General features: G+C 39.3%; 13 protein-coding genes, 2 long non-coding RNA genes and 1 other non-coding gene across 30 annotated transcripts; 9 read left to right on the forward strand and 7 right to left on the reverse strand.

Annotated features, from left to right (window-relative positions):
* The first annotated feature begins 3,573 nt into the window (after positions 1-3,573).
* Positions 3,574-3,679, forward strand: LOC125578773. Its single transcript, XR_007316856.1, has one exon. It is a non-coding gene; the product is annotated as a small nucleolar RNA R71 (small nucleolar RNA).
* A 20,660-nt stretch (positions 3,680-24,339) lies between these two features.
* LOC106430523 (heavy metal-associated isoprenylated plant protein 24) lies at positions 24,340-27,140 on the reverse strand. Its single transcript, XM_013871314.3, has 2 exons — positions 26,685-27,140; positions 24,340-25,891 (listed from the first exon to the last, which is right to left on the reverse strand). The coding sequence occupies exons 1-2, from the start codon at positions 26,839-26,841 to the stop codon at positions 25,596-25,598; spliced, it is 453 nt and encodes a 150-aa protein (XP_013726768.2). The 5' UTR covers positions 26,842-27,140; the 3' UTR covers positions 24,340-25,595.
* Positions 27,141-28,287: 1,147 nt separating this feature from the next.
* On the forward strand, positions 28,288-29,877 carry LOC125578130. Its single transcript, XM_048740427.1, has one exon. The coding sequence runs from the start codon at positions 28,288-28,290 to the stop codon at positions 29,875-29,877; it is 1,590 nt and encodes a 529-aa protein (XP_048596384.1).
* A 132-nt stretch (positions 29,878-30,009) lies between these two features.
* On the forward strand, positions 30,010-30,756 carry LOC106430515. Its single transcript, XM_013871309.2, has 2 exons — positions 30,010-30,562; positions 30,659-30,756. Exons 1-2 carry the CDS (start codon positions 30,010-30,012, stop codon positions 30,754-30,756), a joined length of 651 nt encoding a protein of 216 aa, XP_013726763.2.
* Positions 30,757-32,915: 2,159 nt separating this feature from the next.
* Positions 32,916-35,537, reverse strand: LOC125578260. The gene is made up of 3 exons (XM_048740624.1): positions 34,671-35,537; positions 33,356-34,590; positions 32,916-33,101 (listed from the first exon to the last, which is right to left on the reverse strand). The coding sequence occupies exons 1-2, from the start codon at positions 35,520-35,522 to the stop codon at positions 33,859-33,861; spliced, it is 1,584 nt and encodes a 527-aa protein (XP_048596581.1). The 5' UTR covers positions 35,523-35,537; the 3' UTR covers positions 32,916-33,101; positions 33,356-33,858.
* A 5,932-nt stretch (positions 35,538-41,469) lies between these two features.
* LOC106430516 (uncharacterized protein At4g04775-like) lies at positions 41,470-42,045 on the reverse strand. The gene is made up of 2 exons (XM_013871310.1): positions 41,890-42,045; positions 41,470-41,820 (listed from the first exon to the last, which is right to left on the reverse strand). Exons 1-2 carry the CDS (start codon positions 42,043-42,045, stop codon positions 41,470-41,472), a joined length of 507 nt encoding a protein of 168 aa, XP_013726764.1.
* A 308-nt stretch (positions 42,046-42,353) lies between these two features.
* Positions 42,354-46,649, reverse strand: LOC106373082. 2 transcript variants are annotated; one of them, XM_048740627.1, is made up of 2 exons: positions 46,417-46,649; positions 42,354-46,297 (listed from the first exon to the last, which is right to left on the reverse strand). In XM_048740627.1, the coding sequence occupies exons 1-2, from the start codon at positions 46,484-46,486 to the stop codon at positions 45,222-45,224; spliced, it is 1,146 nt and encodes a 381-aa protein (XP_048596584.1). In that variant the 5' UTR covers positions 46,487-46,649; the 3' UTR covers positions 42,354-45,221. The 2 variants fall into 2 exon arrangements, with proteins under 2 accessions (XP_048596584.1, XP_048596585.1); XM_048740628.1 differs by having other exon boundaries at positions 42,354-46,291; positions 46,417-46,617.
* A 16,303-nt stretch (positions 46,650-62,952) lies between these two features.
* On the reverse strand, positions 62,953-68,020 carry LOC106430505. Of its 10 annotated transcripts, XM_048740272.1 has the most exons (9): positions 66,890-68,018; positions 66,072-66,790; positions 65,745-65,915; positions 65,593-65,645; positions 65,464-65,519; positions 65,132-65,365; positions 64,755-65,046; positions 64,479-64,675; positions 62,953-63,333 (listed from the first exon to the last, which is right to left on the reverse strand). In XM_048740272.1, exons 2-9 carry the CDS (start codon positions 66,772-66,774, stop codon positions 63,180-63,182), a joined length of 1,860 nt encoding a protein of 619 aa, XP_048596229.1. In that variant the 5' UTR covers positions 66,775-66,790; positions 66,890-68,018; the 3' UTR covers positions 62,953-63,179. The 10 variants fall into 10 exon arrangements, with proteins under 10 accessions (XP_048596229.1, XP_048596227.1, XP_048596226.1 ...); XM_048740270.1 differs by having other exon boundaries at positions 65,751-66,790; positions 66,890-68,020; XM_048740269.1 differs by having other exon boundaries at positions 65,745-66,790; positions 66,890-68,019.
* Positions 68,021-71,855: 3,835 nt separating this feature from the next.
* LOC106446929 lies at positions 71,856-75,320 on the forward strand. The gene is made up of 12 exons (XM_013888756.3): positions 71,856-72,104; positions 72,191-72,278; positions 72,349-72,448; positions 72,525-72,598; positions 72,703-72,774; positions 72,855-72,932; positions 73,001-73,125; positions 73,215-73,287; positions 74,061-74,122; positions 74,195-74,578; positions 74,656-74,746; positions 74,980-75,320. Exons 1-12 carry the CDS (start codon positions 72,025-72,027, stop codon positions 75,175-75,177), a joined length of 1,425 nt encoding a protein of 474 aa, XP_013744210.1. The 5' UTR covers positions 71,856-72,024; the 3' UTR covers positions 75,178-75,320.
* A 4,766-nt stretch (positions 75,321-80,086) lies between these two features.
* Positions 80,087-82,445, reverse strand: LOC106446928 (coatomer subunit zeta-3). 2 transcript variants are annotated; one of them, XM_013888753.3, is made up of 7 exons: positions 82,323-82,445; positions 81,880-81,915; positions 81,278-81,437; positions 81,049-81,196; positions 80,899-80,976; positions 80,460-80,544; positions 80,087-80,368 (listed from the first exon to the last, which is right to left on the reverse strand). In XM_013888753.3, exons 2-7 carry the CDS (start codon positions 81,892-81,894, stop codon positions 80,309-80,311), a joined length of 546 nt encoding a protein of 181 aa, XP_013744207.1. In that variant the 5' UTR covers positions 81,895-81,915; positions 82,323-82,445; the 3' UTR covers positions 80,087-80,308. The 2 variants fall into 2 exon arrangements, with proteins under 2 accessions (XP_013744207.1, XP_013744208.1); XM_013888754.3 differs by having other exon boundaries at positions 81,049-81,193; positions 82,323-82,438.
* Positions 82,446-99,915: 17,470 nt separating this feature from the next.
* Positions 99,916-104,758, forward strand: LOC106450041. Its single transcript, XR_007316754.1, has 2 exons — positions 99,916-103,818; positions 103,908-104,758. It is a non-coding gene; the product is annotated as an uncharacterized LOC106450041 (long non-coding RNA).
* Positions 104,759-107,068: 2,310 nt separating this feature from the next.
* Positions 107,069-110,559, forward strand: LOC106446927 (mitogen-activated protein kinase kinase kinase 1). Of its 2 annotated transcripts, none has more exons than XM_048740188.1 (9): positions 107,069-108,242; positions 108,325-108,409; positions 108,487-108,549; positions 108,620-108,777; positions 108,886-108,958; positions 109,052-109,111; positions 109,425-109,541; positions 109,784-110,003; positions 110,100-110,559. In XM_048740188.1, exons 1-8 carry the CDS (start codon positions 107,290-107,292, stop codon positions 110,000-110,002), a joined length of 1,728 nt encoding a protein of 575 aa, XP_048596145.1. In that variant the 5' UTR covers positions 107,069-107,289; the 3' UTR covers position 110,003; positions 110,100-110,559. The 2 variants fall into 2 exon arrangements, with proteins under 2 accessions (XP_048596145.1, XP_048596144.1); XM_048740187.1 differs by having other exon boundaries at positions 107,090-108,242; positions 110,095-110,559.
* Positions 110,560-117,295: 6,736 nt separating this feature from the next.
* LOC106446926 (L-ascorbate peroxidase S, chloroplastic/mitochondrial-like) lies at positions 117,296-120,053 on the reverse strand. 3 transcript variants are annotated; one of them, XM_013888749.3, is made up of 11 exons: positions 119,758-120,053; positions 119,422-119,689; positions 119,255-119,355; positions 119,102-119,189; positions 118,943-119,010; positions 118,774-118,860; positions 118,186-118,260; positions 118,015-118,092; positions 117,833-117,937; positions 117,661-117,699; positions 117,296-117,573 (listed from the first exon to the last, which is right to left on the reverse strand). In XM_013888749.3, exons 1-10 carry the CDS (start codon positions 119,935-119,937, stop codon positions 117,685-117,687), a joined length of 1,065 nt encoding a protein of 354 aa, XP_013744203.1. In that variant the 5' UTR covers positions 119,938-120,053; the 3' UTR covers positions 117,296-117,573; positions 117,661-117,684. The 3 variants fall into 3 exon arrangements, with proteins under 3 accessions (XP_013744203.1, XP_013744204.1, XP_048596152.1); XM_013888750.3 differs by having other exon boundaries at positions 119,422-119,686; positions 119,758-120,052; XM_048740195.1 differs by lacking the exons at positions 117,296-117,573; positions 117,661-117,699; positions 117,833-117,937; positions 118,015-118,092 and having other exon boundaries at positions 118,185-118,654.
* A 1,180-nt stretch (positions 120,054-121,233) lies between these two features.
* LOC125578131 lies at positions 121,234-125,009 on the forward strand. The gene is made up of 2 exons (XM_048740428.1): positions 121,234-121,297; positions 121,377-125,009. Exon 2 carries the CDS (start codon positions 122,574-122,576, stop codon positions 125,007-125,009), a length of 2,436 nt encoding a protein of 811 aa, XP_048596385.1. The 5' UTR covers positions 121,234-121,297; positions 121,377-122,573.
* Positions 125,010-125,168: 159 nt separating this feature from the next.
* Positions 125,169-127,451, forward strand: LOC106448743. The gene is made up of 3 exons (XM_013890589.1): positions 125,169-125,371; positions 125,585-126,470; positions 126,516-127,451. Exons 1-3 carry the CDS (start codon positions 125,169-125,171, stop codon positions 127,449-127,451), a joined length of 2,025 nt encoding a protein of 674 aa, XP_013746043.1.
* Positions 127,452-132,754: 5,303 nt separating this feature from the next.
* On the forward strand, positions 132,755-134,551 carry LOC125578255. Its single transcript, XR_007316353.1, has 4 exons — positions 132,755-133,726; positions 133,805-133,902; positions 133,990-134,325; positions 134,407-134,551. It is a non-coding gene; the product is annotated as an uncharacterized LOC125578255 (long non-coding RNA).
* Positions 134,552-141,147: the final 6,596 nt, after the last annotated feature.

Consider the following 141,147-nt stretch of genomic DNA (forward strand, 5'->3'; position numbering starts at 1 on the left):
TGATCGATGGTGCATGTGGTGCGTCGATCAATGCTGAGGTCGTGGCTTCCTTCTCAAGTTGCTGACGTAAACTCTCAATTTATGTCCTCATTTCTACCATACTTCTGAAAAAGCTCATTGTAGCCTCTATCTAAAGGTTGATGTGTATCTTCTACCAATGATTTGAGCTCCTCTCCCAATTTTTCCTGAGCTCCACAAATACCAGTCACCATCTCGTTGATTTCATCTTTGGTGTAGAGTTCTGGTGCCAGTCTTGTGAGTGTGAAGGAAGTAGCATGTTCTGGAAGACAGATGTGGCTCTCTTCAAAAAGAGATGCTCTTTCCAGTAATTTCCTGATGTCATCCTTTGTGACAGGTATCATCTCACCAGCTACGCCTCGTGCGTGTCCACACTCATCTCTGTAGACTCCATACTCGTCCCTTCGTTCCCAAGTGAAATTTCTGGCTCCGTACATGTCAAAAGCGCGGTTTCCAAATTCATAACGTCTGTCGATTAACGTCGGGTCATCCTTATCGATCGACGTTGGTGTTACCCTGTCGATCGATGTCTGAGTTGTCCCGTCGATCGATGCTTGGCCTTTTGGTTGGCGTGATAGATCTGGATTGATTTCTGTTTTGGCGACTCCTACGTGGTTATTTTAATCGGTTTGAATGACGTCTGGAGTGCCACGTTGCTGTGAGAATAGGTTTTCAGGTCCATTGGCCACTTGAAGGATATCTGCTATGTCCTCTCTGGACACTTGTAAGATCCTTCCATCTATTGCACGGGCGTTGCCATCTGGGTCCCTGAAAATACCAAATTCATCAGGTGTTAGAAAACCGTAATCAATGTTTGCATTATCATTCAATTTAGAAATAGAATGATTAGGGTTAAGAGTAGTATCGATCGATGTTGATGCAGATGCATCGATCGATGGCAGAGTAATTTTTGCAGAACTTGTGTTCTTGAGATGATTGCTCTTCATGGATTTTCCTGTTGATGTAGATGGAAGAGTGTCCATCTTTTCTGCTTGTGTGTCTGCTCTGGTGTGTGGAGGTGGTTGTAGGGGTGCAAAACGTTTTATATAGGTATCTGTAAACCTAGTTGGAGAGGGAATATTCTCTTGCTCCTGAATTTTCGCTGCGGCACGAATATCGATCGATGTTCTTGTATGGGTGTCGATTGATGTGAGCGGTTGTTTTGCTGGACGACGGTGGGTATCGACCGATGTGGAGTGCACTTCGTCGAACGATGTTGGAAACGTGTTGGTGAACTTATGTGTTTCAAATCTTTCATCCTGCAATGACATTTCTATTACACGTTCCTTCCAATATTCCTCATCGTATTCCTCTGTATGTTCCTCGTTAGGTGAAGTAATTACAGTGTCAACTGCAAAACTTTCATGGAAACCACTGTCTGCCCAACTGCCTATGGAATAATCATCACGTCCTCTCTTGCTTGGAGGTTGGAAGGCAAAGTGTGGGTAACAATGATTAGGTGAAGCGAAATGGTCAACCGGCTGATCAACGTCGAGCGACGTGTTGTTGCGGTCATCGGTCACCGTTGACTCATTGGAATCGATCGATGGAAATGTGGGGGTGTCGATCTATTCTGAGTACTCTGTTTCGTACTCCGATTCGTACTCTGCTCCACAATGGCATGCGCCAATAAAGGCAAGTTCTTTCCCGTAATCCACAGAATTAATAACCTTTCTCGTAAGTCAGATGGGGTCGTAGTGGATGTTGGGGTCTATCAGCGTCAGACACAATTTGTTTTTGTTCATGTCGCATACAGCTCCTACTGTAGCTAGGAAAGATCTTCCAACCAGAAGTGAAGAGTTCAAGTTAAGCTCTATGTCTAGGACATGAAAATCTACCGGGACAAAGGCATTACCAATCTGTACCTCCAGATCTCTTCTGATACCTCCTGATCATTTTTCTGAAAGATCCACGAAGGTGAAGAATTCTGTTGAAGGTTCGATGGTCAAACAAAGCTGGTCTGTCATGATCCTAGGGAAGATACTAACTGATGCTCCTGTGTAACACATTGAATGGGGTAATTCAACACCCTTGACTACGCATGGTATCGCAAACTTCCCAGGATCACTCTTCTTCGTCAATGTGATCATGTGTTTCATCTTCTCTCTGACTTGATGAAACATTCTCCTAATGTCCTCCCCAGTTACCTTTGTTTCTCTGAAGAACATCCACAACCGGTGTGTGAAGTAAGCTTCATCAAAAGCTTTTTCGATTGGGATTCTGAAGATTCTTTTAGTGAAACCATCCATCTCCTTTTCGCTAGCTTCCCTCTAAAGGTTCTTAGGAATTTTCTCCTTTCTTTTCTTTAACCTTCTCCCTTCAGTTTCCTGATCTTCTTGAACTGGTTCTGGTGAACTATTTAAAGGGTTGGGTATTGGTTTGGGTGGGCTAGCTAATGGTTTAGGTGGTGGTCTGAGTGCAATGATATAGTCATTATCGATTGAGGGTAACCGCACTCGGTATGTCAGAGGTGCCTGTCGATCAATGGGAGGTGTGTTGTGACGATCGACGTCGGACTCACTCTGTCGATCGATGGCTGGCTTAACCGATGGATCGATTTTATCATAGAAAGGGGAGGGTAGGTGAGGATGCTTAGCTGCGAATTCTTCATGAGTCAGAATTCGAACTGCATTGCATTCAGTCGATTTAGCGGACGACGTCGCTCGATGACTGGAGTAATCCATCCATCAATCTTCGTCATGGTCTGTCAATCGATGCGAGTTCATCGACATCGGTCGACACCATTGGGATCCGCCGAGACTCATGGAGCTTTCGATTTCGAAGTCTCCTTCCTCAAGCTTTTCATTTTTCACCACTTGCCAGAAATCATCATCTATGATGGCATTTACGTGGTGTTTTCCTTTATCAGCTCCTGCCTCTCTAGCGAAAGCTGCTTGCCTCTTTATAGTCTCGCCAGTCTGAATTACTTGCGTTTCAAGTTTTCTCACCTGAGTCCCTAAGGTCTCGATTTTGGTGTTCAGATTGTTGTAGGCGGAATCTATTATACCATTGAAATCCACGGTGATTTGTTGTTGTCCCAACAGTACTCGATCAAGCATCTCTTCGATCTTGCTTTCCTGAGTCTGGGGTGGTGCATTCTGGTAGTAGGAGTTCGAGTAGCTTTTGCTGTTGTTGAAGGGTTTTTGAAATTGTGAACTCTGGTTACTTTTTTGACCATTTCCAAAGAAGTTTATGTTTCCGCCCTGGTTTCCAAATTTCTGGAATCTGGTACCTCCGATGTAGTTCACATTTTCTTCTCCTTCTGTATATGCTACTTCTCCTTCAGCTGAACAGACTTGCTTCCTAAGAAGCTCGTGCACCACATCTAACTTAGCTCTTACTTCGTCCATCTGTTCCTTCCCGATAGAGGCTACAGACTTCTTCCGTTCAGAGTCAGTGTTTTTGGTGCTGCTGCTGTTAGCAAGGTTTTCGATTAGTCTCACAGCTTCCAACGGATTCCGAGTAGTGAAGTTTCCTTCACTCGCCGTATCAAGAGCCATTTGATACTGTAAGGTGAGACCTCGGATGAAAGTGCTTACCAGCTGCACTTCGTTAAATCCGTGGTGTGGACAGTCTCGCTGGAAGAACATAAATCTAATCCACGCATCTTTGAAGGACTCTCCAGCCTCCTGCGAGAATGTGGAAATTTTGCTCCGAAGTTCTTCAGCGCGCGCCTCATCAAAGAAGTTTCGTAAGAAAGCATTCTTGATGTCGGCCCAGGATGTTAAGGATCATGTGGGTTGCTGCCTAAGCCAGTGCATCCCTTCTCCATTCAGCGTGTATCTGAAGAGCTTGCACAGCAGGTAATCTTCGGGGACTCCTTCCATCCGAATAGCAGCGATTAAATCCTCGAACCGTTCTAGATGGTCCATAGGATGCTAGTGCGGTAACCCATAGTAGGGTATCTGCGACACGAGAGTGTAGTATTGAGGCTTCAGCTCGAAATTCTGCTTCTGGATCTCCGAAAGTCGAATAGCTGATCTGTTGGAATAGTATTCATCTGGGCGATTGTAGTCAGCCAGTGGTTTCGATCGAGCGTCCTCGTCTACAGGTTGAGCAGCTCATGTAGCATCAGCATCAGGGATTACAGTCGCCTGAGCGTCTATTTTCTGACCTGTTGCATTACGCAGATGACCGTCCTGGTCATACAGGTTTCCGTTCTCGTCATGTGTTAGAATAACAACGTTTACCATTTTTGACGACACGGTATCGATCGACGTATGCGGTGTAATATCGATCGTTGTCGAACGATTAGGATCGATCGACGATGAAGGTCTGGTGTCGGTCGACGGTTGGTTGTGCGTATCGATCGACGATGAAGTTGTTGCGTCGAGCGATGTGGAACGGTGACCTCTACGGATGGTGCGTTCCAAATGAGCAGGATCGTCTGAGAACAGCAAGTTTTTCTCCTTGTTGCTTCTGGTACCGCTGGGCATGCACCTGAAAAGACAAGAAAAAGATTATGTTAGAAAGGGGGTAGAGAAGAGAATAAGAATCAATAAAACTAAATCTAATGGCGATCAAAGCTCCCCGGCAACGGCGCCAAATTTTATACCACTCAAATTAACCTAAGGGGTGTTACTCTCATCAAAAGAGGTTCAGATGTAGTACTTAGGGATCGAATCCACAAGGAGCTAGGGAACAATTAAATCTAGTGTTTATTAATTCTAAGAGTTGTAAATGTTTAAATAAAATAGCAATAGTAACAAGCGAAGTAAATAGTAAATGTAACTTGGTTGGAAATGATATTAGATGCAGGGCCACTATTCAGGTGTAGGAGATTATAATATCTATAAATGCCTATTTGTTGTATGCATGATATGTTAGAGCTCAACCGCTTAACTCAGTGATCAGCTGTCACATGTTTCACTGGTTAACAAGCTAGATCTCGTGTCTCAACGGTTAGTATGTCGACAACGAAAGAGTGTCGATCGATGGTCCTATTGGGACGTCGACCGATAGTCAGTTGAGGACATCGATCGACGGGTTCTAGCCAGGCCTATGCGCGAGTATGATATGCCCTATTAAGATACTAAATTGGCGGTTAGCCCTCTCTAGTAGTCCTAATATGATAGATAGATGTCAGGATGGGATAACAAGGGTGCTTGAGTATGCAATCCTATGATCATGTTCTAGTTAGCAAGGTTAAAACAAGCAATGAATACAAATCTATCATGAATATCACAACAAGGCAGATCTATAGTTTGGGGCTAATCCCACAAACCTATCTGAACCCTGGATCTAATAAATGAACTACTCAGACATAGCAAAGCAATTCATGACAATGAAGAAATGGAAATTCATAGTATAGATGAAAAGAAATGAAAACAAGGAGTTTCAATCACAAGTGATCTTCTCTCCTAAACTCTCTCTCTCTCTCTCTCTCTCTCCCTCTCAAAGTAAAACTGTAACCAAAAAGCTCTCTCTGCCGTCAAAACACTTAGGCAGTATATAATCTACTAAGTTAAAAATTCGTCAGGGCATTTTCGTAATATGGCTTGGACTTGGGCTTCAAGTCCGCTGGATCCAAAATGTCGCTTGTCCAATGTCTCGACATCGATCGATGGTACTTTTGTACATCAATCGATATTAATCTTCATTTGTCGAGGCATCTCATGGTGTTGATCGAGAGCACTGGATGTGCATCGATCGATTGGTCTGCCTCTCGTCGACCTCTACATGGTCAGCTCGGATGAAATGTCCTTTAAGCTCCAAAATGCTCCAAAGTCGTAGCTTTACTCCGAAATGCACCTGAACCTGAAAACATACCTAGAAGATTAGAAAACATAGATATATATATAGTAAACACCTATATACCATGGATGAAAACGGGTCAAATCCAAGGTATATCAGTATTCCTTCATTCAATCCCAAACCCTAAAACTATACCATATACCCTAAACACAGTAAAATCAGCATGGAGGTAATTATTATACACTAAAATACATTTACTACTAATTCACTCACGTACATAACACTAATTAACAGATGCGTTCACTCACGTATAAATACTAATACTCACTAGCACATCATGTATATGTAGTTTAACAATTGTGTTACTGTTTTTGATTCAATATTTTACAAATAAAAAGAGTTTATTTGTCGAGGCATCTCATGGTGTCGATCGAGAGCACTGGATGTGCATCGATCGATTGGTCTGCCTCTCGTCGACCTCTACATGGTCAGCTCGGATGAAATGTCCTTTAAGCTCCAAAATGCGCCAAAGTCATAGCTTTACTCCGAAATACACCTGAACCTGAAAACATACCTAGAAGATTAGAAAACATAGATATATATATAGTAAAACACCTATATACCATGGATGAAAACGGGTCAAATCCAAGGTATATCAGTATTCTTTCATTTAATCCCAAACCCTAAAACTATACCATATACCCTAAACACAGTAAAATCAGCATGGAGGTAACTATTATACACTAAAATACATTTACTACTAATTCACTCACGTACATAACACTAATTAACAGATGCGTTCACTCACGTATAAATACTAATACTCACTAGCACATCATGTATATGTAGTTTAACAATTGTGTTACTGTTTTTGATTCAATATTTTACAAATAAAAAGAGTTTACTTTTGGAGGGGTTTTCTTTGAATCTTCCATGTATTTCAAAAATAACTAAAAATTATTTTTGAAGGTATTCCTAAAAGTTAATGAACTTCACCCTCGAATTTTGGAGAGAAGATCACTTGTGATTGGAACTCCTTGTTTTCATTATTTTCATCTATACTATGAATTTCCATTTCTTCATTGTCATGAATTGCTTTGCTATGTCTGAGTTGTTCATTTATTAGATCCAGGGTTCAGATATGTTTGTGGGATTAGCCCCAAACTATAGATCTGCCTTGTTGTGATATTCATGATAGATTTGTATTCATTGCTTGTTTTAGCCTTGCTAACTAGAACATGATCATAGGATTACATACTCAAGCACCCTTGTTATCCCATCATGACATCTATCTATCATATTAGGACTGCTAGAGAGGGCTAACCACCAATTTAGTATCTTAATAGGGCATATCATACTCGCGCATAGGCCTGGCTAGAACCTGTCGATCGATGTCCTCAACTGACTATTGGTCGACCAAGGAAAAGGTGTATCGGTCGACGTCCCAATAGGACCATCGATCGACACTCTTTCGTTGTCGACATACTAACCGTTGAGACACGAGATCTAGCTTGTTAACCAGTGAAACATGCGACAGCTGATCACTAAGTTAAGCGGTTGAGCTCTAACATATCATGCATGCAACAAATAGGCATCTATAGATATTATAATCTCCAACACCTGAATAGTGGCCATGCATCTAATATCATTTCCAACCAAGTTACATTTACTATTTACTTCGCTTGTTACTATTGCTATTTTATTTAAACATTTACAAATCTTAGAATTAATAAACACTTGAAACAAGTATCCATTGTCTTATAAGATGTTGATACTTTTATATGAAAATGTGAAAACGAAGGTAGTTGTAACTAATCTAGTAAAGAAAAAGCCACATAAAAGTGAGAAAGCACGGCAAGGCCACAGCCAGTATAAGGCAGTGGAAAACAACTATCAATAATATCCATTTTCGAGAACACTATTTAATGGTCAAAGGGAAAGTTCATGCTTTTTTCAAACAAATTTGAAAGTTGGGGATTTCAGTGATAATTTTCCCAATAATCTTCATCTATATTTAAACATGTTTTGGCTCTTCATATATCTTCATCAATATCTATCTCTTAAATATTAATTATCTTTGACCCGACAGAATTTTCTATGTTACTAAACTTTCTTCATGGTCGATTGGAGGTTGCTTTCCCTACCAGATGAACTGCAAGAGAAAGTTCTCCAACTAGTGGCTGCAGGATCCATCTCAGATCTTGCCGCTGTCAAATTAACCTGGAAGCAACTTAAGGAGGTTTCGGAACGAACGTCAGTCTATGCCGCCTTTAACCTAGTAAACTTCCCTTTCCCATTGTTGGCTCGGATGCCTGCAATGTTTTATGTAGAGTGTTATTTTTTATGTAGAGTGTTATCGTCACGGTAACCCGGATGCAATCTACTTAAAGTTTATGTTTCTTGCATATCTTATTATGTAATTCCGACCTTTTTAATAAAGAGAATCTTGTGTTTTCGCAAATCATATTATGTAATGCTTTTTTTTTAAATGTTTTCCTTCAAAAATGAGTTAATAGATAGTGTTTTTTCATCCATATGAAGAAATCATACAAACTATTCCTTAACTTTAATTGGTTTCAATTTCTTTGATATTTAGCTATAAAATATGAGATCAAAGTTTTCATAGAATAAGTATTATAAGAATTTAAATGTTTGATTTTAGTTTAAGAATTTTAGGAATATTTTAGGAATAAAAATTATAAAACCCTATAATTGAGGTGATAGTTTTATTTAGACAGCCAATGCTACGATTTACACCGCTTTGAAAGTTGATTTGACAAGAAGTAGAAGTAGGAGTAAAAAATGTATTTGATATAGTTTAGTTCACTTGGTTGGAGTTATATATTGTTGGTGCTTTTATATGAAAATGTGAAAACGAAGGGAATTGTAACATATATTGTCAGAAAAAACCACATAATACCGAGAAGGCATGGCAAGGCCACAACCAGTTTACTACAGTGGAGAACATATACCGAGAATGTTTGTTTTCGAGAACACTAATATTATAAGAATTTAAATTTTTAATAATTTACAATATATGACATGCAGTACAACTTTTTAAAACGAATAAATTTCAAATTTGGTTGGGAAAATCATAAATTTTCCCATGGACCTATTATAGCACCAATTACCTTAAAGTATCAAATTAATTTGACTGAACCAATTTTAAGACGTCGTCACTTCGGTTAACAGATAAATTAGACAGGGTTAATTTCTGTTTATAATCGCTGGAATCCAAATGACCTCGTTTTGTCAACCATAATTCCCCCAATTCTCCAACATTTATTCCTATTTCTCTCAACATCGAAAAACAGAAAATCACTTCAAAGTTTTGTCTTGATTTAATGATGAGTTCATCTTCGGAAGTACAATATAGAGGAGGAGTTCGTGGGTTCCCAACGAAATGTGTCTGTTGATTACGTGTTGTACCTTTACTATCGAAGACACAAGAGAATCCAGAAAGACCTTTCTACCATTGTATAAGCAAAAAGGAGGTAAGCTTCCTCCTAACTTGTTTTTGTTATTTAGACAGAAAGATATCTAATTGGGTCATGAATTAGGGGCATTTTTTAAGTGGATTGACGATGTTGTATGTAATGCTATTCCAAAAATCAAAATCCTTGACAGGGAGATTACTAAGACCAAAACCGAGGTTGATGAGTTAAAGACTTTGATTGAAGATTTGAAGAAAGATGTAGCAAGCAGCAAGATAGAAATCAGGAATTGGAAAGCTTTGATGGCAGTGTGCCTTTTGTTTGTTTTATGGATTTGTTGTTAGTAGAACATGGTAGATCCAAAATTATTTAAACATGGTAGATCCAATATTATTTAAACATGGTAGATCCAAAATTAAACATCACCAAACCATAACAGAACGAGGTCGTTTAGGTTTAACATCGACAACCATAACACCAAATATTATAGAAGTAGCAATCTAGAAACAAGATCATATCACCTCTTCTTTCTCAATCTTGTTGAGAATAACATGGCAGAAACCAAGTCAATATCAACAACAGACGGTGATAGACTAATCTCTTCAATGAACCATTCTTGGCAGAAAACCAAGTCAGTATCAGCAACAGACGGTGGTAGACTAATCTCTTCAATGAACTATTCTTCTCTTGGAGATTCTATTTCGTCAGGCAAAGAAATGTCATCAGATTCTTCGTCATGCTCAATGAGAGCATAAATACGTTTGACACCAACATCGTTTCCCTGTGGATCAAACACAGTAATATCTTCACCGACTCGTGTCAAGAGATTTCTAGATTTTGGGCCACTAGGTCTCCTGCAATAGCAATGCCATTATGTTTCTCTTGGATAGCCTGGAATAGAAGACAAAGTTAGATCAAGAAACAAAACCACAACATGCATGATTCAATATTATCTGACCTGGCAAATCACGAGGAGATATTGAGATGATGTGGTCACACTCTTCAGGTATGATGAGCGCTTTCATTGGTTGTCCTAGAACTTTGTTTTTCAGATAATTGTTTGCCATCATATCATCTGATGGACGAAGCCTGCAGCCGACATGGTAAAACCTAAGACAATGGTTCGACCAAGACATCATCAGTGGCCAAGACTTCTCAAGAAACATATAGATAGGCATTTAGATAGAAAATCACTTCTTTAAGGTGTTGAAGAATTTGATGAATGGTTCGACTAGTTTAAGATCTGTTTTGACTTTATCATCAATCTTGGCACTGGTACGAGGTTTGTGTGCAATGTTGCAATCGTCAGTTTGGAGCTCTTCGAGATTTTGTTTCTTGAACTCGGGCTCATAGAAGAGTAATAGAATCAAGAACAGTGGTTGAGAGAATTAGAAAAGCATAGGAATCTGAAACTTTGAAAATGATAAACCCTAATTATAAAAACATCACAAGTACACGTACCGAGAGGAGAATTTGAGTTTAAATATTTCTTTTCTGCCATGAGAGGAGGTTGTTTAGCTTGTTGTTTCATGTAATAAAAGGTGTCTATGTTTGAGGAGTTGTTGAGCTAGTTGTTCTACACTCCTCTCTAGTAAAATACGATTTTCTAAGGAAATATTCGCTATTATGTGTAGTTTATGAAGGAATTAATAGTCATTTTATCAAAAAGAAATAATAGCCATGAATAATTATAATGTATTTTTATTGATCCCTTTTTATTTGCTATTAATCACAATGGGTCCCACGTCATACGGAAACCGCAAAATTACTTGTTGTTTTGTGTGTTCTTAATTAGAATGACATTGAATTCTTTAATAATAGATAACTTTATTGTGAACTTAGGTCGGTTTATTAAAAATTAAATTGTTTCAAAATTAAATTTTTTGAATTTATTTCTTAATCAATACAATAATCGTTAAATTCTTTATATTTGTTATATAACTTTATTTATATAGTTATACATTATAATGGCAGATGATTTAAAAACATAAATTGTTTGTTTTGAAAAGGAACCTAAATAGTTTGTTTATTTATTTATGGTATGTGTAATAATATTATCATATAACAACTTTTCATTTCTACATTTTTGTTAAATTATTTATGATATGTGTAATAATATTAACATATAATAGCCTTTAATTTCTACATTGGATTTGGAGGTGTTGAAAAGATTCAACACTGGATTAAATCTTTATTTTTTCATCATTGTAACGTTCACCAATTGAAGGAGGTGTCATACATATTAATCATTGTAACGTCCACCAATTAAAGGAGGTGTCATATCGAAAGCCCTAATTCCTCCTCTGCGTGTTTGGGTATAATAGTCTACAAAACATAATAGTCAAATTTGAAGAAATACTGTTCAATTCTACAAAATTTGAAGAAATGAAGAAAAAAATGAAGTACCAATGAAGTAAAAAATGAAGTAAAAAGTGGAAAATGAAGCACTAAGGCTATGATTTATAGATCCTAATGTTGGGGTTAGTATGTATTGTTATTCCTAAATTTACCCAGTTATACATAGCAAGGCAAAAGCCAGGTTACGACAACGGATTTAAAATGTCCAGTTCTTCATTTTTTTAACATTAACTTTTTAATTTACAAACTAATTCTTAATTTTATACAGCTAAGGCTATGATTTATGGATCCTAATGTTGGGGTTAGTACCTAATGTTATACCTAAATTTACCCAGTTATTCATAGCAAGGCAAAAGCCGGGTCACGGCAGCAGATTAAAAATGTTTAGTTCTTCATTTTTTGAAGATTAAGAGCATCTATAATGGTTAACTTCATTTTTTCTAAAAATAAGCAACATGCTCTCTAAAAAATGGTTTGCTTCATATATTTCTTCAAAATAGAGTATTCTACGTATATTCTACCACCACTTTATAATTAATTATTAATACTACCTTATACTTTTTCAAATTTGCCAATTTTACCCATGTGTTTTGTTTTAACATTAATTCCACCCAATTACTATTTATTAAAAATTAATAATTATTATATAATACAATTATTACACATAACATAAATAAATAAACAAAAGATTTTATAAAAAGCACTAAATACATATATATCTCTTAAGTGATTAAAAATATTTTAAAACAAAAAAAATGATCTTATTTTATTCAAAATTCTTCTAAATCGAACATAAAATTCTTAGAAATCAATAATTTAATATTCTTCGTTATTAACATTCAATTAGATTAAAGTAATAATGTAAAATTTGAAATTAATTGGATGACATTAATATTTTTAATTTGTTTAAGTAAAAAATAACAATAAATAAAAGTTAAGGAATAGTTTGTAAATAAAAGAGTTCATCTTCAAAAAATGAACAACTGAACAGTATTTCTCCAAATTTGAAGAAATATTGTTCAATTCTTTAAAATTTGAAGAAATGAAGAAAAAAATGAAGATAAAAATGAAGTACCAATGGAGTAAAAAATGAAGCAAAAAGTGAAAAATGAAACACCATTGGAGATGCTCTAACTTTTTAATTTACAAATTAATCCTTAACTTTTTATTTAATTGTTATTTGTACACAAAATTGGTAATAAGTGTTAATGTCACCCAATTTGCTTCAAGGTTTATATATTACTTTATTGTCATGTGTAATAATTGTAGCATATTAATACTCTTTAAGTTCTACATTGAAATTGTAGCTTTATTTTTTCACAATCAAAATACTTCCAGTGTTAAAGATCTGAAGTATTTCCTAGTATTTTTAGTGTTACGCATTTCCTAGTATTTTCAGTGTTACAATGCTAGTATATCCAGTATTATAATGATAGTATTTCCTAGTATTTTCAGTCTTACAATGCTAGTATGTCATAGTAATACCAGTGTTACATTGCAAAGTATTTCCAGTATCGTTACACTGAAAATACGTAACATTATAGGCACACAGACCTCTCGATATCAGCAAATGAGATTAGTTCGTGAATTTTTCTTTTTTTTTTTTGCTTCTCGGGTCTCAGACGGTCTGTGGCTCTATGATAGTGTTTCAAAGTATTACCAGTGTCGCAGAACGTTTTTCATAGGTTTTTTAAGCGGATTCTCATGACACATTCATTTCTGGAACGAATTGGTCAACAAGAGATGGATCTAGCTAACCATCAGGAGGAAAATATTCCTTTTAATGTGCATGATGCTACATCTATTCTCGAGTTTTCTTCGTTGCAAATGTTTTCGATGCTTTTCCGTGACTCACTTGGTACAACGGAAACTGAAAGAAATGCTTTGGTGATTGAAGATTTCTCGTAGAAAATTTTAAACGAAAATGGCTCTCTAAAGCCAGAAAAGGATTCAATACTTTGGCTAATCGTCGAGTTTCTGTTTGATATTGGTATAGGTTTTCTGTACGCATGATTGCGACAAGAAATGATGTATAGTTTTTGAGATTATGTTCGTAATCGTCTGGATAAGCTGCCAGCGGTTAGACGAATTTTAGATTGTCGTTTGCCTATTAGGGACGATTTGCTTTGATAAAATCGTTTTCTTGACAATTTGCAAAAGTTTTTTGAAGATTGGGAGTATACGAGTTTAGTATACGTACCTACTCCCCCTTTTTTTTTTTTACCGAAAGAAAACGGTTGAACCGATACTTTGAAGGGTTGTGTACGTTTCTTCTTCTGAGGTTTGGAATGATCAATAATTCGTGACGATTTAAAGACGACGTTTGACTGTGATTTGGTTGTTTCAACGTTGACGACTTGGAATATGTCGGTTCCGAGAAAATTACCAGAAACGAATCGGTCTTAAGACGACGTTGATGTCTCTAGTTTTTTCTCTCCTTAGGAAGCGAGCTTGATATGCGTGGCGATCGTTTCTCGATTTTCGGAGAGTTTAGATCGGTTTGCAAGATCTGGATGAACAGTTATGGAATGATATATCGAGAAAGGAAAAACCGCCTAAGACTTAGTTCGCTAGACTATCCACCTAGGTTTTACGTTCCCTAAAGTTCTATGGCAGTCTCAAAGGCGTTTTTAGTTCTTAGTAATTTCCTACGAAAATTCCAAGTCTAATTTCAAAAATTTCAAGTCGTAAATACCTTAGTTCTCTCGAAGATGCAGTTTTGTATCTTCTCAGTTTTGCTTGCTTATTTCCCCTTGCTCTTCTCGTGTATGTTCGCCATTTTCGATATTGGTGTTTATCCTTTGAAACTTGATATTTATCTTCCAAACTTGACTGTTATCTTCTCCTTAGATACGACGTCAATTTTTATAAAAAGGTTCAACGTAATCGTATAGTTGAGGTGGCTAAGGTTTTAAGTTAACCGTTGCCGTTTTATACGATTAATTTGAATTCATGCGAGAAAACTAGTCTTTGCGGGGGTTTTTTTTATCGTAAAGTTTCAATGGTAACTCCAATCAAGACGAAACAAGAGACGTTTCGATCGAGATTTGAAGGAGAACACAAAAATGGAGGTATGGCCGAGTAGGAGCAAGCATAGGAGTTTAGACGAGTCTTACTTGTTTTCGTCGTAAAATCTCAACGGAAATTCCGATTGAGACAAAACGAAAAGCATTTCGATCGGGATTCAAAATAGAACGCAAAGGAGGACCCATTTGAGGCCTGACAGGTCGCTACATAGCGAGTGGAGGTCTGACAGGTCGCTACGTAGCGAGTAAAAGTAAGCCAAGACGAGTCCAACTTATTTTAGTCGTAAAGTCTCAACGGGAACTCCGATTGAGACGAAACGAAAAGCATTTCGATCGGGATTCAAAAGAGAACGCACAGGAGGAGCTTTTTGAGGCCTGACAGGTCGCTATGTAGCGAGCTTTGGTCTGACAGGTCGCTACGTAGCGAGTAGAAGCAAACCAAGAAGAGTCCTACTTGTTTTCGTCGTAAAATCTCAACGGAAACTCCGACTGAGACAACGAAAAGAATTTCGATGAGAATTCAAAAGAGAACGCAAAGGAGGACCCTTTTGAGACCTGACAGGTCGCTACGTAGCGAGTGGAGGTCTGACAGGTCGCTACGTAGCGAGTAGAAGTAAGCCGAGACGAGTCCTACTTGTTTTCGTCGTAAAATCTGAACGGAAACTCCGATTGAGACGAAACGAAAAGCGTTTCAATGAGGATTCAAAATAGAATGCAAAGTAGGACCCTTTTAGGCCTGAGAGGTTGCTACGTAGCGAGTGGAGAGTTGGTTTGAGCTCGGTTGCTATGTAGCGACCGAGCTGTGTGCGTGCTCGGTCGCTACGTAGCGACCAAGCTGTGTGCGTGCTCGGTCGCTACGTAGCGACCGAGCTGTGTACGCGTTTGGTCGCTACGTAGTGATCGAGCTTAGCTGGAGCTCGGTCGCTATGTAGTAACCAAGCCGTGTGCGTGCTCGGTCGCTACGTAGCGACCGAGTTGTGTGCATGCTCGATCGCTGCGTAGAGACCGATCTTTGTGTGTGCTCGGTCGCTACGTAGCGATCGATCTGTGTGCGTGCTCGGTCGCTACGTAGCGATCGAATTGTATATGTGCTCGGTCGCTACGTAGCGACCGAGCTGTGTAATCGATTTGTTGCGCTTCCTTTTTCCTCGATTAACCTAGGGGTTTTCTGCATTTTTTGGGAGAACAAGTTTTACCCTTCCGAAATGTTTTCGGAAAACGTGTTTTGGTAAAACCCTTACGCATTGAGATTTTTTTTGTTCGGTAATGAGCCAAACTTATGATAAGATTTATCATTTCCTTTTATGTTTAGAAAGAGAAATCGCGAGCTCGTTTCATTGCACTTCCTATGGCGAAAAGTCGCAGCAAGGTTTTTAATTTTTTCAAGAACTGTGGCTTTTGCGTAGGCGTTTGCCATAGGTGCAGTGGCGGCTGGGGCTTTCTTACCATCGTTATTGCAAACTGCGATTTTGTCGTTCGTATTTCCTGACATTGTTTTGATCAAGCGTTTTATGGCTGAGAGTTAGATTGATCCGTACCCCCCCTCCTTCTAGCGCCAATCTGTGGGAACCGAAATTCGCACTGTCGATTTTTGTTTAAATTAGGAAAGTAGGAGAACCCTAGTTTCCCAGAGGTCCCGGATATCTGCTAATACCACACGCTAAGCAATCAGAACACGAGATAACGACGATAAAGTTTAAGAAATCGTAAAAAGAGAGCAAAGAGAAGTCTTATTTCGAATTTGCGTATGAGCGTTTCCAACAAGGTATAAGCCTGGGCTCGAAAGCTGTCGGCGAGATTCCTAGTTCTAACAACCCTAAGACGGCTAAACCTAATTGAGTCACAGCTCGAAATAACAAAAACGGAAAGTTGCCTAATTGCTCTTAAGTGATGAGAAAATCCCTCCTCCGTGTCTCTCACCTAGGACTCCTTATATACTCGCTCCTAGCTCGGTTTACGCTTTTTTCCTTCTGCCCTTAAGCCGTCATAGCTTAAAATGGAGATATTCCATTTTTCCCGATCTTCGTAATTATCTTCGAAAACTTCGTATTTATTCGCGGAAACTTGACATTTATCTTTCCTAACGAACCAAGCATAAACCGTCCTACGGTTTATGGGTTTTGGTTAAGAAATCGTAATTGGGCTTTGAGTCACGTCTTAGGTCTCTTTGGGTCGTTTTTTGTCTCAAAACGTTTATTACGGCTTCTTTCGATAAAAACGAACTTTCCGCGGTTTTTATCGTAAAGTTTGATTGATGACTTCAAATGACTAGAAACATGAAATGGGTTTGCTACGGTGTTCGGGAAATAGCATTAAAGAATAGACAAGAATGCATGGATTCGTGTCGTATCGACGTTTTGGAAAAGCTCGATCGCTTCATAACGATCGAAACGTGCACGTGCTCGGTCACTACGTACCGACCAAGCTTGGCTCGAGCTCGTTCGCTACGTAGCTACCGAGCTTGGCTCGAGCTCGGTCGCTACGTAGCGACCGAGCGGTACGCGTGCTCGGTCGCTACGTAGCGACCAAGCTTGGCTAGAGCGCGATCGCTACGTAGTGACAGAGCAGTGTGCATGCTTGGTCACTGCGTAGCGATCTTGCTTGGCTTGTCCATGGTCCGATCGCCATATTCAAGCTCGTCCGTGGCTGGTTTAGATACGTGTCCATTGCCTTCGGACAATCGGTATTTAGTGGTTCGATTGAGATTTGAACAAGATTTTACCGCAAGGCTCTTCGTAAAGATTTCTTTATGAAGATTATTTTTCTTAAAAATGTTCTGCCAATTTTTACGGACTTTCAGACATTGATTCCGTCGTGACCGATTTTGACCCCAACAGTTCTAGCGAGTGGCTTGGCAAGTTAGACAAGTTAGGTAAGTTAGCGGAATTAATGGTTTAAAAGGTCAGTCGTAAGTGGTCTTCTCGCTTTTCTAAGAGTGGAATGCGATAAGATTGGGGCTGCGCCTTATGACGACTGCCTATGTACCCTTGTTGAAGGGATCAAGTCTTTCGTAGTTCGTTTTGAGTTAAGGTTCTAATGACATGTTTTTCAGCGAGACCTTTACGGTCTAGTTTATATGTAGAGGTTATCAGGCATGTTGCTGCCGATGGCATTTTATATCAGTGTAGAGGGAAGACTACGAGTTGGCATCCCGTAATCTAACTCTGTGTGAACTGCTATATCCGTGATCTGTTTCGAGAGTTTTCTGCAGTGCGTAAACTTGCTAGATTTTTTAAGACGTTCAAATATTAGCCAAGAGACAAATTTCGGGATCTCGTATCAGGGTGTTTGATACTATGCCTAGAGACGTTAGAGACCAGTGTGATGGGTTTAGGGCAAGACCTAGGTATAATCACAGCTTTAGGAGGTGTGATGACTACTTCGACTTACGTTTCCCATATCGTTTTCGACCTGATTCCGTCCCGCTTTAAAGTCCGTGATATGTTCTCGGCTTACGTGACTTGTATGGTAGGAATCAAGCATCTCTTCGAGGACAATTTTTAAGTCTCCCGAAAGTGCTGACTAAAATTTTGGATTTTTTATATAGCACTATTACCCTTGCGTCAGTGTTCGAGAGCTATCTCTACGAGATGGCTTAGTCTGTTTAGAACGTTGAGAGTTTGTTGTGATCAGCAACAAACTTAACGTTAGATATTACCATTTTTGACTTTTTGCGAAGAATACGTGTTTGAGAAGATGTTAGTGCGTATGACTGTTTGGTCTTCCAAGAAGGTGTTTTTATCGAGGAAGGTATTTTTCTCGAAAAAAACTTATTCTTCAAGCGTCTATGACGTCTTGCGATACTGAAGGTTTGTTTTTCTTTTGCATGCCGCGTTTTCGTGGTTGAAAAGTGCGGGCTTGAAGATATTTCGCGGTGTTGCAAGAGTTTAGTCTTAACCTACGTCGGAGAAACATTTTTGGTTTGTCTGCGGATGTTTGCAGTCAAAACTGTTATTGCTGTTAGGATGCTAATAGTTTGATTTGAAATCGATGAATTAGGACCGAGGCGTCGCGTAAATTTGTCCATTAGAAAAAGTGTTTTCCTTCATAGTGTTTTGTGAAGTGTTGGCCTTCCAAGATCTATTTCGTGCATTTTTTAGGATGTTTCATATAGCCCTAGGAGCTTTGTTACGAATTTTTCCTTACATGCCGCATATTATGGGAAAAACATAGCAGGCTTAGAGTGAATTATGAAATGTATCGAACTGGTCGATTGTCGACAAATTTAGGTTTTCCGTTAACCGTTTGGTTGTTAGGACTGAGTTTCGTTACGAAGATTTTATCATATAAGTTTTTACTGTGGGTTATACGATAATTATACTCTTAATAGTCACGAGACGTTTTTAGACAAATCGTAGATTGTTGTTTAGCCGTTAAGTGATGGAGCGATGGTTTCTCAAATAGTTTGGCTTGGTGTGAAGGATCTGTTCACTCAGATAGCCAAGGACGCTGTAGGTCAAGGATTAGACCACGGTACTTTCGTGTTAACATTAAGGTCATGTTAGTTTATAATCGTCCTTAAAGGGGATGCCAAATTCTGGTTTGGAATTTTACTAAAAGGCGTAATTGACCGAGGGCCAAAGAGCGTTTGTCGAGATAGATAGGCCAAGTTTGCTAGAGTTATCCATCTTAAGATGGCCGATAGTCGTAGAATACGATTCTCTGCTCTAGGTTTCAGTTACGACAAATGTTTCGTATAATGTTACCTATAGTCTTATGAAAATTGATTTGTTTTTGTCTGAGGAAGACGAAGCTTAAGAGGTTTAATACAGAACCAGTGCAAAGTCAGCTGCGGGATGATTGCCTTCTCGGATGTGACCGAGGAAAAAGAAAGGCAGAAGCCAGCGAGCCGCATGGCTATTAGATCGTAATGCGAAGAGAAAAGTTTAGACTGATCATCCAAAGTCAGATCTTACAGCTTTGTGTTTGCTATACAAAATATAATTCTTTGTAAAACCAGTTATGTTTACTTTCTAAAGTTTCTTCGTAAGACTTGATCTGATTGTACGAAGGATTTTTCGCGTAAGTAATGAAGACTGGTTTTACGAAGGTTGTAAATCGGTGACATGTATACACATGTCAAAGTAGTGTTGTTTCTGCGGGTTTTATGAGAAACGTTTCTACTGTGATTTCGATCTTAGGTGAAAGTTGCTTGGAGTTACTCATGAAGTGTTACCGAAGTTTATTTCACTACGATCTAGTCGCAGAACGTTTTTCATAGGTTTTTTAAGAGGATTCTCATGACACATTATTTTCTGGAACGAATTGGTCAACCATAGGTAGATCTAGCCAACGATCGGGAAGAAAGTGTTCCCTTTAATGTGCTCGATGTTATATTTATTCTCGAGTTTTCTTCGTCACAAACGTTTTCGATGCTTTTTCGTGACTCACTTGGTTCAACGGAAACTGAAAGAAATGCTTTTATGCTTGAAGATTTCTCAAAGAAATTTTTATACGAAACTGACTTTATAAAGCCGAAAAGGACTTCAATACTTTGGCTAATCGACGAGTTTTAGTTTGATATTGGTACAGGTTTTCTATACGCATGATTGCGACAAGAAATGCTGTATAGTCTTTGAGATTATGTTCAAGATCGTCTAGATATGTTGCTAGCGTTTAGACGAATTTTAGATTGTCGTTTGCCTATATGCGACGATTTGCTTTGACGAAAGCGATTTCTTGACGATTTGCAAAAGTTTTTGAAGTTTGGGGGTATACGAGTATAGTATACGTACCTACTCCCCCCCCCCCCCTTTTTTCTTTTTTTCTTTACGAAAGAAAATGGTTGAACCGATACTTTGAAGGGTTGTCTACGTTTCTTCTTCTAAGGTTTGGAATGATCGACAATCCGGGTCGATTTAGAGACGACTCTATGACTGTGATTTGGTTGTTTCCAGCTTGACGACTTGGAATATGTTGGTTTTGAGAAAATCGCTAGAAACGAATCGATTTTAAGAAGAAATTCATGTCTCTAGTTTTTTTTTCTCTTTAGGAAGTGAGCTGGATATGTGTGGCGATCGTTTCTCGATTTTTAGAGAGTTTAGATTGGTTTGCAAGATCTGGCTGAACAGTTATGGAACGATATATCAAGACAGGAAAAATCGGCTAAAACTTAGTTCGCTAGACTATCCACCTACATTTTAAGTTCCCTAACAAGGGTACGGTGGCGGAGGATGGTCGACAACTGGGGGTCGTCGGGTCACCCGGGATATCTGCAAAGCTTTGCTATGTTTCTCTCTAATGAGAAATAAAAGGAGGAACCCCTTTTAATACGAAAAGAAGGAGAGCCCTAGGGTCTTAACCATAACGGGCCGTATATATAACGAGATTTTTGGACCTTTGTCGGCCTCGAGACTCGCCTCGTGGTTTTTTTTTTTGGGTTATCTCCTTTCAAAAACGTATAGAGTAGCAATACGCGGAGATGAGAGAAAGAGTGTGAGATGTCATCTCTTTTGTGATTCTTCGGATCGTGATACTAGTCGTTGCATAAGAAAGAATATCCGAAGACTTGTGTTCTAGAAAACTCATAAACGCGCAACTATCGATGAAGAGACACGTTTTGGAATCTCGTATCGGGTTCGTTGATAATATGCCTTGAGATGTTTGAGACCAGTGTGCTGGGTTTAGGGCAAGACCTAGGTTTACTATCGGTTTAAGGTTTGCGATGACTACTCGGCTTTATATTACCTGTTGTGACTTCAACCTGATTTCGTTCGGATATTGAAGTTTGTGCTAGGTTCTCGGCTTATATGACTTGCATTGGTCGGGAACCGAGCATCTCGCCAAAGAGAATTTTTAAGTCGTCTAGAAGTGCTGGCCAAAATTTTTGATTTCTTTTATAGCGCTATTATCCTTGTGTCGGATGTCTGAGAGCTATCTCTATGAAATGGCTAAGTCTATTTACAATGTTAAGGGGTTTGTTGTGATCAGTAACAAACACAATGGTAGACATTACCGTTTTTTAGTCTTCGCGAAGGATATGTGTTTGAGAGGGTGTTAGTGCATATGACTGTTTGGTCTTCGAAGACGGTGATTTCGCCGAGGAAGTTATTTCTTCGAAAAACAGTTTTTCAGGAGATTGCGACTTCTCGCGATGCTGAAGGTTGGTTTTTCTTTTGTATGCCTCTTTTCGTATTTGAAATGTTTGCAGGCTTAGAGATGTTTTGCAGTGGCGCAAAACTTTAGTTGTAACCCTGTGTCGGAGAAACATTTTGGTTTGTTTACGGATGTTCACAACAAAAACTGTTGTTTCTGTTTTGGATGCCAAATCGTTTGATTTGTGATCGAAGAGTTAGTACAAAGGGTTCGCGTAGATTTGTCCCGGGAAGAAGCATTTTCCTTCACTGTGATTTGTGAAGAGTTGGCCTCCAGAGATTTATTTTGTGTACTTTAAAGGATATTTTGTAATTTTTTAGGAGTTTTGTTACAATTTTTTTCTTACATGCCACGTTCTATGTGTAAAAACATTGTGGGATTAAAATGATTAGTATAGTATATAGAACTTGATCAATTTTCGACAAGTTCAAGCTTTTCGTTAACCGTTTGGTTGGTAGGAGTGAGTCTTGTTGGAAGACTTTATCGTATGATTCAGTTTCTGGTTTATACGATAATTAGTTGTGTAATCATCGCTCAGTGTTTTTAGACAAATTGTGGATTATCGTTTGGCCATTATTTGCCTGGGTGGAGTGGTGATTGCTCAAATGTTTTTGCTTGGTATGAAGGCTGTGTTCAGCCTCATTGCCAAGGAGGTAGGTTGTCAAGGATTATACCATAGTATTATCGTGTTACCATGTTAGTTTGACGATTGTCTCTAGTCGGAATGTCAAATTCTGGTTCGGTCTTTACGGGAAGCATAGTTGGCTGAGGGCCAAAGGGCGTTCGTCAAGACTGATAGGCCAAGTAAGACTTTTATGTGTTAAGATGGCCGATGTTGTTAGAAAATGATTTTTCACCTTAGGTATCAGTTATACGACGAATGTTTCGTATAATGTTTTCTTTAGTCGTACAAAATTTTTTTCGTTTTTATCCAAGGAGGATGAAGCATAAGAGGTTTGATGTGGGATGATTGCATGTTCGGATGTGGCCGAGGGGAATGAAAGGCAGAAGCCAGCGAGCCACATGGCTAAAAAATGAGATCTGTAAGATTGTAGTGCGAAGAGATAAAGTTTAGATTGGTCGTCCAATGTCGGATCATACATCTTTTTTTTTTTGCTATACGAAAATACTTTTCGTAAAACATGTTATGTTTACTTTAGAAAGTTGCTTTGTATGACTTGATCTGATCGTATGAAGGATTTTTTTTTGAGTAAGTAACAGGTGACCCGGTTTTATGAAGGTAGTAAATCGGTGCTATGTACGGACATGTCAAAGTAGCGATGTTTCCGAAGCTTTTACGAGAAATTTTATGCTTTGATTTCGATCTTTGGTGAAAGTTGCTTGGAGTTACTCATGGAGTTTTACTGAAGTTTCTTTCGTTGATCTAGTGGCGGAACATTTTTTGTAGGCTTTTGAGAGGATTCTCATGACATATTCGTTTCTCGAGCGGACAAATTGGTCAACCAGTGGTAGATCTAGTCAACAAGCGGGAAGAAAGTGTTCCTTTTGTTGTGCTCGCTACTACTTCTGTTCTCAATTTTACTTTTTTTGCATATGTTTCTTGATGCTTTTCCGCGACTCGCTTTGTTCAACGGAAACTGAGAGCAATGCTTTGATGCGTGAAGCTTTCTCGTATAATTTTTGGCTTTTATATGAAGCTCTCCTTATTAAGTCGAAAAGGTTTTCAAACCCTTGGTTAATCGTCGAGTTTCAGTTTGTTAATGGTACAGGTTTTCTAAACACATGATTGCGACAAGAAATGTTGTATAGTCCTCGAGATAATGTTCATGATAGTTTGGATACGTTGCTATCGTTAAGACGAATCTTAGATTGTTGTTTTCCATTTTGGGACGATTTTAATGAGGCATCGCATTGCCTAAGTATTTTTCTGCATGTTGCTGTGAGATTTTGCTTTGTCAAAAGTGTTTTCTTGACACTGAGGCAAAAATAATTTTGAAGTATGGGAGTATACGAGTATAGTATACGTACCCATTCTCTTTTTTCTATGAAAGAAAATTGTTGAACCAATATTTTGAAGGGTTGTGTACGTTTTTTCTTTCGAGGATTGCGATGATCGACAATCTGGGTCGGTTTAAAGACGACGCTGGAATTGTGACTTAGTGGTTTTCAGGCTGACGAATAAGAATATGTCGGTTTTTAAGAAAATTCCTAGGAAGCGATCTGAGTATGTGTGGCGATCGTTTCTCGGTTCTGCGAGAGTTTAGATCGGTTCGCAAGATCCGCCTGAACAGTTAAGGAATAATAGATCGAAAAAATCGTATAAGACTTAGTTTGCTAGACTATCCACCTAGATTCTAAGTTCCCTAAAGTTTGTGGCAATCTCCAAAGCGTTTTTATTTCTTATTACCTTCCTACAAAAGTTCCAAGTCAGATTTCAAAAAATTTCAAGCTGGACATACTTTAGCATTCTCAAAGATTCGGATTTGCCTCTCCTCTGTTTGGCTTACTCATTTCCCCTTCCTCTTCTCGTGTATGTCAACCCCTTACAGAGAGTATCGATTCTTCCCCATTTTCTTTACCTTCCTGACCGCGTTTAGGCTGAAGCCTGTCTTGCGGTTTTGGTTCGACGATCCATATTTTTCAGATCTGAGTCTCCGTATCATTGGTTTTCCGAAAACGAATAAGTATCTCGTCGAAAACCTTTTGGTGTTTTTGAATTAGCCAAGGGCGATCAGGAGCTTCCGCGGGCGATCAGAAGATGTCATGGGCGATCAGGAAGAGTTGTTTGCCGATCGGGAAAACTCGTTGGAGTTTTAGGCTTTGGTGAGAGTACACAACCAGCATATTCATAAGTTAATTGATTCTGCCATGCATCAAACAATCTAGATCTCTAGGATCTAGGGGTCTCTGACAAACGTCCCTCCTCGTGTCAGCCAGTCCCACGTGTGCCTTCGTTTTGCAGGCTATGGCCCGTGGCCTCCTATGTGACTACTGGCTTGCATCCCTCTGTCCCCTTTCGGCATTGACCCGCGGTCATAATAATCACTTATTCTCTGACTCGGCATGATTCAATCTTACGACGTCCTTACCATTCACTCATCTTCTTTTTCTAGACGTCACTTGTTCTCGGTGTCATTAACTCATCATTAACTCATTTTTTCCTTATCATTAGCTATAAACATCATTAAGTCATAATTATCTGATCATGAGTTCATCTCAACACACAACCGGTTTCCTTTAAACAACTTGATCACATCTAGGCGTCTTTTCATCACATTATAAAAATCAGCATAGATCTAGCACACATCACATCATTCACATCTATACCTACACGATATTAACAGAGGATTAGCGCTTTGATGGCTTACATGACATGAGACAAATTCACAACTGACACCTTTGCCTTTCTTGTGAATACTGATCCAGATATAGAGGAAGATAAAGAAGAACACATTCACACAAGAACAAATATGCAGTCTTACACTCAACATAAGATAGGAAAGGGATTAGAGATCAGATTTGATTCCAGTGATAAATCGTTGAGAGGATGAAGGTGGAGATGTAGATCGGAAGATGACGAAGGAGTAAGCAAACCAAAGACGGTGGCAGAAGATATTTGTTCCCGGTGGTGGTCGTTGGAGGTGGCGGCCGACAGCAAGGGTTCGATTCTCCCGGAATTTCTGCAGGGTTTCGCTCTATTTCTCTCTGATTAAAAAAAGAAGAATGAGTCACCTTTTTATAAGAAATTAAGGAGAACTCTAGCGTCTTTACTCTTTACCTTAATGGGCCATATCCTAATATGTTTCTCTTAATAAAAATGGGAAATTTTATGTGTTATAGTACTTTGTTAAACTTCACATTCAAATTCCTTTTCACGTTATATTTAACTGAAACTCAGACTTCACACAATGCTTTTTATTTAGGTCAATATCTCTACACTGAATAATATTGTATACAAATATATATTATTATATAAATATAATTAATTAACTCATTAAAAGCACACCATCTACATGATAGAGCAAGAGTTAGGATTTTCGTCGCTAAACATAATGGCGTAAGAGTCATCGACGGTGGTCTCGTTAACGGAGGCTGTGTCCGGGACTTTCCGAACCATGTTCGGTGGTGCCTTCTTGTCATATGCTTGAGATATGTATGGATTCGCCACCATTGTATACGGAACATATGGCCATAGCTCCACTTTCTTCCTTGTCGACTTGGCCGCCTCCAAAACCTTCTTCGGCTCAATGTATCCCATCACCGTCACTTTTTGCTGTTTGGCATCCACGACCACCGATTTCACCCCTATAAATAATGTCGAAGCCAAAATAACGGGTTATATCATTAATTCATTATCAAAAACAACAAAGATGTAGTAGATGAGTTCTACAAGAAATGCATAGCGAGTTTCGTCCTAACCGAAGCTGCTGAAGCCGATAATTTTTCTGTCAACAATAATAATATTTGTAGCAACTGGTAACACAAAAAAAAATCAGAGAGATGCATAAATACTCTATAATATATACTTTTAGGATTTATAAATTTCACATATTATGATTGAACAAATCAATTTTCATTTTTTTATTGATCTAAACTTTGAGCCAGTATTAGCTATAAGATAAAGCTCATGACGTGTTTTATATGCCAAAATATATACATTAGTTGAAAAGGATCAAAATTCTAGTATAATAACCTATCTGTTCCAAGGGCACAAAACAAGACACCAACTTTCGAACCAAGACCGCACGAGCTTTATATATAAATTTAGTTTTTATTGATTGTTCTATTCCGGTATGTATTTTCATGCAACTTCTAGTCCGAATGATAACCGTTTGTTGTTAAAAGAAAAAATCAATCAGTTTTTTCTTCATACTATAGGCAGATAATTATATTTTAAGATTAGGCCGCGCTTGCTCAGAGTAATACCGAAATCTATAGAAAACTAAGATGATTTTAATTTAACATCAAACGTTAGTAGATGGAACCCGATATATGACTTCCGACATGACAAATTACAAGCCACTGAATAATAATGATTTAATAAATTAACAGGGGAGGTGCTAGAGTGGCTACGCTTGGATGTAAGTACTTGCTATACCTTTGACGCCAGATAGGATTTGTTTGATTTTACGTTCACAGCCTTCGCAGTCGATACGAGCAACTCGGAGAGCTACTGTCTGCATTGGTTTCTTTTTCTTTTTCCTCCTCATCTTCAAAAATTCTGATATGTATTCCATCGTTCTTTCCACTCCCATTTCCTCTTAAAACAGTTTTTTTGAAGAAATAATAGGAATTCAAATAATAGAGGTGGCTAGAATTATAGTTGAGGAGTAGTGAACTGAAGAATATAAGCTCTCTCTCTCTCTCTCTCTCTCTCTCTCTCTCTCTCTCTCTCTCTCTCTCTCTCTCTCTCTCTCTCTCTCTCTCTCTCTCTCTCTCTCTCTCTCTCTCTCTCTCTCTCTCTCTCTCTCTCTCTCTCTCTCTCTCTCTCTCTCTCTCTCTCTCTCTCTCTCTCTCTCTCTCTCTCTCTCTCTCTCTCTACAATATAAAGTGGTGCACGGGTATTCACCTTACAGTGAGTGTGTTTCTTATAATATGGATACGAAAACGGGACATTACTTAATTATTTATGTGACGAGTTACGAAAAATATGGACTACATTATTACCTCTGAAGGGAGAAAACAAGTCTAATAATTGATTTTGGGGTCTCTTAGAAAGTGCAAGAAACTTCCATCGATGTGAAATGAAACTTTTGGCATTTAATCCATTAAAGCCATGGATTGGGTGGTACGCGTTCTTTTTCTCTTTGTTTGTTCATTTCTGTATGAGTTAAATCGACATTAAATTCCAAATTACAGAAATAATCTGAGATAACAATTTCAAAATAAAATATTAACTAATTGGTGGCTATATGAATTTTGAAAAAATAATTTTAATTTTTTTTTGGGAAAATTGCCAAAAGAGAACAAGAAATCAGCATCGTTGTCCCTATGATATAAATCCATTTTTTCTATTTTTTCTCCCTTTTACCCTTTCTATATGTTAAAACTAATGAAATAAATAGTTATAAGAATCAAAATAATTATTAAAAATATAAACAATTAATAAAACACCCATTTACACAAACACATATTTTTTTTGGGTTGAAAAACATAATAAATAATATTTTTAAATTACGTTCTACTAAAAGTAGAATTTTGTTTCTACACAAAACGGGTGAGTAGAAAATAAATTCTAGAATGAACACATCCATCTACTTGTTTTAGAACGTACAAACTAGTTTTTACTATAATTCTAAATATGAGGAATACGAATTCTACTATTTGTAATGATTGCTACTTTTATTCAGAAAGATGTTTCTACTTTTATTGAGTATTCTAAGTTATCAGGAATGCAAAATCTAAAACATACACGAACGTCCACATAGTGTAGAAATTACATTCTGGAATTTTGTTATGTTCTACGCAGTGTAGAAGGTGCCTTCTACGGATAAAAAAAACTGAATTTTCGAAAATTAAGGAAGTTGCAGTTTTAAAAATATTCTAAAAATATTCTAACTTCCTCAAAACGTGTTTTCATTGATTTGCTTCGTGAAAAATTAAAAAAAAAACGATTTTGAATGTTCTTCTTCACCAATCTATGATTTCCCCATGATTTCTCTATAGTTTGTCTTGTGATTTTCACAAACTCTTGTTCTATGATGCATATCTATACAACATGTGGTGTTTGGGAGTTTGGAGCAACCACGGGATGGGTTTTTTCGGCTGATGAGAAAGGGGCTAGGCTACTGTTATTGGAATCAAGTTCTACCTTAGAGGTTTTTAAGAGAATGGTTTTGGAAGATTTTGATATGGAAGAAGATAGCTTACCCGATTTGGAGTTGAGTTATCTACCTAATGAGTTGATCAATACATCAACTTGTCCACCTGTGATCATTGCAAATGATCGACAGCTTCAGAATTTTGTTGGTTTTGTTCAAAAGTGTGTTTCTACTCGATTGTGTGTAACATCTAAAGCCAAAGTTGAGAATATGAATGAACCAGACTTTGATCTTAACAAGTCGCCAGCTGATTCAAGTACTGCTCAAGAGGAGGGAAACTCGGTTGATAGGGGGAACAAACCAGCTCCTGTGTTTGTTGAGAGGCAGTGCGAGAAAAAGAAAGAAAAGATTAGAAGAGTCGAAGTTGATGAGGATGCCTATCATGCCGATACCATGATCTCGGCCAAAGAGGACATACATAAGATGTCAAAGTTTTCTGTGCTCAATGTTATTAAGAAGGGACAATTGTTTGAGAACAAAACTTTGTTGAAGGCGACTTTCGAGATATATGCAATGAAGCATAACTTTCACTACGAGGTTATCAAAACGGATAGACAACTTTGGTACGTTAGATGTGAGGATAATGCATGCAATTGGTGTGTTCGAGCAGAGTGTTTGAAGGATTCTGAATATTTCATTATCAAAAAGTATGTCGGTGAACATACATGCGCACCTTCAAACAAAACCAAACCGGGTAGGACTGCTTCGGCCAAAACTATAGGCAGTCTGATTATGCATAGGTATGAAGGGGTTAAAGATGGGCCGAAATGCAATGATATAATACAGATTATGCTTATGGATCATGGCTGTGAGATCACGAAATCTTTAGCATGGGATGCTCGTGAATATGCGGTTAATGCTGTTAGAGGTATACCAGAGAGAAGTTATGGAAAAATACCGAAATACTTGCACATGCTCAGAGAGGCTAATCCGGGAACACATTCATCGTATGAGATTGACAGCAAAGGGAGATTTCGGTACCTATTTATTGTATTTGGGCAATCGATACGAGGATTTAACAGAGTCATAAGGAGGGTTATTGTGGTTGATGGCACTTTTCTGAAGAACAAATACAAAGGAGTTCTATTGGTTGCAACTGCTGTAGACGGAAATTCTAATTTGTATCCTCTTGCATTCGGAGTAGTCGACTCAGAGAATGAAAATTCTTGGGAATGGTTTATGAGACAACTAAATAGTGTCATTGCTGATGATCATCATTTGGCTTTCATTTCGGACAGACATGCGGCCATTGCTAAGGCGCTTGAGACTGTGTATCCAACAGCTAAACATGGTATTTGCATTCATCATTTGTTGAATAATGTGGTAACATATTACCATGGGAAAGGACTTGTTGGGTTGGTTTCAAAGGCGTCCAAGGTTTATAGAGTTGCTGAGTTTGAAAAGATATTTGCTAATGTGTGTAATATCAGTCCGACAATTGGAAAATACCTAAGGGATGCTGAAGTCTAAAAGTGGGCAAGATGTCAATTCTATGGATATAGATATGACATAAGGACAACAAACCCTGCCGAATCCATCAACTCTGCTTTGCATTCGCCGAGAGAGTATCCAATCATTCCCTTGTTGGACAGTATCAGGGAAATGCTGACTCGGTGGTTTTATAACCGTAAGAAAAAGATTTCAAAGCATAATCATCCTCTTACCGAAGATGTGGAGAAAAAGATTGAAAGGAGAACCGAGAAAGGCAAAAGATTTGCAGTTTACCCTGTCAGCGATGGTCGATTGCTTGTTAGAGGTGATAAAATCGACTGCTTAGTTGATTTGGATAGACGTACTTGCTCATGTGGGAAGTACAACCTGATGAAGATACCTTGTCGGCATGCAATTAAAGCTGGTTTTCATGTTGGCAGACAGCCACACACATTGACTGATTTATTTAACACTACAAAAGCTTGGCGAGAAGCTTATCATGAAAGCATCAATCCTATTGCTGTTCCTGAGGATGCTTGGTCCATGCCTGAAGATGTTGTCGTGGTCAATGTGCTACCACCAGAGTCAAGAAAATCAGTTGGAAGGAATAGAAAACGCAGACATGAAACTGTTGAAGTTAAACTTCGGTCATCGCAAACATCACAAAAGAGGCAGCCTCGCAAGTGTAGTAGATGTGGTATTAGTGGGCACAACAGAGCAACTTGTAAAATACCAATATAGCCAGTCACATATGGTAAGGGTCAGCTTATATAGCCAGTTCGTTTATATGTTTTTCAATCTCGATTTAATTGTGTTTCAGGTATTGATGTTTCTGTTACAGGTTGGTCTGTTCAAGTATGCAAGTTGTGGTGTTTGAAAGTGCAGTATTGCCTTGTCTCGTATGGTTTTTTCTTCTAAAAATAATCAACTTTGTTTTCATTTTGATTGTTATACGTACTTTGGATAATTCTCGTATGGTTATTTTCTCAGTTTCATTGATATACATTGGCATTATTTTCTCCTCACTTCTCTATCTCTCTGTCTGTTTAGTTATGTTATGTTCAGCTATGCTTTTGAGTTTGAGTTTGAGTTTGTTTGAAAATTGTTGATGCCCGATTTTTCAACAAGGTAGGTGGATTGTAAGAACAGAACACTGAGAAGAAAATATAAAGAACCATTAGACTGGTTAAGTCGAGACAAATAATGTAACAACAAAACACAAATTGAAGCCAATACTAAGAACCAGTAGAGTGGTAAAGACGACAAGAAAACACAAAGAAGAAGACACTTTGAACCAGTAGACTGATTTCACTCATTCTTGGCTTCTTAATCTTCCAAAAAGCCATAGAATGCTTCCTAAGCAACCTAATTCGAGTGAATTTTTCTGCTTCCTTACTTCTTCTTCTATTGTATGTGTCATACTAGTTTTCAGATCGTCTATCTCTTCTACAATTCTCCCTTGCTCAGCCTCTACCCTTCGAATCTCATCAAGCAAGGCTTCATCAACCCACTTAAATAAATGATTTTCCTTCTTTCACTACATAGAAATGAAAATCAAGTTAGGAGAAACAAAATAGAATGAAAAAACAGCATGTTTGTTCTACACAATCAAAAATCGAATCAGACAAAAAAAGAACATAAAAAATTGGAAATCAAGTTAGGAGAAACAAAATGGAATGAAAAAACAGCATGTGTGTCCTCCACAATCGAAAATCGAATCAGACAAAAAAAAGAACATAAAAAATCAAAAAATTGAATCAAACTATTAACCTGTGCCCCTATTTCACATCTATAGAACCGTCGGTAAGGATTGTCATCAGTTCTCGAATAAAATATCACAACCCCTTTCCCGCACCAGCACCTAGATGGCACCCCGTACGAATGTCGCCTTGAAGTATTCATGGGTGTGAGAAACTGATTCAGAGAGAAAAAGGAGATTGAAGGAAAATAAGATCTGAAAAAATGTGAAAAGTCGGGTTTGATTGCTGAGTTGGTCTTAAATATGTCGGGTTTTAGGTTTATTGTGGATCTAGTTCTGGTCGGGTTTGATTGCTGAGTTGGATCAAAAGTCAAAATTTTGCAAGAAGCCAAGTAAAGTGTATTACATTTGATTCGATTTATATACTCCTACTGGATGATCTAGTAAAACAGTTATTCTAAATGTTCTTGTGGTCTTGTTCCGTGTTTTGGTTTCGTTTAGGGTTTAGGTTAGGGTTGACTGTGGTCTTGTTCCGGGTTTTGGTTTCGTTTAGGGTATGTTTAGGGTTTAGGTTAGGTTTGACTGTGGTTTTGTTCCAGGTTTAGGGTTTCCTTTAGGGTTTGTTTAGGGTTTAGGTTAGGGTTCTAATTTAAAACAATGTTAAATTTTTAGCATTCTTCAGCTAAAAACTCTTAATAATAAAACCAGAAGATATACATTTGATTAGAAGAGTCAATCCTAAAAATCATAATAAAACACAAGAACTTGTACAACAGACTAAGCAGTCTTGTTCCTAAAAGTGATAATAAAACACTAGAAGTTCTACATCAGATTAAGCAATCTTGTTCATTACATTAGAACTTGAAACCAAGCAGTCTCACAGAATCTCCTCTACAGTCGAAGAGAGACACTCTGGGGATTGATACTTTGACATCCTATCAATCAATTCCGGATCATTAGCTGCTTCCCAAAGATCCCATAAAATCCTGTGGCGAGCTTCGATAATGTTACCATCATGCAACAATGACAACTCCAATCCAAGGGCATGGCACTCAATGAACTTCACTGCATAGACGCCACAGTCACATGCACTTTTATTCAGATTCCCAACGGGGACATAGGAAACAGTATATGCACCGACTGCAAAATCCTTATGATGTCTCATAGGCTGAACTGCCTTGACAATACGCGGAATAAGGTTTGCGAACCCATCCACCTCCTTGTACCTTTTCCTACCCGAGCAGTCGAACACATCAATGCTCCTCGTCACGAAACTGATGCACAAGGCGATCCAATGATTCCCACTGACATGAACAAGGACATACAGGCAATCAACATCTATATTCCATATCTCATGTGTCATGCCATGTGGTGGAAGGACTCATTTACCATACTGCAGTAGCAAATTATGAAGCATGTAGCTCTTTCTACCCTGAGCTTCTAAATGACCATACTCTTTTTTAATCATATTGCTGAAGACGACAGTCATGAAGGCGACACGATGAGGTCTCCATCGTTTCAAAGATGTTCTCTCCCGGAATACGTACATTGCAGCGTCAATCTCCTGCATATTTTGAACATCTTAGCACACACAATGTATTTAAAAGACACAAATGGAAGTTAATAGTCTCTAAGGTTTACCAAGATATTTAACCACTCAGATTTATCCATAAGACGATTAGCAATCTCAAAATCTAAAGTGGCAGGTCCAATCCGTATACGTCTGAAACCAAATACAATGATAAAGTTGTAAAACATTTAAACATTTTATTTAAAATGTATCAATACATGACAGATGAATGAGAATAGAGTACTTACGTGGAGGAAGTTGACCAAGTTCTAACTTTTTCCCAATCCTCTTCACGGAAAAACACCAACGCGGCATCTGGCGAGTCTTCTTTGGTTCGATCTTTTCCTCATCATTCCACTGCAGTGGAGCCATGTTAAACGGTTTCGATTTACTTGACGTCTCAACTTTCACTTGAGACAGATCAAAACCCTCAACAAATGTAGCTTGAGACAGGTCCCGCAAGTCTTGTGTACTCAATCCAAAATCAAAATCATTAGTTTCTGTAGCAATCTTTTTCCCGTCCTATTCATTAAAATTTAAAACATTGCATATAAGAAGAGGCCATTTATTCATAACACAAACAAAGCATTACATTCATAGAGTTTAATACACAAACATTCAAACATATTACACTTTAGAAACCTATTACACAAAGTTTCACATTCCATATTACATAATATTACACAGTCAATATGAAGTTCCAAAAGCCTAGCTCCAGCACCCTAACTCAAGCATCCTAGTTCCAGGTTCATCAAGTTCTACACTTTCTCTTAGGTAGTACATTTTTTGTTGGAGTAGGTTGATCGCCTTTGCGCTTAGGTGGAGCTTGAGCGCCTTTGCTCTTAGGTGGAGCTTGACCACCTTTGCTCTTAGGTGGAGCTTGCTTAGCTTTGCTGTTCAGTGGAGCTTCTTCAGTTTCTTTCTTACTAGGATAGCTTCCTTCACCAGTCAAACTGATTGCGTCCCTGAGCTGTGAAACCTCAATCTCCATCTTCCCCATCCTCTCTGTAAACACCCTTTCCATATTCGCCATTTGCATACTGAGCACATCTCCCAATGAAGTGACAGATGTGCGGATAAGACCCTCAATGAAACTCTTAGTTTCAGGACCAAAAGTCAGATACTTTTCTGCTGATCGCTTACACAGCACCTTCTTCTTTCTTGTCTCTGCTCCTTCATCAAGAAACTTTCTCTTGCCTTTTCCTGCAACCTTAACCGAAGAGGTCTCCTCGTCTGCTACAACATCCGTATGATCCACGCTCTTATCAGCTTCTGACCCTCTATCATGGCTGTCGGATTCCTCCATTTTAGTCTCTTCAGGGTCTAAAACTGGCCAGTCTGTGCTGCTCCAATCATACTTGTTCCTGATCCTCTCCAAAACAAGGTCCACTCGTTCATCTTCCATCTCACCCTTCCTTGTGTACTGAGCATCTAGAAACACATCACCATTACCAGTCACTGATATGACCGAGAAGAAGTTATCCTGCAAACAGTTAAAACGTTAAAATCCAAACAAAATATATACAACAACCATATAAAAGAAAAAAACAGAGTTAATGTTACCTTCTTAGTTAAGGAGTCCTCGAGCTCAATGATGTCTTCATAAGAAACTTTTGCAACTCCTTTCCAATTGCCACACCTTGGACCTTTGAAGCTGTCTGAGACTCTTCTGCCTAAAATTTCTCCAAAATCAGGAATTGCCTCCATAATCCAAATCTGGAGAGCATAGGAGAAACCCTCGAAAATGTAGCTCTCGTTCTTACCCAACTTCTTCCTAGCCTTCTCAATCGAACTCAGCAGGAAATCATACGAGTGAAAACCCCAATGGAACTTCCGAACCTTGTCAAAATCCATCATCAACTTGATGTACATATGAGGGATGGACACCTTCTCATCTCTCCCCATCACCACACCCACTATTACACACAAGTAGATCAACCTCATCCTATCAAGCCGAGTCCAGGTGTGAACTTCTTGTGGATGAACCTTTCTGATCGACTGCAAGGTGATCTTACCACCTGTGTGCAGTAGGTTACTCCAAAAAACCCCGTCGTTTTTCCATTTCAATACGTCACTGTTAGTTTCCCGTGTAATCTTGAGGCCTGTCACGGCATGGTACTCCTGAAGCGAAAACCGGAGAGGCGTCCTCGCAAAAACAAACCACTTCTCATGCAGCTTTGAGGTAATCAGCTGCCTACATATGAAGCTATCCCCTAGTTTCCCGGAGAACTTGAGATCATTTTCGGCAATAGCCATGATATGTGTGAAAACAGGATCTCTCTTCACATCATCGTACTCTGCACACATAGCTTTCTTCAGATCTCTGATAAGTTCCATGCGGCAACTGTTGTTGATCTTCTTAACCCGAGGTTCTGAACCCTCTGCATACAATCGTTTGGGTAGCTCCAGCTCCATATCTACAAAAGATAATAAAACACATGGTTGTTAACACGAAAATACATCACATGAAAGCATAAACACGCAAACGTCCGAAACAAGCGTAAGAGTGAAACTGAGCCAAACACAAGATAATAATCAAAAGCAAATACCATTGTCTAATCAAATTTAAATTTAGAAAACACAGTAGATCGATTAATCAAATTAAAACAAGTCAATCTCCATCTCGCAAACAAATCAGCAAACTAAGACAATTAACAGTCAACTACACACAAACTTTGTTCAGCGAAATCAGTATCGTAACAGTCATGACCACAAACAATAACATTGTTCAACGAAATCAGTATCGTAACACTCACAAAGACAAACACAAACACTAACATCGTTCAATAAAATCGGTTCACATAATCAAAAAGTCAATCCACACAAGCAAACAAATATTGATCCAAGTCAAAGTAACAAACTTAATAATGAAACAAAGACTAAGACAAATCAAAGAAACAAACGGAGAGGCGGAGACGGGGAGAGAAGCCAAAAGGTGGAGAGAAATGGAGAGAAGCGACGAGAAGCAGAGAGGCGGAGAGGTGAAGAGAATCATAGAGAATCAGAGAGAAGCGGAGAGGTGGCGATAAGCGGAGAGGCGGCGAGAGGTGGAGAGAAGCGACGAGGCGGCGAGAGGAGGAGAGACGCGGAGAGAGGCGGAGAGAAGCAGAGAGGTGGCGAGAAGCGGAGAGGCGGCGAGAAGCGGAGAGGCGGCGAGAGGCGGAGAGAGGTGGAGAGAAGCAGAGAGTAGCAGAGAGACGCAGAGGTGGAGAGAGAAGCTTCGGTGGGTTCCGTTGTTGATTTCACCGGAGGGAGCACAACGGAGAAGACACAATCGCCATCTTTATCGCCGTGAAAGAGAGAGGCGGAGAGACCAACGATGTTAGGGTTATGGAAATCAAGCTTTTCGCCCTTCTTCTTCTGTTTTTTTTTCCCTTCCGGTAACTTTATTAAACCGAATCATTTTTATTTTTTTATAAAAAGCCAAATTAATTATGTTTAATAAGATTAATTAAAGGTTACTTTTGGTATTATGGAAAACATTATACTATAGGGACTACTTGAGGTTGGATTTATACTATAGGGACAACTATGCTGATTTCTTGTTCTCTTTTGGCAATTTTCTCAAAAAAAAAAAAGAGAAGAATTAAGTTTTTAGTATTAGTATAACGAGATATTTTACTATAATGATGATAATTGGGTTTATTTATTTTAATGGGCTTAATTTATTTTAATTTTGTAATGGATTATATATTTTATTGGGCTAGTAATTAATTTGTATAGTTTGCTATTGGGCTAAACAAGTTCGATTAAATTCAAGGGGGTCAATCAAAATAATGGACTAGGGTCAATCTAAAATATTTAACAAACATTACATTATTTTTCCAAATTTCACATGGGTCATTTGACCACCATGCCAATGCATTGCCTCCGCCAATATTAAATACATTTGTAAGGAGATACAATAAACATTACACAGCGTAGCAGTGGAGGCTTAGGTCGGGAAAATCATTTTTCGCATGTTTTTCGATGTTTAAGTTTAATGAAAGGTAGTTTCGTCATTAACATATCGTCTTCCTCTTATGATTTTTAAGGTCTCTGCAATTTTATGCACGACGCATTATATATCATTTTTCATCACTTTGTTTTTGCTGTTTTCATGTAAACTTTGTGACATTTATGTATATTATTCGATTTATAGGCTGAAATGAATAAGAAATAGGTTTTTTGGAGACAACGATCACTACAAGAAAAACTAAAATTAGCTACAGTTTTTTTGTGTGGCTATTAACTGATTTTTGTGGCTATTTGTTTGATAGCTACAAAAAGTCACAAAAATAAGAGTTGATTACCCATTAAGACACTTTTCTGTCTTTTTTGACACAAAAACACACTTCTTGCTGGAGGGGCACTTTCTCCATACAGGTGGCAAAAGGTGGACATTACTACCCCTCGCTGGCTTAACTGGGACAGGAAGGAGATGTTTGGCGTTTTGTTAAACCATTGTCTGGTTAGTTGGGACCAAAGTAAGGGGAGAGAGTTTTGTCTTGTTGTGTATCCTAGTTAACGTTATTTGTTATTAAGGTAGGTGAGCTGGGCCATTCTTAACCGTTGGATGAAAACGAATCTAAAGGTGAAGGACGTTTTGTCTGTAAAGATGTAGGTATGTCATTAAATGCATGTATTCTCTTCATCTCGACGACGGAGGAAGTTCTTCGACGCCGAAGGTAATTTTTAAAGATTGTCTAGTTTTTTAGTTCAACCAAATGTGAGGAAAGATATGAACTTTGTTGAATCAGATTTTACGACAAATTTAGGTCTAAAAATTGTAGCTTTGATGGTCTCGTAGGTGAAGGAAGAAGAACGTGTACATCGGCGATGGATGACCAATGTTTGGTTTTGTCAGGTGACTGGGTATGCGGAGATGAAGGGAAGTGGGATTTTGTCATCGAAAAGAACCAGATGGGGAGAATGGTTGAGATTCACCCCGGTTTGGGTTTCAAAGAACTTGAAGATAACGTTCTCCGGGAGTTTAGACTTGATGAAGGGCATTTCCGTGTATCACTAAGCTACTGGCCACCATCAAGTTTTGAGCTTGCGACCGGTATCCGAACGCCACCGGTACTTATAACAAGTGATTGCTCTCTGAAGTATTTCTGTCAACATATGAAGGTAAAAGGAGGGATGAACCTGTTTGCTCGGTTTGACGCAAAACCAAAAGACGTGGACACTGAGGTTGTGGATGACAGTGGAATGTGTTTTGTTTCACCTACGGCTGCTCGATTTCAAGGAAGTGGGGAGTTTGGGTCAGGGCGTTCTAGAAAAGGGTATTTATCATCTGCAGCATCGAAGACCAAAGTTATTAATCTAGAAGATGATGATGACTTCGTACGTGAAGTTGAGAAAGTGGAAGGGATAATGTTCAGTGATAGTTGCAAGGCAGAAGAAGTCAGTGGTTGCAGTTTGGGAACTGATGAAGAAGAGAATGTTGAAAGGGAGCTGGACGAGATAGAGTTGAGGCCTAGGGGATATGATAAGGAGTTTTGGGATCCGTTGCTAGCGGGCGACTATGGAGGTTCTAATGCCGTCAATGTTGTGTTCAACGAGGATGAGATTGTTGAAGGGTTGAAGAAGAAGAATGGACCTCGTTCCTACTTCTGTGACACTAATAGTTGTTTTGACCATTGGGTTGAAGTTGGTGGTGGTAGCGTTGGAGATAACAAAGCGAAAGTGGAGAATTTTGGGGGCGTGGGGAGTGATGATGTTGGGAGTGGTGGTGGTGTGGGTAGTGGTGGTGCGGGGAGTGGTGGTGGTGTGGGGAGTGGTGGTGCGGGGAGTGGTGGTGGTGTGGGGAGTGGTGGTGCGGGGAGTGGTGTCAATGTTGCAGAACAAGGAAGTAGAAGTAGGGGCCCGCCGCGGAGGCTAGAGGATGTTGATGACGAGGAATTTGATATTCCCCCTCTTTTTGATGACACCGAATATGATGCAGCTGAAATTCCAGATATGGATGTGGATGAGGGTGATGGTAATATAGAAGTTGGGAAGGTGTTTGGGAGCAAGTCAGATTGTCAGATTGCACTGGCGATATATGCTATTAAAAAACAGTTTAAATTTACTCAGACAAGGACGAAGTTGGATTCATTCGTTGTAGAATGCCCTGACAGTAAGTGTGATTGGAGGGTCACTGCGCATGAGATTAGGGGCTGTGGATACTACGAGATAAGGAAGGCGCAGCTTGATCATAGCTGTCCAATCGAATTTAGGTCTGGGTACAAGAGCAAAGCAACATCTCGTATAATAGCGTCTGTTTACAAAGCTAAATTTGGAGATCCGGGAAAGGCGCCAATAGCAAGGGATTTGCAGAGGCTAGTGTTGGAGGAGCTGCGGGTAAACGCTTCATACATGAAGTGCTATAGGGCAAAGGAAAAAGCCATTATAGGGTTGCGTGGTTCAGATGAGGACTCGTACTTGAAGCTGCCAGAGTATTTGTATATGTTGAAACTGGCTAACCCTGGCACTATAGCTGATTTGGAGACTGATTTAGATGATGACGGTGATGAGCGTTTTCTCTACTTGTTTCTTGCATTTGGTGCGTCGCTGAACGGGTTCAAGAAGCTAAGGCATGTATTAGTCATTGATGGGACACACCTGAGCGGCAAGTATAAGGGGGTTTTGCTGACCGCAAGTGGCCAAGATGCCAATTTCCAGATCTTCCCGCTTGCCTTTGCAGTTGTGGACAGTGAGGATGAGGATGCTTGGACATGGTTCTTACAGAAAGTTGAGAGGATTCTTAGCGATTCACCAACTCTTTCAATAATATCAGATAGGGCGGTTTGCATATCGAATGCAGTGAGTAAAATATATCCTCAAGCTAAGCATGGCGCGTGCATTGTACATTTGGCAAGGAATGTGAATTCAAGGTTCTCAAGTAAGAACTTAGCAAAGATGGTCACTGCAGCAGCAATGGCGCATAGGCTACGAGACTTCAGGAATATTTACGGGAAGATTAGGGCGACAAACAGTGCTTGTGGAGTTTACTTGGGTAAAATTGGGGTAGCTCGGTGGTCAAGAGCAAATTTTGCAGGAGAGAGGTATAACATAATGACAAGCAATATTGCGGAGCAACTAAACAAGGCGTTGTTGGAGGGTAGAGGAGCAAACATAGTTGAGTTGGTGACATTTATACAGAGGATGATGACTAGATGGTTCAGTGCTAGGAGAAAAAAAGCTGAGAAACATAGGGGGGTGGTGAGCGCTGAAGTCGACAAGCAGATGACTAAGAACATGGCCACTGTTCGAGGGAGCAAGATAAATTCTGTGTCTAGCTGGAGCAGTGAGATAGTGGGGAAGTTTGGGGGCAAGGACCAGGTCATGCTAGCTGAGAGGAAGTGCAGTTGCAAGTATTTTGATGATATCAAGATTCCTTGCGGGCATGCTATGTTAGCAGCAGATGGGGTAGGTGTTCCTTACGACACATTATGTGGGCATTGGTACAAAACAACAACGTGGAGGGAGACCTATACTGGTGTTATCAACCCTGATGGTGATCCAAGGGATTTTGAGATACCAGAAGAAGTGAGCAGTATGGTTCTGTACCCACCTATTACAAAGAGGCAAGCAGGACGTCGCCGGAAGACACGCATACCCTCAACTGGAGAATATCCGGTGGGTTTAGTTATACACATGATAATAATTGGCCAAGTGTTGTAGTTTTAGGCAGTTGATTTGATTGTGTTTTGTTGCAGGCCCCAAAGAAGAAACTGGTTCCCAACAAATGCGGACGGTGTAGGGTGGAGGGACACAATCGGACAAATTGCACCAACCCCATATAGGAGAGTTTGGAGTAAAGGCTTTTTGGAGCTGAATGGTTACGCAGCTTAAAGGGTGTGATTTTGGGAGTGTTGTTTAGGGTGTTATTTTCTAAGTTTTAGACTGGCTGTTTGTTCTGAAGCTATGTTGTCTTTACTCAACTATTGATTTTGGTTTGTTGAGATATCGGGATTGAAGAACAAAGCAACCTATAATTTTCTTTTAAAAAGGTGAATTTATTTTAGATTTTCTAATCGCAGCACATTTAGTCCCTTGCCTTGTGGACATGGACAGTAGTGTTTATTCTTAGTTTGCAGATTTGTGACAGTTGTAGTCAGTTAAAAAAGTGATGCTGGTGTTTATAATTTGAGCAGTTGCTGATTGCCGTGTGTTGTTTAGATGGGATGATTGCGCTCGTTTACTTGACAAGTAGAAATAGATGAAAGGAAAGGATTCTACATATCCCATATCTTACAACATGATAAGATCAACATATAGAACCGAAACAAGTTATAGTTTGAAATAAAGAGAGCAAGAATAGAACAGAGTCTTGATGATTGAAAGAGATTACGACAAGGGTTTTGTGTTACATTAAGTGCATATGAATTGGAGTTCAGGTGGTGAGCTTGACATATAGCCATGCCATTGTTCCCAATGCAATGGCAGCAGCTCCAATGTTGAGAACGGGATAATGAGGTTTGGTACCAGCGGTGCAATGATTGGACTTGTCAATAGTAGTAGTTGATATTGTGGCAGCCATAAGCTTACTTTGCTCGTCGATAAGTTTTCTCATCTCCAGGAGGGCGTCTTCGATGTGTTTGTCTTGTGCTTGAAAGCGTAGTGTCGTCGACCTCTTATAAGACTCAATCTCGGCCTGTAGCTGACATCTTTTTGCATCTAGATTGTTTATCTCATCAACAAAAGCCTCATCAACCCATTTGAACAAGTGGTGTTCTGATTTCCTCTGTTGACAGGAAAAAATTAATTTGGGATGCAGACGAGATGACAAAAAAGAACAATTGTTACGAGTTACCTGAACGGCAATTTCACATCTGTAGAATCTCCGGTATAGGTTTTCCTTCGTTTCGGCGGCGTAGGTTGTTAGATTGGCTCCACACCAGCAGCGAGTAGGTATGCCAACTGTTGATCTGCGTTGAACGGAACGAGATGAAGAGCTGTTGGAGCTCATGGCTGGTGGGTGGTTGATAAGCAGTGGCGGCGGATACCCTTAATTGAGAAAAGAAAAGCGATGCGGTCACCTAATTGAGCGACAAAATTCAACCAAATGAATTAGAAATGGCGGACCGGGTATTGTAGAATGATTTTAAAGAAAAATCATAAAGATCTTGGATAATTATTATTGTTTTATTATAATATTAAATGATTCCGAAACTCACTATTTGAACGTGTGGACGTGGACAGGACAAATTGATGTGGTTGTGGATAATTGAGAGTGATGATATAGACAATAATTAGAAGAGTAAATGAGAAGGCATGTTATCCGTAACTTAAAGTTTAAACATTAAGTAAGCACAGCGTATGTAGTTTCTTGCCCGAAAGTGGCAAGCATCGCACCCAAAACATAAAACAACAGGTCCTAAACTCCCATATGTTACACAAAAGGTAGGAGTAAGTCGAACAACGTTTTATAAGAAGAGATACTTAGGCTAAAGGCAAGCGGAGAGCATAGTAAGATGGCATGACAATAGTCTTGTAGATGTCCAGAGCGTACTGCTTCCTTATGTCGTCAACTGCTTTGTCTGTTAGGCTCTCCATGTGATGGATTGGGTCACCATGGGCATGCATCTCAAGAAACTTCATGCTGACGGGGCCGCAATCACCTGAGCGCGTATTCTGGTAAAGACCTGGAACCCGCTTCCAAACAAACTTCTTGAGTCCGCTGAATTGAGTGAGCTCACACATTGCAACTTTCTTGACAAGGTAAGGAAGTGTAGTAACCAAACCTAGCATGAAGCGCTCGACGCGCTTATCTGCATACAAAGCTGGCATAGGATCAAGGATTTCGACATACCCCATGTCGAGGTTGATAGCCAGACCCACCCAGTGAGAGTCGTTCCAAATCATAGGAGTGTAGATGGTGTGGATATCTTCCATCCATTTCTGACCAGGGTGCATGACAATGTCCACAAGGCGCTCGTCCCAGACAAAGGTCGCTTTCTTTCTGGATCCCTTGAATGTATTCCAATTCTCCTGGATGCATGCCGCTAGGAAGGGTGAGTTGAAAGCTGCTTTTTCAATAGCTAGATGGTTGGAGTGTCTAGCAGCGAGCATGTGGGTAAGGATTTCCAAATGCTGATATAAGAGTGATGGTTAGTTGGGAATAATGCGGATATAATTCTTGACAATATCAAAAGTGAGAAGCTCTTACGTAGGTTGTTGTCCATTTCTGTGGTTGCGCCAGGTCGAGCAGGAATTTGTTAGAAAAGTCGAATGTGGACGGGGTAACGTGGAACCTACATGAGACAAAGGTTTGAGGAATAAGTAGCAATCAGGCAATGGGCGTGTGTAACGCATACTTATCAATATCAGTCTAGTGAGTTTTTACGCATAACTTACACGTTTTGGTTGGCGGAAAGTGTTTTGAAGAAGAGATCCCATTGTATCTGTGGAAGTGGTGTGATGAGGGTACGTGCCGGAATATCTGGACAGTTGAATAATTCCTTCGCTAGATGGTTCTCCTCCATAGATGGAACGTGCCTCGGGGTGTCCTTGGTGTGGGTTAGGTCGACAAAACCGTCTTGTCGGAGGTGTTCCTGTAAAACAAATTGCACCCCGACAATAAATAGCTTGCACATAAGTAAGGGGTTTGAAACGTGAAGGTACTTGAGATGTTATAAAGGTAGGTGAGATGTTACCTCGTTAACCATAAGCTTAGGAGAAGATGGAGATTCTTGTCCCTGAAATCAGAAAAACAAAAGATAAATGTTTTGGAAACGAGTAAATGTTTGTTAAGTGAGGTGTGGACAATACCTTGTATACAGCTAACTGAGTGCCTATGCAAGGTGGAGAGTGGGAGGAAGCTGTTGCTTGGAAAGCATTGACTGTGGAGGCATGAACGGCAAAACCTGACAATGAATCATTACTCTTATTGGGGGAAGTTAGCGGTGTTACAGGCTCTGGAGAGAGTAGGAGAGTATTGCGTAAAGGAGAAGATGGAGGTAAAGAGGAATCATATTTAGGTCCTGGGGAGGGTGGGTCTGGGCTGAGAGGGTCGTAGATCCTGACACCATGAAGGAGGACGTGATTAAAGGGTGGGCTGTTGGGGTGTTCACTTTTGTCGTAGATAGCAGAGTTTGTGTTTGGATTGGAGAAGTTGTAGCGTTTTGGAGTTACCTCTAGCCAGGCTGGGGAATTTGGGTTAGTAGTGTTCATCTCAGTGTCATCTGTCTCCATGGAGCCAACCTGATCAGTTTCTTGGTTGTGTACAGGAGATGTGTGGACATCTTGTGTGTGGACAGCTGGTGTGTGGACAGGAGTGTGGTCGTTGAGGGTTTGGGTGGAATAGCGGTGTAGCTGAGCTCCATATTGACTGATGATGGGAGACTGGCTTAGTGGTAACTCATCTGTCTCCATGGCGCCAACATCCTTAAATAGACAATGGATAGAAGCATTAACATTCATACATCTCGTTTGTAACGTAATAGTAGGAGTTAATATAACCAAATTGTACCTGATCCTTTGGAGCTGCATCATGGAGAGGAAAGGCTTCAGGCTGAGCTTCATATTGACTGATAGGGGACTGCCTTTGAGGAAACTCATCTGTATCCCTTGCAAGAACGTCCTAGAGTTCAGAAAAAAAAGTTTTGATCAAACAAAGATTTTGGTAGCCTTTGGTTGAATCTAATAATAGTTCATTGGATGAGTGAGAGAGATCAAATTAAGAGAACCTGATCATTGGGTCTGTCGTTGCGAGACGAGGGTTCAGGATTATCAGTGTTTTGAGGTGTGTCTGGCTTCTTGCCACGGTTAAGTAGTGTGTGAAACGATGATTGTCTACCATGAGAACGTTTCTTCTTCCTTTTTATTAGTTGGTGCAGCTGCTTCATCCCCCTTTGTAGTTCAATGACCATCTTCGTGAGCTGTTCATTGCTGAGGCTAGTTGTACTGGAACGTGTGAAATAGGAACTTATACGCCTTTGCTTCTTGTCAGAGGTGTGTTTGTTGATGACCGGTTTTGGCTTGAGAGATTGTTTTAGTCTAACAGACTCCTTGTTCCCAGGACGTTTACACCGAGGCTTGGGCGCCACATTGAGGGGCAACGATGTAACTCCACCTGGCCACATTGCTTTGTTGAAAGAGTGGTGGTCATCTATCAACTGTTCCAAATATCTGACACGATCATCGTTAGGGTCGTTTGGCCACACTCCCCAGCCTGGCTGTGGTTGGCTCTGGATGGGGATAATCGGTGTAACTTGAAGCTGCAAGCGGAACACAACAAAACACAACAAAATAAAGAACTGCTTTGTAGAGGAAAATGTAAAGATTCAAGAGGAACAATTGACTTACATCGGTGGCGAATTCCACTCGGAACATGTCGTTTGAATTGATGGATGGATGTTGTGGTAGATGAGGACCCTCCATGTCCATTAGTGTCTTTTGGTCAGTTGGAGCCGGGATATAAGAGAGCAGCTGTGGTATGGCGCGGAATGCCACCAATTGTAATGAGAGTGGGAATCCTTGAAGTCTAAAACCGTCCTGCTTGAGCTTAAGGACTAATGTACCAACAGGATCGAGACATTTCTTCTTCTTCAGAAACTTTGGTGGTTTCATGCAAGAGATGGTTTTTAGGAATGACTCTCTACCCCAAGGAAAAGCAAAGAAGGTTTCCAGGTTTTCAAGCATACTGACATATCGAGGAGTAGGGCGTGCTTCTTGCTGGTGAGCAATGAGGACGCCGTCGACGATGATAACCAACGCAAGTCGTATCTTCCTCCATTGAGACATCTTGTGACCTGTTTCGAGCATACGACATAGTTCCGCAATCGTTATGGTCTTCTTCTTGCCAATAACTCTTTTCCATACGTTGTCTTTGCCAGGAACAACAGATTTAGCAATGTCTGGGTGATACCCTTCCGGGAAGGGCCGACAGTCTAAGCCGGTGACGGTACCAAACTCTTGGAGACCGTAACGGAGAGGCTTCCCACCAAAAGCCGTCCAGAGCGTGTGTTCTGGAAGACATAGAAGTTGACGCGAGAGGAAGGAATGAATCGTCTTACAGGAAACTGGAGCTTGGCGGGCAGGGATGTCGAAAAGCTTCCCAAAAGGTGACTGGCGAATAGTATCGAACTCCGGAGTACCTCGGAGAACATGGCGAATGAACGGCAGAATCTCCGGCGAGGAGTAGATATTGAGTCGCCTGACGGGGAACCTATCAGTTGCGAATAATCTGGGTGGGAGACGGAGGTCTTCTCCGACTGTTCCTAATTTAGCATTGATGTTAGTGATGAGATGTGAAATCAATAACTATAAAACCCTAATTTCTAATAAAAACCCTAATTTCAATAAAAGCTTAAAGAAACGTAAAAGCTTAGAGACTAACCGTCGATTTGCGTTGGTGGCGTCTGCTGCGTCGTCTTTCCTTTCTTCTTCTTACACTGCGGTTTCGTCATGATTCGCGGGAGGAGAATGAAGAAAAGGTGGAGATGAAGAAGACAATCGAGGATTGGAGATTTCTGGGTTTGATTTGGTGGAGAAGGTGAAGAAGGTGACGATGAAGGAGACAATCGAGGGAGAGTGAGTCGCCCAGTCTAGGGTTTGTCAATTGGGGGAATCGTAAAAGCATATAGGATAATGTTTTAATTGAACATATATTTTTGAAATTCGAAATTCAAACAAATAAAGAATATTCAATAAAAAAATCAAAATACTTTTAACCTTAGTTAGGATGTCCAGTTAGTTCCTCTAGTTAGTATTAGATAAGGTTTCATAAGATTGAGGGTATGTAGGACATTGCACATGAAGAATGTGTGCCTCCAGCAAGGAGTGTGTTAATGTGTAATTCCAAAGACAAAATGTGTCCTAGGAGGTAAAAAATTCCAAAAATAATTCGTTGACTATTTAGGGCTTGTGGCTATCAACAAAGCATTGCTATTTGTTGCCGTCATTTCACGACATAGTCACAAACAACATTTGTAGCTAATATCTACGATTAGCTACAAATTATATTTGCAGCTATTTTGGCCACAAAAAGTAACATTCAAAACTGTGGCTAATATATAATTGTTCAAAATATGGAAAATATAACAAAATATATATATATATAATATTATAAAATGGGTTTACAAAATTAAATTGATTTACCATGAAAATTTGATTTGTAAATTAAATTTGGTTTGTATGTGTTACTAAAAACAAGAATTTGGTTTATAGACTAAAATTGGTTTACAAATTACATCTTGTTTACTAAAAAAACTAAACCAAATAAAAGAAAAAAAATTCTCTAGAATAGCATTTTTAAGTTTTTCTCACAAAAATAACCCTCAACGAGTAAAATGACCAACAAAAGTTTTATTAAATAGTAAAAGTACATTTTTACCCTAGGGTTAACTAATCTAGACTTTTTTTTAACACAACTAACTAATCTAGAATTATGTTTAAAATTAAAGGGTAAATTTTTGGAGATAGAGTTTCAAATTTTAAAAAATAAAAATAAAAATGAAAATTTTCAAAATTAAAAAAAGGCTATTTTAGTATTTTTGGAGTTATTTTTATGACAAAAACTTAAAAATGCTATTTGAGAAAATTGCCCAAAAATAACCTAAACCTAATACAAAATTGTCTATCTTCTCCGCATCCTCACCGCCGCTTCTTCGCTTGGACTTGACGGCGACAGCGACCACCACCGCAATGACTGCGAGCACCACCACTGCATTGCGATTGCACCGCTATACAAAATTGTCTATCTTCTCTTAAGCATGTATTATCGTCTCAGGTTGAATCGATTTCTTAAGCCATATTCAGAGCAGATTGTGAAGGTCAACAAGCCCCACAACGCGAGACGGCTTGAATCTGAGAGGCATCGCGAGACCGAGAGAGAGAGAGCAAATGATTCGCGCTTCAACACAGGGTTCATCGACGAATAATCTTGTTTATCAACGGCTCTAGATGAGAAGCACCAGCTGTTTTAGTAGATAGAGCCTTGTATTGAGACGATGGTTCTTAGACCATCTCCAATGTATGCCTCTTTATTTTCCTCTAAAATAGAGATCTCTATTATAGAGGTGAATTTGCTCCAATGTATTACTCTATAATAGAGTTCTTCTATTTTAGAGAAAATATAGAGGAATGTTACTTTTTACTTCTATATTTAAAGATGAAAATAGTACATCTCTATATTTTTCTCTATAAATAGAGGAACTCTATTATAAAGACATGCATTGGAGCAAATCCACCTCTATAATAGAGATTTTCTATTTTAAGAAAAATATAGAGATAGAAAATAGAGGTGGGTTGGAGATAGTTTTAGTTTTGTTGTTGTTTTCTGTTGTTAATCTTCTCTATTAAAAGAGAAGTACCATTTTTATCTACTATTTAGAAGTCTACTAGAACCATTTCATTAATCACATAATATGACATAATAATTAATAGGAATATTAATAATAAATTTATTTTAACTATAGTTTTGAATTTTATTTTCAGTTATAACAAAATATGTTTAGAAAAATCTAACAAAATCCTACTAAATTTTTAAATAATTTTTATTAAATATTGCATTAATTAATTTCGTAATTAAGTAATATAATGCTTTTATTTAAATAAATTATCATCTACCACTAAAACGGGTTCAAATTTGTTAATCATATCAGATTTGTTTATACAAATGAAGTTATTAACATATGTTAAAAAATTATCTCTACAGCTATATATTTTCAAAAATCATATGTTGAAGAATATTTTTTATTTGATTATTTCAAATTATGAAAACTCGAAAACGTAATAAAAAAAAGTAAAATGTATAAAGCAAACCCCTATATTAATAAAGTAATAAGAAATCTAAACAATAAAATTAAAGAGTTATAAAATACATAACACTAAGATATAAATTGTATATTTAAATTTATATAATAATATCAAAATTAAATATTTATAAAATAAAAATATATCCGCACGATGTGCGGGATAAACTCTAGTGGAGATTAAAATGGAAAGGAGAAACAGATAAATAGAAAGAAAAGAAGAAACAAAGCAAAAAAAAAACACAATCATTCGTGTCCATTAGATCATAACGCATTCGATGGTTGATATTCATTTCAGAGGGATCCGTGCCTTTCTTTATTAACCAATCAGAATTCAGTTGCTTTTTCCATTGGGAACATAATTCAATTGTTTTTAATGTTGAATTAACATGTCCCTTCAGAGTAAGGTTATATGGGTTTTTTCAGAGTTGACTCAAAACATAAAGTTAAACACAAAACTAACATCTCCTTCTTTTTTATTTTTGTTTTTCTCTATTCACTCCACATGTTTACATTATTTACGAAAATGCCATTAAATTTTTTTTTTTTCGAAAATGACTTTTTTACTCTCAACCTCATCATCTTCAAGTATTTACAAGATTGTCATTGCCATCAATACCCTAACCACCATGAACAACCAATTTGAAGCTCTTAATGCACCTAAAATCGATTCACACTCTCTTTCTCACTTGTTATGAAATAAAAACAACATCTCTTTCACTTTGCCTCCATATTCATCCAAAAACTCAAGCTTTTGATTCAAATTTTTTTATGGTTGATAGAGCCATTCAAGCATATTATTCTTGGTGGGTTACTTTCGTTTTGAGATTCTGGCTGGTTGGAGAAGACTTTGTGAGCTAAGGAAGCCATCTCACTAGTTTAAGGTATGAAATTGAATTTTTTCTAGATCTTTTCGCGTAGAAGACTTACCCGTAAGTAGTTTGGCCGTAGAAGACTTACGGGTAAGTCTTCTGGTCAAGTAAGTCGTCATCTTTGTTTGTTAAAAAAAATCTAGAGAATACCCTAGACGACTTACTGGTAAACGGGTTAGTTTTGCATTTGACCGAATAGTGTCATATATTTGATTTTTCCTGGATGACTTACCACTAAGTCATCTCCGAAAAAACAAAAATTTCAATATTTTATTAAAGCTAGTCGACTTATCTGTAAGTCGTCTCAGGTTACATTTTCAATTGGAAAATAAAACTTAAATATTTAACTTTTTCCGGACGACTTACGCGGAAGTCGTCAAGTAAGACGACTTACTTGAAAGTCGTCCAGGATAAGCAAAGTCGTCCAGATTTATTTCCTAGATTCTGGTCAAACCTTGCTTATCTCGGACGACTTCCTCGTACGTCGTCTACCTGGACGACTTTCAAGTAAATTGTCTGGGTAAAATTAAATATTTAAGTTTTTTTTTCGAACTGCAAACTAACATGAGAAGACTTACAAATAAGTCGTCTAGTTTTAATAAAATATTGAAATTTTTGTTTACCCAGAGACGACTTACTGGTAAGTCGTCCAGGAAAAGTCAAATATCCGACACAATTCGGTCAAATGCAAAACTAACCCGTTTATCCTAGACGACTTACCAGTAAGTCTTCTAAAGTTTTTTTGTTAACAAACAAAGCGGGACGACGTACTCGTCCTATTTAAAATTCAATTGAAAAAATGACCTGTTTGGACGACTTACTGGTAAGTCTTCCTGACGACTTTCTGGTATGTCGTATGCGTCAATGTTTAGTAAACTTTCATTTTCTCTATCTTTACTAAAGTGTTTTTTTATGATTTTTTGTAGATGATGCGTCAGTTACATGCAGTGTATGGAGAATGGTTATTGAAAGATTGCCGTTGGAATTTTGTGGTTGATAATGTCAAAGGAGCGAGAATCATTTTTTGGGGGGAAGGTTTGACACATGCTGAACTTCTTGCAATGGCTCAGGAAGATTTCAACGTGGACTTGAGCACATAATCTGTGGAGATAACCTACTCATTACCAGCAGAAATGATGCTGCCCCCAGACACCCCTCTTATTCATGTTACAAGTGATAGACAAGTTCGAAACTTGCTCGAGATAACCAAAACGTATGGAGTACGGTTTTGTGTATCAAGCCGTAGCAAGGTGGAAACGGTTTCAGAGTTTAGGGAAGAAGATGATGAAGCTGATGAAGCTGATAAATGTTTTGAATATGATGATGATGATGATGATTTGGTTGAAGATGAAAATCATGATAGAGAGGAGGATGATGGGGAGGAGGATGCTGGAATCTCTATTGTTGCTGAAGCGGACGAGAATGGTGAGGATTACAGTGTTTATGGAAAGGTTGAAGATGAGGATGAGGAAGATGATGATATGTGTTTTGAAGATATCAAAAAGATTGAAGGAGGAAGATCGAACGGTAACAATATATGTCAACCAGAGTTTTGTTAGCAAGGATGCACTGCTTTCAGAACTGCGGTTGAGAGCAGTGAGGTTTAAGTTCTCCTTCAGAATATACAAGTAAACGAAAACTCTCCTTGTGACAAAATGTCCGGTTATGGTTGTCAATGGAATGTCAGAGCGAGTGTGAAACATGGGACAAACACGTTTTAGATAACAAAGTATGTGGAAAAACATACATGCTCAGTGGGAGACCGACTCGCTCAGCGGAGACACTGTACTCCAAAGTATGTTAGTAGGCTTTTCATTGATCGTGTTGGAATCATTGATGGGTTGAATCTGCAGCATATCACTGATGCAATGAAGAACATGTTTGGCATGACGCTTGATTACACCACTTCATACAGAGCACTTTTATATGCACAAATATTGGTGAGAAGATCAGCAGAAGATGGGTATTCGCGTCTGCCATCATATCTCGAGAAAATCTCCTTAGCAAATTCCGATTCTATGATGGCTATAGAACTTGATTCTATCAATAGATTTAAGTATCTATTTCTCTCTTTTGGAGCTTCTATCAAAGTTTTAAGTATCAGAGAAGGGTCATTGTGGTGGATGGGACTCACCTAAGTGGGAAGTATGGAGGTGTTATGTTAGTTGCAGCCGCACAAGATGGGAATTTTCAGATATTTCCATTGGCTTTTGGGATCGTAGATGCTGAAGATGAACCTTCTTGGGAATGGTTTGTGTATCTGATGAGCAGCCTCTGGTGATAGTCTCCGACCTGGCACGCGGCCATTCAAAGTGTGTGTGATAAGGTGTTTCCTTGGGAAACCCGAGGAATATGTTATTATCACCTTCAAGATAACATTGTCAAAAAGTATAAAGCGAAACATCTCTTGTGCTTGGTGAAAGTTGCTGCTTATGCTCATACGTTTTCAGATTTTGACCGGTACATGGCTGAGATACGGAGTGCAAACCCGGACCTTGCAACGTATTTGGAGAATGCCGACGTCAGCCTATGGTCAAGGGTTTGTTGTCCGGGGGACATGTGCAACATAAAGACAAGCAACATCGCTGAATCTATTAATTCCTCTCTGAAGCGAGCTAGAGGATTTCTGGTTCAGTTCCTGTGAGAAGCTAGGAAAGTGGTTTTGGAAAAGGAGAGAAAATGCTTTGAGTCTCCCAACTCAGCATAGTCGAGGTGTTGAATACTTGCCTGTTGTTCGATCGGAGATAGCGGATACGATGACGGTACAACCAATTGATGGATGGCGATTCTTTGTGAAAGGTGGCAAAATGGACTGTGTGGTTGATTTGGAACATGGAAAGTGTGATTGTGGTGTCTATGCAGTGGAGAAAATACCTTGCTTTCATGCTATAGCTGCTGGAACATATGTTGGTTTGCATATCTCCACACTTGTATGTCCAGTGTACTCAAAGGATTTTCTGTTTGCAGGATACTCAGAGAATATATATCCTTGTGTTAGACAACAAGTTGAGGAACGCACATGCTTTCCTCCGGATGTAAAGCGTGGTCCGGGAAGACAGAAGAAATCAAGATGGCAATCTTGATTGGAGCTATCCAGGATGAGAGGACGCAAACCCCAGAAGCAACACAGGGTTTATAGATGCTCAAAATGCAAGGAAACTGGCCATACGAAACCACAATGTAAGAAATGACGTAGACGACCTTCACGTAAGTCGTCCAGAAGGTCGTCCAGTTAGTCGTCCAGGGTTTTTTCTTTCAGAAGACCTTCAAGTTAGTCGTCCAGTGTTTAGTCTTCCAGAAGACCTTCACGTAAGTCGTCCAGAAGGTCGTCCAGTTAGTCGTCCAGGGTTTTTGCTTCCAGAAGACCTTCAAGTTTGTCGTCTAGTGTTTAGTCTTCCAGAAGACCTTCACGTAAGTCGTCCAGAAGGTCGTCCAGTTAGTCGTCCAGGGTTTTTTTCTTCCAGAAGACCTTCAAGTTAGTCGTCTAGTGTTTAGTCTTCCAAAAGACCTTCAAGTAAGTCGTCCAGAAGACCTTCAAGTAAGTTGTCCAGTTAGTCGTCTAGTGTTTAGTCTATGTATTAAAATTTTGTGTTATGAACTTATCTGTGTCAACTTCTTTGTCAAATTGCACTACCAAACAAATTTAAGTAGGTCTTGCCATTTATATTATCCGAAAGGTTACAACAGGTCACTGCACAGAAGACTTTCCAGACTACTTATAGTTAAGTCGTCCAACATTCCAGACGACTTAACTGTAAGTCTTCTGCGAAGAAGATAGGTTACAAAATAGGGATCAAGTTCAAATACACACATCAGCCTAATCTATCATACAAAATAATCTAACGTAGCATGTTTATCACGCCTCATACGCACCCAGGTTGGCATCATTGTCCTTGTTTAAGAACTCATGTGCATGCTCTTGAAATATATCCACCGCCATCTTATCCCTCGTAGACTTCCCGTTGACCTTAGCAAAGTCTTTTTTACTAAACTTTATCCCAAGAGCATGACATTAAATGTACTTTAGAGTGTACACGCCACAATCACCAGCTCGGGCCGGAAGTATATTGTCCAGTCTCTCATATGTGAATGGCTCTAGGCTGTATTGGGCACGTTGTTCGTCTGAGGAAGAGCACTCAACAAGCAGATAAGGGACCATGTAGAGAAAAGGCTCCATTACCACATCAAGTTCTTCTGGGGAGATACTGGAACAAATGCTGTCAAAGACGACTATGTTCCTCTTAGGGATCGATATCCACATAGCAATCCAATGAGTGTTGCTGTAGTTCACTGGCGCATAGATATCATCAATATCCGTCCCCAAAACCTTGTTCGATTGCCAAAATGATGGTATAGTGCCTGCATAATAATTCCACGCCCCACCAGGGAGTTTTCTTCCTAAACCGTTCTGATTGAGCTCCGAGTCCTTAAAATCCTTGAAGTTGAATCTCCATTGCTGAGCAAAGAGATGATCAAGGAAGCACATTCTCTCGCTCCTGAAATGTTGTGGGTTAGCGTCGTACCTCTTCCTCAGCACATTAATCCAAGCATCAATATGCTGCATATAAAATATGGTACAAGTCAGAAGATATCAGACGAATTAAGTCGTCTGGTAAGTCGTCTACAAAGAAGACAAACCAGACGACTTACAAGTAATTTGTAGACGAATTAAGTCATCTGGTAAGTCTTTTACGTAGACGACTTACCAGATAACTTATTGGTAAATCGTCTACAAAGAAGACTTATCAGAAAGTCATCTAAGTCATAGCAGAAGACTTACGCAGTCCTCCAGCCACTCTAAGGATGTCCGGAGAATGTGATACCACCAAGTTCTACTTGTACGTGGTTTTTTATCGAGAGCTGTTCTATAATGACTGCAAACACAAAATGTTGAAAAACAATCAGTTTTTGTAGACTAAAGGAAGCTATTATGGGAAAAGCAAACACTTACGGGCAAGTTTTCAACCAATCAGCAAGCTCGTTCAACTTCTTCTTGTCAATTGGTGCAAAAGGATTATAGCCTGGATAAAGGTTTTTGTTTGGAATGATCACTTTGGCCGTGATGTTTGCCGTATAAGGAGATTGCTGTGAGTCAGCAAGTCTCCTTGTTTGATCACTCTTTGCACTGCAAAGGGCCAAAGCAGCATCCCTCTTATCCTGATATCTAGCATCCTCCTTCTGTAAATCCGAAACAGTGGACTGATTTTTGTCCAATAGAACAAGGCTCGGTTCTGGAGCTTTATCTTTCGAGGAACTAGTATCTGCGGCACATCTGGACCTTTATCCTCCGGCAACCTCTTCCTTCTCGCGTTCGTCCCATTAACACTTTCACTCTGCAATATATAAGATGGGTTTATAAAATAATAACCAAAAATCCATTTCAAACAATAATAACCAATGAGTGTCTTCAAACATGAAACAAAATACATATACAAAATCCATACACTATAAACAAAGCACACATGTTCTGACATACAAGAAACAAAGCAAATGCAACTTTTCAGTTCTTATTCTTAAAACTTTGTCTAGTCAATCTCTTGTTGGGAGAGGATTCGTTACTAACCCCGGGTTCGAGCGTCAGTTTAGGTGGAGAGGTAGTGTTTTGAGATGATGTCCCTGTCTCTCTGTTTTGAGATGATGTCCCTTTCCGTTTTGTGGTGTTACCAACCTTCTTCTCCATAGCTTCCACCATTTCCGACAGATACTTGATCTCCTTAAGGCACGTCCCAAACCCTTCCCTCATGGCATCAACTACGTCCTTTAACATGGTTTTAATATCCTCGTTGGTCAACCCACCAACAGTCGTAGTCACCTCTGAACGAGCCACTGTATGAACCTGTTCACTAGACTCTGCATGTGCCTCTTCACTAGCCTCTGCAGGTGCCTCTTTACGAGCTTTCTTCCAAGGTCTTGGACTGTCTTCCTTCACTACCTTTTTCTTCGCTGGACTCACAACCGCCGTCTTTGTATTGACCCTAATACCGGTGACTTCCCAGTGTTCCATGGTCCACTTCCATGGTTTCTTCACAAACATGAGTTTAATTATGTTCTCCGCGGGCGTGTCCTCAACATCAAACTCCCATTTTGGAAACATTTCACCAATGTCCTTCTCAACAAAGTTGATCACCCTAGTCTGCAGTAAATAGAACATATGAACTTAGATATTTGACGGATTAAGAAAGATGGAAAGAAAAGACTTCGCAGACGACTTATAATAAAGTCGTCTGGAAAGTCTTCCAGCTGGACGACTTAGTAGACGACTTATAATTAAGTCATCTGGAAAGACTATCCAGACTACTTAATTATAAGTCTTCTACTAAGTCTTCCAGCTAGAAGACTTTCAGACGACTTAATTATAAGTCGTCTACTAAGTCGTCCAGCTGGAAGACTTTCCAGACGACTTTATTATAAGTTTCGGCGAAGTCGTCTAGATTGAAGTAAATACATGACTGAGGATAGCCTCTTTAAAGCATCTGCATCCTTTGCCACCCTTGTAAGCTAGTATCGGTGGAGAAGGATTGTTTGGGAGAGGGTTACCATAATTAGCACCCAATTCCGGCAGAGCTGTGTACACCCAGACCTAGAGAGCTTGTGCAAACCCATTAATAGTGTAACAACCCGAAATATCTTTGCCCTTCACAGAGTCCATCAGCACCTTAAACGCGACTCTCCCCCATGGATAATTCTCAAACCGTTCTAGCTCCATCACTAGCCTTGCCAGACTAACCCGTGTAGGGGTTGAATACTTTCTCCCTTCAATATATCCAGTGAAGATGGCAAGGTACGCGAGCCGCTTGCAATCATCCCGAGACCACCCTTCGCATCTCCCAAATGCTGCTATTATCTCCTCAGTATATGGCCCAGCTTCGACATGAACTCCCAACATCCCCCAGAAAGAAGTCAACTCCTTTGTAACAACACATTGAGGTCTCTAAAGGTCCTCGATGTACTCGCAGTTTAGACCAGTGAGGTTTTCAAACACTAACAGTGAAAACCTCACAGGTTCTGGACCAACGAGACTCCACAGCTCATACTTCTTCTTTATGTCCAGCTGGAAACCGAGCATGTAGTGAACCAGCCTTGAAGCCCATTCAAATCCCAGGTCTTGGAACTTAATGAAAACTCCCAACTTCGACTCCTTCAGCTCTTCATATTCGTCATCATGAAGAGCTTCCTTTAAAGCATCATGCAACGTCCAACAAGTATGATACGAAATGCTATGCCATGCGGAGGACTCTTTCCCTACTGTATGTATTCTACGGGGGAGTTCTGGTATATCCATTTTTTTCCCTGCAAAACAATCAAAGACAACCATCTCAAAACAATCAAAGACTAATAATTAAGTCAACCATCTCAAAACAATCAAAGACTTATAATTAAGTCGTCTGGCAAGTTTTCCAGCTGAAATACTTATAATTAAGTCGTCTGGAAAGTCTTCCATGGAAGACTTTCCAGACGACTTAATTATAAGTCTTCCAAGACAAAACATTTTAAAGCCGACCTGAAAATTCGGAGAAGATATAGTCGCCTTTGACGTATCGGTTATATATCGGCAAAAAGAACGAGTGTATAAATTGATAGAGACAACGTTTTATGTTCATCTTTTCCTCAATCAATCACTCGACAGTAGAGATATAACTTACCGGCGGCGGAGTTCAACAAGACGCCTCTGAGAGAATGCACGCTAGGGTTTCCTCTCAGATCTTAAATAGAGGAAGCGGCTGTGAGAACAGTGGTGAGAACGATGGTGCAGCGGAGAGATAACCGGCAGTGAGAACGATGGATTAGAGAGAATCGACGGAAATCGCCTTCGAAATCGCCTTTGAGAAAAACGGCGTTAGGGTTTTCTGAATTTCGCGAAAAAATGAATAAAAAACACCTTATATATGGCCGCTAAATAATACGGTTAGGTTTAAAAGTACATTGTAAAATTAAAGGTTCGGTCCGGTTTGGACGACTTACTAGTAAGTCGTCTGTTGAATACTGTACATCAGACGACTTACTAGTAAGTCGTCCCAGACCCTAAATTTAACCCCTAAACTAAATTGACAAAATTAACTAACTAACCACGTTATAAAGCCGTAGTTATACTTAAATAGTGTTTACTATACACAGAAATAAACACACTTACGTAAATTTTAAAGTTTTCAAAAAAATATTTATGCATTCCAAAATCTAACCCTAAGAACACATACAATACTACAACATATGTTGGTAAAACCTAAACCAATGAATATCATGATTCACTACTTTCACTCATCTATGTTGAAAACAATTAACTTTTGTTATATCTTAATTTATATCTCTTAAAACATATGTTAATTAGATGATTTCAATTTTTTACTTATCAAAATATTTTTTACAAATTTTTTAAATTATTTCTAAGTAGAACTAGTCCAGACGACTTTCCAGTAAGTCGTCTAGACGACTTACGGAGGTTAGAAACGTAAAAACAATTCGGTTTTTTTTTGTTTGTTCACAAGGGGCTGGTTGTAATTTCAATAGCCTTTTAGGTTACTTTTGTATTTGCTTCAAGTTTGGGTTTAGTTTTGCATTATAAATCAAGTTGTGAGTCATATTTGGCAATTTTTCCAGGTTATATACTTAGATGTTATGTTTAATGTTTGAGAATTATTAAGGTTAAAAAATAGATGTGGAAACTCACCGAATTGAATTAACTTTAAAATCTAGTTTGGAGTTTTAGTATTATGTCTGGACTCTGGAGATAGGCTTTGAGGGTTAGGTTTAAGGTTTGTAATTAAGATTTGGGAAAATATATTACAAGTGTTGGATTTTCTTAACTTATAGATTTGATTTGTTTTTTTTTTTGAAATTTCTTATAAATGTTGGGTCTGACATATTATTTATATTTAGAGTTTATAAGTAAGGATTTAGATTTTAGAATAATAATCAAATTTTTAGAGTATGGTTAATGGTTATGATGTAGATTTTAGAAAGAAAACTGTTAAACTATTTCAAAATTTGATACTAGTGTTGGATTTTCTTTTTGTCATGTTAATTATTATTTATTTTCAAGAGTTTCTAAGTAAATGTAGAAAATTAGGTTTAGGGTATGATTACAGTTTATAGTTTGAAAATTTATTTCTTCAAAATCTAACCTAAACATAACATATAAATGTATATAGTATATATATGTCCAAAATATAACACTGTTCATATAGTTTGACGTTTATATTTAAGAGTTTAATTCATGATCTAGGATAAATGGCTTTAGGGTATGTTTAGGGTCTAAAGTAAGTTTAGGATTTATATTTCTCCAAATAGCCACAAATTACATTGTGGCTATATACTTCAACAAATTTTTTAGTGGTTAATAGTGGATCTTTTATGTCTACAAATTATTTTGTTACTAATTTTGGCTAATTATCCTCAAAAAACTATAACTGTAGTTTGTAGCTAAATTAGCTACAAAAATCTTCATAATAGCTACAAGTTTTTCTTTTTAAATATTGTGGCAATTTTTGTAGCTATTTGTAGCTGTAAAACTCTAGCCACAAAATTTGTGTGGCTAATTTGTGGTTATTTACATTTTCCTTGTACTGGATATTTGGCTGAATAACTCTAATACGCCACGCTTGGTGGCAAAATTACATTTCCCCCGAGTTTCCAGTCTTTGGTGGCGCGTTTTTAAATATGGGATAATTGTATAAAGCGTCTAGATTATAGGAAAATCCCTTATATATTATTTGAGGATCTTTTAAAAAATTGTAACATCAATTTTGTATTAATTACAAAATAAACAATTTTGCTTATGTGGCATCACTAGAATGAATTTGAATAAATGTTAGTTCAACCATATGTTTGCTAGGAAATATCAATATCCCCTATATATGATATACACGTTATACCCTATTTAGTATCACTAAAATGAATTACACCTCAAAGCAATTATTTTTCCGATGAACCATTATAACATTTATAAACATCATCGACATCACTAGCAATTCAACATCCTTGACATCATTAACCATCCATGATGAAAGATATATTGACTGTTCACTATGCCAAAATTCTTGCTACGGTCTCCTTATAATGAAATTATCAAACCTGATTCATATAAAAAGTGGTGAACGACGTCTCAAAGTTCTTTAGAAAGAAACTAGATTTTACTTGAGCACAGTATCCAAGTTACATATCAATTCCCTACCCATAATCAGAACATTCTGCAAACCGCAAGAATTCAACAATAAATTATATGCAATCTCATCAGAAGTAAATTTGAGGTGCGACAAAAATTTAGCTTAAACAGAAGTAAAAGAATAGATCATACATTAGAGACGTTTTGTTCAGTTTTATATATCCTCATGTAACCAACTGCCCATTTACATGAAGTATACTTCTCAAAAAAGTATGTGAAATATTATTAGCAATTGCATTTGAGAACTCATACAACTTCTCAACAACTGCGCCAGTACATGATGTATTATAATTTTTCTAGAGACTAGAGATCTCCATATCATGCTTACATATTTTTCTACAAATGGTCCAAGTACATGATTTATTAATACCATTTGATCAATGAGATTAATGTCAATATTTTTGCAATTTATATATCAAGTTCATGCTTAGAGGTATCACCTAAACGTCAATTTAAAGGAAGCACATTGTTAACGTTACATCATGGTTTTGATTATTTTTTGTAATTGTATGATTTTGATCCCATTTAAACCAAACCGTTTAGAAGAAAATCGTGGCTGGTTATTGGAAGTAGTGAAGTCTTTTTAATTTAGCTTCTTATGAAAATTTAGTGTTTGGAAAATTATCAGAACATCGTGAAATACAATGTTAACATCTCATGTAAAAAGAAATATTCACTTAGTACATATTAACTAACAAATATATTGCCTATATATTTTGTGACCAAATTTAAAAGATTTGGTTAATATATTCTTCTCATTTATACATCCTAAAACTTAGGGCAATTAGATATCCTTTTGCAAAAAAATCCTTTAAATATTATATATGGTTCATTTGATGTACGCAAAGAATTACCTATAAGTTACCATACTTATACATCACATTAACTTACATATAATAATTAGGAGTAGACGTTCGGATACCCATTCGGGTTCGGTTCGGATCTATTCGGGTTTCAGGTTTAAAGATTTCAGTCTCATTCAGGTATTTCTAAATTTTGGTTCGGGTTCGGTTCGAATCTTTGCGGATTCGGTTCGGGTTCGGATAACCCATTTAAATTATTTTTACAATTTTAATATTCATTATATGCTTAAAAGTTTTCAAAATCTATAAAATAAAATAATATATTGCATATAAATTTGTATAATATATGTCAAAATACCTAAAATTAACATATAAATTGGTTTGATTTGAATATTTGGATAGAAAATCAATAGATATTTCAAGTATTTTGGTGTTTTGAATATATTTTAGCTATTTTAGACATTTACTTTTGACTATTTACATATATTTTCAAGTATTTTAGACAGCTTAAAAGTATCTTATACGTTTTGGATATTTTTAATATATATTAAATCTAAAAATAAGTAATATATTTAGGTATATAAATCTATTTCGGGTATCCGAGATACTTCGGTTCGGATCGGGTTTGGTTTTGGATCTTTAGATACCAAAGTTTTGAACCCGTTCGGATATTTAATTAATATTGGTACGGATTCGGTACTAGTTTTCGAATTGGGTTCGGTTCTTCAGATCCGGGTTTTTTGCCCAGCCCTAATAATAATTGTAAAATATGTTATAGCAAGTAAGATTAATTACATAGTCCATTAATTACATATGCATACCCAAGCTATGATACTATATTGCGTAAGGATGATAAAAAGAGTTATTCTTGGGTCCACCCCCTAGGGTGAACCTCTAGGTTCACCAACCAATAGGATTTCATTATTTCAAATTCGATATATTTTAAAAAAGGAAACAAAATATTGTCAAGATATATTATTTTTTAAAATAAAAAGGTTAAAAAATTAGAAAAAAAATAGTAGTTAGAGAAAAACGAATTTAATAAAAATAGTAGTCAGGAAAACACTATACCCTAAATCCTAATCCCTAAACCCTAAATCATAAACCCTATAAACCCTTGGGCAAACTCCAAACCCTTGGATAATTCATACTCTAAATCAAAAACACTAAATCTTAAAACCCTAAACCCTTGAGTGTTTAGTGTTTTTGATTTGAAGTTTAGGATTTATCCAAGGGTTTAAGGTTTACCCAAGGGTTTAGGATTTAGGGTTTAGGGATTAGGGATTAGGATTTAGGGTTTATTTTTTTGCTGAGAATGTTAAAAGTATATTTTTTTAATTACTACTTTTTTAATTTATTTATTTTAACCTTTTTATTTTAAAAATATAATATAACTATAGCTTGAGAAAATATTTTGTTTCCTTTTTAAAAAGATTTCGAATATAAAATAAAACAATCATATTGGTTGGTGAACTTAGGGAGTGAACCCAAGAATAAGTCTGATAAAAATGGTATCATCACACCTCCTAAATATATTGCTCTCTTACAATTAGGTTTTATACAGTATGACATGGATCAATGATGTTGTGTATAATGAGTAGACAAAATTATTTTTGGTCTGATTAAACAAAATTAAAATTCGGTTGCACATAATTATTATTGGTTTAATATTTAAATGTATAGAAAGATTGATTGCATACAATTATATTTAAATTGAACATTTTTTGTATATATGTAATATTCAATACTTTCGCATGTTCTCACCCTGCGTCTCATCCTAGTACATAAAATATGCGTTTAACAATGACATTATCATTTTTTATAGATCAATTTAGGAAAATGTATAATCGAAAGAACAATTTTTTTCTCTTAGGGCTAGTTATAAGGAAACAATTCTCATGTTGCTGATATCAAAATGAATCATCCTTATTCGGATGATACGTAGATGACGAAACAATCTTTAAAACCGTAGATTTGAAAATTTTATAGTTTATATTTGGGGAGAGAGCCGAAATACACACAATCAAAATTTATAATGAAAAATCGTTTTTTGGGAAACCGGACTTTCTTCGAAGTCAATGACAAGTAATCATACATGATACACTGAAATAAATACGTTGATAGGAAAACAAACTTTGAAAACCAATATATCCTAAATTTATGAAAAATCCTTCTATAGAGAAAATCGTGCATGACGTTTGTTTGGAAGTGAAATTACAACTGAAACAGAATAAGCAAAAGTAGCAAAATATATCTAACTTCGCTAGATAAACCACATAAGCCATGAAAACCAATGTGAGTGGTAGCTCATTAGTAAGAAAAAGAAAAATACATGATAGACTAGATTTGTACAAATCTGAAAAAGTTGACTGTATTAGATTCTAGTCATCCATGAGGTTGAGCTTTTTTTTTTGGTTTTCAGTGCCACCAACAGAATTGTCTCCAACCACTAACAAATTATGATAAAATATTATGAAGCACAACTTAAAAAGACAGCATAAGACCATCCGATTTTAGTGGTTAAGTCCCCAGTCATATGTTTGGTAGACAACTCTAAACTGAGTATCAACTAGCACATCCAGCAACGCTTCTGAAATTTGAGGTTCCAAGTAGGTTGACGCATGCTTCAGTACACTCTTTTCACCATTTCCAAAATCCACCGCATACCTGTACAACGAACGACTAAGTAAAGTAAGTGACGAAATCATATGTAACTTCAAAATCTGTCGTATCCATAAAAAAAGATAGGGAAAATCGCATAAAAAACCTTGAAAGTGTCACTTACTAGCACTTTAAACCTTGAAGTTTTTTCGCTAGCACTTTTAACCTTCAAAGTGACATTTTTATCATAAAAAACCTCCAAATAAGAAAAATAACCGGTTGAACAGGTTAAAAACAGTTTTTTTTTTGAAAAAATAATTATTTAATTAATAAAATAAACAAAAAAATTAATAAAAATCGAAAAATTTAACAAAAAACTCACAAATTAAAAAAATGAGAAAAATAAATAAATATTTAAAAATTAAATAAAAAATAACAGAAAAATCAAAAAAATAAATAAGATCAAATTAAAATGGAGAAAAATAAAAAAATCATAAATTTAAAAAAAAGTGAAATTTTTTGAAACTGTTTTTAAATTTTTATTTTTAATTTTTTAGTATTTATTTTTTATTTTATAAAATTTTAAACCCTAATTCCAAAACCTCACCTCTTAACTCTAAACCCTAAAGTTTGGATTAATTAACCCAAGGGGTATAAGTGTATATTTACCTCTTTAATGAAACTTATTTTTGTGATTTTGAGCCTTGAATACTAGTTTGAGAACAAAAATTTGGTTTGGTGTTATCTTAGTCTTTTTTTTATCAACACATATCTCCAATGATAATTTCCGACATTATATTTGAAAATGAAAAAAAAACTTTTTGAATTTTCAATTTTTGAAATTTATTATTATTTTTTCTGTATTTCAATTTGATCTTATTTATTTTTTTAATTTTTAGTTATTTTTTATTTAATTTTCTAAATCTTTATTTATTTTTCTCACTTTTTTTTAATTTATGAGTTTTTTTGTTAAATTTTTCGATTTTATTATTTTTTTGTTTATTTATTAATTAAATAATTATTTTTTGAAAAAAACTGTTTTTAACCTGTTCAGCAGGTCATTTTTCTTCTTTGGAGGTTTTTTATGATAAAAATGTCACTTTGAAGGTTAAAAGTGTTAGTGAAAAAACTTCAAGGTTTAAAGTGCTAGTAAGTGACACTTTCAAGGTTTTTTATGCGATTTTCCCAAAAAAGATATATCTGAGCTTTACCAATTAAAGATTTTGCTAATGTATGCAACTTTGGAACTGAGATCAACTAAGAGTCCTCCTCCTCTTAAGAAATCGCGAGTTGCCTCCATGAGTTCTTTGTCGATCTCTCCAGGCGAGAAGCATCGGAGAGGTGGTCCAGAACGAGTGCCACAAACCATAGCAAAATGACTCAAAGGCTCTGCATAAGGCAGAGCAACCTAAAGACATGATAACATGAATCAGCACAAGAAATGTATAAAAACCACTCAAACTAGCTTCTTCATACAGTTGCTTTACCATGGACCGTTTATCCTTTTCATTAAAAGGTTTCGCAAGATGGTAAGGCTGTCGCTGGTTACCCCGTATAATACCATGTTGAATAGCCGAGAGTGAGTAAGTGTAGCCGCCAATCACATACTTGAACTCTCCAAACATCTTCGTTCGTTCGAGTGGTCCTGCTGGATGTCCCCATACAAGTATTGCATGAATAGCCATCATGTTATAAAGATTAATAAAGAAGGCGAGCTTTTCTTCTCTCGACATATCTACAAGCTGTACCCTGTGGAGCTCTTGGATTATTCGCAGGTACCTTGGGAAAGGAACGATACATGGATCAGAAATAAGAAAATAAGAGAAACATCATAGTTAGAGGATATATATATATATATACATACCTTGCAAACTCTTCACTCCCATGAATGCTTCTGTAGTCAACATGTTTTCCATCAGGCGAAGTGTAAGCTTCAAGAATTGCTCGATACAAAAGTCTGAGTCTTGACGCAATTTCAGCGATCGGCCTTGGCTTTATCTCAATGATTCCTCTAGGGATGTTATGGCATTGAGATGACACGACATGGTCATCATCTAGAAACCGGTACAAGTGATTCCCATCTTCAAACAGATTCTCCCTGTTTGAAAAATACCGCAGAAGGTTATAAAAGATTTAAAACAAGAAGCACAAATGGAAATAGAAAACTTGAAAACATCTGTAGATGGAAAAGCTTACTCTAAGACATGTTGAAAGAAGAGTTGGCTTGCAAGTTTTCTTGCAACTTCAATGGCCTATGAAACAAAAAAAAATATCGTATTATAAAGCAGCTTAAATACAGAGCACATTACTTATATATCTCTTTACCTCATCTCTTTCTAAACATTGATCAGATGATAAGAAATCCACAGCATCTGAACCTGAAAAACAGTTTTTGAACTTTCGTAACTTATAAAACCTATCCTTGACGATGCAAGGCTTCATCTTCCGCACTATTAAAGCTAGTTCATCTACATGACCTTTACTTGATGCATCGTCTTCTCCTGAGAATGGTGGCAGAGGAGCTTCCCTAGGTGATGCTTCATCTATCAAATGTTTAATCTTCTCATCGAGCTCTCCTGATTCATCCAATTCCTTAATCTCCTCAACACTCCCGACTAATTCTTCATTGAAGAATACCTTAGGAACATCTGAAGAAGATGATCCACCAATCTTTTCAAGATCCTGCTTTCTAGATGGGTAGATATCAATATTTATCTCCACATATCTAAGCCTCTTTCCATGCAAATACAACCTACATTCTCTGCATGCCTCACACCCTAATCTTGTATAGAGTATAATCCTACCTTTCATCACTACAGGCTCCAACTCTGCTTCCTCCACGTTCTTCACTTCTACTTTATCAACTGTATCGTTCTGCATCATCTTCAAGTAGCTTAAGGGATTCCATATGGACGACTTTCCCTCTGTTTTAGGAGACTCCACCGATTTGGTTGCATCGTCTCTTGCGTCGTAAACACCATTCTCATCATTCATTCTCCCGGAAAGACGGCGCATCACTGTATGTACTGCGACTTCACTCTTCAATCTAACGAAGTTCTTGATCGCAGCTGCTTTCTCTGTCCAAGCAGAAGTCGAAGGATTAGAATCTGGTGAGTCGGGTTTTGGCTTCTCTTTATCATCCATTGTTTCATCTTCATCAACGTCATCTTTTGAATCGTGAGAACTCTCACTATCATGTTCATCATCATCATCATTACTAGGACTAAGCATCTTATCTTGTTGTGTTTCACACTCCAACGAAACAGTCTTGTCCTCATTGTGGATGTCTATAGACTCCATCTCGTCGATTATATCCTCAGTTTCGACAATGGGTTTAGGATAATCATCCTCATCTCTGGTCTCAACTGTTTTAATCTCTTCCACATTGCTCTCCTCCAATGTTTTTGCACAAGCAGTTTCAACATTGTGCTTAGGAGACTCTTCCTCAGCGATGATCTCAGCAGATTTCATCGGCACATTATGTTTAGGAGAAGTCACCACATCCATCAACGAGGCTAAAAAACTGTTAATGCCAAAAAAATACAATTAACTGATTTGAAATTTTAAAATATGGCTTTAATATAATGATTTAATTGAACCCTGAGAATCTAAGGATTTTAACCTGAAACAATCGATGAATTGAAAACTTACAGATCCAGAGAGAATCAGAGGACAATGGATTAAAAAAAAAAATAGACAAAGGAAATCGAATAGGAGGAAGGAGAGCGATTGTCACACAAAGGTAAGACCTGAGCAAAAGAGACAAAATAAAAAAATGCTTCTCTATTTCTATTTTTGTGGTTTTATTTATTTTTCTTTCGAACTTTTTCTTTAATTGAATCTTTATTTACATTTTTATGTAAATAGAATTACTGAAAAGTTCTAAAAAAAAGTTATATAATGAGATTAATCGAGAAAGATCTCTTATTCTTATTATAAGATAGTGTGATTGAACCTGCATATGTTTGGTAAAAAGAATAATTTTATTCTTAGAAAATAATCAAAAATAGAAAGTGTTCAATAGGAAAATGAAAACCTGGTCGAGTTTATCCGAGCAGGAGAAACAGTAATCATTGAGGATGGATTTGTAATAACTCTTTAGTTTTGGGTTTTCTTTTGTTTTTTCTTCCTCTTAAATATCCTATTTCTTACACAAACTTATAAAGGTAAAATGATGAATAATGATAAGGATAACTAACTATTTTTAGTGTTTTTACTAATAATAATTTTTTCTTTCGGTATATCGCTGAGCCCCGACGAACCACCAATAAAGCAGATCTTGCCAGATCTGAACGAGAACTTAGAGAAACCGCGGAATAGACCACCCACGCTCCTACCCTTGACACGACTCGCGACCGCTCCAGAACTCAGGGCAGCGACGCCTGAGACGAGCCCACAACAGACAACATATCGCCGATCGACAAACAAGAGTATGAGATGGAGAGGGTAAAGGAGAGAGAGAAGAGCGAAAAACAATGGATTAAAGAAGTGAAAACCCTCTTACACCGTTAATGACGCATGCGCCAAAACAGTGGAGAGGCTGAGCGGAGAAGACGAAGTTGTAAGTTGTACGAAGGAGAGAAAAGAGAGAGTTAACACATCCAACTTGTTAACTTATAGGATGTATCAAAATTGATTTTGCGGTAAATTGGTAATATATTTATTTTATTTCTTTTTGTCATTTATCGAAATGGAAAAGTAAAAATAATTGGTAAACATGTTAATTTTTTTTTTTTACAACAAAAGGCTAAAAAAGAACTAAGCAGATTCATGATCCAAGAGCCACCTCGGGAGAATCAATCAACATAAACCATAGCAGCAGGCTGATTTTTAGCACCTCGTGCTAGCTTGTCCGCCATTGTGTTTTGTACCCTCGGAATATGCTGAATAGTAAAAGGATGAAAAAATTTCTTACATCGCAGAAACTCCTCCATGTGTGTAGTGAAATGTTGACCATTCTGTTGGTGTAGACACCATCTTCACCAGTTGAGAGCAGTCAGTTGCAAACACCACTTCTGAGATTCGTAGGGTCTTCATGCACTCCATCGCCCATATATATCAAAGCTTCACATTCAGCATGTAAAGGTGATAGACTTTTGCAAATAGACATGGCACCCATCATAGTATCAGTTGATCCACCTTCGTTATAAACCCATCCTTGTCTCGTGCACGAGTCTTGTGCCCTCCATGCTCCATCTATATAACATCTATTTGTATCACATGTAATGAGGTGATCCACAATATGTGATGATCCCGTATTTGGAGAATCACTGGTCTGTGATTCGGCCCACATGACACTTTCTATTTCCGCAGTCCGGAGGAGATCGAAAGGGTCCCTTGTCTGATTTTGATAAATTTTTCCATTCCGATTTTTTCAAATAAACCATAGAATCCAGGAAAAATAGCTCAAATCTGGTTCTTTTGGTAACCGCCAAAAAAGATAATCCATGTTTGTAAAAATATATGAGGTCGGAAATATCCCTGGGCAAGACGGAACATTAGATAATGCCCAAATTTAAAGTGCAAAATGACACTAAAAACACACATGATTAATAGATTCTTCCTCAGCCCCACACAATTGACATTGCATATCACATTTAATACCACGTGAGTGAAGATTCCTATACACCGGTAAGCAACTGGAAATTATTTTCCAAACAAAATGTTTTAATTTTGGTGAAAATTGCAGTTTCCAAGATTGTGCCAGTAAAGGTTTAGTATTCGGTCCCATATCAATATTTTGTTCACCCATATCAGGAAATAATTTCGCAGTACGATATCCAGATTTAACTGTATATCTACCGTGATCCGTAAAGTGCCAGCCATATGAGTATGGCTTAGGGTTACGACTAAAAGCTAAACTCAGTATAATACTCACATTGTCCTGATGAACATATGCATTGAGTAAATCCAGGTTCTAAGACAGATCAACTGGATTAATGAGATCCTCCACCTTAAGTAATGTAGTCAAAAATTGATTAGAAAATTTTGGGGTTGCTGACCTCGGGCGAGGAGCGGGGATTCAAGGATCATTCCAGACTGAAATGCTTGAACCTGTTCCCACTCTTTTGATTAGCCCTTTATTAACCCGAGATCTAGCGGATGTAATATTTCTCCATCCATACGAGGGAGAGTATGATCTAATAGGATCCAAAGGATCTGAATTTCGATAATATCGTCCTTTGAAAACTCTTGCAAAAAGAGAATTAGGTTTATCAATTAAACGCCATAGCTGTTTCGCTAATAAAGCCGTATTAAAATTATGAATATCTCTAAAACCGATGCCCCCTTCAGTTTTATCCTTACACAACTTGTCCCACGAAAACCAATGCATACCTTTTGAATTACCGCTGCCACCCCCACCAAATATGAGCAATTGTACTCGTAAGTTTCTTAGTCACTGTTTGCGGTAAACGGAAGCAAGACATCACATGAGTTGGCATGGGAGATGCAACTGATTTAATTAAAACCTCCTTACCACCCTTTGTAATAAATCGGAGAGTCCAATGATTAACCTTATTATTAACCCTTTCATTAAGAAAACCAAAAACCTGTGTTTTAGAGCCACCAAGACTCTCTGGAATCCCCAAATATGTTCCCATACCACCTAGTGTAGTGATACCCAATACCTGTTGTACCTCCAACCGTGCTGACTCAGGGACCTTATGTCCATACTGGATGGATGATTTCAAAAAATTAATCTGTTGTCCCAATCCACCTTCAGAATCTTTCAAAATCTGTAGAATGACCTCACATTCTTGCCTATTGGCTTTGCATAAAAAAAGGCTATCATCCGCAAATAATAAATGAGAAACTGCCGGACTTCCACGTGCAATTTTTAGCCCGGTTAGTAACATTTCCTACTTCCTAATATTTGCTATTAATGCTTCAGTGCACAAAATAAAAAAATAAGGCGACAAAGGATCACCTTGTCGCAAACCTCTATTTGGTATAATATGTCCTTTAGGTTGACCATTAATTAATACTTTGTATTGTACCGAAGAAATGCAAGACATTATCCGAGAGACTCATCGTTGTGCAAAATCCAACTTTAGTAAAATAGCCTCAATAAAGGGCCATTCAACTCTATCATACGCCTTACTCATATATGTCTTTATAGCCAAAAATTTCTCTTTACATGAGTTATTTGTTCGTAATCCATGAAACATCTCTTGTACAATTAAAATATTATCAGAAATCAACCGCCCAGAAACAAAAGCAGAATGTGTTTCTGATCAAGTGAGGCAATAACCTTTTCAACCGTTGCCACAACACCTTTGAAATAATTTTATATCCTACATTACATAAACTGATGGGTCGAAGTTCCGTTATTCTAACTGGCCTCACTGTCTTTAGAATAAGGCAAATATTGGTCATATTTATTCTTTCATCCAAAAATCATGTCCTGAAAAACTCATTAACCATATCAGTAATATCGTTTTAATAATCGACCATGATTTTTGAAAGAACAGAGCCGTCATTCCATCCGGATCCGGAGCCTTCTCCGGGTGCATCATGAATAAAGCTGATCTCACTTCCTTTTCTGATGTCCATGAAGTTAAAATTCTATTTTGATCCTCCGTAATCAAACTAGGTACCACATGTAAAAATTCTTCATAACCTGCTGGTGATGTTGTTGAGAACAATTCGTTAAAATAATCAACTGCAACCCCTTCAATCTCTTCTTCCGATGTAACCCAGTCACCACCACTGTTATGTAACCCCACTATTTTATTCTGTATTTGCCTCTGTTTAGTAAGCGCATGGTAAAATTTAGTATTCCGATCCCGGTTGGCATGCCAAGTCGTTCTACTCTTCTGTTCCCAAAAAAGTTCTTCATCCCTATAAGCCTCTTTTAATTTCCTGGATACCTCTAGTACCTCCTCATACGTTTTAGTATTATCACCCTGAATTTCCTCCAAAGTCTTCTGTAGAGAACTTATCTTTTCCTTACCATATGGAAGGTTATTTTTTCTTCCAAACCGATATTTCGTGTCGACAATTAACAATTTTATCTACTACACCCAAATTATTCCGTGGATTTTCAATAGACCAACCTTGTGAAATAGAATCCATAAGCCCTTCCATACCAATCCATCGCTTATCAAAACGCAATTGTTTCCTAGTTTTGATTAATTTCTCATCTAAACTTGTAACAATGGGCCTATGATCCGAGCCTACCATTCCCAAATATTCCACAAAAGCTGACGGGAATAGATTATGCCATTCTACATTTTCTAAAGCCCGATCTAATCTACATCGAACCGTTTGTCCTGGCCTCTTTCCACTCCATGACAAAATATTTCCCTTAGACAGAAATTCTAAGAGACCATAACTTTCAATCATATTATTAAATTGAATAAAAGTTGATGCATACCGAAGCGCTCCCCCTTCTTTTTCATGGTTACAAGTTATTTCATTGAGATCCCCAATAATAAACCATGGTTCCATTCTACTTATTCCGATAATATGTTAAATATTGTATTACCATTTTCGAGTTTTTTACAGAAATTACGGAGAATTACAATAGAATACTGTACAACCAAAAAAAGGTTTTTTTCTTGTTTTTTTTTTTGTTTACAAGCATTTTTATTTTACATTGAAAAATCGAAAAGTCTACAAATCCGCTTCGCTCGCCTGCGACGTTACCCTACAACGATGTATTATTCCTCTATCCGACTCCGACCATGAACCGCCGTTGATTCTGCCCTGTATATTTCTCGCCTTGGCAGCCTCAATCAGAAAATTTCTTAGAAGATGATAAAACGATCTAGTAATTGCGCAATTTGCGAGAATACGAACCGTGCTTCTATCTGCAGCGTTTGCGTTAATCATAGGTAACATCGATTCTCTCATAATCTGAAGAATTTCCGCTTTTTCGGAGTTTGATTTTTTTTTTTTGTCGTGTTGTTGTCTTTAACAGATTGATTGAGTATAATACTTTGTTAAAGTCACTAAAGACTCGACGAGATTCTTTGCATTCAAAGCTGAGTGAGCTATTGGAAGCTAAGGTTTGTTGTCTCACGAGACTCCTTGACCACTCTCTATCTCTTTTTGTTCTTAAACTCCTCAAGTGTTTAGGGAAGAGCTGATGATCAGAAGAATTGGAGATTGCTTCAGAACGAGAAGATTTCAAACTTGAAGAATAGTCTTCGGCGTAACAAGGAGCAACTAACTCAAGGTAGGTATGCTTTTAGTGAACTCCAAGGACCAAGGACCGAGTTCTAACGTGTCTTATGTGATAATAATATTCACAGGAAAGGCTAAGATTGAAAGAGAATCTCGTGATCTCAAACTTAAATATGGGGTTCTTGATTCAGCTCGCTCCACGGTAGGAAAAAAAAAAAATCAAAGCTTAAGAGTGATTGATGTATATAATGTATTAATGCTTTTTTTTATTTTATTTTTAAATATGTTGGATTTTGGTTTTTGCAGCTAGAAAAGATTAGAGTAGAGCAAGTGGAAAAGTATTTTCCCAATCTAATATGTACGCAGAGCCTTGGCCATGTAAGGAACGGAACTATATTGTGGTCTGGATATGAAATATCGAACCAGATATGTGAAAGAGTTAGTTTTCGTAACTGCAGATGGCAATTTCGTCTGAGCGCCTTCACAAGCAGTCAGTGGTTGTGAAGCAAATATGCAAGTTGTTCCCTCAACGCCAAGTAAGCTCATTATTTGCATATTACAGCTTCTTGGACTTGTGGTTTTTACAATAGTTTCTGTATTTCAGGTTGGCTTTGAGGGAGAGATTCAAAACGGTTCAGGTGGTCCGTTTAATCTCATATGCAATTCACGTCTCCCGAAAGGTCTGGATCCTCATTCCATCCCATCAGAAGAACTCGCTGCGTCTTTGGGGTAATGTTTGTTTTCTTCCTTTTTAAGGCTATACATTATTCCCCCTAGTGTGTTTGGTTTTGTAAGACATTTTCTGACATGTGGAGTAGGTTGATGGTCCAGCTTCTGAACCTTGTTGTTCACAACCTAGCCGCTCCTGCACTCCATAGCTCAGGTTTTGCGGTATGTTTTTTTCCGTCTTCAATAGATTGCACCTGTGTTTTAAAAGGCGATCGCCTTTTGCGCCAAGGCGCAAGGCGCACCGGGGCGATGGTCCTAAGGCCTCAGTCCTCTAAGGCGAGCCCTAGTTCCTCAAGGCGCTCGCCATGGTGCGCCATTGGCTTGTAGTTTCCTAAAACACTACTTTGACGGAACCCTTAAAACATCTTGGAACTCTATCACTACTCTGTCGACCATTTAAATATCCTTAAAACATAATGCTTAGATCTTCAGAGTTACAGGTTTTGTTGGATTTGAGCAATTGAATTTAGTTTTCTAGTTTCAAGTTCTTTGTTTTGGTGTTTTGGGGTTTATATATGTGTACATAGCTGACTATATTAGTGTGCATGACTAACTCGTTGCTGACTATATTAGTGTGTATAAATAAGACAGTTTGGTATAGCTGACTGTACTAGTGTTATATACGAGTCTACTCTATAACTATCTTTTGTACGTAACCATAGAAATAGTTACACGTCTGTAGCTAACACATACACTTCTAACCTAAGAACATCTATCAATGCATATCTAAGTTCCTCTAAAGCTGTATATAACTAAACCACGTTTGAATGCATCCTAACCATAAGGCGAGCGCCTTGGAGCGCCATGGCGCAAGGCGCATGGCTCCAACCTCCTCGCCTTAGAGCGCCATGCGCCATTTAAAACACAGGATTGCACTGCATATATAAGTAAAGACTCAAACTTCACTGTCCGTTGTGTTTTCACCCACCACACAGGGCTCTTGCTCCCGTATATGGCAACGAAATTCGTATTGGGACGCACGTCCTTCTACTCGAAGGTACAGTACAGTAGTTTTCTCTTTTCCGAAATAGATAAAATGAAACTAAACAATGCATCCTTGTGGTTGCAGCAATGAGTATCCTCTCTTCATACCTCGCCAGAATTACTGTACAACAAGCGTTGAAAACTCATGGACAGATAAAAACTCGAGCAATTTTGGTATTGCTTCCATGGATTCAGATAGGAAAGAAGCGCGTCTGGACGCTACAGGAAGAAACAGCTTTAATTACTCCTCTGCTTCTCCTCATTCGGTTGAGTCACACAGAGATCTACAGAAAGGGATAGCTCTTCTCAAGAAAAGCGTTGCGTGCTTGACTGCGTATTGTTACAATTCACTTTCCCTCGAAGTGCCGCCCGAGACCTCAACTTTTGACGCTTTTGCCAAGTTATTGGCCACACTTTCGTCATCAAAGGAGGTCCGGTCTGTTTTCTCTCTGAAAATGACTTCTTCAAGGTACACCACATCTTTTGTAATAATCCTTTACACCCGCTGTTTTGGATTTAGCTTCCTGATGTTTTCATGTGTTGCAGATCATGCAAGAAGGCTCAACAACTCAACAAGTCCATTTGGAACGCTCACTCTGTCATCTCAAGCTCCATACTTGAGAGTGCACATCTTCCGGTACACGTTAATTCTTCTTTTTCGTATTATTTTTTGTACTCCAACCATAATCAAGAACATTAGTTGTCGCTTTATATCCCATTTAACGATTTAAAAATTCATACAGTTTCCAGTAATGTCACATTTTTAGGGTTCTTCTGGTTACTTGGAGGATGATTTTGGGATTGATGTTTTATTTTTCCATATTTTTGTTGTTCTAGTAAAACCTCTAAAACACTAATATTTTCTGGCAGAGGAACGCAATTTATAACCAGGATACGAACGCAACAGCTAGTTATCTCTCTGCAACTGAATCATCAGAGACCCGGAAGAACAACGATATGAACGGATGGGATTTGGTGGAGCATCCAAAGTACCCTCCACCACCATCGCAGTCTGAGGATGTTGAACACTGGACGCGTGCTATGTTTATCGATGCCAAGAAAAAATGAAAGATTGATTCTTGCTTTGTTGTATGATGCGAAAACTTCTGTAAATATTGTCTTACGATGTACGCATCTGTAGATTCTATCTCAACCGAACAAAGACCAAACGAAGACGAATCTTAGTATTATGGTGTTATTTTTTTTTTTAATTCCTTACCCGTTAATAGTTTAAACATCTGGAACTATTTGACATTAATTTTCTCGTGTTCTCCTTTTACCCTACCGGAGATATGCTATGTTTTTTTCCTTTTCCATTATGCAGATTTCTTGTTGACTGTATTTTCAAATGCGTCAGTTACAAAAGCTGCATTACTCTTAAGGATATAGATGACCGGGTGGTAAAATCAACTAACACGTTTTTTCGTGCGTGTTTTAGTTGGAAAATATTTGTGCTATCTTAGCAATATGAACATGATCATCCAAATAGTCTTCCATATACTAAAAAATCACTTATTCGCATCTGAAAAAAAAATTATACTAATTTCGTATGTAAAAACACTAAATGTTCATAGTTGTTACAGCTCATATATCAGTTGCTGCAGAAACACATCAAGTGATCTTTTCAGATGCTTTAGCCCAGGAACGAGCATGGAGAGGAACAAAAAACTCTTATTGCATGCACAAATTTGACGGTAAATTGTACGGTGTGAAAATTACTGGCCATAGAGAATATTGTTTTCCATACTTTCCAAATGGGTTGAAACCATCATTACATAATCTAAGATAAACACATATCTTTTCATAAGAATTTATGCTGATTGGAAATGCTTCCAAACTTTTGCATTTAAAGGATGTCTAATCTCACCATCTATTTTGTGCCCTGAATGCCATATCATTGGTTGAGCTTACAACCTCTTCAATCTTTTGATCAAAGGCAAATACCACATTCTTTTGTATCAGAACTCTTCCTCTCATATCCTAATAAAATTTGCATTTATCCCGGCCCTCATCAACTCTCCAGTATATGTTCTTCTAACATATATGCATTCTAAGGTTCAATAATACTACCATATTCATAATCAGTTTCTTCATGAAGATACCAAACCTTGTAACTCGGTGTAAACCCTTTCAAGTACAAATGAGTACAAATGAGTCCAAACATCCTACTTTTTAATATTCCTATTATTTTACAAGTAGAGAAGAGATATCTTAAAATACCGGTAACTGCTTCTGGTTGTCGTTGAGCTGACACCGTGAAGTCGCTGTACCTTACCTCTCAGAGCGACCTCATTGGAGCGACGCCCTGAAGTCGCTCGCTCTTTTGCTTCTTGGAGACACGAAATCGGACCCGGAGCGACCTCTCGCAGCGACCCATCCAGGTCGCTCCCGAAGCCCGGAGCGACGAGCCGAGGTTGCTGCGCGTCTCTTATTTGCTCGAACTTATGATTTCTCAAGGGCTTTTTGGTCATTTCATTATGCACGTTTTTACTTTTTAAACCTATGTTTTAATACTTTGTAAGTCATCAGAGGCAGATTATCTTTTGTTCTTAAGAAAACCACCAAAAATCTTTGGAAAGTTCATCTCTTGATTCAATTGATCATCTCAGTTATTGCAATTATGTGTTTTCTAATCGTTATTAGTGTTTCTCTACATGATTAATCTGAAATCCAATATGGGTTTAAGAGGAATCATGAAGAGTAGTGAGTAATCACCTTTTGAATTCATGGGTTAGGGAGATTAAGGGTGATTAGGTTAGAGCTAGGATGTTTTAGTGTAGATCATTCTTAATCTTTGCTAGGAGAAGTATTCATAATGCATCTTCTGAGTTGGCCTCTCAAAAGTTGATCTATAGGCATTTCCCACCCAAAAGGTGTCTGATGAAATGTCTGAGACAACTCTTCTAGCTTTTAGCATACTTTGCCAAAGACATTTGTTGTTAGAGGTGCTAAGACAGCCATTAGACTTGTTAGTAATGATTGCTTTCATATTATTCAACCAAAGACATTTGATGTTTGAAATGTGTTAGTAAATGAACATTCATCTAGACATAGAACTTGTTTAGGATTGTGTCTAAGCTTAAGGTTGATAGTTTGATTGATCGTTTGCCATCCTTAGTTCGAAACTTGATCACCCAAGATCTAATCCCTATGCCCATGAGTTCTCTTTTCCCTTAGTCAAAAAAGTATCATTCTGTTATTGCTTTTTAGTTTTAGTCATAGCTTAAAACCCATCAAAATTACATGATCGCACTTAGATTAAGCTAGTACTTGCATTTTTGGTGCTTTGATATCCCTCAGAACTGGTTCGACAATCTTTTATACAACATCATTTGTTTTAGGAGCCTTGAAAACTCCTAACATCATTCGAGCAGTTGCTATGAAGCTCTCAGCAAGCTGTTCTTGGATAGACCAATATTTTTAAGAGCGGATCATCGGGGAGACCAAAATTATCGGGTCCCGTCTCTTGGTTAAACTTGGCTCATCTTTTTGCGGCAAGTTACTAAAGCTCTTATTTTCTGTTAAGTCATAACTTTTGATAATGGTTATTCCTTCTAATGTTGGTGCTGACTTGGTCAAACTTCCAGATAGTGGTTTTGGTTTGTAGTGACTGCTCCTGTTAAGGCCAGACTGAAATTTTATTTAGGATTTATTTTATTTTACTGTTTTTTGTTGTCTTTTCTAATTCTGTCAAAAAAAAAATTGATAATAATATATTTACATTTTAACCAAAAAAAAAAATTCTTTTCATCCCAACTATTTTATCTCCTCCGATTTTGTAGAAAGTAATCAACAATCAAACCTAATATTATTGATACCTCTGAAATTTTTCAGCACCCAAATGGAAGGATTTAAAGACACAGTTTATTAGAGATGAAACTGAAAGAATCTATAATTCACTTATCGTTTTTAATGCAGAATAGAAACATAGCCATCATAAAATGACAAAGTGCATCGACATTGAACTATATGTTTATAAAAAAAACTAGATACGACTTTGGGGAGCGTTAGTATGTGCGAGTGCGTATGTATTTTTATTTTGAAAAAAAAACTAGAGTTTTAGAATCACATTTTCGCATGCAATCCCTTCTCACATTTCATGCATTCGATCGACAAAAACATAAACTTAGTTTCAGTTACAAAAAAAAAAAAAACATAAACTTAGCATTCACATGATTGTGTACAGGCCCGGCCCATTATATCTGGGTGTGTGAAGCAAAAGAGCAACTTGGCCCATATACACAAAACATACTAACAAAAGAAATTTTTATCCTCTAAGACACATTATATCTTTGGAATAACACATTGAGACACTTGTGGCTAGAGACACACATTATCTGTGTGGAATGTCTTACTTACCCTTCAAATACACTCTTTTCTAATTACTTTATGTGTCATAAAATAATAAAAATTTCTAATTTGTAAATTCATCTCTTTTTCTCTCTCCCACTATCAATTTTCAGATCTACTTTTTCTCTTCCATCTTTCATCGGTTCTCTCTTTTCCTAATATTTCTATCTTTGAAAGTTTCCAATTTTCTTTAATTTTTGTCATCCTCTGTCACCATGACGAAATCGAAGAACTCAGAAAAAAAACGAAGATTACTCTAAAGATCTTGTTGTTGTTCTTTAAGTGCTTTCTGTTACAGCTTATGGAATCAATTCTAGAATAAATCATTTCTCATCGTATTGAACATGACGAAAGTCTCGCAAGCGAGCTGAGGCAAGAGCAAGGCTTGCGGTGGTATTCATGCTCGGAATCCGCCATTGCGGTTGTCTTCGTCGTAGCTTTCAATTGCAGAGGGAAGCTCGAGCAACATGGTCAAATTCTTATATTTTATACATTTAGTCCTTTAAATTTTGACTATTTTCAATTTGACCTCAACAAAACTTTGGAAGATTTTGAACTTTAAACTAGATCTCCCTCTCTCTTACGTTCACACAAACATGTTCAAGGTGTATTTTTAGGATTGAATATCCAAATTTATATGTCCACACAAAACTGTACATATGAATTTATCCATATAATTCACTATTCTATGTTCGGATACTACTATCTTTTCACATTTTTCATATTTGTTTTGTCCATGTCCATATTGTTTTACGTCCAAACTTTTATTATCCATGTCCACACCCATTTGTTCACCAAAGTGACTTACACAAAATACATGTACGTAAAAACTACACGGTATGCATAAAGTACTTGTCCACAGATACTAAGAAATTATGTAAGATGATTAGGAATATAATAACTTGTCCAAGAAAACACATCTATGAAACTTAGTTCATGAAACCTCATCCACGAAAATTTTAAAGAGTTTTTCTATATTTTTTATCCATCCATGTCCACATCTTTTTATGTTAACTTATTTTTCTTACATGTTCACAATTTTGCATCCACACTTCTTATGTCCATATATTTTTTTATATAATTGTTGAAATATATAAAATATATATATGAAAATGAATGTTAAAATATAGAGTAAAACAAATTACAATTTATTGTAATAATTATACTTTCTTCAAATGTCTTAAACTCTGAGAAAAAACCAAATAAAAACATAAAAACATAAAAACTTTACAAAAAGAACAAAGAAAAAGTTGAGAAAAAATAAAAAAAATAAAAAAAATGCAGTCATCCTCTAGTTTCTCTTAACCAAGCGTGAGGGGTACTGCTGTAAAACCACAAAGGGTGGAAGAGAATAATATGTCCCTTAAGTGGAAAGTGTCTTATCTTGTCAAAAAAAGAACAATGCGTCTGATGATGTAACGCACTCTTAATAAAAAGTGACATAAAAGCGTCGAACCCAGGTCTAGACAGAGGCAGAAAGTCGCTAACAACCACTAGACCACAACTTGTTTTCTCGAAAATGTCTGCCCCTAAATATCTATATTCTGGTGGCGCCTAAAGCTAGTGCTTTACCAGCTTTACCACATGGCCGGTACTGATTGTGTATATATGTTTATCCGCTAAAGAATAATTCTCAAGAAGAATAAAATATAATATGGAAGTATTGGTAACCAACAACAAAAATAATAGATCCAAATTCAAGAAGGAAACGATATAAGTAAACGATTTGTAAGAAAATCAGTTAAAAGATACTTGAGTAAACATGCATTCATCTCTAGTGAACAGCAACAATTTCAGATATGGCTATTAAAGCTCATGATTAAAGATCATTTTGCTTCCACGATGAAAATCATGTTAAAAGACTTCTTGCCAGGTGCTCTCGCGCCGTTGCGAATGCTTGCGTTAATGTCTACAATTCGAAAGGCACAAGAATTGTCAGATGCATAATAATCACTATGAAGACTATCGCTTTGCTCAAAGAAAGTCATACTGCATCACACCTGTTCAGAGAGTGAACTACTTGTTTCTGCGCTCTGCATTGCTACTTTTCCCGCAATGACATTGGCATCTGTTTCCAATACCATCCTGAACATACAACACAACGCACACATGACTATCACCCTGATAGGATTCAAACCATTAATATCCTTCTTGATTCATTTCACCAAAGAACCACACACCCAAAAGACTTCATCAACGAGAGAAGTCTCTAAACAAATATCCCCCAGAATGCCCCCCACGAATTATCTGAGTATGCAATAGCTATACACATCCCTGAACAGCCCCTAGGCTAAGATACGATAGTCCATAACTAGACTTAACAAGAAGAGCTTATCACACTGACTGTAGATCATATTATTCTTTAATCTGCAAATAACTATGGCGCAAGGCTAAGATGTTACCACAGTTATAAAATTGTAGAATAGAACCGAAGCATACCCCTGATCAACCATCTCATCAAGGCACAAAAAGATGAGATCCAAGTTTTCAAGGGCTTCCATCTTTTCAACATTGTTCCTGAAAGGATGCTAAATTTTAATTGCCTGACCAGGAAAAGATCCAAGTCATTTGTTAAGGGGAGTTTAGTACCTGAGAAGTAATGCAACAGCATCAAAAAAGCCTTGTAGAACAGATGATAAGATGAGCTCGTTTTCATCTTCACCTCCCGTAACAAAGAAGTGAAGGTCCTGGGCAAACTTATAGACAACAATGTTATTCTCCAACAGCGTGATCTCCGCTGCAAGAAAATGTAACATATGATATAAATACACAAAGAAGTACATAAATGAATAGTGTGGAAATTTCAGTTGCGTCTTACCTTCTGTGCGAGCATTGGTTTTAGCGGTCTTCGTGAAGACATATTTTTCAAAAGCTAACTTGGCAGCATTAGTTGTCCAATCATCCGAGTAATACTTGACAGCCACACGTTTCCCTTCAGAGTCTAGAAGAAGAATGTTCTTTACCAAAGGACAAGAATCCTGTTTCATTACAAATTGGAAAGTCAGGTGTAAGCATTAACCTAGAAGCAGAAGCGATAATCCATGATAAACAATAATAATAATAATCATCCCCGGTCCAAAATTGGTTTGAAAAGTTTTTGATTAAACTGAATCTGACCACCATACGAATATACAAAAACATGACACATGGCAGCTCCAGCAGAAATCCAAATCATCTAGTAACAATAGGGAAATTTTCAGCAGCAAAAGAAGGTTTCTAGAAATCTACCACAAGTTTTGTTTCTAAAGCTTCCAGATTGCTTATGGGGGAGCATCAATCACATATTTGCCAATTGCCACACTCTCCAAAGAAATAGTGAGCCACTTAAAGAAAAATAAATCCATAGGCATACAATCCACATAGCAAAACTACATAATACTGACATAAAACAACATTCAATGAGGTGATAGATATACTTACATTAGCCCTTGACATTGTTGTTGAACCAAATTACACCTGAAATGGTGATAAACTAAGTGTTATAAAAACACACTAACAAACTAATCCAGTCAGTGAACACCAGAGGGTACAATTTCGATTTTTTAATACAAAGACTTACAATCAGATCTATAAGACAGAACCGGGAACCAATACATTTACAAAATAAGTGTTATACATAAGACCAAGAAGATCTAAGAATCAACAGAAACCAAATCCTATTTTTTTCTTTGACGAACGAATTGAAAAATCTCATCAAGGCAACTGTGAACCAACGGCTTCAGATTTAATCCAGATTTCTAGAAAAATAATTCGAGTGGGTAGCCTATCGATCTGATCTGATCTGATCTGATCTGATCTGATTGATTCGGAACATAAATATAAGAAACGGAAGCAGAGATCGAAAGGATAAGGCGATCACTTACCTTTGAGATTGGAGATGACTTGCTTGAGCCGATGGAACTAGGAAATAAGAAAATAGTACGCGTGGTTTTCATTTTACTATGTAACCTAGATAATTTACAAAGAAACCTCCTTATTTCATATTTGATATATTTTTAAAAAAGAAATAACATATTATCAAATTATATTATGTTTTTCAAATAAAAAAATAAATTTAAATAGATAAAAATAATTAATAACTACAAAAAAACTAATTAAAAAAGTTAATATCGTCAACTAAACACTAAACCCTAAACCTTAAATCATAAACCCTTAGATAAATTCTAAATAAAAAATACTAAACACTAAAACAATAAATCCTAAACCTTAAATCTTAAATCCTAAACTCTTGAATGTTTTAATGTTTAGTGTTTTTGATTTAGAGTTTAAGATTTGTCCAAGAATTTAAGATTTGTCCAAATGTTTATAGTTTATGATTTAGAGTTTAGGATTTAGTGTTTTGCTAACGATGTTAATTTTTTTTCTAATCTTTTTTTATTTTAAAAACATAATATAACTTGACAATATGTTATCCATTCTGATTTCCAGTCTTCTAATTCTGAAAGCCTTAACCAGTGACGAAGTTCACATCCTCTTCTCCATCTATGGCACTGTCAATATCAACAACTTCTACATCCTCTCCTAAGTTGACTTGCTTCTTGAGAAGCTTGTGAACCCTATCTACCTTAGCCTTAAAATCGTCCAGCAGCTCCTTTCCTAGGATAGTGGTCGATTTTTTCCTCTCGAAATAAGTGTTCTTGGTGCTGTTGCTGGATACCAAGTTCTCAATAAGTCTCACAACCTCTTCTGGATTACTAGTGTTGAAGTTTCCATCATTAGCTGAGCCTAGAGCCATCTGATATGCCAGCGAGATGCCTCTGAAGAAAGTGTTGTGCAGCTGCACTTCATTGAATCCATGGTGTGGACAGTCTCTCTGATATGACTTGAATTTGATCCATGAGCTTCTGAATGACTATGTGGGCTCCTGTGGGCATGTAGCAATCTTGCTCCTCAAGTCTTTAGCGCGTGCCCCATCAAAGAAGTGATATAAGAATGCGTTCTTGATGTTGGCCCAGGATGTGAGAGATCATGGCTCTAGCTGCTTAAGCCAGTGCAAAGCCTCTCCAACAAGTGACAACTTGAAGAGCTTTCAAAAGAGATAGTCCTCAGGGACTCCATTGGATTTAATAGCAGAAACTAGATCCTCGAACCTCTCCAGATGGTCTATAGGATGCTCTTGTGATAACCCACAGTAGAGTGTCAGTCCCATGAGTTTTAAATAATGAGGCTTCAACTCAAAGTCTTGCCTCTGAATGGCTGGAGGATGGATGGCAGATCTGTTCTCGTAATACTAATATGGTCCGTTGTAATAAGCCAATTTCCACGGTCTAGCAGCCTTGTGTACAGTTTGAGCTGCTGCAATATCAGCATCAATATCAAGGATTACAGCCCAATGATCATCTATCTTCTGACCTGCTGCATTACGCAGATGACTCTTGTAACACCCCCGATCCGGAGTAAATAAAAGTTAATCAGTTTGCCATGCACCAATCAAACAAGAACATGCACGACGAACTAAAGAACTCTAGCCAGATCGAAGATACTACTACCACGTGCCCGAACATTTGATCTGAGGTTCCCAGATCAGATCCGAAATCCTAAGATCATATTCCAAGAACGGGTTTCCTAGCGATTCCAAGTTAAGGCTTTGCAACCCGAGTTTGAAACCGTTAGTTAGTTCATCCCGGACTAGGACTAGTATCATATGGAATCCAAGCATTTCACAAACTTTATTCATATATACTTTAAGTTCAACCACATCAAAATTTATACATGCTCGGCCGATGTTCAAAACCATATCTTACATATTACAAAACGTACATGTTTGCAAAAGGTAGCAAATCTACACCAACAGCGTTGTGCTCCTCCGATCCCAAATGGAACCTACTACTACGGGTTACCTGCAAAACAAAGAGTCTAATGAGCAACTATTTTGTTCAGTGAGTCGGGTTTCCTAACAATTATTTATCCCCCCATTATGCATCAAACATTAAGCAACAAGGATCAATTATATTAAGAAATATGCAATGCAAAAATAAAGTAATCATGTAAACAAGCATCCACTCTTCACGAGTGGTTAGATCATTATCGATCATCGAGAACTGCCTCTCGCCATTGGTTCTTATCTCGATACGAAGTCCATAACACATCCTTTCTTGCGCCCATTGACTCTAAACACAAAGTCTAAAAAGCCGATGGCCCGGATAACACACTTGCCGCATCGTCATGCAGCTACACGGTCGAGGGTAGCTAACCCTATCACACGTGTCTTCGCGTCCTGCCTGGAACTAATTTTGGTAAGGCCCCGAACAAGGCACGGGCCTCGAGTGGACACCAATGACTCACGACACTCCACCCGAGTGTCGGACTCTCACGGATCAAGTCCGTGGATTTACGGGTTTCCCCGTTAAGATATGATCAAACATGTTATATTATCTGAGCCGAGGCCCAAACAATATAATGCAATGACATAAGTATATGCAACACAACATCAATGTATCACAATCATGTTATACCTCTCAAGCCGAGGCCCGACGATATAACTCAATATCTTTCACAAACATCAATCATTATCATATCATTATATATCTAAACGCGCAACCTAGCAATGCATCAATCAATACTCTTGTTTTGCAGGCGCTAGTCGCACACACAACAATCATAACCCATAACCGAGACTCACCTCAACACTTAGATGAAAATTTCGGACTGGAAACGCTTCTATCTCGTGGTCGGCTTCACTTTAAACTTTTATCGGAAAACTCTAGAGTTTTAGAAATATAAATACAGGAAGGGTAGGGTAAGAAAGGCTATCCAAGTTCTAACTAAGAAAAAAAAACAAAATCTAAATAAAAAGAAAGCTAAAGACAAAAACATTTTACCTTAGGGTTTCGACTTTTTCGAGCTGCTATGATTAGGGTTCTAAGCATGAGAAATGACTAAGGGGGTGGTCTGCTATTTATAGGCTGGAGAATGAGCTCTGGAGAAGGTATAGGTCGTGGGTTACAAGCAGGAGCTGTCCTGTGTGCCCCATGCAACCAATTGGAGAGAGGTTGGTGTGCAGCCACAAATTTGCCCAATTAAAACAAGTTTTGTGGCCAGCCACCAATTCAACCAATAGGACATAAGCAAGAGCTGCTTGGAGGATTCTCCAGTAAAGGAGTAACACATGTCTAGCTGCTTAAGGAGGTAGACAAGCAGCTTCATCCTCCAGAAGCTTCCGGATATGCTTAACACATCGTAGATGGGCCCGAATGGACCGTATTTAAATCTCGAACGTGTTATAAGCTGATCCGAGCTGGCGGAAATGTTTCTCATTGACAAAAACCTAGATTTCTTAGACCAAAACATTTCTAAAATAACTCTAAAGTCATTCCTACCTTATGGTCTTATAATAAATTTTCGATTAATTTTCTCGTCCGACTAGGACGTTCTAGGCCGAACCGCGAGCATTTTCAATCCACTAAACTTCCTGAAGAATTTATTTCTTCAGATGGAAAACTATTCTAAAAATTTCTAAATTTTTCTTATGTACCTCGGGATCCACAAACATCGACGGGAAAAGATCAATCCGACTTCCACTTACTTGAGTAATTTTCTCGGTTGTTACAAGATTTTTCCTTGTCTGCGTTTTACTCTTTAAAGAGGGTTATTACATTCTCCCCCTCTTAATAGAATTCATCCCGAATTCTTAGTGGTTTGATGCTCCACCCATCTGATTTTCATCATCTTCCAAAAACAGTTCAGGATGAGTTTCTCTAAACCTCTCTTCATCTTCCAATGTCACAATTACTCGACGCTGTTTTTTCCAAAATACTTGCACTTGAGGAATTTCTCGATTCTTCAGTTTTCTTTTTCGTCTTTCTCCGATTCGAAGTGGTCCTTCAGGGTAAGTGAGGTTGGAACAAAGGTTTTCAACTCGTTGCGGCTCTACTTCGGTAGGATCTCGTATATGCCTTCTTAACATTAAGACATGGAAAACTGGGTGAAGTGTCATATCTGATGGTAACTCTAATTGATAGGCTACTTCTCCAATCCGTTGCATCACTCGGTATGGTCCTATATATCGAGTGGCTAATTTTCCCACTTTTCCGAATCTATCTCTCCCTTTCTGTGCGGCCACCTTCAAATATACCCAATCACCAACTTGAAATATTACTTCACGTCTATTCTGATCGGCATACTTCTTCTGCCTGTCTTAAGCTTTCTTCATATTCTCCCGGACAATCTTTATCTTTTCTGTTGTTTCATATACTACATCTGGTCCTAACATATGTCTTTCTCCAACTTCAGCCCAACACAGTGGTGTGCGGCAAGGTCGTCCACATAATGCCTCATATGGGAACATTCCAATACTTGCATGGTAACTATTGTTATAAGAGAACTCTACCAAAGGTAAGTATTGTTCCCATGTACCTGACCAGTCTAAAACACACATCCTTAGCAAATCTTCCAAGGTTCTGATTGTTCGCTCCGACTGCCCGTCAGTTTCAGGGTGAAACGCCGTACTCATATGAAGATCAGTCCCCAATACTTGCTGGAAAGCTCTCCAGAATTGAGCCGTAAATCTTGGATCACGATCATATACTATGTTGGCAGGAACTCCGTGTAATCGTACTATCTCCTTTATGTGAACTTCTGCCAGTAGTTCTACCTTGTCAACAATTCTAATGGGTAGAAAATGAGCAGTCTTAGTTTGTCGGTTTACCACCACCCATATAGTATCATTCCCTCTTCCTGGTGCTCGAGGTAGTCCCGTTACAAAATCCATAGCCACTGACTCCCACTTCCATCCTGGGATTGGTAGGCTTTGCAATAATCCTCCCGGTACTTGATGGTCAGCCTTAATTTTTTGGTAGGTCTGGCACTGAGCTACCCACTTAGCAACTGATCGTTTGATTCCTGGCCAGTGATAGTATCGACGTATATCCTGGTACATCTTGGTGCTTCCAGGATGAATACTTAATATTGGGTGGTGTGCGTTTCTCAAGATCTCTTCTCGTAACTCCTTTCCTACAGGTACGGTTATCCTTCCGTTCAGTAGGAGGGTTCTGTCATCAGCCAAATGATAACCACTATCATTTCTTCCGCCTGATTCTTCAAGTTCTTTTATATTCTTCTTTAGCTTCACATCTTCCTTCTACTCTTCTCGAATTCTTTGCAGGAAGTTTGCTTCATTCACTGCTCGCAATCCCAATGGCTCGCTGCCCTCGCCTTCTATGGCTGAAAGACTAATCATCTTGAATTCTGCGTTTAAGGCTTCTTAGTCCTTCTCAATAGCTGTATCACTTCTCCTTCGACTCAGTGCATCTGCTACCACATTCGCCTTTCCTGGGTGATATTGGATTTGTAAGTCATAATCCGTGATAAACTCCATCCACCTCCTTTGTCTCAAATTCAAATCTGACTGAGTAAAGAGATACTTGAGACTCTTGTGATCAGTAAAGATTTGAATCGTCTCGCCATAAAGATAGGATCTCCATATTTTTAAAGCAAATACCACTGCGGCCATCTCTAGATCGTGGGTGGGGTAATTCTCCTCGTGCTTCCTTAACTGTCTTGAACCATAGGCGGTGACCTTTTCATCCTGCATCAGTACACAACCCAGTCCTACTCGAGAAGCATCAGTGTATATTGTGTAAGGTCTTCCTGGAGTAGGTAATGCAAGAATAGGTGTTGTCGTCAAAGCTTCCTTTAATTGTGTAAAAGTCTATTCCTCTTTCTTATCACATTCAAATGATATATCTTTCCCAGTCAGCCTCGTCAAGGGTTTTGCATGATGGAAAAGTTCCTCACAAACTTTCGATAATACCTAGCCAATCCTAGAAAGCTTCGAACCTCGGTAGCGCTAGTAGGGTGTGGCCAGTCCTTAACTACTTTAACCTTTTCAGGATCTACTGCAACTCCCTTCTCTGACACTCGATGACCAAGGAATCCAATCTCCCTTTTCCAGAAACTACATTTACTAAACTTGGCGAACAACTTATGGCTTCTTAATCGCTCTAGCACCTTTTGGAGGTGCTCTGCATGTTCCTCTTTACTCTTGGAATAAATAAGTATATCATCAATAAAGATGATTACAAATTTATCCAAGTAATCACGAAATATATCATTCATCAAGTGCATGAAAGCAGCCGGCGCATTAGTAAGACCAAAAGGCATTACCACAAATTCATAGTGGCCATACCGGGTCCTAAAAGCCGTCTTCATGATATCGGACTCTGATATTGGGATTTGATGATAACCCGATGCCAAATCTATCTTTGAGAACCAGCTTGCCCCATGAAGCTGATCCAACAATTCATCGATCCTTGGCAAGGGATACTTGTCCTTTACTGTAACATTGTTAATCCCTCTATAATCGATGCATAACCGCATGGTGCCGTCTTTCTTCTTTACGAATAAGACTGGTGCTTCCCATGGTGAAGAACTCGGTCTGATAAATCCTTTTTCTATCAAATCTTCCAACTGATTCTTTAATTCAGCAAGCTCAGCTGGAGCCATTCGATAAGGTGCCTTAGCTATTGGGGCTGCTCTCGGCTCTAATGTAATGGTGAAAGGATCACTTCGTGGTGGGGGCAATCCTTCCAATGGCTGGAATACATCCTGGTATTCTTTCACTACTGCTATCTCTTCCAACTTTGTCCCTTCTTTCAATTCTCCTCCAAGAGTAGTTAGAGTTACAAGATATACCTCGCCCTCGATCAAATCTTTCTCAACTCTTAGGCAGATACAAGTGACACTCCAGCACTTGGACATATTCCATAGTATGTCGTTGATGGTTGTCCTCTTTCTTCAAGTGTAATTCTTCCTCGACCACAATCCAACTGTGCGTAATATCTCGACAGCCAGTCCATACCCAAAATCACTCCGTGTTGTCCTAAAGGAACAACTAACAGGTCTGCCGGATATACCGTTGATTCCACATAGATTGGAATCTCAAGTACACAACTATCGGCACGAAGGTTATGGTTCCCAGGGGTTCTAACTGAAACACCTATCTTTACTCTAGTAAAGGTTCCCTTAAAACTCGACACTACCTCGGGTATCACAAAGCTATGTGTGGCACCCGAGTCGAAGAGAACATGCACATAAACTCCACCAACACACAATGTTCGTAAACAATATTTATTTCACATTTTATATTTCATGCATCAAATTCACACAAACAAGCAATGAGTTAAAACCCTACTTACCTGTGATCGGTCCCTGATGGGGCTCTTGTGGTTTGGGTTTTCCTAACTCTAAAGCATTCACTTGCTTTCCAACTGCCTGGCGCTTCGGGGCTGGTTCAATCGCTAGTCTAGTGGGTGGTGCTGGAAGCGTAACTTGTCTCTTATGGGGACAACTGTTGGCATAATGCCATTTTTCACCACACGAGAAGCAAGTAATATAATCAGGGGCTTTTCTTTCCTGACTATAAGGACAACTGCTAGAAAAATGTCATGTACCACCACAAATGTAACACACATCTGGGCCATTCGTAAACCGTCTGTCATTCCTTCTTCCTCGGCCTCTCCCTCGATTAAATTGTCCTTTATTATTCATTCTTCGTACCCCTAGCCCTTCAGTTCTGCGAGATGGCTCTGCATGTTTCATCATGGCTTGCTCCTTTTCCATACCTTCTTCAACATTTACCGCTATCTCCGCCAATTCATAAAGGCTATGAAACTTCACTACTTGCAGTCGGCTAGCTAAATCCGCTTGCAATCCTCTTATAAACCTTCGAATTAGTGCACCTTCATTCCTTGCTCCATAAGGAGAATATTTACTTAGCTTTGTAAACTCTGCCTCATACTCCCTGACTTTCCGGTTGCTTTGAGTTAACTCCAAGAATTGAATCTCCAGCCGGTGTTTTGCTTCAGGTGGGAAGTATTTCCGTTCAAATTCCATTTTAAAATCTTCCCAGTCGATCTCTCTTCCCATATAGTATTCTTCCACGTTATCCCACCAATCAGAAGCATCTTTGGTCAAGTAGTATATTGCCACATCCTTCTTGAAATTATCAGGGCAGTGGATGGCCCGATTCTCTCCCTCAGATCCTCATATCGTTTTTCTTGCTCATAGCCCATATGTGAATCCATCGGATTTCTCCCGGTCGACTCATGTTATAACAATGGTTATTTCCTTGTGCTATCGCAGAATCATCTGTTACCTCAAGGTTTGAATAGACTCTGCGGTTTTCAGAATTACGTTGTCCATATCTTGGTGGTGTCATCATTGGCTCCTCACTCCTTGTACGTGTTGGAAACATACTGCAGTATAACCCAGGGTAAGTACTAATCTCAACTTATCTAACAAAGGAGCATGTTGGTTTCCTATTCTACCTTTTGCGACACCTTTGACTCAATAAATTATTGAAAACAGGTTCCCAAGTGAGCAAAGTGAACAATGCTCTGATACCACCTTCGTTGTAACACCCCTGATCCGAAGTAAATAAAAGTTAATTAGTTTGACATGCACCAATCAAACAAGAACATGCACGACAAACTAAAGAACTCTAGCCAGATCGAAGATACTACTACCACGTGCCCGAACATTTGATCTGAGGTTCCCAGATCAGATCCGAAATCCTAAGATCATATGTCCAAGAACGGGATTCCTAGCGATTCCAAGTTAAGGATTTGCAACTCGAGTTCGTCCCGGACTAGGACTAGTATCATATGGAATCCAAGCATTTCACAAACCCTTTTTTTATTCATATATACTTTAAGTTCAGCCACATCAAAATTTATACATGCTCGGCCGATGTTCAAAACCATATCTTATATATTACAAAACGTACATGTTTGCAAAAGGTAGCAAATCTACACCAACAGCTTTGTGCTCTTCCGATCCCAAATGGAACCTTCTACTACGGGTTACCTGCAAAACACAGAGTCTAATGAGCAACTATTTTGCTCAGTGAGTTGGGTTTCCTAACAATTATTTATCCCCCCATTATGCATCAAACATTAAGCAACAAGGATCAATTATATTAAGATATATGCAATGCAAAAATAAAGCAATCATGTAAACAAGCATCCACTCTTCACGAGTGGTTAGATCATTATCGATCATCGAGGACTGCCTCTCGCCATTGGTTCCTATCTCGATACGAAGCCATAACACATCCCTTCTTACGCCGATTGACTCTAAACACAAAGTCTAAAAAGCCGATGGCCCGGATAACACACTTGCCACATCGTCATGCAGCTACACGGTCGAGGGTAGCTAACCCTATCACACGTGTCTTCGCGTCCTGCCCGGAACTAATTTTGGTAAGGCCCCGGACAAGGCACGGGCCCGAGTGGACACCAATGACTCTCACGACACTCCACCCGAGTGTCGGACTCTCACGGATCAATTCCGTGGATTTACGGGTTTCCCCGTTAAGACATGATCAAACATGTTATATTATCTGAGCCGAGGCCCAAACAATATAATGCAATGACATAAGTATATGCAACACAACATCAATGTATCACAATCATGTTATACCCCTCGAGCCGAGGCCCGACGATATAACTCAATATCTTTCACAAACATCAATCATTATCATATCATTATATATCTAAACGCGCAACCTAGCAATGCATCAACCAATACTCGTATTTTGCAGGTGCTAGTCGCACACACAACAATCATAACCCATAACCAAGACTCACCTCAACACTTAGATGAAAGTTTCGGACTGGAAACGCTTCTATCTCGCGGTCGGCTTCACTTTAAACTTTTATCGGAAAACTCTAGAGCTTTAGAAATCTAAATACAGGAAGGGTAGGATAAGAAAGGCTATCCAAGTTCTAATTAAAAAAAAAATCTAAATAAAAAGAAAGCTAAAGACAAAAACATTTTACCTTAGGGTTTCGACTTTTTCAAGCTGCTATGGTTAGGGTTCTAAGCATGAGAAATGACTAAGGGGGTGGTCTGCTATTTATAGGCTGGAGAATGAGCTCAAGAGAAGGTATATGTCGTGGGTTACAAGCAGGAGCTGTCTTGGGTGCCCCATGCAACCAATTGGAGAGAGATTGGTGTGCAGCGACAAATTTGTCCAATTAAAACAAGTTTTGTGGCCAACCACCAATTCAACCAATAGGACATAAGCAAGAGCTTCTTGGAGGATTCTCCAATAAAGGAGTAACACATGTCTAGATGCTTAAGGAGGTAGACAAACAGCTGCATCCTCCAGAAGCTTCCGGATATGCTTAACACATCGTAGATGGGCCCGAATGGGCCGTATTTAAGTCCAGAACGTGTTATTAGCTGATCCGAGCTGGCGGAAATGTTTCTCCTTGACAAAAACCTAGATTTCTTAGACCAAAACATTTCTAAAATAACTCTAAGGTCATTCCTACCTTAAGGCCTTATAATAAATTTTCGATTAATTTTCTCGTCCGACTAGGACGTTCTAGGCCGAACCGCGAGCATTTTCAATCCACTAAACTTCCTGAAGAATTTATTTCTTCAGATGGAAAACTATTCTAAGACTTTCTAAATTTTTCTTATATACCTCGGGATCCACAAACATCCACGGGAAAAGATCAATCCGACTTCCACTTACTTGAGTAATTTTCTCGGCTGTTACAAGATTTTTCCTTGTCTGCGTTTTACTCTTTAAAGAGGGTTATTACAACTCTCCTTGTCATGTAAGTTTCCAGTAGCGTCCTAAATTAGAACTATAGTCGCAACCATATCTCGCGGCTCAGTATCGATCGATGTTCGATGTGAAATGTCAACCGATGTTGGGTGGGTATGGGCGGTCAATGGAAGAGTAGTCTCGGTTGACGGTGGAAGGCGAGTGTCAGTCGAAGAACGGGTGTAATAACCCTCACGAGGCAATAAATTTTTGGTAGAGAAAAATTCCGCTCAACCAGTTTTTAGTTGGTTCGACCATGATTAATAAAAATAAAAATCGACCCGGTAGATTAATTTCTCGACAGGACTGTCTTGTGGTCGAAAGACCTTCACTTGATAGTTTGGCCGAGTCTTAAATATTTTGGTCGGATTTTTATTAAGCTGGACGAGACTTTCCGGGAACAAAACGAGAGACAAGGACAAGGAATATTTGGTTGAAAAATTATTTAAATGATCGACCAGCTGCCTAATTAATTTTGGACCAGACTCATGTCTTCCACCAGCTTGTTTGCTCAGTATTTAATCACATGACTTGCACCTGTCTGCTTACCTAGCTTCTTCAGTATCTGGCACATGACAATCACAAGCTGCATGTGTGCTTGTTTCCTTTCTCTTTGATTAATTTTGATTGGCTGGAGACTGCTTCATGGGAAGGAAAGGACAGTGTGCTGCAGATGATGAAGCAGGTTGCCAACTGTCTGCTCTTAGCCATGCTTTGTTATGAGTTAAACCCTCAGGTGAAGCAACCACAGCTTGTATTTAACCCTCCTCCAGCTGCTTCCCATGTTCTGAAACCTACAGAAAAACCTAGAGAATTTCAGAGAGAAAGAGAGAAAGAAGAAAAGAAAAATCACTGAGAAAATTAGGAAAATAAATCAAGAAAAAATTCTTGGTGATCTAATCTTCAACCCTAGACCAGTCTTTTGCTTTGAGAAAGATCAGAAGGTGAGATTTTTAAATAAAAACCTAGACCTAGTTCAGTTCAGATCATGATCACTCTTTCTCTTTGATCAGTTCAGCCGCAAGCTTACCAGGGAGAAGAGGATCAGCTGAGGCCATCTAGTCCTTTAGTTCGTCTTGCTAAGGTGTAGAGCTTTGCTAGTCCCATCCTGTCCTTTCAGCCTTGTTCAAGAGGAACTCAAGTCTTGTCCAAGCCAGTTTCAAGACTGTTCTTTAGGTGAATCTAGACAGAAAATGAGATAGATCATGAATGAGTACATGATTGACTTTAAATTGTAGTATCTCAATTAGATAGTAAAGTCTTTGAAACCTTTAAGAAGTGTATGGTGTTTACTTAGTGTAAACACTTACACTTGAAGATTAATCAAAAGGTTAAAGTGAGGTTAATCATAATCATAGTACTTGTTCTCAAGCACTAATCTTAATTATGAAATAATCATGGTTTTGATTATGGATTAATCTTGGTTTAATTAAGAATTAATCTTGGTTTAATTGAAAATTAATCTGAGATTAATTAAGGAGTAATCATGATTAATTAAGTACTAATCTTGGATTAATTAAAGATTAATATTAGATTAATTAAGGATTAATCTACGATTAATTAAGAGTTAATTATGATTAATTAAGGATTAATTATGGATTAATTTTGGAATAATTATGGAAGTAAAATCATGTGAAGTCTTGTTATATTCACTATCCCTAAAGCCCCCGCATTACCATGACTTGGTTCTGCGAACGGAACAAGGTCATGAAGACACGATGATGGGGTAGCTCCCTGGAGACCGTGTACTGCATGATGATGCAGTGTCGGATTGTTCATACCGGACATTCGACAGTGATGGTGATGCTACCTCACTAGTCTCGGTTAGCCTTAGTGGTTTCTCGGGTCTAGTATATATATTGTATTATATGATTATGGTAACGGGCGGGTGTTGTGGAAGTGTTGTTTAAAATAAGAATTCACAATGATGATTGATATTAAAGTATAGTACTAGTACTTGCATGATCATGTATATGCATTTGATAACTGTTTGGTTTATTATTGATTGTGTTGTGATTCTAGATTCACTGAGTAAATTAGTTGCTCATGACTCATTCGTGTGTGCAGGTAACCCTTAGGCGGGAGACACTTTACTTTTTGGACGGAAGGAACGGCCAACCAGCGGTAGTATTTTGTTGTCCTTGCAACGTACCTTTTGATGTATATTTACTTAAAACGTTGTTGGGCAATAGGCCATAGGATAAAACTATAACACTTTGTAAGATGTTTAAAGTAAATAAATAATGTATAAAAGATGTTTATAAATCACAAGTTCTCATATGATATTAGTCTTTTCCGGGACGAACTAACTATCGAATATTGCTTTATCGGGTTGAAAAGCCTAGAGTAATATCTGATAGGAGCGTCTGTGTTCTTTGGTTGTTGGTCTAAGGTGATCGGATTTATTTCGAGGACCTCGGGTCGACCATTAGGGAAGATCGACCGTGTCATTTCCGGTTATCTATGATCGTGGGTGTCACAAAGGTGGTATCAGAGCATGGTTATACGATGCTTGAATGAGACTTGTTTCAAATAATTTTCGAGTCAAAAATGTGTCGCAAGGATAATTAGGATATGCTGGTTTGTTCCTTCTTTTAGAAATAGATAGACCTGGATAGAAACTTACCATGATCTTTCGTTGCAGAGGCCACCGAGAAGAGCACTCTTTGGACGCCGTGGAGGTCCAAACCTCCCAATTTCGATTTCATCATCTTCAGACTCTTCGCCGCCATCTACTCCGACACCACTTCCGACTGCTAGCTTTGATGCTACACCTTCGGGATCTAGCTTTGAAACTGACCCGTCTGGAGGGTCATATAATCAGACGCCGGTGCACATGCCATTTTCTCCAGACCAGTATTTTATGGACATCGAGGTGGATGTGGTACACGATAGTCCAGTGCACGGAGATCATTACGCAGCTCCTGCATCTCCTGCCGCTCATATTCCACCGGCCCTGCCGCACCTATTCCGGCAGCACAACCTCAACCAGCGCCAACTGATCCAGCTATAATAGCACTTCTAGAACTGATGGCTGAGATGGTGAATTTGCAACATCAAGCATTGAATGCACAACGTGATGCACAGCGTACTCAGCCAGCTCCAGTACCTACCACTTCTCATCCGGACTTTCTGAAGATAGTCATGATTATGAAGAACTTGGGGACGAAGCGTTACCAGGGAGGTACTGATCCCTTTGAAGCTGATGCATGGCTGCACAATCTCGAGCAGAACTTTGCTGCAACCCGTTGTCCGGTAGAATTCAAGAAGGACGTGGCTGTTTACTATCTGGAGAAGGACGTCATCAGTTGGTGGTTATGCGTAGAGGGGAACTTTGGAGACTTTAATCTGAGTTGGACTGACTTCCGTACAGCGTTCGTTCGAAAGTACTTCCCACCGGAAGCCCGTGATCAATTGGAGATTAAATTCATGGAGCTAGTTCAGGGAGGATTATCTGTTAGGAAGTATGAGGCAGAGTTCACCCGTCTCAGGAAGTATGTCCACTATGGTCGGGAGGACGAGATGATGATTATCCGTAAGTTCCTTCGAGGACTTAACCCATATATCAGGAGCAGACTTGAGGCAGTAGAGTTTCATAGGCTTGATGATCTTGTTGAGCGTGCTGTGAACGTGGAGGAGGCCATTGCTGCTGAGAGAGCTTCTTCTAGCCATTCTGCACAACCTAGACGTCCATCAGTTCAAAGTCAGCCTCAGCCACATTCTCCTACGCTGCAAGGACGAGGAGGTAGAGCTTTTCAGGGAGGTCATTCTGGAGGTCCTAGACCTAGAACCCCGACTTGTTTCACTTGTGGCCAGCTGGGCCATGTTAGGAGAGATTGTCCGAACGTGGTACAGTTCCAATCGGCTGAACCATCTTACATTACTTGTTTCACGTGTGGAGAGCGAGGACATTACGCGACATTATGTCCACACACTCATCTTGCTCAGCCTGTTGTTACGAGTGCTCAACCAGTTGTACCAGTTAACCCACCTTTACCCTTACCTCCTGCAAAGCGTCAAGCCACTGCTGGTAGGGCTTACGCTTTAGAGTTACCAGGACCATCCGGACCACCTCAGGGTCCGATTTCAGGTTTGTTTTCCTAACCAATTGAGTGTTGCATAATTTTTAAATGATTGGTAAATTGGTGATATAAAAAAAAAATAGTATAAAAGTTGTTGAGTAAGTAATTGATGGGAAAGTCAATTATTGTCAGCGACTTTGCTTGTGGGTGGAATATCCGCCCACATCCTTTTCGATTCGGGAGCAACACATAGTTTTGTAGCTCCCGAAGTAGCATCATGATTCGATGGAGAATTCACTAAGGTGAATTTATCCATTCCCGTTCTAACTCCCGGAGATCAAGTTCTTGAAAGTGAAGGTTGTATTCTAAGAGTTCCAATCATTATCCAAGATATGGTTTTTCCGGCTCATTTGTTAGTTCTCCCATTAGAGAGGTACGAGGTAATCTTAGGAAAGGATTGGCTGTCAAGTTACCGAGCTCACCTTGATTGTGGTCGAAGGAAGATTGTTTTCGAGAGAGATACCCAACCCCCTTTAGCTTACCATGGCATAGTACCTAGTGTTGGAGCGTCATTAGTGTTAGCACTGAGAATTGAAAACCTTTTGGAGAAGGGTGAAGAAGTATACTTAGTGACCTTAGTTGCTGGACCAGTAGAAGACGAGAAAGAGCAGAACATGGAAGAAATACCAGTAGTCAGAGAATATGAGGACGTGTTTAAGGCATTAGAGGGATTGCCACCATCTAGGAGTAACGCCTTTAGTATAACCTTAGAACCCGGATCCGCTGCAATAGCAAAGGCACCATACCGAATTGTCGCTAGAGTTTGAGAAGTAGTCTATAGACTAGAACTTCCACCCGATATGCTTATGCATCCAGTAATTCATGTATCGATGCTGCGTAAGCATATATCAGATCCGAATATGGTCGAGCCGCAGCGACCAGAGAACTTGCAACCTAACCTCACCTATCCTGAAGGTCCTTTGCGAATAGGCAAACATCGTTTCAATAAATAGAAGAATAGGGAAATTTCGCAAGTTCAAGTATTTTGGGAAAAGTGACAAAGAGTTGTTATAACATGGAAGGATGAAGATAAGTTCTGAGCTGATTACCTAGAACTCTTCTCAGATACCCCAGTCGTCCAGTAAAGGGTGTACACTTGTATTTTGAGAATTCGGAGACGAATTCTTTTAAGGGGGGAAGAGTGTAATAACCCTCACGAGCCAATAAATTTTTGGTAAAGAAAAATCCCGCTCAACCAGTTTTTAGTTAGTTCGACCATGATTAATAAAAATAAAAATCGACCCGGTAGATTAATTTCTCGACGGGACTGTCTTGTGGTCGAAAGACCTTCACTTGATAGTTTGGCCGAGTCTTAAATATTTTGGTCGGATTTTTATTAAGCTGGACGAGACTTTCTGGGAACAAGACGAGAGACAAGGACAAGGAATATTTGGTTGAAAAATTATTTGAATGATCGACCAGCTGCCTAATTAATTTTGGACCAGACTCATGTCTTCCACCAGCTTGTTTGCTCAGTATTTAATCACATGACTTGCACCTGTCTGCTTACCTAGCTTCTTCAGTATCTGGCACATGACAATCACAAGCTGCCTGTGTGCTTGTTTCCTTTCTCTTTGATTAATTTTGATTGGCTGGAGATTGCTTCATGGGAAGGAAAGGACAGTGTGCTGCAGATGATGAAGCAGGTTGCCAACTGTCTGCTCTTAGCCATGCTTTGTTATGAGCTAAACCCTCAGGTGAAGCAACCACAGCTTGTATTTAACCCTCCTCCAGCTGCTTCCCACGTTCTGAAACCTACAGAAAAACCTAGAGAATTTCAGACACAAAGAGAGAAAAAAGAACAGAAAAATCAGTGAGAAAATTAGGAAAATAAAGCAAGAAAAAATTCTTGGTGATCTAATCTTCAACCCTAGACCAGTCTGTTGCTTTGAGAAAGATCAGAAGGTGAGATTTTTAAATAAAAACCTAGACCTAGTTCAGTTCAGATCATGATCAGGCCTTGATCTTTCTCTTTGATCAGTTCAGCCGCAAGCTTACCATGGAGAAGAGGATCAGCTGAGGCCATCTAGTCCTTCAGTTCGTCTTGCTAAGGTGTGGAGCTTTGCTAGTCCCATCCTGTCCTTTCAGCCTTGTTCAAGAGGAACTCAAGTCTTGTCCAAGCCAGTTTCAAGACTGTTCTTTAGGTGAGTCTAGACAGAAAATGAGATAGATAATGAATGAGTACATGATTGACTTTAAATTGTAGTGTCTCAATTAGATAGTAAAGTCTTTGAAACCTTTAAGAAGTGTATTGTGTTTACTTAGTGTAAACACTTACACTTGAAGATTAATCAAAAGGTTAAAGTGAGGTTAATCATAATCATAGTACTTGTTCTCAAGTACTAATCTTAATAATGAAATAATCATGGTTTTGGTTATGGATTAATCTTGGTTTAATTAAGAATTAATTTTGGTTTAATTGAGAATTAATCTGAGATTAATTAAGGAGTAATCATGATTAATTAAGTACTAATCTTAGATTAATTAAAGATTAATATGAGATTAATTAAGGATTAATCTAGGATTAATTAAGAGTTAATTATGATTAATTAATGATTAATTATGGATTAATTTTGGAATAATTATGGAAGTAAAATCATGTGAAGTCTTGTTATATTCACTATCCCTAAAGCCCCCGCATTACCATGACTTGGTTCTGCGAACGGAACAAGGTCATGAAGACACGATGATGGGGTAGCTCCCTGGAGACCGTGTACTGCATGATGATGCAGTGTCGGATTGTTCATACCGGACATTCGACAATGATGGTGATGCTAACTCACTAGTCTTGGTTAGCCTTAGTGGTTTCTCGGGTCTAGTATATATATTGTATAATATGAGTATGGTAACGGGCGGGTGTTGTGGAAGTGATGTTTAAAATAAGAATTCACAATGATGATTGATATTAAAGTATAGTACTAGTACTTGCATGATCATGTATATGCATTTGATAACTGTTTGGTTTATTATTGATTGTGTTGTGATTCTAGATTCACTGAGTAAATTAGTTGCTCATGACTCATTCGTGTGTGCAGGTAACCCTTAGGCGGGAGACACTTTACTTTTTGGACGGAAGGAACGGACAACCAGCGGTAGTATTTTGTTGTCCTTGCAACGTACCTTTTGATGTATATTTACTTAAAACGTTGTTGAGCAATAGGCCATAGGATAAAACTATAACACTTTGTAAGATGTTTAAAGTAAATAAATAATGTATAAAAGATGTTTATAAATCACGAGTTCTCATATGATATTAGTCCTTGTCCGGGACGAACTAACTATCGAATATTGCTTTATCGGGTTGAAAAGCCTAGAGTAATATCCGATATGAGCGTCTGTGTTGTTTGGTTGTTGGTTTAAGGCAATCGGATTTATTTCGAGAACCTCGGGTCGACCATTAGGGAACATCGACCTTGTCATTTCCGGTTATCTATGATCGGGGGTGTCACAACGGGTGCTACTGTCGATCGATACGGTGCATTTTTCTTTGCGGATTGAGCGTTCTAAGTGGGCATGATCTGAAAAGAGCATTGTTTGTTCTTTGTTGCTTCTGGTACTGCTAGACATGCACCTGAAAAGACAAGAAATTGTTTTATAAGTTTTTGCAAGTAACAAAAACCTAAACCTAACTAAATTTGATCTAATGACGATCGAAGCTCCCCGGCAACGGTGCCAAATTTGATATCACTCAAATTACCCTATAAGTGATTTGTACTCTCTCAAATAAGAGGTCGAGTTCCAGTACTTAGGGATCGGTTTCATGGGGAGCTAAGGCACACAATAGATCTACTAGTTATGTGGTTAAGCTAGACAAACATGTTTAAATGTAAATAGCAAAGTTGTGAGCAAATAAATGTTTATTAATTGATTGGGGTTTTAAGACAGATATGGAAAACATTAGACTTAGGGTTTCTATTCAAACAATCATGATTATAGAGATATAGATACTAAGCATATATCGGATATTTTAGAACTCAAACAATAAGAACAGTCGATCAACTTCCATATTTTTAGACTATCTATCACCAGATCTAAGTTATTAGCTGTCGTTTGTTGGTCCTGAGAAAGTGTCGATCGATTCCAACAACGGGGTGTCGATCGATACACCTTTCAGCCTGTCGATCGATTCCAACAACGGGGTGTCGATCGATACACCTTTCAGCCTGTCGATCGATACAACTAATGAGTTGTCGATCGATGAACCTTCCAGGGAGCGTTGACGCAACAGGGTGTCGATCGATACACCTTTCAGCCCGACATTTCGTATTTTGGGCGGGAACAAAATCATTCCTTCAATTCGGAACACAATATTAAAAATTTAATCTTTTATTAAATTTGAACCTCAAACCCTAAACTATAGAACTAAAAAGTTATAAAAATTATAAAATTTATCTTTTGAACATTAAATCTAATATTTTTTTATTATTTTAAAGTTTAAGATTTAGGTTTAGAGTTTAGAGTTAAACTCAGCCGTGACATATGCATAACTCAGCCGTAAAGTATGCATAACTCACCTGTAACGTATCTGAATGGTATAAGTCAGCCGTAATATTCTTATAAGTCAGCCATCAAGTGTAATTTGTTTTGCGATGTTTCTTATTCTGGGCGGGAAGAAAATCATTCCTTCAACTCTGAAACTCTGAACAAAATATTAAAACTTTAATCTGTTTTTAAATTGAAACCTCAAACCCTAAACTATAGAACTATAAAGTTATAAAAATTATAATGTTTATCATTTTAACACTAAATCTAATATTTTTATTATTTTAAAGTTTAAGATTTAGGTTTAGAGTTTAGGTTTATAGTTTAGAGTTAAACTCAGCCGTAACATATGCATAACTCAGCTGTAAAGTATGCATAACTCAGCCGTAATGTATCTGAATAGCATAAGCCATCTGTAATGTTCCAATAACTCAGCCGTCGAATGTAATTTGTTTCACGACGTTTCGTATTTTGGGCGAGAACAAAATCATTCCTTCAACTCTAAACACAATATTAAAACTTTAAATCTTTTTCAAAATTTGAACTTCAAAACTGTATATATACAATACTAAAAGCCAAATATCCTTACTCTTTAGGGTGTCCACGTCACTTAAAATATTTTTCCAATCAGAACATTTCATTTGGACACGTCAGACTGGCTTCAATTACTTATGGGCTTCACGTTCTTCTTTTATTTGGAGTGGGCTCCACGTGTAATCACTTTGATTTTAAGTGTTTCACGCTTTTGTTAGGCACACAATAATGGACCTGAATTTTCAAAACGAGCCCACAAAATCAGAATTGCTTATAATGAACTAAACTTCCTACGGAGCCCACCACAAGCTCCTCCTTCGAACTCTCTTCTTCATATTTTTTTTTTTTTGAAAACAGCTCTTCGTCTTCTATATTGTTCTCTTTTCCACTGCAGAAACATAACTATATGTAACGCTTTCTCCACCATTGAAAAAATATATTAAGTTTCACCATTAAGTCACTCCATTCAACTTTCCCACTACTCGAATTTAATTACTTCTCTTCCCATCTTCTTTGCAAATCCCTAATTTTCCATACCATATATAGTGGTGCAGCCATCTACATATCTCATTGTTTCACAAGATTCATCATCGTTTCTTCCTTATAGTGATGACACGTCTCATGTAGAGTCAAGAATCAAAAGATGAGTGATACAGAGGAGGCCATGAATGATCTGCGATGACCTTTCATACACACATGAGGGTGTACCGGATCGGTTCAAGACAATCAAGTATTATGGGTTCACCTCAAGTTATCAGATACAGCTCTATCCCTATTCTTTCATATTCCATCAGTTTCACTGTAAGAAGAAAATTCCAAACTTTTTTAATTTTTTTTAATTTGTCAAAAGTTGTGACTGATTTGTATCTTTTGGGTCCAGTGTAGTCTCCAACACAAGCTGCAATCACTAAGGATCTCAGTTTAACTGTTGCTGAGGACCTGAGGTACTTAACCAATTTTTCTGTCTAGAGCTGTCTGGTTGATTCTTTGCCTGACTTTGATATCATGTCCATGTATTAGTACTCTGTGTTTGGTTCTCTATCCAACGTGGCTGCTATGGTTGGTGCAATTTCCACAGGTCAGATCGCATAAGGAAGTTGGACGAAAAGGGGTATTGTTTCGTTTCCTGAGTATTAAGCTACCCTGTTCGAATCTTGATCCTGCTAATAACATATTCATTCCTTTACTTAACCCTTTGATTGTGTGTTTTCTTTGACAGTCCCTCATGAATGCTGGTCGGCTTTCATATCATTTGCAAAAGTGAGTTATTTTTCAGATTCTTTATTTGACTTCAGTCTGAAAATATTAGATTGACCTTACATCATACTGGCTTCATAGGATACTTCTTTAGTAATTTTCTTTTCATGGGAAGAGTTTTAGAAGGCTCTGGTGTTGGGATCATTTAGTGGATATTAGTCTTTAGATATGGCTTACTTAGATCTCAATGGAACATGTATCACTGGCTATATCATTTGTATAGCTCTAACATATGTGTTATGTTCGGTTATTACACAGGCAATAGGTTAAAAGAAGCATATGAAAAGGCTCAATGCTCCAAAACATTGGATGCTTGACAAACTTGGTGGTGCATTTGTATTTCTTCTCTGAGAATTTCTGTCTTCTCTATGATAGCGAGGGACGTTTCCGTCTTCACTCCATCAGGGACGTTTCCGTCTTCACTCCATCAGGGACGAAGAAGCTAAGGTTTTGATCTCTCTTGCTCTTGATATAATTTAGAGTAATGTTTGACATGTATGTGTACAAATAAGATTTGTTTCTTTTCCTCTTTACAGTATAAGCTTTGCAAGGTTCGAACTATCCAGTTCAAACAAAAGGGCATCTCTTTCCAGACAAACTATTAAGCTCGGCCTGGAGGAGAACAAGATTGTTGCGTTCATCAAGTTAGATTTCGGTAATGTTGTGATGGTGACTGGAGGTAGAAACAGAGGGAATGTTGGTGTGATTAGAAACCGTGCGAAGCTTAAGGGAAGCTTTGAGACTACCACCACATACAAGACTCAACAGGACATGAGTTTGCAACAAGGTTGAGGAATGTGTTCACGCTAGGAAAAGGGTCAAAGTGTTGAATGTGCTTTATTAAGGGTTTAGGGTGTAAGCTTACCAAAATAGAAGAAGCCAGGAAGAGGCTCGCTAGCCAACAGACTTTGTGGCTTTGAGCTATTTATTATATTGTTTAGATGACTTTTATTTCCTACACTCACTTTGCTTTTGGTTCGCTTCCAAGCTTTGAAAATAATATGTTTTTTAAACTATCTCAAGAGTTAAAAATGGATCCATAGAAAATTTCAAAATAGAAAATCTCAAAATAGACGCATATGTTGGTTCGCTGCTCAGTTTTGAATCTTATCTTATTTTATCAAAAGTTTAAGGGTGTTAATCATTTATGCAATTAAATTGATTTGCAAATAATATATATTCACAACTCCAAGTAAATTTTACTCATTTTAAAATCGAATACAGTATATAGATTCTAATTAATATTTACGAATTCTTAATTTTTGTCTTTGTATTTTAAATAAAAAATCCATTGAAGTCTCTCAGAATAAAATAAAAAAACAATCCCATATGACAAACACTTCTTTTTTAAAACACTTATTATCATTTCAGAAATAATCAGATATAATCAGATTAATTACCAGCTTGTGTATTTTCTGATATTGGAAAAAAAATAGAATTTCAATAATTTCAAAATTGTTATTACCAAAACAATACAAAAAACTATAAATTTTTCTAATAGTTTATATAGTGTAATTAGTATCAGTGAAAAATTATATTAAAACACACAAATTATAAATATTCTAAATTTAATTTGAATATACAGAAATCGCAGTCTATAACCATACCAAAAACAAAAATTTGCCAAGTAACCAAAATCTCATTCTCTCTCCTCTCTTCTCTTCCTATCTCTCTCTACAAATTTAATTTTGTTTTTTTTGTTTTGGTTATTTCACTAATTCAACCTTGAATATATGAGAAAATAACCCGGGCGTAGCCCGGAAAAATCTCTAGTAACTATAAAGTATAAAAATTATAAAGTTTATCTTTTGAACATTATATTTTTTATTATTTAAAGTTTAAAATTTTGGATTATAGTTTCGAGCTAAACTCAGCAGTAACGTATGCATAACTCAGCCGTAACGTATGTATAACTCAGCCGTAATGTCTGCATAATTTAGATGACGCATCATCTGAGTCATCAAACATATAAAATCAGCTTTCAAAATCATCTTCTTCTTCATCTTCTCTCCTTTTCTTATTGTTTTTGTTGAACAATCTCATTTTCTTACAATTTACGGGACTTAGCTTCTTCATCTCTCTCTTTGAGTCTTTCTTCTTCCACAAGACGACAAATCCAATGAGAGAGGAAGCAGCAGGATGCCGGACCACCATTCATGACACTGGAGGAGAAGAAGCTTCTTCTTTAACCGATCATCATCGAAAACGACGACGACTGCTGTAGATCTGTCTCAGATTTCCAATTTTTTTTTTAATCTATGTTTTTTTAGACCCAGTTGCGGAAACAATAATTACCAGATCCTTAAGATCTCAGAGGAAGATGAATAGTAAGATGAAGAAGGTAGATAAAGAAGATGAAAAATGACGAATAACATAGACCCTTATTTTACTGTTGTAACATTAGTAATGACATGGCATATAAGAGCTGATGACATGGATGATGACATGGAAAATCGGTAAGTTACTCACCAAACGAACACATAACTCAGCCTCAATAAACAAGCCATCTAGTACAACGTAAGTCATCTAAAACATGAATACTATTTCAGTAATTAATCTTTTGCTAATAAATCAACCATAATTAGGATGAAAAATAAAAAAAATCAGCTGTATTGTCAAATAAATCAGCAGTTAAATGAATGCTATTCTAGTAATTAATCTTTTTCTAATAAGTCAGCCGTAATTAAGCTGAGATTACTGTTAATCCAGCTAGTTACGACTGATTAAATATAACTCAGTCGTAACAACCTCCCATAAGTTAGCCGTAAAAGTAACTTAGCTAGGCGAAGATCATTAAATCTGCCGGCAAAACATAACTCAGCCATTTCTTAACTATAACTCAGCCAAATTTTCAAGAAATCAGCCTGTTGATGTATAAGTCAGACGTAACTTGTGTTCGTAAGTCAGCTGTTACCCCCTAAATCAGTCTGAAATCTGTAAATCAGCCATCACTAACGGCTGACTTATGTTCGTAAGTCATCCAATTTCTCATAAGTCAACGGATGCGGGTGGTTGCGGTTTTAAACGGTTTTAAGAGATTTGTATGACTGGTACTGCGGTTAGAAATTGGTGCGTTTGCGGGATACTTATGACTGGTAAACCACTAAATACAACATTGGTTAAAAAATAAATTAACAATATTTTCATTTTATATAATTATAAAAATATTAAACAACATAATATTATAATAAATATAAAATTTAGATTTATAAAATTATATTTTTAAGTTTTTAAAAATTATAGAAAATATTTTTATTTTTAAAAATTTATAATATCAGTTGAAATATAATATATATATTTTAGTATTTCTATTATTTCAATTTTATTTTTTATTTTTATTTTTATATTTATATTTTTTTTAGAAAAGAAAAAATAAATTTATCCTCCCGCAATCGTTCGCAACCTTAAACGCTAACTGGAACTAGCTTTTGAATTTAAGAAGTTTAAAGCAACTTAAAATAGTTTAAAGTGGTTTAAATTTGTATAACGCCAACAACTGCAATCAACCGTAAAAACTGGATAGTAGCAGAGAAACTAGTCGTACCCTTCGTTACCAAAAATCACCCTTCGTTACCAAAAATCAATCGAAGGGCAGAAAAACCCAGTTTAATAGGCCCACCGAGTGAAGCTGAACCTCAACGCGTAAAAGAGCAAAGACTTTAGTGGGACCCACCGAAAAGCCCCCCCAAGTTAAAAAAAAAAGAATAAAAAAAGCAGAAACGAGCCCCCCCGTTCCAATTAGTCCACGGAACACCGTGTTTTTGTTTTACATTTCTTCTTCGCTCTCTCTTTGCCGTCGGGTCTTGCCCATTCTTCGGTCTGAAAGTCAGCAGGAAAATTTGCGAAGTCGAGTAAGAGAGGTGCGGTCAAGTCTTATTCAAAAACTTGCAAGTATTTTGCGTATGGATTTAGGTGGTTATGGATAGAATTATAGCTCGAATGAAGAAATCGTCGGGTAGAAGAGGGGATAAAACGCCGACAAGGCGGTTAGAGCGCCGTGACGCCTTGAAGCATATTAATTATGACGCAGCGTCGACTTCCACTTGGTCAGCTGAAGATATCTCCGCTTCTCTGGTGACGCGCTCTCTGGAGTTGCCAGATCGCACCAGTTTCCGAATCTTCGGAGGTGGAGATGTAGAGATGGATCAGATTTACAAGTCCCTTGGTTTGTCTGGCCCTGATGATTTGGCTATATCTTTTGACGCCTGGGAAGCTTGCAAAAAGCGTTCGTCTTCAGATGTTATCAACAGGTTCAAGTCTTTCGAGCTCGATCTTCACAATTTTCCTGTTCCGAGTTTGAGTGAAGCGGCTCCTAGCTATGGTGGCATGGGAGAAAACAAGCCTTGTCTTGAGCGAACACCGACCATCACTGTAAAGTCTAGAGGGTATCTTGTTCCAAATCACGGTGATGTTGCTTCTGGTGGTGGTGCAGGAGAAGACAAGCGTGGTCTTGTGCGAACACCGACCATCACTGTAAAGTCTAGAGGTTATCTTGTTCCAAATCAGAGTGATGTTGGTATAAAGGGAGTAAGGCCACCGGTGCTTAAGCCTCCTCCGGCCAAACGACCTCCTATTGATCATCAGGGATCATCTTGGGATTTCCTTACCCATTTCGCCCCAGAGGATGGAATTGTTAGGCGGCCAAGTTCCTCTTCTACTTCCGACAATGGAGAGGAAACCTTGGAAGAGGAAGTGGATACTGGTGATGAGGCATGCTCATTCAGTACGAACGAAGGTGGTGGTGACTCCTCAAGCACTGTATCCAATACTTCGCCCATTTATGCAAACGGTGGATCTATCATCACGTCGTGGCAGAAGGGTGGACTTCTGGGACGAGGATCGTTTGGCTCCGTTTTTGAAGGCATTTCAGGGTATGTCTCTTGAACTTGAAGTCAGATTCTTAACTACAGCAAAAATAAATAAAGCCCTTATAAATGTTTATGTTCAATATAGAGATGGGGACTTCTTTGCTGTTAAGGAAGTTTCACTACTTGAACAAGGAAGTCAGGCACAAGAATGCATACAACAACTCGAGGGGGTGAGATATACTTTTTTTTGTTTTATGATCCATAGCTTATACGTTTGTCTCATTGGCTGTTAATACATTTTCTACAGGAGATTGCACTGCTTAGCCAGCTTCAGCATCAGAATATCGTGAGATATCGTGGCACTGCCAAGGTATGAATGATCCCGTCCTGGTCCCACTTGCAGTTTCAAAGTAATTTATAACGCCTTTTGGTGTTTGCAGGATGGGTCGAATTTGTACATCTTTCTTGAGCTTGTAACCCAGGGGTCTCTTTCAAAGCTCTACCAAAGATACCAGCTTATGGACTCTGTAGTCTCCACGTACACTAGACAAATTCTTGATGGTTTGAAGTATCTCCACGACAAAGGTTTTATTCACAGGTTAGACTAGTAGAAACTATGTGTCCATTCTCTTTCCGCAAACTCTCTTGTCATAGTCTTTCGTAAGCCTCTGATTTTCCCCATTTCCTGTATCTTCTGACAATATAGGGACATCAAATGTGCAAACATACTGGTGGACGCCAACGGAGCTGTTAAACTTGCAGATTTTGGATTAGCAAAGGTTCTTTTCTATAGATGTGTATTGTTTGTTGCTCTAAAGTAATAACTTGTTACCCCTTTTCTTGATGCTTATGTCAATTTTTTTGTTATTTAGGTTTCAAAATTGAACGACATTAAGTCCTGCAAGGGAACTCCATTCTGGATGGCTCCAGAGGTATTGTTTTGGAAGATTATCAAGTCCCTTATACTCTCTTGATTATGATAGAGAAATCTATCACACATATGAACATAAATGGTTTGATCTTTGACTCGTTTTTGATGTGTAACACTGGTTGTTAAGACCTATTTTGCCGCATACGTAGTAACCTGAGAACCCCCGTTATGCGTGTGCTTGATTAATCTGAACTAGTTTTAAATTTTATTGGTTTTCATTTTATGGTGTTTATAACTGCAAGTAGTAATCATACGGTAACAGATATGTGGATTCATTTTCACTTCTAAGGTTGATTCTAAATTGAACATATCAGGTTATTAACCCAAAGCGTACTGATGGGTATGGAAGTTCAGCTGATATATGGAGCCTTGGGTGCACAGTGCTGGAAATGCTCACTGGTCAGATCCCCTACTGCGATCTAGAAAACCCCGTACGTAATCAAAACTTTTTACATATAAAATTGGACTATATGTGTTTTTGTGGAAACAAAAACACGTGTATTACGCAGTTAGCTAGTTTAAAATTCAAGTCTCGTCAGTGTTTTTGCTCTACACTTTCCATTTTGAAAGTTCATTCTTAATTTCTTTATGGAGGGGCTTTCCCATAAAATTAGAGTATGTCAGTCCATAAAAAGAAAAGAGTTGATGTCAGAAAATTTGTGTAAACGCTCAGGTTCAAGCCCTGTATAGGATCGGAAGGGGTGTGCTTCCGGACATACCTGATACATTATCACTCGATGGCCGAGATTTCATAACTGAATGTCTCAAAGTGGACCCTGAAGAGCGGCCAACTGCGGCTGAGCTGCTGAACCATCCATTTGTGAGAAGGCCCTTAGCATACTCAGGCTCGGGATTGGGATCAGCATCTCCGCATGTCCATAGACGAGGCTAATGTAGTAGATTGCCTACATTTGTTAAGATTTTCAGGAGAATTTATCAAAAATAAGAGCTTTAGAATCTAACATTGATGATTAAATGTATAAGTGCAGGCGCAAGCAGAAGATTTTTGAAAGATGAGACCAACCCCATAGAAACTAGAAACGTTTGGGGAAACACGAGATATGATTCTTCAACACACGTACGGTTCAGTTGGGCAGCAAGAGCTAAACTGCATGGAGGAGACATATCCTTTAGGTTTGCTTCTGGCTCATTCGTTGGTTATTTTTTTTAAGTTGTATGTTGGACGTAATTTGGGAACTTGAGATCCATGTTCTTCTAGGAAAATGATTAATTAGAGTGCCGATCTTGGTGTTTTGAGTGTATAGGTTTTGTAAGTTTTATTAAACTTATTGATGTAATGTATAATTGGTTTTTGAGAGTTTTTGTGTATTTGTAACTGTGTGCACATCACGCGTCCGGTGTCCTTTTGGGTTTTATCTCTAACTAGTGGGTGTCGCGCTATGCGGAATTGTCGATAATTATTTTTCATGAAAAAATGTTTGTATTTTATTTTTATGTGTGCCATTTTGCCAGTCAGTTTATTAAATATGGTATAGCACACTATCAGTAACCGTTACAATTAGGAATTCACTAAATTGGTTTTAAAAAATCATATTTAAATAATATTATTTTTAAAAACATGTCAAATGTTAAATCATACGCAAACCAAAGAATGAATGGTTAATACTATAATATGATATATAAATATGTTTTTTTTAAGTATTTTTTTTATCCAAAACCTAGCAATTATTGGTTATAATATCACAATATATATGTTTTTGAATATCTTATATATTGTATATCTTTATATATAAAGTATTGTACACTGGAATTTTTATTCATCACGGTAAACTGTCGAATCTTGTATATTGGTTTGTGAATATATTATATATTAGATATCTTTAGCATAAATGCAAACCAATATATTCTATACTGATTTGGTTTTGTTAAATTATATAGTATTGTATACGGTAAGCAACATGTATTGTATAGTTTTGAATTTTTTTAAGTGAATTTTCTTGTGGGACAGGTGTCAGAATTCTTCCTGCCACTTGTCTTTCTTTTTTTTTTAACGTCAAAAGACCATTTTATTACTCAAACTTGAGGTGGTCTGGGTAACCAGACTGGGTTAGAACAACCAATAAAAAATAATTCTCTATGGAAGGATCTAGCAGTCTTAGCTAAAAAATCTGAAGTCTGATTGCGCGCTCGTGGAACATAAATGATGTTGAAGTCCGGGAAACAAATTTGAAGCGTCTCAATCCTCTCCAACTCCGTCGCAAAGCTTGGCCAAGCATGAGGATCCTTTATCATTGCAATCAGTTCCTTGCAATTTGTTCCAAAGCTCTGGCATGTCGAATGTTGAAGCATGTTCTCCATTGCCTACTGCAGTGCTTCTACTTCTGAATGCAAAGCTGATTCCTGTCGAATGAAGTTCCTTGTCCCTATAAGTTGAATGTTCCCACCACTGTCCATCCAAACCCATCCACATCCACTAAAATGAACAGAAGTTGTCCAAGATCTATCTAACAAACAAATATTACCCAAGCTTATGACTTGGGATTCCTCAGCATTAATGTCTTGTACCACTGGTTGTACCACCTTGTTTGCCTCAAACCATGCTTGACATTCGCTTTCTGCATATCGGACTAACTCCAAAGGATCTCTGTCTATCCCCCTAAATAGTTTATCATTCATAGCCTTCCAAATGTACCATATTAGCCAGGGATAAGGTTCCCTGTCCTATTATGGCTCAATGATAGCGTTTTTCCTCCAGAATAGATAGTCCATATTTGTGTAGACACTCAGAACTCGGAATATCTCTGGGCTCGTTGGAGTTGATGATAAAGACCAAACTTGTAGAGCTGGCGGCCACTCGAAAATCGCGTGTCACATACTCATCTAGTTCTCCACATCTTGGACAGTAGTTATCACACCTAATATTTCGTCTTGCTAAGTTCCTTGTAACTGCAACATGACCAGTTAACAATTGCCATATAAGATGTCATATCTTCTTAGGCGCCTTCAACTTCCAAGCAAAGGCTTGGAGTTCGGTAATACTTGGCTCCAGAACCTCCTTTTCCACCTCTGGCTTTAATAGATTCCTAGTTACCCAGTATCCCGATTTGACCGTGTATTGTCCATTCCTTGTGTAGCTCCAACAAAAGGTGTCTTGACGGTGAGCTGAGCTTATAGCCAAACTCCTTATAAGTGGGATGTCATCCATCTTGACATAGCTCTCCAACAAGCTCGTATCCCAATCCTTCGACTCCTGATTAATGAGATCGCTCACTCTCATATTGGGATTCATAACTGGCGCCACTAGGACAGCTGGTCTCGCGGGGGTCGTTGGGATCCACGGATCTTCCCAGACCTTGACCTCATAACCCGAATGAATCTTCTGTCTAATTCCCAGCATCAACAACTCCCTTGCAGCCGAAATACTAGTCCACACATATGATGGGCTACTAGCTGAGATTACTCTTAGTGGCGAGCTTAATCTATAGTACCTTCCTTTCAATACGCGAGCCACCAAAGAGCCAGGGAACTGAACAAGCCTCCATAGCTGCTTCGCCAAAAGGGCAAATTAAACTCATGGATCAATCGAAAGCCAATCCCACCCTCCTCTCTTGGTAGACAGACTTTTTCCCATTCACCCAGTGTATTCTACGTTTTGATAGATTTGAACTCCACCAGAACTGAGCAATAGCCCTTGCTAGATTTTCACATGTCTTCAACGGAAGAAGGAAAGTAGACATCACGTATGTTGGAAGCGCTAACAAAATAGATTTAATCAGCACTTCCTTTCCCCCTTTCGATAGCCATCTATATATCCATTCATTCACTCTGTGCATTAGCTTATCCTTGAGAAACACAAAAAGTTTACACTTGGAACCACTTATGTCTTCCGGGATACCTAGGTAGGTCCCCATTCCTCCCTCATTTTGTATTCCAAGAACATCTTTAATCTCTTGTCTACTGTTCGCATTGATCCGCTTACCAAAGAGTAAAGATGCTTTGTCGAAATTGATACATTGGCCAGACGCTTTACCATACTTCCTGACCACTTTCATTACTTCTTCATATTCACGGGGCTCGTCTTACAGAAAAAAATGCTATCATCAGCAAAGAGAAGGTGGGATACCATGAAAGATTCTCACATTCCCAATGGTTGTTGGTATAGGCCATTCCCTAATGAATTTGATCATCTCCTCATCCACTTTTCGTCCTTGTTTACGTACTACAAAACCTAAGAAAATTAACTGGCTAGTAAAAAATGTGCACTTCTTTAGGTTGGCATATAAACCTTCCTTCCGAATAATATTCAACAAAACTTCTAAATGCCTAAGATTATCTGAACATTTTCTATTATTGATAAGTATGTCATTAAAATACACAACCAAAAACTTGCTTATAAATGATCTACGAATCTGATTAATAAGATGCATGAATGTACTTGGTACATTAGTAAAACCAAATGGCATGACCAACCATTTATATATTTTTCTTGATCTTAAAAACAGTCTTCTACTTATCTCCTACTCTCATCCTTACTTGATGATATCCACTTCTCAACTCTACTTTGGAGAATATGGTTGATCCATTTAATCAAGCATGTCATCTAAACGTGGGATATGATGGTGCTCTTTGATGGTGATATTATTGATTTCTCTGCAGTCTACACACACTCTTCATGTTCCATCTTTCTTGGTAACCAATAGAACTTACGCATAACTTGTACTAAAGCTATGAAGGATGTACTGTTTGGCCATTAACTCTTGTACTTGCTTCTCCAGCTCCTTGATCTCTTTCGGATTCATTCTATAGGCCAGTTTGCTTGGTAAGGCAGAACCGTTTATAAGATCGATTTGATACTCTATTTCTCTTGTGAGAAGAAGTTCAGTTGCTATCTAATCAGGAATCACATCTAAGAACAGGCCTAGGACAGCTTGATAGTTAGCATAGAGATTACGAACATCAAATAATATGTATTAATATTATAACTACTTTAAAGTGTAAACTCAATTACTTATATTACAAAATAAAAAAAAATTAACTGAAAATTAACAAGACATCACCCTGCTGTAAGCAAATTAACCTTATAAACTTTACAACTAAAAAGTAAGAAAAAAAATCAAATTATTGAATACAGTGTCTCACATAATTTCTCTAATTTTGGATTTACTACTAATTTATGTTGTGTTATTTATTATTAAATTTGTTTTACTAAATACAATATTGCACTATTAGACATATTAAAATGGTCATAGATTCGACTATCGATTTCAAGTTGTCGATGTAAACCTATAACAATACTTTCCTTTGTTACAAAATTTTACCCTCATGCATTTTTGTATGATAAAATTTTGATCATTTTAACTAAGATATTTCAAGCTGAATACACAAGTAATTATATTAAGTTTACAAAAAAATTAGAAAAAATAACCTCAAACTAAATTTCTTATCTTTATTAAGTTAACCATGTTCCTACTTTTGGTATCATATAAAAACATATTTTATAATAAATAAACTATATGCTATATATAAATTTAATATAATGTAATGTAAAAATTGCATATACAAATAAAAAGAAATTTAACTATTCAACATACAAAATGTTAAAAAACTGAATTAACTGTATATGATATATTTTCAAAACTAATCAAAACAATGAAGATATGATCAAATAGCGAAAAAAAAATGTGAACATTGTTGGGACTCATAAAATAGCACATACGTTGTGTGTGCCGTCCAGAAAACATTGAACGCATTGCAGAAACGATCTAAGTTTGGATTGTGATCTTTAAACATATAGGGCATCATTCGGATATCTGAATGTATGCTTGTATTTATCCATATAAGTTGGGTTGTGCTATGTTAGTTTTAAGGCATAGATTAATTACTTCGTAAGGTACGATAGAGTGGTCGTGGCTCGGAACATTGGAGAGAAAAACATTGATAGCAGTATTCACATTTTGTGACTAGCTGCTAAATTTTTAATGTACCAATCAAAAGTCATGTGTAATGGCTAGATTATTTTTGGGTTATGAGTACAATTTTAACTTTAATTGGTTGCATATTTAAGATCGATTTCCATCTCATTTCTGCATGTAAACGCCATAATAAGTTCAGAGCACGCATAGAGAGAAACAAAAAATCCAAACCTGGTAATTTTAAAGCAAACATTCAGGGTTCATGTGGTATTCTGCTCTTCATGAATGTCTTATCCAATCAGTTTCTCATCAGTAGATGCTTTAAAAAATTTATAGTATTCAACATTCTCTTTTATTGCTTGTATTCGATCAGGTGCTTTAATTAACACAGCCTATGTCATAACAGTTGTTGAGCATTGCACACTTGTTGAACTCACGCCCAGGGTTCACATTCATAAAAAATGTTATATGTAGTTAGGTAATATGTAGTTATTAAATTGTAAGATAAAAAATTAATTAAAAATAGTGAGGTATGGTGTTCAATTTTATTAAGCAAAATTATTATACAGCTTAAAAATGAAGTTGGTGTTGAATAATTAGATGGAAGTGGGAGAAGATGATGTGTAGTGTTACAAAAAAAAAAAAAGAGGGTGTTAAATCATTCCATCATTGTGGATAGTCTTACAAGTCCTTTAACAAACAATTAATTGTTTACCATTTGATTTAGATTTAAGAAAACAAGGCAATTACATGTGTTTCAAGAAACCGGTTTATTTAATTGTGTTTGAGTCCTTGTTTGTCTTTGAGTCCTTGTTTGACGCCTTTGTTAAGATTAGCCTCGTAATTAAGAAATCATGGTTTCTCTCAGTAAAATATATAAACTTATTTCAATATAAAGCATGTCGTTGAGAAATCAAAATTTGTCAATGTGGATTTATAAACCAATATCTTCGAGATTAGCAAATCTCAAAATATTATAAAAAAGAGTTAGTGTTACAAAAATGGCCTAGTCGACAAAAAAAAAAAAAGAGTTAAAAACAAGAAAGTTGCAACTTTTTGACAAAAAAGGAAGTTGTAACTTGGTTCAAAAAAACTAAGAAAGTAGTAAATTTAAATACAAAAATGAAAAGGTAAATGCTGACCAATTATGTATACAATCTAGGCGTGGGCATTCGGGGTCCCAATCGGGTTTCGGTTTTATCCATTCGGGTTTTGGTTTTTCGGGTTTATCAAAATCAACCCCATTCGGGTTATATAAAAGTTCGGTTCGGGACCGGTTCGGGTTATATCGGGTTCGGGTCGGGGTTAGTAAATCTTCAAAGAACCGGTATAACCCATTGTACTTTCGGGTTCGGGTCCCAATCGGTTCTTCGGTTTAAAAATACATGATTTGTACCTATTTTGTAACTAAAACATAAATGAAATCGGTTCTTCAGATTTAAAATACATGATTTGTACATATTTTAATAGCCAAAACATAAGTAAAATCGATTCAAAAATAAGAAAAAACATCAAACGTGATCATTCAAAATCAAGCGAAAGATAAACATAGTTAGTGAAATAAAGAAAACAGATAAATGAAATCATAAAACAAAAACTAAGTTCTCATGAAATGAGAAACACTATTTAATGAAAACAAAACCAAAATAAAAAAAACTTTAGGTTTCAACCGCTACATTCCACCATCAACCTTTATCTAATAGATAATTATTTTAGAAGTTCAATAATATCTTAAAGTATTTTGGATACATATTAAGAATTAAGATCATATTTGGTAGAAGTTCTTTTTGTTATTATAAATGTTTCGGGTTCTATCGGATATCCATTTAGGTCCGGGTTCGGTTCGGATAATACCCATAACCCAATATACCAAAAAACAGGATCCATTCGGTATTTATGTCGGGTTCGGATCGGTTCGGATTCATTTTCATCGGATCGGGTTCGGTTCGGATTTTCGGATTCGGTTTATTTGCCCAGCCCTAATACAATCTATTCTATTAAAACAGGAACATGACTTATTGATATAGATGTGATCCAACTATTTTAATACAATTATTAAATTTTTTATTAATTATTTAAGTACTATATAAAGAAAAACACAAGCTAAAAATACAAATATAAAAATTTAATTTCTAAAAACAATATAAAACAAAATATATATTCACTCTTTTAAAAGTGGACCTAAATCTAGTATACATTTAAATCACTAGGCCATTTTTGTTCGAAGAAATTTAGGTCACTAATAAACAATGGCAATGTAGAGAGTTATTAGTGTTCGCCAAAGAATAAGGATTTTTAAGAAACCTGTAAAATAGCTCAAATTTTTTATTTAAACTTGATGCGTCTCTATTGTCTAATTGACAACTTAAAAGTGTCCCATTTTCAAGTTATTTCAGAAAACAATTACGACAATTCAACCATGACACGAACGACCAATAGCTAAGGGCCTCAACGAAAAAAGAAAATCAACCAAATCCTTTGTGCAGAAACATTGTCCAAAAGATATCTGCAAGACTAAGAAGAAAAGTTCCCTCGACAAGTGTTCTCTCTCTTCTTTGTCATTATTGTTTTTTCAAAAATCACAAGTACCCTGCATAAACCAGAGAATCCCGAATGAGATACTCAGTGAACATTTGGGAAACTGATTGCATTTTGATATTAAGAAAAGAAAGCTTACTCGACAGAGTAAATTAGATGCCGACTAGATAATGATACCCTACACAATAAGATAAAATAATAATCAAATAATATATATCTATAACACGATGCTGCATCATTATGATTTTGATGCGAGAAGATGATAATGGCTTTGATGCTATAAAAACGACAGATATATAACAACGGCTGACCTCAGGAGGGTTAAATTTTGCTCCAAGATTGCTGAGTTTTGCATGGGATTCAGCATAATCCTTGAAGAAAGCATCCTGATCTGCAGCATACTTCTCAGCATAGACCTGCAATTTTCATTGTAGTTTCAGTTTTAAAGGCAAATATCATATATTGAAATGATTCAACTAGAGTTTTTTTTAACCTTGAAAGAAGGATCTTCAAAGATGGCAGCATCAGTGGGCAGGACAAGAAGATCTTCATCTCTCTTTTCCTTGATTTCCTGTTACGAAAAAAAATTAATAGACATCAAAGGACAAAAAAGAAAGACTTTCATTTCAAGATGTAAAGAAAGAGTTATGTTCTGAAACGCAACTGTGAAGTAAGAATTGTCAAACTTCAACCACTCTGGAGTCCATGACTGTCCTCCTGGTGCTCCCGGCCCCTCTTTCTACAATAGTATATTGCAACAACGCATAGTGAGTAGAGCTCGGAAATGGGTCGGATACCTGCTTGACCCCCGGCGGGTTAGCAGTTTTTTTTTCAAATTTTTTTTGACTTGCATAGCCTACGAAGAAAATTTAGCATACCGGCATCTGCCCTGCTTGAATTTGTGGTTATCCGCAAGTCATAATAATTAAATTAAAAATTTTATATAAATTTTAATTAAAAAGAAAAAATCATAATATAAATTGTATAATATAAAAATATCAACACATACATATTTTCTTAAATATAAATATCCATAAACAATAATATGAAATTATAAATCCTGTAGATTAACGGATATCGGGTTTAAAATATGCTGATATGCTGACCCGTCCCGCATCCAAAATATATAACCGCTGCGGGTTCAACCGGGACGGCATACATGAGTTGTGAACCAAATTCCCAACAATAATAGTGAGAACTTAAATACAAGTTCAATAAACAATACGTTATGGAACAGGACAAGAAAGAATACCGTGTACTTAGTTTCTGGCTTCCCCCAACCACTACGTTCTGGCCGAGATCTTCCTAAGGTGTGTGCACCAGATAATGCAACTATGTCCTGCAATTACAAAGTCATTCGAGATATAATCATTTACTTATAGGTTATCTTCTAGAAGTATGAAAATTGAAGCGCAATTCACCTTATCGTCTAAACCCATTCTGTAGAAGACTTCTCTGAGATGATTAGCGGGTGAAGGAGGACCAGCGTCTATAGAACATATGACATTGGAAACTAATATAAATTTTGAAATAATATGACAGTAACCAAAGAAAACATCCATAAATGAGAGTGCTAATACCAGGAAGCCTTCCTTCTTCAGGACACTCATGAGGACCAGAGGTATCAACTCTTCCATATTTCATGGGTATTTTTGGTCCTCCAGCTTCCTGAATTTCAGAAAATCTAGTTACTAAATATGTCCATGACCAGTAAAAGTAGGTTCAAGATTTACCTCTATAGCAGTAGCACTGGCCAGTTGGAATAGGTCAGCGTAGGAGATCCCAGAGTACATGTCTTTGATGTGCTTAATCAGGTTTAAAGCATTTACAAGACCTGAAAGCAACAACAAACATATGGTTAAAGAGAGAGAGAGAGAAGAAAAAAACAGGTGTATATTACCAGCATTAGCAGCGTGCTTAAGCTCAATCTCGTATCTGAGACTGCCATTAGCTCCACCTCTCTGAGGCCACTCAGAGATGTTCTTGTTGTAGGTGCCAGCATCATGCCATCCCAAACGAACAAGAATTGGGTGGCAAAACTTGGTGTTGAGGAGCTCTTTGATGTCTTCTCTAGCACTCTTCAACTGTTCAGGATCCGTAGCTGCTGTGCAGTGGGTGGTTGCAGCCGAGCTGAAGCTCCGATTCACCAACGCAGCTTGACATCTCTTCTGAGATCAGGATTAGAGGAAACTCAGATCGGATATAGGAAAAGAGAAATGAAGAATTGCGAGGGTACCTGAGAGAGAAGCGGCGATGAGACGAGAGATCTGGTGAACGATAAAGATGACGAGGGAAAAGAGAGTTTGGATCCAGAGGAGGAGAAGCGGAGGAGACGAGAAGCTGAGACTTGAGTTCGAAGAGAGGAAGCCATAGTGGTGGTGGTGGTGTTGAGTGCGAGAGACACGCGCTCTGCCATATGAAGCGATCTGCGGTTTTTATTAGGTTTAGGTTTAAGAGTGCGATTGAACGGCGATTGATACTGCCACGCCGCAGGGAGAATATGACTCGAGGGTTTTCGAGGTCTGTTTTATTTTACCAAAAAACAAAATGGCACGTCCTCAGTCAATCCACATGTTTTTTTTTTTGAAAAAAAAAGAGAGTTGTTGCACTACCTAACAATTGACTATGCTAATTGAGTAGGTGAGATTTTCCTGTACGAGGTGTTTTACGTAGAACAAAAAAAAATGGGGATGCATAATATGAAATGAACTAATACGATACGCCTCTGAATCACACACACTCTATTGACCTCACATGCTCTCGTTTGGTCTTTCTTTCTCTCTCGATTCAACACCAAAAAGAAATATTGAACAACGAAAATTTGAAAGTACAAGAAGATCTCATATATAATAACGAAAATCTGAAAGTACAAGAAGAGTCTCATATATAGTAGTACCAGTATTGTGTCAAGTAGAGTACTACCACAGATGAACACAAAGAATTTATCAACAAAGAAATAAGTTTTTACTAATCTCTTCCGAGTAAAATTACAAGTCATACTTAATCAGGAAACACACTAGGCTCACACGTTTCCATGATCTTCTAACACATGATCCTAAGAAACTCTCACTTCTTTAGCCTTTTATAATTCACTCACCGTACAAATAATGAAACCACTTTTGCTAAGAATACTTTTCTGTGTGTTAATCAAATACAAAGCTCCCCTAGTTATACTAAATCTGTGACGACGAAACCAATGCCAGAAAGTTTCCGAGCAATCTTTATTCTCTAAAAAAGAAATAAAAATGTGGAAAACTAAAACTTTGTATGATTAAAAAGAAAAATTATACGACAAGCTCCTCATAAAGGATCATTCAATCTCTCGAACAAACGTTTCCCAAGCATCGAAACAACCAAACCAGCATCGTCCGACACACCATTAGGCAAGTTGGATAAACCACATCCAACTCGCCATCGGGCGAGTTGGATCAACCAATGTCGATTGATACTATTCATTGATAGTCGATCGATACTATTTATTGATAGTCGATCGATACACCAATAGAGTTGTCGATCGATGTTCCTTCCAGCAAGCTTTAGCGAACAGGTTTGAATTATGTTCTTTATTTTGGTAAATATGCCTTATAGAGTAATAGTTCAACGTAGCCTGACTGGGCAATTATTATGACTTTCCTGCATTCTAAGGTTTTGAATTGATTTAAGCCATACGATTATTTGATCATACTTTGCCCTTACTAACTGCAGGACGGAGGAGAAGTTGTAAAGAAAAAAGCCTTTGTTCCACCTCCACGTTTCATGAACATTGATGAAGCTAGGTAGTCTTGTTAAAAGCCGTTGTACTTGAGAAGATTTTGTTAAAGTTCTGCACCCTTAAAATTTGTTATATGCGTACAGGGAATTGCACATACGTGTTGAGCGTCGGCGTGATCCCATGACCGGTGATTACTTTGAAAATATTGGTGGCATGCTTTTCAAAGATGGTTTCATGTACAAAGCAGTATCTTTGAAGTCCATCATTGCTCAGAATTGTAGGGGATGGATCTAACCATCCCACAAGGCCCAAGGAATAGAAGGCCTGGCCCGGACCAAAGAAAGCGATGGCTTAGATAATCGGTTTAAAAGGTCAGTCTCTCGGCTCTCTTCTAGAGTACCTTGAGTCGACCGACGTCGACTAAAAGGCACCCAGCTCGGCGACCGCTCGGATGAATACGGGCCTCTCGGCCCAATAAGGAAAGCCCACGAAGACGACATAAGCTAGGTCAAGAACGACACATCAGAGGACTATATAAGGAGAAGGAAGAGGAACGAGAAAGGGATCCGAAATCATCTGACTAACACTTGGCGGCTAGATTAGGGTTTTCACCTTTACTTCATCTTGCCGTTATTTGTACTTTTCCGGTAGCTCATCGAGTTACCGGCCTCTTCTCTGTCGCATTCTCTTTACTTCTCTTGTAACCGACTGAACGTTTCTTCCGACCATAATAAAAACGTCTTTGTTAAACCCACATCTCCTTTTCACCGTTTTCCGATCAAACAGTTGGCGCCCACCGTGGGGCCTCTCTAGCAAAGTAACGTTAGTACTATGGTTGTCAGCAACGACAGTTCTTTGTCAGGCGAGGACAGTTCTTGTCTAGCAAAGCTCTCGAGGTGATGCCGGCTCCCGAGGTGACACCTACGCCTACACCAGTGACTCCGCTACCCCCTCCTGCGTCTATGGAAACCATCCTGGCACGCCTCGCCCTGCAAGAAGCGGCGTAGAAGGCGGCGGTCGACCAAATCACAGCTATAGCAAAAATACTCGCCCCTATCGCCGCAAACGCCGAAGCTTCAACGGCGCAGTACCGTCGACACCTGTTCGCCACAGAACGAACCACCAACGTAGCACCTACGCGGGGCAACGACAACCAAAGCGCCGGTAACGACATCAACGCACACACCGCAAGCGAACTAGCAGCGTTGAAACAGTCGGTCCTTGACATCAACTCGAAGATCCACCAGGTGACGACCTCGGCGCCCCAAATCGAGCACGTACTCGCGGAATCTCTTCGTACACCCTTCACGCAAAGGGTCACCGGCGTACGGCTCCAGAAGATGGAGAAACTTCGTCTTCCAACCTTCAAAGGTCTCTCCGACCCTTCTACTCATGTCACGTCCTTCAACATAGCGATGCGACGCGCAAATCTGACCGACGAAGACAAAGGCGCCGGCTTTTGCCAACTCTTCGTCGAAACCCTAGAAGGACCGGCCCTTACTTGGTTCACAGGCCTCAGAGAAAACTCCGTCGATTGTTTCCACGACCTCTCAACGGCCTTCCTGAAGAACTATATCATGTTCACTAACCAAGAAACGACCGTGTCGGATTTGTGGAACCTCACTCACACCAGCGGCCAAAGCCTCCGCGACTTCATGGAGAAGTTCAAGGCTATCGTCTCGAAAGTTGATATTCCTGACCCTATCGCTGTCGAGTCTCTGATGAACACTTTGCACGTTGACTCCACGTTCCGTCAGGATCTTTACCGATACCCGACGAAATCTGTGTCCGACGCCATCGCTCGCTCGAACAACTTCATCCGCATGGAAGAAGACACAAGAGCAAAGTTCGCAAAAGAAGCAGCAGCGAAACAGCGACCCGCCCGAACAAACGACACCCGCCCTGAGCCCCGCCAGCACTCCTCCGGTGGGAATACCACTCAGAAGCGAGGCTACGTTAGCTCGGTCGGCGACGAGGAATCGCCAAAAACAGCAGCCGTCACGCGAGAGAAAGCCTGGAACCACTGGGATCGAGACTCCGCCTCGAAGCAATCAAAGTCGTCCGAACCAGCGAGTTCAAACTCCGAGGAGCCAAAGAAATGGTGCCTCTACCACAAAAGGGATTCCCATGATACGAAAGAATGCAAAGTCCTCATCGGGCAATTTTTCGACGGGATCACTAACGGGACAATTCAAATGCCCACCTCTCCAACGACACCGAAAAACACCAAAAGTTGGAGTAAGAACAAGGAGAAGAAGGCACAGAAGTCTCAACAGAACACGGCCCCGAGCGAGGAAAGAGCGAGCCCTGAGCGCACTCCTGTCAACAACGTTGGCTCCGCCAACGATTCGTCAGAAGACGAACATCCGCGTCGCCGGCGACGAGTGGAAGTCATACTCTCTCGCCCTTGTGACTCCTCTGACGACGACTCCTCGACAGTGCAACCAGATTTACGCGACAAACTGAACAGCAAAGTTGAGCAGTCTCTCACTTCCCCGATAACAGATAAAGACCTGCGCACCCTATTGAAGCGAAAGAGCGCTACGAACGAACACGTAGGAAGCGCCGACCTCCGTGCGACCATCTCAAAATCCAGCGCCCGGAGAATAGGTCAAAACGGCGACCTTCACGACCAGCTCAATTCAAAGGCCGATGACCTGCGAATCCAACTCAACCGTTCGAAAGGGTCCGATCTGCGACGACGTCTCGAATCAAAAAAGAAAAAGCCCGCAGAAACTCCTAAATTCGAGAACACAACTGATGATTTGAGGAAGCAACTCGAATCAATGCGAGCTACCCGCACCCCGCACATTAGCGTCATAATGGGAGGATCACCCCCTTGCGGTGACTCAGTTCGAGCCGTCAAAGACTACAAACGACAAGCCACCACCTCCAAGAAGTGGCCTCCTCCAGTCGAAAATGATCACCAGATCACTTTTTCGGCACTAGATACCAAGGGCGTCCACATGCCACACAACGATCCTCTCCTCGTCGACCTCGACATCGGAGAATGTCTAGTCGCGAAAGTCCTTATCGATACCGGCAGCTCAGTCGATCTCATCTTTCGCGACACACTCGACAAAATGGGAGTCGATTTAAGAGATATGAAGCCTTCCTCCCGCACGCTCACTGGCTTCAACGGAGCCTCGGAGCAAATGATCGGAACAATTCATCTTCCAGTATACGCAGGTGGTATAACCCGTACCGTCAAGTTCTCCGTCATCCGAGCCAAAGCGCCCTACAATGCCATCCTCGGAACACCATGGTTGCATTCCATGAAAGCCGTTCCCTCGACGTACCATCAATGCGTCAAGTTTCCCAGCAAAGACGGAAAAACACAGACGATTCGGGGAGATCAACAAGCCGCGAGAGAACTGCTGATCGCAACTGTAAAGATGCAGCAACAGGCTTCCCTCGTCAACTCCTTCAGTAAACCACTTCACAAGATATACCCCCAGAAGGAGGAAGTTCGCGAAGTCGCAATTGATGAGTCCGACCCAACGAAAATCATCCGAGTTGGCGTCTACCTGTCCGACGACATATGTTCAAGGATCGTCTCTTTCATCAAAGACAACGCTTCAACGTTCGCCTGGAAGACCTCCGACATGAAGGGGATCGACCCCGCAGTTACCTCCCATGAACTGCACGTCGACCCGACGTTCAAACCCATCCGACAGAAGCGACGGAAACTCGGTCCAGAAAGATCTAAAGCAGTGAACGAAGAAGTCGACAGGCTCCTCGACGCGGGTTTTATTACCGAAGTTCGATACCCCTAATGGTTAGCCAACCCGGTCGTCGTCAAGAAGAAAAACGGCAAATGGCGCATATGCGTCGACTTCACGGACCTCAACAAGGCATGCCCAAAGGATAGTTACCCACTCCCTCACATCGATCGTCTCGTCGAATCAACCGCTGGTAACGAACTCCTAACCTTCATGGACGCTTTCTCGGGATACAACCAGATCTTGATGCACCCCGATGATCGCGAGAAGACAGCATTCATCACCGACAGAGGGACTTATTGCTACAAGGTGATGCCCTTCGAGCTAAAAAACGCCGGCGCGACTTATCAGCGACTCGTTAACCGAATGTTCGCTGATCAGCTTGGCAACACCATGGAAGTGTACATCGACGAAATGTTAGTCAAATCGCTCAAGGCCGACGACCACCTAAATAACTTACGCGACTGCTTCAAGATCTTGAACGACTACGGGATGAAGCTCAACCCGGCCAAATGTACCTTCGGTGTCACCTCCGGGGAATTCCTCGGCTACATCGTCACTCAGCGAGGAATCGAAGCTAACCCCAAGCAGATCTCGGCGATTCTCGACCTTCCAAGCCCGAAAAACAGCCGCGAAGTGCAGCGACTAACGGGACGCATAGCAGCTCTCAACAGGTTCATCTCGCGATCGACCGACAAGTGTCTTCCCTTCTACGAGCTACTAAGGGGAAACAAGAGGTTCGTCTGGGATGAAAAATGCGAAGAGGCGTTCAATCAACTCAAGCATTATCTCACGACCCCACCCGTACTATCGAAGCCAGAGGCCGGCGACACACTATCTCTCTACATCGCCATCACATCCTCCGCCGTCAGCAGCGTACTGATTCGAGAAGATTGGGGAGAACAGAAACCAATCTTTTACACAAGTAAAAGAATGACGGAGCCAGAGACGAGATATCCAACACTCGGAAAAATGGCCCTAGCCGTCGTCACCTCGGCCAGAAAACTGCGACCCTATTTCCAGTCGCACACGATCGAAGTACTGTCCAACCAACCACTCAGAATGGTTATGCAAAATACTAACCAGTCGGGACGGTTGACCAAATGGGCGATGGAGCTGAGCGAACATGACATCGTGTACAAGAATCGCACAGCAGCAAAGTCACAAGTCCTTGCCGATTTCTTGATCGAGTTGACGCCAGAGCTGGAGCAAGACCTCATCCTACCAAGTGTAAACTGGATCCTCCACGTCGACGGTTCATCCACGAGCAAAGGATCAGGAGCAGGAGTGCAATTGCAATCACCAACAGGAGAACTCATTCGGCAGTCATTCAGTTTTGGTTTTGCGGCGTCAAACAACGAAGCTGAGTACGAATCCCTCATCGCGGGGCTCCGTCTCGCCAAGGCGGTGAAAGCCAAAAGAATCAGCGCTTACTGCGACTCTCAACTCGTCGTAAGCCAATACCTCGGTGATTACGACGTCCGCAACGAAAGGATGGACGCCTACCTCAAACTCGTCCAAGACCTTACGCGAGACTTCGAGTTCTTCGAACTCACGAAGGTTCCTCGCGGAGAGAATGTTTGTGCCGACGCCCTCGCCGCTCTGGGAAGCAAGCTACACGACCAAGTCAAGAGGACAATCCCAATCCACAAAATCGAGAAACCGAGCATCGACACGAAGGCAGAACAGGCCGTGATTATAGCAGCGATCAACGACGCGATGGATATCGACAAAGTGGAATCTCCTTCGCAAGATGATCACCCAACAGATTGGTGCAAGGAACTCATCGATTACCTCGCTGAAGGTTTACTGCCCGTCGAGAAATGGGACGCACGGCGACTGAAACGACGTAGCGCACACTACGTCGTCATGGATGGGGAACTACACCGATGGACTGCAACAAAGGTACTACTCAAATGTATCGCCGGCGAAGAAACGAGACTCGTCATGGCCGAAACACACGAAGGAGCAGCAGGCAATCACTCGGGCGGGCGAGCTCTCGCACTAAAAGTTAAAAACCTCGGATTCTACTGGCCAACCATGAACGCCGACTGCGAGACATACGCGCGCAAATGCGATAAATGCCAACGTCACGCCAAAACCATACACAGCCCAACGGAGTTTCTCCACACCTTGACTGCTCCATACCCATTTATGCGGTGGGGAATGGACATTATCGGTCCGATGCCAGCATCTCGACAAAAGAAGTTCATCCTGGTTCTCACCGATTACTTCACCAAATGGGTTGAAGCCGAAGCCTATGCCAGCATAACCGACAAGGAAGTACAAAACTTCGTCTGGAAGAACATAATCTGCCGACACGGGCTCCCATACGAGATAATCACGGACAACGGTTCACAATTCATCTCGCATCAATTCAAGGGCTTCTGCGATAGATGGCGCATTCGACTCAACATGTCGACCCCGAGAAACCTGCAAAGTAATGGCCAAGCCGAATTAACGAACAAGACCATCATAGACGGTCTGAAGAAATGACTCGACTTAAAGAAAGGTTGCTGGGCAGACGAACTAGACGGTGTCCTGTGGTCCCACAGAACCACTCCTCGCGGAGCGACGAAGACTACACCCTTCTCAATGGCCTACGGCGTCGAGGCAATGGCTCCCGCAGAAGTGAACATGACGAGTCTGCGCCGATCGCGAATGTCACAGAACGCCGAACTCAACCGCGACATGCTCCTCGACGCACTTGACGACATCGAGGAAAAGCGCGACCAAGCGTTACTCCGCATCCAGAATTACCAGCATCAAATCGAGAGCTACTACAACAAAAAGGTCAAGTCGCGTCCTCTCGAGATGGGCAACCTTGTCTTAAGAAAGGTCTTCGAAAACACTAAGGAGTGGAAAGCCGGCAAGCTCGGAGCCAACTGGGAAGGACCATACAAGATAGTCGAAGTCATCAAGCCAGGAGTATACCGCCTCGAGACTTCAACAGGCGAAGCAGTACCGAGAGCCTGGAACTCCAAACATCTCCGCCTCTTCCATCCTTAGTCGAGGCAAACACCAACCCGAGTAAATGCGCCCCAAAGGCCACTTTTACTCCCCAAAAAAAAAGATCGAGTAAATGCGCCCCAAAAGGCCACTTTTACTCGCAAAAAAAAAAAAAAAAAAAAAAACCGAGTAAATGCGCCCCAAAGGCCACTTTTACTCCCCAAAAAAAAAATCGAGTAAATGCGCCTCAAAGGCCACTTTTACTCACAATCTAAGAACTACGAATGGCTTGATTCCCGCAAAGGGATACGTAGGCAGCCCAAAGAAAAAGGGTCCAGCCGAAATATAAAAAAAAAAAAAACCCCTCCCCGAGGAATCGATCTCCGAAGCAGACGATCACTGAAGCGATGCCTACACGAACACGCCCCGGCTTCTCGAACAAACGTATCGGCACTCGCATCCCACGTTGAATACGTCCTGGACAGACACGTATTCACGGGAGTCGGCCGTGTTGCGACCTAAACCAACACGGCCGAGACAATGACTCCAATTCACCCTATAATTGACTAAGTAAGGTCTGGCCAACCAAACGCTTGAAAATTACGTTAGGATCGATTTGGAACCGTCAAAGTCGAGAACTCATAATTAACAATGAAACTCAAAATGGCAAACAGTCGCGACTCAAAGAGGTCGACCGAGACAAAGTCATAACGAGCTTAAAACTATAATGATTCGACGCCTCGAACAGCGTTTACACCGAACAAATAGAGTTACTTCGAATCTCGAGAAATCATGCATTTGATAAGACAAGTCTAAGTTAAATAAAACGGCTTAAGCGATTCAAAGAGTTCGAAATGACAAAGACAAGAAAAAAAGCCCCAGGCAGAATTCTAGAAAAGAAAAACAACAACAGAAGTCCTCCGGGACTCAAAAAGAAAACAACATACAAGAGACCCTAATCCTCTCGGTCGCTCTCACGATCGTTGAGGGCAGAAAGCTCCGAAGCCCTAACACTCGACTCACGAGCAGCCGGAGAGACGTGCATCTCATCTGATCTCAGGACCTCTTCAAACACCCCCACATTCTCTTCTTCATTGCCTCGACGGGATCCTTCAGCCGAAGTGTCCGAAAGTACGAGCAGGGGAGCGTTATCTTCAGCAGCAAGGTTCCCTCGGTTAGGCGTCTCTCCCTCGAACGCAGTCGAAGGACCCTCACCGAGGGGCGTCGGGTCTGCATGCCGTTCTTCGGTCAGATGAGTAAGCGGAGTGTGAAGAGTCAGCGCAGTCTCGGGATCGATTAAGCCGGCGTTGGACCCATACGGATCAAGACTCGCCAAGATTCGAGCATCCACGAACTGAGAGTCCAACACAAGAGGAGAGAGTGCGAGATCTCCCGCGGGTATCTCGCCCACTTTGAGCTTTCCGGCCTCTTGCTCGTATTTCCTCTCTTGCTCCGCGAATATCTCGATGGTAGCTTGCGAGATGTCGCTCCCAGCCCTCCTTAAGGCTTCGAGGCATTTCCTGGTCCCAAAGGCTTGGCTATGGAGTAACCGAGCTTCATCATAAGGGCCTCGCCGCTCTTCTCGGGAACGAATCCTCGCAAAACGACGGTTAGCTTTCGCAGCCATCTCGGCCTCGACTCTTCCCCTTTCCTTTGTGACCTCTAGGATCCTGGAGTCCCTAAGGCATTTCATCTCCCTTTCATGAGCTGCAGTAAGCGAGACCATCTCGCTCTCGAGATCAGCATTTTTCTGTTCAAGCTCACGGACGACACCTCGGGACGCCTCCAACTCGGCCTTCAGCTCGTCTCTCCGAGTTATGGTGCGACTAACCATACCATTGAGCCTCTCGAGATCGCTCCTTTTCTCGCTCAGCTGGCGAGCAAGGACCTCCTCCTTCTCAGCAAACTCCTTCTTAGCCAGCTCGAGCTCGCCCAAAGCTCCCTTCAGCGCAGTATCATACTTGTCAATCAAGACATTCATCGCGCTGTCCCCCTAAAGATGCGAAGCAATGAAAACCGCAAGGAATTAGCACTAGGGTAATGGAGCGAGAAAAACATAAGAGGAAGTTGAATTATTTACCAGCAATTTGGCCCTCGCGGCTTCCTCGTACTCTCTCCCGAAGATAAGATCCTTCACAGCGGGCAAAGGTTTCGCCCTTCCCCTAAACTGACGAAGGAGCTCCCCGCATTTCTCCGGAACGTACGCCAACGGAGCCGGCCCCTCGTAGTGAAAGTCGACTTTGTCGGGAAAGCTAACTCCGGGTACCCTCCTCAAGATGGCATCACCGCGAGAAGAGGTACCAGTCTGGACGGCCCCGATATTGGGACGGGCTGGAACCTCTGCATGAGGAGACATCGGAGCAGGAAATCGCTCCTCGCCACCTGCTTCGTCGCCACGCCCTCTTATCAGAAGTGGCGACCCCTCAGATTCCTCTTCGAGGTTATCTGAGCGCGCATCTCCGAGAGAAGCCTCGGACTCCTGCCCGTCGACGGCCTCCTCCTCGTCGTCTTCTTCTCCAAGGGCCCCATCTTCGAGAACCTCCTCCTCGGGGTGAAGTTCCTCTTCCTGGACGTCTCCCCCCTCAGTTTCGGTCGGTCCCTCGAGATTCCCCGACTCCTCGCTAACGGACTTCTTCTTTGTCCTCTTCTTCTTTTTCTTCTTCTGAGGTTCACCAGAAGGAGGGACATCACTCGCCTCCTCGGTACTCCTCTCAACTCCCGAGCCGTCACCTCTTTTCCTTTTTCTGCCCTTCCCCGCGCCTCTGGCATCGGAAGGGGGAACCTCGCCAGCACGAGGAACCGCCATCGAAGGTCCTTCCCCGCTAGTCAGCCCCAGCTGGGCCGCTATCATCGCGCTCAGATCAGGAAGAGTACCCATCTTCTTCGCCTCAGAAATTTGTTTCTGGATGTCTCTCGGGAAGATGTCTAGTCGCTTAGCGCGAATAGGAAGAACGGTCGGAAGGTCGGATCTCCACTCTCCTGAAAACATGCAGAAGAGTCAAGACGCGATAAAAAAGCTTACGACTAAAATGATGTAATCTAAAGGTGCGGGAAAACATACTTCGAGCGATTCGATCTTTAAGCTCGCGGATCTTCTTAACGGTGATCTCGGACCAGCGATAGAATCGAAGCAGAGCGACGGCACGGACACTCCTCAAGAAATCTTCGGGATAAACGGGAGAAGTAGGATGGCCGACTGCATACAAAGCAAAAAAAATATACATGATTAGAATCGACAAGTTTCTTACGGATCGCGACAGAATATTCTACCGCAAGAACGGTTCCAAAGAACTCGATAATCATTTTGGGGAGGTTCCTCGAAGGCCGAGCTGTCGGACTTGAGGAAGAAGTAGGAACGTTGCCAGTTCTGCGTCTTATTCGGATGACCGGCACATACATTGCAGTTCGGTCGCATCTTCACCGAGTAGGTGCCATCCTTCATATCGGTTATTGAGGTCATCTCCTCGAATGATCTGACGCTCATCGGCATATCGATCTGCTCCGCCAAAACCGACAAAGTAACCGCTAGTCGCAGCGAGCCATTCAGCAGCTGACTGATCGCGAGATCTCGGCGTCTGGCGTAGGCAGTAATCAATCGCGGGATGGGGAACCAGCAGTGAGTGTCTCCCTGAAAATAGGACTCATACACCGTCTGGTACCCAATCGGAGGAGACCAAGGCCTCTGCGTTTCCGTAGGCACAAGGAAGGTCACGCCCACGGCGCCAGCAGCCCGAAGAACCCTCTTCACACTTCCTGAAGTCGACTTTGTCTTCTCTACGCCTTCCCAGTCCTTACCGGCTAAGAAGGCAGGACGCAATAAGTCGGTATGGAGTTGAGGAAGCTCTTCGAAAATCCCGTCAGGGTAGAAGATAGTCGGGAATAGTTCGGCATCAGAATCATCGCTTTCCGAGGAACCACCCTCCACAGGTCGAGCCCTCAAGGTGATCGACTCAACAGGCATCGCCCCGCTCTGCCCGTCTCTCGCACATTCCGTCGCGTCTCTCGTAACGACGTTCTCACTTCCTTCCCTCGCAAGTCTCGTAGCATCCGCGACCAGAAGCCTATGAGAACGGGATAGGTTCGCCGTATCCATCATCGCCCCACGATGAATCGCTTCTGGATCTCCGACGCGATCCCCGTCGGGATTTCTTGCCGTATTTGACGCCGCTGCGACTGCCTTCCCTTTCTGCTGCCTCGATAACCTCTGACCCGACGACATCGCGGAGCGTAACGGTGAAGAATGCTTCGAATGAATCTAACAACACTTAGAGAGATAAAGGAAAGAGAGAGAAAGTACCTTTGATCGCGGAGAAAAACTTGAAGAAATGAGAGAAGGACCGCATATTTATAAGGAAAAGAGAAGGGGGAAACTCGAGGTGTCATCATTAGGCCTATTCGGGCCTAAATGGGCCTCGAAATCTCCCCTAAAAACCCAGCGGACCCTCGCGACGATTCCGCTTCTCGACGTGTCGTGAAAAGAAGAGACGGGGGAAAATCGAAGCGTCATCATTAAGTCTAAACGGGCCTAAATGGGCCTCGAAACTCTCCCAAAGATCCCAACGACTCCCGCGACTTTCCGGCGTCTCGTCTTAATTAACCAACGGTTATCCTAAAATCGGCTAAACCGACAAATTTACCAAGACACACTGATCAAAATCTGGGAGCCTGCGACTCAACAACTCCGAGAGAAGGTATCGCCGCAGCCTTTTCTGCGACTCATCGACCCATCGCTTCAACCTCCCGACAGGACTTCTATTCCTTTGAACCTTCAAGTTCCAGAATCGATCATGAGCGAGGCGACTCTTTGCTCACTGATGGACCGGGGGGACTTACTGTAGGGGATGGATCTAACCATCCCACAAGGCCCAAGGAATAGAAGGCCTGGCCCGGACCAAAGAAAGCGATGGCTTAGATAGTCGGCTTAAAAGGTCAGTCTCTCGGCTCTCTTCTAGAGTACCTTGAGTCGACCGACGTCGACTAAGAGGCACCCAGCTCGGCGACCGCTCGGATGAATACGGGCCTCTCGGCCCAATAAGGAAAGCCCACGAAGACGACATAAGCTAGGTCAAGAACGACACATCAGAGGACTATATAAGGAGAAGGAAGAGGAACGAGAAAGGGATCCGAAATCATCTGACTAACACTTGGCGGCTAGATTAGGGTTTTCACCTTTACTTCATCTTGCCGTTATTTGTACTTTTCCGGTAGCTCATCGAGTTACCGGCCTCTTCTCTGTCGCATTCTCTTTACTTCTCTTGTAACCGACTGAACGTTTCTTCCGACCATAATAAAAACGTCTTTGTTAAACCCACATCTCCTTTTCACCGTTTTCCGATCAAACAAGAATGTTACACCAACTTTTGATGAACTTGAAAAATTCAATAAGCCAAGTGAAAATGGAGAGGCCGAATTTGGTGGTCTGTCAACTTTATTTGCAAACAGAAAGAAAGGTCACTTTATGAAGGGTGATGCAGTTATCGTTATCAAGGGGGATCTTAAAAACTTGAAAGGTTGGGTTGAGAAAGTAGATGAGGAAAACGTTCTGATCAGATCAGGAATGAAAGGTCTCCCTGTAAGCATCCTTACCACTTGGCTTTTGGTACTGGTTGCGTGTTTCTAAGATCATCGAGCCATGGAAAAAGGCCGACCATTACTCTTGTATTGCAGGATCCTCTTGCTGTAAATGAGAAAGAGCTCTGCAATACTTTGAGCCTGGAAATCACGTGAAGGTTGTTTCTGGGACCCATGAAGGAGCAACAGGCAGGGTTGTCAAAGTTGATCAACATGTGCTTATCATTCTGTCTGACACGACCAAAGAACATGTAAGTCAACTTTTGTGTATGAATTGAGTCTTTTTCTGACGACTATGGTAACTAAATCTCAAGAGAATATACGTATAGGTCCGCGTGTTTGCTGATCATGTTGTTGAGAGCTCAGAAGTGACAACTGGTGTTACCAAAATCGGGCAGTATGAACTTCATGATCTTGTCCTTCTGGAGTAAGTGGAATACCTACTCATCTTGAAGTGATGCAGAGTTCCCATTTTCACGCTTCTGAAACCTTTTTTTTTTATTTTTTGATGCAGTAACCTTAGCTTTGGAGTAATTATACGTCTAGAAAATGAAGCTTTTCAGATAAATTGCCAACTTTCTGAAAATACAACAATCATTAAGTCTTATGTGTAGCTGCTGCAGTTTCAGATTTTCTTTTTGTTTTTCTTTTTCTTATAAACGCCAATGGATGTTTAACTCTGTTTTAATGTCCTTAGGTTCTTAAAGGGAATCCTGACAGACCAGAGGTTGCTCTTGTCAAACTCAGAGAAATCAAATGCAAACTCGATAGGAAAATTAGTGTTCAAGATCGCTACAAAAATGTCATTGCTGTGAAAGATGATGTTAGAGTAATCGAGGGTCCTAGCCAAGTGAGTACCTTTACAGACTGGCGCTGTGGGTTATCTTTCTCAACGCTAATTATCTCATGCCAATTAATGCGTACATAATAGGGTAAACAAGGTCCCGTGAGGCATATATACAAAGGAGTCTTATTTATATATGATCGGCATCACCTTGAGCATGCTGGATTTATATGCGCTAAATGCACATCATGTATTGTTGTTGGTGGATCACGTTCTGGTACTAATAGAAATGTAAGCGTTATATCCGTGGGATGGCCATGTTCTTGTTATTTGCTCCATAAAACTGTAGCTTCACCTCATTTAGCAATTTTGCTACTCTAGGGTTTAGCAATTTCAAGGCACCTGCCCCAGTACCCCCATCCCCAAGACGATTTCAACGCGGAGGCATGGGTTATAACGGTATGTTCAGATTTCTTCTATCCATTTTGATCGAGTAAGAGTACCTATTGTTTTGTTTTATTTTGCATTCTTCACTGGTCCGCTGCTCTTACTTTTTTTCCAGGACAAGGCAATTGTTTCCACTATATATATATGACTTGTACGGTAGTACAATGATCCATTGTGTAACAGCCCGATCCCCCGGCGTCCGACCGGGGTTATCGAAGGGGCGTTATGGACACGTGTCTACTCATTTAGACAACCCTACGTGTCCCGTTACTGGTCCCGAGAGACGAGCGCATAACCTTCTTTGAAATACCGTCACACCCACATCCATATACTTCTACTTACAGTCCTGCGCACAGGGAAAAATGGAAATGGAGGGGTGAGCAACAAGTTACTCAGTGAAGTGGCTCTAGACCAGCCTGCCCGCATGACACTCTATACTACTCTATGCGGGAACTAGGACTGACTAGCCACTACAGTCAGTTAATGCATTTTATCATTTTATATCGTCATCTGTAATTTCCACATTCAATTCCATACATTTCTAACAACCTAGTGATCAATCAATACAATGATCTCACTCATTGCCACACACGTCAAACCCTAGACTTATCCGACTCATCTTACCAGTCCGACTCGATCCTATGACACCTTTAACTCCCCGTTACCCGACCATGAGCTAAAGACCCTACAATGCACATCCTTTTCATCAATACGTCCTTTTCATCAATGGGTAGCCCCAACTAGGCTTCTACCCCATATTCTTATGGATTGGCCACATCTCCTATGGGTGCTTCCATATTCATGTGGATTGGCCACATCTCCTATGGATACCTAGCGTGAACTACTGCCACACATACTTTCCTTAGACTCTATATGCTTTCCCACCCATGCTTAACCTTAACGTTATTCTTCTATACTTTCACTTATCCTTTCACATCCTTATCAATTACACTTATCCCTTCTCATTTTTCATTTACTTTCCCTTTTCATTTAGACTTGTACTTGGACTCATTCACTAGACGCCACCCGTTATCGGTGTCGCACACAATACACATCGCACTCAAGTTCTACTTCAATAACATTATCAATCATTACTCATCTATCAGCTTAGCATTCATTTCTCTCTAGCATCCTAGCTTTAATCACAAACCACACATGGGACTACACATCCAAACATACAAGCATCACTCATCAACCAATCAACATCACCACAACATATATCAGTTCATCAAGTCCCGTTAACAGTATGAGGGTTCTTATGCATCATGATTCATTCATCTATCATCCTAGCAATTATCATGTTCTATCAACATAACTCTCAAACAGGGTCTAAACAACCTAACTCCAACATAAAGGAGTATACAGAATCATGAGAGAAGGTTGGGTTCGAGACACTCCACCTTGGCTTAGATCTGGATCTGGAAGCAAGAGACACGGGAGAGGAGATTGAGATCTGGTCACCACCACCACTACACGGCGCCGGCGAGGAGAGAGAGAGAGAGAGATCACGGAGGGAGAGAGAGAGAGAGAGAAAGAGAGGCGTGAGAGAAGAAGAGAGAAAAGGAAAAAGAGAAGCTTGACGGCTAGGGTTTCCTAGTCTCTCTAAATCTCTGCAGAGCTTCGCTCAAGTTTCAGAAATGAGAGAAAAGTGAGAGGAGGCAGCTTCATTTATAGGAAAAAGAGGGAACCCTAGGTCATTTACCCTAATGGGCTGCAGTCTTAACGGACTCTCCTTAAGAAATTTTTGGGCCAGGAACCGGGCCGTTACAATTCTCCCCTGTTAATCGGAATCCGTCCCCGAATTCCAAGCCCTAGACTTCCGAACTTAACATCCGATAACAAAAGGAACTCACACAATCACACATCATACAAGGGAGGCACACAAGGCGAGAACAACTTTGCTCGGGGATCTTTTAAAAACCAATGAATGAATTAAGCTCAAAAAGAAATTTTGCAAGTACAATGGATCTGATCAAAATCATAATAACGTATAGATATAGTGGGTGGTTTTGAAATCATTTTCAGGAGTGTTAGAAGAAACAAAACTTTTACAAACTCTTTTCTTTTAATGAAAACAAGTTTTTTTTTTGAAAACGTCGGAAATGCTGATCCCTTAGGACAGAACTAAGGGATCTTAACCCGCTCTGATACCAATTGTAACAGCCCGATCCCCCGGCGTCCGACCGGGGTTATCGAAGGGGCGTTATGGACACGTGTCTACTCATTTAGACAACCCTACGTGTCCCGTTACTGGTCCCGAGAGACGAGCGCATAACCTTCTTTGAAATACCGTCACACCCACATCCATATACTTCTACTTACAGTCCTGCGCACAGGGAAAAATGGAAATGGAGGGGTGAGCAACAAGTTACTCAGTGAAGTGGCTCTAGACCAGCCTGCCCGCATGACACTCTATACTACTCTATGCGGAAACTAGGACTGACTAGCCACTACAGTCAGTTAATGCATTTTATCATTTCATATCGTCATCTGTAATTTCCACATTCAATTCCATACATTTCTAACAACCTAGTGATCAATCAATACAATGATCTCACTCATTGCCACACACGTCAAACCCTAGACTTATCCGACTCATCTTACCAGTCCGACTCGATCCTATGACACTTTTAACTCCCCGTTACCCGACCATGAGCTAAAGACCCTACAATGCACATCCTTTTCATCAATACGTCCTTTTCATCAGTGGGTAGCCCCAACTAGGCTTCTACCCCATATTCTTGTGGATTGGCCACATCTCCTATGGGTGCTTCCATATTCATGTGGATTGGCCACATCTCCTATGGATACCTAGCGTGAACTACTACAACACATACTTTCCTTAGACTCTATATGCTTTCCCACCCATGCTTAACCTTAACGTTATTCTTCTATACTTTCACTTATCCTTTCACATCCTTATCAATTACACTTATCCCTTCTCATTTTTCATTTACTTTCCCTTTTCATTTAGACTTGTACTTGGACTCATTCACTAGACGCCACCCGTTATCGGTGTCGCACACAATACACATCGCACTCAAGTTCTACTTCAATAACATTATCAATCATTACTCATCTATCAGCTTAGCATTCATTTCTCTCTAGCATCCTAGCTTTAATCACAAACCACACATGGGACTACACATCCAAACATACAAGCATCACTCATCAACCAATCAACATCACCACAACATATATCAGTTCATCAAGTCCCGTTAACAGTATGAGGGTTCTTATGCATCATGATTCATTCATCTATCATCCTAGCAATTATCATGTTCTATCAACATAACTCTCAAACAGGGTCTAAACAACCTAACTCCAACATAAAGGAGTATACAGAATCATGAGAGAAGGTTGGGTTCGAGACACTCCACCTTGGCTTAGATCTGGATCTGGAAGCAAGAGACACGGGAGAGGAGATTGAGATCTGGTCACCACCACCACTACACGGCGCCGGCGAGGAGAGAGAGAGAGAGAGATCACGGAGGGAGAGAGAGAGAGAGAGAGAGAGAGAGAAAGAGAGGCGTGAGAGAAGAAGAGAGAAAAGGAAAAAGAGAAGCTTGACGGCTAGGGTTTCCTAGTCTCTCTAAATCTCTGCAGAGCTTCACTCAAGTTTCAGAAATGAGAGAAAAGTGAGAGGAGGCAGCTTCATTTATAGGAAAAAGAGGGAACCCTAGGTCATTTACCCTAATGGGCTGCAGTCTTAACGAGCTCTCCTTAAGAAATTTTTGGGCCAGGAACCGGGCCGTTACAATCAAAGTATAGAAAAATAACGTTAAGGTTAAGCATGGGTGGGAAAGCATATAGAGTCTAAGGAAAGTATGTGTGGCAGTAGTTCACGCTAGGTATCCATAGGAGATGTGGCCAATCCACATGAATATGGAAGCACCCATAGGAGATGTGGCCAATCCACATAAATATGGGGTAGAAGCCTAGTTGGGGCTACCCACTGATGAAAAGGACGTATTGATGAAAAGGATGTGCATTGTAGGGTCTTTAGCTCATGGTCGGGTAACGGGGAGTTAAAGGTGTCATAGGATCGAGTCGGACTGGTAAGATGAGTCGGATAAGTCTAGGGTTTGAAGTGTGTGGCAATGAGTGAGATCATTGTATTGATTGATCACTAGGTTGTTAGAAATGTATGGAATTGAATGTGGAAATTACAGATGACGATATGAAATGATAAAATGCATTAACTGACTGTAGTGGCTAGTCAGTCCTAGTTCCCGCATAGAGTAGTATAGAGTGTCATGCGGGCAGGCTGGTCTAGAGCCACTTCACTGAGTAACTTGTTGCTCACCCCTCCATTTCCATTTTTCCCTGTGTGCAGGACTGTAAGTAGAAGTATATGGATGTGGGTGTGACGGTATTTCAAAGAAGGTTATGTGCTCGTCTCTCGGGACCAGTAACGGGACACGTAGGGTTGTCTAAATGAGTAGACACGTGTCCATAACGCCCCTTCAATAACCCCGATCAGACGCCGGGGGATCAGGCTGTTACAATTGGTATCAGAGCGGGTTAAGATCCCTTAGTTCTGTCCTAAGGGATCAGCATTTCCGACGTTGTCAAAAAAAAACTTGTTTTCATTAAAAGAAAAGAGTTTGTAAAAGTTTTGTTTCTTCTAACACTCCTGAAAATGATTTCAAAACCACCCACTATATCTATACGTTATTATGATTTTGATCAGATCCATTGTACTTGCAAAATTTCTTTTTGAGCTTAATTCATTCATTGGTTTTTAAAAGATCCCCGAGCAAAGTTGTTCTCGCCTTGTGTGCCTCCCTTGTATGATGTGTGATTGTGTGAGTTCCTTTTGTTATCGGATGTTAAGTTCGGAAGTCTAGGGCTTGGAATTCGGGGACGGATTCCGATTAACAGGGGAGAATTGTAACGGCCCGGTTCCTGGCCCAAAAATTTCTTAAGGAGAGTCCGTTAAGACTGCAGCCCATTAGGGTAAATGACCTAGGGTTCCCTCTTTTTCCTATAAATGAAGCTGCCTCCTCTCACTTTTCTCTCATTTCTGAAACTTGAGCGAAGCTCTGCAGAGATTTAGAGAGACTAGGAAACCCTAGCCGTCAAGCTTCTCTTTTTCCTTTTCTCTCTTCTTCTCTCACGCCTCTCTTTCTCTCTCTCTCTCTCTCCCTCCGTGATCTCTCTCTCTCTCTCTCCTCGCCGGCGCCGTGTAGTGGTGGTGGTGACCAGATCTCAATCTCCTCTCCCGTGTCTCTTGCTTCCAGATCCAGATCTAAGCCAAGGTGGAGTGTCTCGAACCCAACCTTCTCTCATGATTCTGTATACTCCTTTATGTTGGAGTTAGGTTGTTTAGACCCTGTTTGAGAGTTATGTTGATAGAACATGATAATTGCTAGGATGATAGATGAATGAATCATGATGCATAAGAACCCTCATACTGTTAACGGGACTTGATGAACTGATATATGTTGTGGTGATGTTGATTGGTTGATGAGTGATGCTTGTATGTTTGGATGTGTAGTCCCATGTGTGGTTTGTGATTAAATCTAGGATGCTAGAGAGAAATGCTAAGTTGATAGATGAGTAATGATTGATAATGTTATTGAAGTAGAACTTGAGTGCGATGTGTATTGTGTGCGACACCGATAACGGGTGGCGTCTAGTGAATGAGTCCAAGTACAAGTCTAAATAAAAAGGGAAAGTAAATGAAAAATGAGAAGGGATAAGTGTAATTGATAAGGATGTGAAAGGATAAGTGAAAGTATAGAAGAATAACGTTAAGGTTAAGCATGGGTGGGAAAACATATAGAGTCTAAGGAAAGTATGTGTGGCAGTAGTTCACGCTAGGTATCCATAGGAGATGTGGCCAATCCACATGAATATGGAAGCACCCATAGGAGATGTGGCCAATCCACAAGAATATGGGGTAGAAGCCTAGTTGGGGCTACCCACTGATGAAAAAGACGTATTGATGAAAAGGATGTGCATTGTAGGGTCTTTAGCTCATGGTCGGGTAACGGGGAGTTAAAGGTGTCATAGGATCGAGTCGGACTGGTAAGATGAGTCGGATAAGTCTAGGGTTTGACGTGTGTGGCAATGAGTGAGATCATTGTATTGATTGATCACTAGGTTGTTAGAAATGTATGGAATTGAATGTGGAAATTACAGATGACGATATGAAATGATAAAATGCATTAACTGACTGTAGTGGCTAGTCAGTCCTAGTTCCCGCATAGAGTAGTATAGAGTGTCATGCGGGCAGGCTGGTCTAGAGCCACTTCACTGAGTAACTTGTTGCTCACCCCTCCATTTCCATTTTTTCCTGTGCGCAGGACTGTAAGTAGAAGTATATGGATGTGGGTGTGACGGTATTTCAAAGAAGGTTATGCGCTCGTCTCTCGGGACCAGTAACGGGACACGTAGGGTTGTCTAAATGAGTAGACACGTGTCCATAATGCCCCT

This window comes from Brassica napus, chromosome A9 (genome assembly GCF_020379485.1).
Source record: "Brassica napus cultivar Da-Ae chromosome A9, Da-Ae, whole genome shotgun sequence".
Classification (NCBI taxonomy): Eukaryota; Viridiplantae; Streptophyta; class Magnoliopsida; order Brassicales; family Brassicaceae; genus Brassica; species Brassica napus.

Coding starts and splice junctions, on each gene's coding strand:
- LOC125578260 (XM_048740624.1), bottom strand. CDS start 35,522: ATGGAGCTGGAGCTACCCAAACGATTGTATGCAGAGGGTTCAGAACCT. Junction 34,591..34,670: donor AGGACTCCTTAACTAAGAAG/GTAACATTAACT, acceptor AACTGTTTGCAG/GATAACTTCTTCTCGGTCAT.
- LOC106430523 (XM_013871314.3), bottom strand. CDS start 26,841: ATGGGAGTGGAAAGAACGATGGAATACATATCAGAATTTTTGAAGATG. Junction 25,892..26,684: donor AATCCTATCTGGCGTCAAAG/GTATAGCAAGTA, acceptor CATTATTTATAG/GGGTGAAATCGGTGGTCGTG.
- LOC106430515 (XM_013871309.2), top strand. CDS start 30,010: ATGCTGACTCGGTGGTTTTATAACCGTAAGAAAAAGATTTCAAAGCAT. Junction 30,563..30,658: donor TGGGCACAACAGAGCAACTT/GTAAAATACCAA, acceptor ATTGTGTTTCAG/GTATTGATGTTTCTGTTACA.
- LOC106430516 (XM_013871310.1), bottom strand. CDS start 42,045: ATGAGCTCCAACAGCTCTTCATCTCGTTCCGTTCAACGCAGATCAACA. Junction 41,821..41,889: donor GATGTGAAATTGCCGTTCAG/GTAACTCGTAAC, acceptor TCCTGTCAACAG/AGGAAATCAGAACACCACTT.
- LOC106448743 (XM_013890589.1), top strand. CDS start 125,169: ATGGACGCTTTCTCGGGATACAACCAGATCTTGATGCACCCCGATGAT. Junction 125,372..125,584: donor GAAGTGTACATCGACGAAAT/GTTAGTCAAATC, acceptor CCCGAAAAACAG/CCGCGAAGTGCAGCGACTAA. Junction 126,471..126,515: donor TGGACGCCTACCTCAAACTC/GTCCAAGACCTT, acceptor GAACTCACGAAG/GTTCCTCGCGGAGAGAATGT.
- LOC106446928 (XM_013888753.3), bottom strand. Junction 81,197..81,277: donor AACCAATGCTCGCACAGAAG/GTAAGACGCAAC, acceptor ATTTTCTTGCAG/CGGAGATCACGCTGTTGGAG. Junction 80,369..80,459: donor GTAGTTCACTCTCTGAACAG/GTGTGATGCAGT, acceptor TTCGAATTGTAG/ACATTAACGCAAGCATTCGC.
- LOC106446927 (XM_048740188.1), top strand. CDS start 107,290: ATGGATAGAATTATAGCTCGAATGAAGAAATCGTCGGGTAGAAGAGGG. Junction 109,112..109,424: donor CATTCTGGATGGCTCCAGAG/GTATTGTTTTGG, acceptor TGAACATATCAG/GTTATTAACCCAAAGCGTAC. Junction 109,542..109,783: donor ACTGCGATCTAGAAAACCCC/GTACGTAATCAA, acceptor GTAAACGCTCAG/GTTCAAGCCCTGTATAGGAT.
- LOC125578131 (XM_048740428.1), top strand. CDS start 122,574: ATGGAGAAACTTCGTCTTCCAACCTTCAAAGGTCTCTCCGACCCTTCT.
- LOC106446929 (XM_013888756.3), top strand. CDS start 72,025: ATGATAAAACGATCTAGTAATTGCGCAATTTGCGAGAATACGAACCGT. Junction 72,933..73,000: donor AGTTGTTCCCTCAACGCCAA/GTAAGCTCATTA, acceptor TCTGTATTTCAG/GTTGGCTTTGAGGGAGAGAT. Junction 74,747..74,979: donor TTGAGAGTGCACATCTTCCG/GTACACGTTAAT, acceptor ATTTTCTGGCAG/AGGAACGCAATTTATAACCA.
- LOC106446926 (XM_013888749.3), bottom strand. CDS start 119,937: ATGGCAGAGCGCGTGTCTCTCGCACTCAACACCACCACCACCACTATG. Junction 119,190..119,254: donor CCAGTGCTACTGCTATAGAG/GTAAATCTTGAA, acceptor TCTGAAATTCAG/GAAGCTGGAGGACCAAAAAT. Junction 118,093..118,185: donor TTGACAATTCTTACTTCACA/GTTGCGTTTCAG, acceptor TTTTCGTAACAG/GAAATCAAGGAAAAGAGAGA.
- LOC106373082 (XM_048740627.1), bottom strand. CDS start 46,486: ATGACGAAACCGCAGTGTAAGAAGAAGAAAGGAAAGACGACGCAGCAG. Junction 46,298..46,416: donor GCCACCAACGCAAATCGACG/GTTAGTCTCTAA, acceptor ATGCTAAATTAG/GAACAGTCGGAGAAGACCTC.
- LOC106430505 (XM_022692604.2), bottom strand. CDS start 66,774: ATGGATGTGGTGACTTCTCCTAAACATAATGTGCCGATGAAATCTGCT. Junction 65,520..65,592: donor AATGTTTAGAAAGAGATGAG/GTAAAGAGATAT, acceptor TTTGTTTCATAG/GCCATTGAAGTTGCAAGAAA. Junction 65,047..65,131: donor GGGAGTGAAGAGTTTGCAAG/GTATGTATATAT, acceptor TCCTTTCCCAAG/GTACCTGCGAATAATCCAAG.
- LOC125578130 (XM_048740427.1), top strand. CDS start 28,288: ATGCATATCTATACAACATGTGGTGTTTGGGAGTTTGGAGCAACCACG.